The sequence below is a fragment of the Rhineura floridana genome, chromosome 22 (genome assembly GCF_030035675.1).
Source record: "Rhineura floridana isolate rRhiFlo1 chromosome 22, rRhiFlo1.hap2, whole genome shotgun sequence".
In the NCBI taxonomy this organism is placed as follows: domain Eukaryota; kingdom Metazoa; phylum Chordata; class Lepidosauria; order Squamata; family Rhineuridae; genus Rhineura; species Rhineura floridana.
Genome location: NC_084501.1, coordinates 20,367,574 through 20,507,566, shown reverse-complemented (window position 1 = coordinate 20,507,566; position 139,993 = coordinate 20,367,574). Strand labels below are relative to the sequence as shown.

At 51.7% G+C, this 139,993-nt stretch overlaps 3 protein-coding genes across 9 annotated transcripts; 2 read left to right on the top strand and 1 right to left on the bottom strand.

Annotated features, from left to right (window-relative positions):
• Positions 1-12,264: 12,264 nt before the first annotated feature.
• On the top strand, positions 12,265-48,852 carry NTRK1 (neurotrophic receptor tyrosine kinase 1). 3 transcript variants are annotated; one of them, XM_061605728.1, is made up of 16 exons: positions 12,265-12,544; positions 25,709-25,783; positions 27,155-27,226; positions 29,198-29,266; positions 31,856-32,019; positions 32,266-32,417; positions 32,694-32,820; positions 33,789-34,124; positions 34,865-34,932; positions 35,343-35,445; positions 40,182-40,328; positions 41,124-41,254; positions 41,575-41,747; positions 45,169-45,409; positions 47,176-47,334; positions 48,133-48,852. In XM_061605728.1, exons 1-16 carry the CDS (start codon positions 12,348-12,350, stop codon positions 48,316-48,318), a joined length of 2,400 nt encoding a protein of 799 aa, XP_061461712.1. In that variant the 5' UTR covers positions 12,265-12,347; the 3' UTR covers positions 48,319-48,852. The 3 variants fall into 3 exon arrangements, with proteins under 3 accessions (XP_061461712.1, XP_061461713.1, XP_061461714.1); XM_061605729.1 differs by lacking the exon at positions 12,265-12,544 and adding an exon at positions 12,973-13,154; XM_061605730.1 differs by lacking the exons at positions 12,265-12,544; positions 25,709-25,783; positions 27,155-27,226 and adding an exon at positions 27,580-27,656.
• Positions 48,853-60,077: 11,225 nt separating this feature from the next.
• Positions 60,078-99,243, top strand: PEAR1 (platelet endothelial aggregation receptor 1). 2 transcript variants are annotated; one of them, XM_061606186.1, is made up of 21 exons: positions 60,078-62,263; positions 73,352-73,447; positions 74,099-74,203; positions 75,084-75,184; positions 75,700-75,792; positions 77,963-78,209; positions 79,125-79,248; positions 80,180-80,316; positions 83,738-83,950; positions 84,526-84,700; positions 85,223-85,343; positions 85,582-85,745; positions 91,939-92,038; positions 92,886-93,032; positions 93,496-93,624; positions 94,522-94,740; positions 95,007-95,119; positions 96,077-96,218; positions 96,767-96,829; positions 97,845-98,057; positions 98,215-99,243. In XM_061606186.1, the coding sequence occupies exons 2-21, from the start codon at positions 73,353-73,355 to the stop codon at positions 98,373-98,375; spliced, it is 2,862 nt and encodes a 953-aa protein (XP_061462170.1). In that variant the 5' UTR covers positions 60,078-62,263; position 73,352; the 3' UTR covers positions 98,376-99,243. The 2 variants fall into 2 exon arrangements, with proteins under 2 accessions (XP_061462170.1, XP_061462169.1); XM_061606185.1 differs by having other exon boundaries at positions 91,936-92,038.
• Positions 99,244-100,506: 1,263 nt separating this feature from the next.
• INSRR (insulin receptor related receptor) lies at positions 100,507-136,496 on the bottom strand. 4 transcript variants are annotated; one of them, XM_061606047.1, is made up of 22 exons: positions 136,439-136,496; positions 122,448-123,008; positions 117,119-117,434; positions 116,288-116,430; positions 115,333-115,477; positions 114,813-115,027; positions 114,037-114,163; positions 113,546-113,784; positions 112,370-112,537; positions 112,095-112,284; positions 111,438-111,479; positions 109,836-110,134; positions 109,212-109,348; positions 108,406-108,571; positions 107,032-107,143; positions 106,492-106,562; positions 105,950-106,179; positions 105,240-105,350; positions 103,197-103,356; positions 102,874-103,003; positions 102,336-102,470; positions 100,507-101,677 (listed from the first exon to the last, which is right to left on the bottom strand). In XM_061606047.1, the coding sequence occupies exons 2-22, from the start codon at positions 122,995-122,997 to the stop codon at positions 101,347-101,349; spliced, it is 4,017 nt and encodes a 1,338-aa protein (XP_061462031.1). In that variant the 5' UTR covers positions 122,998-123,008; positions 136,439-136,496; the 3' UTR covers positions 100,507-101,346. The 4 variants fall into 4 exon arrangements, with proteins under 4 accessions (XP_061462031.1, XP_061462033.1, XP_061462034.1 ...); XM_061606049.1 differs by having other exon boundaries at positions 107,032-107,140; XM_061606050.1 differs by having other exon boundaries at positions 114,813-114,916.
• Positions 136,497-139,993: the final 3,497 nt, after the last annotated feature.

Sequence of the window (139,993 nt, the reverse complement as noted above, 5' to 3'; positions counted from 1 at the left end):
AAAATGAAAAGTGTCCAAAGTGTCTCAAACTCCCGTCAAATGATGCCCGAGATCTGAAAGGGCAGAAAAAGTGTGCAGAACCTGTCTCCCTGCTCTAGATTCTGAACTATCTGCAGAAACCTGAGTGCAGCTCAGGAGAGGAAAAATGGCAAAAAATGTGAGCCGCGGGGTCAGGATTTTTTCAAAACAATGAAAAGTGTCCAAAGTGTCTCAAACTCCCGTCAAATGATACCCGAGATCCGAAAGGGCAGAAAAAGTGTGCGGAACCTGTCTCCCTGCTCTAAGTTCTGAACAATCTGCAGAAACCTGAGTGCAGGATTTTTTCAAAAAAATGAAAAGTGTCCAAAGTGTCTCAAACTCCCATCAAATGATGCCCGAGACCCAAAAGGGCAGAAAAAGTGTGCGGAACCTGTCTCCCTGCTCTAGATTCTGAACAATCAGGAGAGAAAAAAAGCAAAAAATGGCAAAAAATGTGACCCGCGTGTCATGAATCCCTACCGTCAAGGCACAGGGATCATGCGTCAGACCCAAAACCCACCCTTAGGGAAAATGGGACTGGAACCGAAAATACCACTTCACCCTTGCCAAGGCTGTGTACGCTCACAACAACCCTGCAAGGTAGAAGGTAGGCTGCCACCACCCCTGTTGCTGGTCCACTCAGAGCCAGGGGATCTCTGAGCCCAGAAAATAGGTAAATCCAAGATCCTATAAGGCAAGAGCCACAGTTACACTCCTTGCCAGGAACCTCTGGTTAACACCTCAAATTAGAAGTAAGCTTTGAACTTCTTTTTCCCTCTTTGGTAGTTACGTGACTGAGAATGGCCAAGGTACTGAATCCAGAACCACCCCTTCTCTCAATGAACACACCAGGTTAAATAGAAGTAGCTTTATTAAATATATAAGTGCACAAAACATATAGCAGCAAGTAATCCTTTAAGACCGTTCACCCAACAGGGGTTTAGGTACAAATAAGAGAATTCAAAGACACAACAAGAAAATAATAACCTTTCTAGTCTAATACTCACACATGAGGTAGATGGTTGCAAAGGCTTCTCTCCTAAGAGAGGTTGGCATCAGAACAAGAAGAATGGAACCCTGCATAGTTGCCTTCCATAGGCAACACCAGGGAAACCAGGAACACTTTAGGTCAACTTCAGGGAACGAAGGCTAGGGGGTTTCAGTCCTATACTTAAGGAATAGAATCCTAACGGTCCAAGATTAATTGACCAATCAGGAATTGGCTGATGTAACCTTCTTCTAAATGTTTCTCACCTTTTCGCGCCATTCAGGCCCCCCTCCCAACAGTGTTTCAAACTGCACAGGCCAAGAATGACCTTGAATGCCAGGCACTTGCTAATCAGCACAGATAACCAGGTGCAGCTTGTTGAGGCTTCTTCTAACCGTCTTCAGCTGGAAAGTGAAACTCAGAATAGTGCTTTGTCAGAGGCCTGTCTTTTCTAACTGTAAATCAATACAATACAATACAATATCTTTATTACGGTCAAAGACCAGCCAGAGTATACAAAATGTAAAAAATACAGAAGGGAGGAAGAAACAGTTTTTCCTTAATAACTTTAGAGTATAAGTGTTAGGTTTGTAATTACATTTTATATTAAAGAGAGTAGCACTTATAGAAACTAAATAACTAAAAAATTTAGTTTTCAGTGATTTCTCTACAATTAAAACTATTGTAGAGAATTTGATGGTATTAAAAGTTTTCTGGTGCGAATTGCTGCTGCACAAAAGCTAGCTACCTTTAGTGTGACCTGTTGAGACTTGTCTGCTAGAAGGTAGTCAGTTATCATTTTTTCATCTTTAGTAGGGATTTGGTTCAGGATTGGAACTAGGAGCCTAGTACGCAATTCATGATAAAAAGAACAGTAAAGTAATACATGGGTGACTGTTTCTACTACATCGGCACCACACGGGCATACTCTATCAGAGTAGGTAATTTTCTTATACCTACCCTGTAAGAGGGCTGATGGCAATACGTTAAATTTTGCTAAAGTAAAAGCCCTCCTGTATCTAGGGACAGTTAAATTAAATAGATAGCGGGGGATGGAGAATGGAATTAAATTGTAGCCAGAATTAGGGGCAGGTGTCATCCTCATTAGGTGATTTTGGCATTCTATATCGTGTATTCTTTGTTGGATCTGTGATTTTGCTTTTATAAAGCCCCATGACAATATTATAGATATAGAGAACCCTAGAGAGGCTATTTTATCTGTTCTAACTGTAAATCTCCCAGAAATTCCTTGCTTGAGCCAAAATATTACTTATGAGATTTTTAATAACTCATGAACATATACAAGTTCATGACACCACGGGTCAGGATTTTTTCAAAACAATGAAAAGTGTTCAAAGTGTCTCAAACTCCCGTCAAATGATGCCCGAGATCTGAAGGGGCAGGAAAAGTGTGCGGAACCTGTCTCCTGTCTGCCTGCCTGCCTGCCTGCCTGTCTCTCTCTCTCTCTCTCTCTCTCTCTCTCTCTCTCTCTCTCTCTCTCTCTCTCTCTCTGTCCATTCATCTGTCTACCTGTCTCTCTGTCTGTCTTTTTGTATGTCCATCCATCTATCTGTCCATCTGACATTCTGAGCATCCATCTGTCTGTCCTTCCATCTGCCTCTCTATCTGTCCATCCATCTGTCTGTCTCTCTGTCCCTCTCTCTCTCACTTTCACTTTCTATTTCTGTCTGCCTATCTGTCTCTCTTTCTGTTTCTCTCTCTCTCTCTCTTTCTTTCTGTCTGTCCATCTTTCTGTCTAGCTGTCTGATTCTCTGACTCTCTGTCTCTCCATCTGTCTGTGTCTGTCTGTCTGTCTCTCTCTCTCTCTCTCTCTCTCTGTCCATCTCTCTCTCTCTCTCTGTTTCTAACCCTGTCCTTGACCCCAACTACTAACCACTAACCCTAAACCCTGATCCCTAACCCTAAACCCTGACTCCCTAACCCTAAACGCTAACCCAATCCCCCATACCAAAACCCCAAAAGAAACTGTTACCTTATAGAAAATGCACACAATTGCATAACTTGTCCAGCAGATGGCAGCAGAGTTCCTTACTGGGTTTTGCTCAGAGAAGCAAGGCGCATGCAATACCATGATTTGTCCACCGCATGGCCGCACAGCTCCTTACTGTGTTCCACTAAAGGCTCCATAAATGTATGGAGTGAGAAGTGTCAGATGTCCAAGCTGCATTTAGAAAAGGAAGAGGTACCAGAGATCATATCGCAAACATACATTGGACAATGGAACAGAGCAAGGAATTTCAGAAGAAAATCACCCTGTGCTTTATAGATTTCAGGAAAGCGTTTAGATCATGAAAAACTATGGAATGCTTTAAAACAAATGGGGGTGCCACAGCATCTGATTGTCCTGATGCGCAACCTATACTCTGGACAAGAGGCTACTGTAAGGACAGAATATGGAGAAACTGATTGGTTCCCAGTCGGAAAGGGTGTGAGACAGGGGTGTATTTTATCACCCCATTTGTTTAATCCATACACAGAACATATCATATGGAAAGCGGGATTGGACTAAGATGAAGGAGGTGTGAAAATTGGAGGCGCTTGTTCCACTTTTACGGCGGTTTTCGCTTTACAGAGGGGGTCAGGAGCGTAACCTGCCGTATGAGTGGGGCCCTACTGTACTGTTTTCCCAGCCAAACTAAACATAGTCACTTCAATGGCTTTCTCTTATTGCAATTTATTGCTGAACCTTTCTGAATAACCTGGAATTAACAGTGCAATCCTACACATAGCTACTCAAAACTGCCCTGTGGACTTCAGTGGTGCTTACTCTTACTTAAATGGGACCTGGATCCCACTGAACACACAAAAGCTTGACTTAGAACTAATTCAGTTGCCTGTTACAGGCATTGAAAGGCACTCTCCTGGATGCTGTGTGATTTTTAATTGCATTTGTATTGCTTCTTTGATTTCTTGTATTGTATTTCAATTGGCATTCCGTAGAAATAAATACAATCAAATATGAGTAAAAGAAACAACAAAGATATCATTAAAAATCAGTATGCATCAGCACATATGTAGATCTCTGCATTAACTTGTTTTTTATTTATGAAACTTGGATATTCTACGTCTCATATCTAGTTATTTATGCATTGTGATTATTTTTAAATAATATATTAATATTTAATAAGGATATGCTACAGACCACCTGAATGAAGCTCACGGACCACAGCTCTTGGGAACCCTGTAGTAGACCACAACAAGGTACCCAAACTTCCTCTAAAAGTGCAGTCCTTTCAATTAAAATTAATACATTAAAATATATACATATTGTGAAAATAAACAGGGCTTTGCTTGTAATCTAGCACAAGCCTCCACAGTAGGTATGCTTAACTACAACTCCCATCATGCCTCACCATTGGCCATGCTTGCTGAGGCTGATGGGAGTTGTAGTACAACAACATCTGGAGGGCTAAAGGTTTCCCACACCTGCTCTATCGCAAGTAGCAGCAACAGAGAACTGAAGACCTCGGCAGACTACAAGTCCCAGCATTCTTTGCGATTGGCCCTGCTGGCTATTGGGAGTTGCAGTCCCTCTGTGTGTGTCTGTATGTATCACACACACACATATTGAAAGTCAAGAGGGGAAAAGTTAGTGTACATTAGTAGAGAGCAAGCTGAAAAGTAGCAGGGTTATGTTGGGGGGAATATGACTCTTTAGTTCGTTATAGGGGATCATTAGGCTCATTAGGGACAGGGATAGTTATGTCAGGTAGGGGTTACTTGTGCTCATTAATGATGCTTCGGGCTCATCAGGGACAGTGCTTGCTACCTTGCCTTAGCGTTATTTGGACAGGAGAGGGGGTTAATTCAGCTTACTAGGAATTCATCGGGCTTAATTGGGGTGAAGGCTAATCCTAATTAGTGAAGGATAGTGCTAATTACTCTGATTAGTACAGGGCTAATGACTTCAAAATATATAGTCTCTACATGCTAGGCATAGGTAACCTGTGACCAAGTAATGGGTTAGGCACACAACTACAACTCCCAGCATCCTTTGCCTTTGGTCCTGGGGGCTCAGGGGAAGCTCTTATGGTACAGAAACAGCCTTGGTCGCCCTGTATGATGACCTTTGTCGGGAGAAAGACAGAGGGAGTGTAACTCTGTTGGTTCTCCTTGATCTCTCGGAGGCTTTTGATACTATCGACCATGGTATCCTTCTGGGGCGACTCACGGAGTTAGGAGTTGGAGGCACTGCTTGGCGATGGCTGTGCTCCTATCTTGGGAATCGTCTCCAGAGGGTGATGCTTGGGGAACATTACTCGAGTCCCTGGGTGCTACAATATGGGGTCCCGCAGGGCTCAGTTCTGTCCCCCATGCTTTTTAATATCTATATGAAGCCGCTGGGCGAGGTCATCAGGAGTTTTGGAGTGCACTTCCAGCAATATGCTGATGATACGCAGCTCTATTTCTCCTTCTCATATTCTTCAGGTGAGGCTGTTGCTGTACTGAACCGCTGCCTGGCCGCGATAATGGACTGGATGAGAGCTAACAAACTGAAACTCAATCCTGACAAGACTGAGATGCTGTTGATTGGGGGGCCCTCTGCTCAGATGGCTGACGTCAGACCTGCCCTAGATGGGGTTACACTCCCCCTAAAGGAACAGGTCTGTAGTTTGGGGATCTTATTAGATCCGCTTCTGTCACTCGAGGCCCAAGTAGCCTCGGTGGCACGAAATGCGTTCTACCAGCTTCGGCTGGTAGCCCAAGTACGACCCTATCTGGACAGGGAGAACCTAGCCTCAGTTATTCACGCTCTGGTAACCTCTAGATTGGATTACTGTAATGCTCTCTACGTAGGGTTACCTTTGAAAACGATTCGGAAACTTCAGCTAGTGCAGAATGCCGCGGCCAGAGTTCTTACTGGGATGAAGAAATTCGACCACATAACACCTAATCTGGCCCAACTGCACTGGCTTCCAATACGTTTCCGTGCCAGATTCAAAGTGTTGGTCCTTACCTATAAAGCCCTTAACGGCACTGGACCGCAATATCTGATGGATCGCCTCTCTCGCTATGTTCCTACCCGTTCACTCCGCTCGACGTCTAAGGCCCTTCTCCGGGTCCCAACTCATACAGAGGCCCGGAGAACTGTAACAAGATCAAGGGCCTTTTCGGTGGTGGCCCCTGAATTATGGAACGCCCTCCCAGATGAGATACGCCTGGCACCTTCTCTGTCATCTTTTCGGTGCCAGGTAAAAACCCACCTCTTCACCCAGGCATTTTAAGCATTTTCAGCTTTTTACTTTAATTTAATCTTATGTTTATTTTTTTCTACTCTGTTTTTAAATATGTTTTATAATTGTATGCGCAATACACACTTGCTTGTATTTTAAATATTGTGGTTTTATCGTGTTGTACACCACCCTGGGAGCTGTTAGCTATAGGGCGGTTTAGAAATGCAACTAAATAAATAAATAAATAAATAAATTATGGGGCTCCTGTTCCTCAGCAGGTTTTCATCGGTATTCTGAGGGGATTTACCATTGCCTTCCCAAGGTCACCCAGGCAGCTGCATGGGTGAGGGGGGATTCAAACCCTGGTCTCCCAGGTCGCAAAGCACCCACTGAATAACCATTTTGAAAAGAACCTTATACACTACAGAAGGAAGCAAAGGAGCCTTCCCAGCAAACTCAGCTACTCTCCTTGAAGGGGCTCTGGAGCTGCCCACTATACCGGGAAATTAGCTGAAGGGATCCGTTGGGTAGGTGAACCACTGCTAAGACGACAAAGCATCCGGGCATGGGCACTAAATCCACTGAGCCTGATTTCTAAGTAGAATCCAGATAAGCCAGGTGGCAAGAAGAGGAGCGCAAAAGAACCCCAAAGAAGAGAAGGCAGACCTAGAGAAAGGGAGCTCTGCAGAGGCACTCCAGAGCAGCCGGCAGCTGAGCAAAGAGGAAAGTGCAACTGCTTTCTGGCTGACCCAGTGGGAGAGTGAGAGAAGCGTCCTGAGGCAGCGAACCAGAGGAGGAGGTGAGCTTTTTGAAAACTAGGAAGGGGCAACAAGCTGGCCATGGAAAAAAGGAATCAGGCTTGCCCCAGAAGACGCTGAGGGCGAGGGGGGCATGAAAACAAAGGCAACAATGCTAAGCCACAAGGAAATCCCACCCACCCCCGCCTCATCAACTTCTCATCACAAACATGGTCCAGGTTTTCTGCTCACCTGGAGGGCAAAATGTTGGGTACCTCTGCTGTATGACAAAGATTTGATAGAATACTGAAAGTAACTTTTCAAAGATTGTGATTAGTTACACCCGTTAAAGGTGAGAGTTACTGGGGCAACTTTTCCACAGGCAGAAAGGATCAGCCTCAAAAACTTCCCAAAGATATTTGTTTAAAATGAGATTTGCTTGCTTGTATTTTGGCTTATCTTGTTGTGTTGTCTTGCTTCATTTTCATAAGGGGAGATGATGCACTTACCACAAACACTTTTTTTTTCCCCTCACCGCCTCCCCCCATTCCTGGAAAAATCCTCCATAAAGGAGAGAGGGGGGGGTATGATTTTAAATTGTTTGTTAGGAAACAGAATGATTGGGGGAAAGGCAGAGGCCAGCCCAGGAGTCAAACTCTGCCAGTTCAGCTCACGGTTTGCTCTCGCAGCCAAAACTCAAAGGATGACCCACATGAATCATAAAATAGTAGAGCTGGAAGGGGCCTATAAGGCCATCAAGTCCAACCCCCTGCTTGATGCAGGAATCCAAATCAAAGCATTCCTGAAAGATGGCTGTCCAGCTGCCTCTTGAATGCCTCCAGTGTTTGAGAGCCCACTACCTCGCTAGGTAATTGGTTCCATTGTCGTATGGCTCTAACAGGAAGGTTTTCCTGATGTTGAGTCGAAATCTGGCTTTCTGTGTGACAGCCTTTCAAGGACTTGAATGCTATCATATCTCCCCTCAGTCTTCTCTTCTGCAGGCTAAACATGCCCAGTTCTTTCAGTCTCTCCTCATAGGGCTTTGTTTCCAGACCCCTGATCATCCTTGTTGCCCTCCTCTGAACCTGTTCCAGTTTGTCTGCATCCTTTTTAAAGTACAGTGTCCAGAACTAGATGCAGGACTCAAGATGAGGCCTAACCAGTGCTGAATAGAGGGGAACTAATACTTCACGCAATTTGGAAACTATACTTCTATTAATTCAGCCTAAAATAGCATTTGCCTTTTTTGCAGCCACATCGCACTGTTGGCTCATATTCAGCATGTGATCAACGACAATTCCAAGATCCTCCTCGCATGTTGTATTGCTGAGCCAAGTATCCCCCATCTTCTAACTGTGCATTTGGTTTCTTTTTCCTAGGTGTAGAACTTTGCACTTATCCCTGTTGAATTTCATTCTGTTGTTTTCAGCCCAATGCTCCAGCTCCCACTTGGGGCCATCTCAGGGGCTGCAAAAGTACTTCCTTGCATTGGTTTTAGATTTGCCCCGTGTTGTTTTAATGAAATCAAGAACTTAACTGGTTTTAGAGTGTGTTTTTGTTTGAATGATATATTGTTTGTTTGTTTAGAGATTTTTGAAATATTGAGCAATATGTAAATGAGTTTAAAGAATAACTAAAGGGCCACACCATTCAATTTTGCTCCTGGTCTGTATTTTGCTACCATAAAAAATAATTTCAAATATCCCACCCCAAGGGAGACCTGGCATATGAAAACATAAGGTATGCAGAGGGACATTTGATACAAGATGGTTTCCCAAGAGCAGGACCAGCCACCATAGCTTCAGTATGTGGAGCATCTGGTGTACATGTAGAAGGGACCAGGTTCAATCCCTAGCAGCATATCTAGGTATGGGTGGCTTCCGATGTTCCTCAAAGGTCTGGCTGATTATGCAATTTGTAGCAAGTGTCTACACACACACACTGACTGGCACTTTCCTTTTGACAAGAAACCCCATCCAAAATGTTTAATGCTGATTTTGTGCCAGATTTTCGATGCTGATCATTCAGACCGTGGTATTCCTGATCTCTATGTATGGATGTGAAAGCTGGACAGTGAAAAAGGCAGATAAGAGAAAAATCAACTCATTTGAAATGTGGTGCTGGAGGAGAGCTTTGCGCATACCATGGACTGCAAAAAAGACAAATAATTGCATGTTAGAACAAATTAAACCAGAACTGTCACTAGATTCACTAGAAAAGACCATAATGCTGGGAAAAACAGAAGGGAGTAGAAAAAGAGGAAGGCCAAACAAGAGATGGATTTATTCCATAAAGGAAGCTACAGACCTGAACTTTCAAGATCTGGACAGGGTGGTTCATGACAGATGCTCTTAGAGGTCGCTGATTCATAGGGTCGCCATAAGTCGTGATCGACTTGAAGGCACATAACAACAACAACAACGTTCATGGTGTTGTCCAACTGGACCTTATTGGAGGACATTTCTGAGACTAAGATATTCCACACACATTTTCCCTTCTGAAACCAAATGCCCTTTTGCCTTGTCTGGTTTCCCTCAGCTGAGGGAGAAGATGGCACTTGGAGTCATCCCAGGGGCTGCAGAAGCACTTCCTTGCATTGGTTTTAGATTTGCCCTGTGTTGTTTTAATGAAAGTGAAGTGCTTGCTGTAAAGTGCTTTGAGAGCCATCTGCTGTAAAATATCAAGCCATAATTATTCCCTCTGCGCATTTCACTCTCTCCTCCTCCTGCCCCCCCATGCTGTAGCACTGAAATTCCATATTGCCCTCTGTCGGCCTACGGAGCTCTCCACTGGCCCCCGAATAAGGGACTTTTTGTTCATTATGAAGGCCAAAGCCTTGCCTGTGTTTATGTGGGGATCAGAGTATGCCAAGATAAGATTGTGGCTGGGGGGGGGGAACTAAAGGGGAGCTTTCCAAAGGCATTAATTGAGTCCAAACGCTGTTTTATTCATGCAATTAATGTGTTGCGCCCAACCTGGACTCTTTCCCTTGAGGAAGTGCTTTGGTTTCAGTGGGCATGTGCACTTCCCAGCATTCAAAGAGGAATGCATTGCTGCAAGGAAAAGGCTGTTTCCCTGTCTTCTCTCCTTCCTCTCCCCCCCTCACCCCCCCCAGCTAGTGTGCCAGTTGCTACACAGGGAGTGCTGTGTGGAAAAGGTTGTACAAATATCATGGGACTCTCCTGAATATGACCTTGTTGCAGGTGACATGTGATGCATGATCACCCCTGTGATCCCACTGGCTCAGGGTGACCCTAAAGCCTGAGAAGCAGCATTGAAGCATTCCTGGGTCAGACCCTGCAAAATGTCAGCATGCTGGTGCTGTCCTTGGCAGCAACACTCCTGCTGGTGGTGGTGTTAAGTCTGGAAGTTATGGGTTAACACTGGGTACTTCTCTCCTTCCCAATATCTTTATATTTACAGGATGGATTTCAGAGCAGGACTCTGAACCAGAAATGGTTCAGATGCCACTCGTGATAAGGCAACACATAATCAGGAGTGCTGAGGGTCTGCTAGAGGCCTGAGGCGCTGCCTGTCTTAGCCCAGCTGCCGGTTCCCTGCCACTGGGGATGGGTGCCTGTCCTTCCCCACCCCCTCCTCTCCAGAACCCCATCTGTCCCCACTTTCGCAGGAGGAGCCCTCAGTAAATAAAGACCTTCCTCATTAGGAGGCCAAGGGCTCCCTCGGGCCCCATAATGCTGTCACCAGCCCTTGGGGGTCTCCCCCTTGCTCTTTCTTGAGAAATCAGGGCGAGGGAGGGAGATAGGGGAGGGGAAGGGAATTGCACGGGAGGGGCAGCCCTCATTAAACCAGGGGCTAAGTTCCCTCTCCTCCCCTCCCCCAAAAAGTATTCTGTGGCTCCAGTCTGGACATGAAACAAAACACAGCCCTCCTTTTTGGATGTCCTTCAGTTCTCCGTTCCTTTCTTCACAGTGACAGAAGTTTACTCTGCACCTGCTCAGGTCTGTCTTGGAATGTGCCAGGCAGTAACTACAAGGCCTGGCACAAAAAGGCCTCCGCTAGAGACTCCGCCCTGTGGCTAACGCCCGCTTCAGGGCATGGCAATCCAAGGCAATTGCCCCCAGTCTGTGGGTGGGGCAACGGTCTGCAGTGGCCAGCAGCAGGCAGAGTTGCATCTTACCCTGAGTCATTTCTTTGGCTTCATATAACCTCCTCTATCCCAGGGACTCAGTGTGGGTGACAGCAGTTGTGCTGAGGAGGACAGGAGAGTCGCAGGCGCAGCCAAGATCTGATTCTTCTCAAAGTGGGGGAGGGGTGTGACCAGCAAGAAGAAAAGCACCGCTCACTACATTGCCCCCTTTTTACAGCATCTTCATAAAGTTGAGGTGATGCACTATGGAAATGCATTTAAATTGTGTTGGTTTACTGATTAATCATTAAATTAATCAGTTTAATTTAATTAAACTGGGCAATTAATCAGTTGATCTGCTAATCTGTTGGCAGCCCTGAGGGCAAGGGAGGGGGGCACTGAGGAAGCTGAAACTGGCCGGGAGCAGGTGTGGGATGGCGCAGAAGCTTGAAGAAGGGGGGGCAGCTTGCAGGGAGGTCAAGGCTTCGTTCTTTACCCTCCTCCTCCTCCTCCGCTCAGCCTCCAGCTTTTCCCCAAAGCTCTCCCCACCTGGCAGGCCCCTTCCTTCCCCACCCGAAGTTTGTCCGTTCCCTCTTCCAGCACCGCCCCGCCCTCCTTTTCCATTTCTCCAGGCCCTGCATTTCAGCGCCCTTCCCTCTCCCCCGAATATTCTTGAGACTCTCCGCAGATTCTTCCGGTCACCCCTCTCGCAATGGATTAACGTCCCACGGGGCTGCTTCCGCCGCCATCCTGTCGCCTGCCTTGCTCTGACTGCTCCCCATGGAGGTATGGGGCGGCTATGGTTGGATGGAGGGTGGCTTGGCAGGTGTGTGCTGTATGCATGTGGTGATGTAGTAGTCGTGTCTTGCGTATTGTGAAGTAGTGTTTAGCGGTAATGAAGAAGAGTGTGTCTTAGGTGAAGAGTGAGTTATTGGGCGGTGCAAGTCTGCTAGCACTTGAGCCTATCAATGACTGTGCATGATTCAGACATTGTGAGATGCACCTTTGTGAGCAGCCCCGTGATTCTCGGCCCCCTCCTCGCCAGGTTCAGTGCCTTTGGGCCCTCGAGTCCTCCTGCCGCTGCCGCTTGCATCAGGCACCAGGGCCGGCTGCCGCCGCACAGGGCAGGCCAGTCAGTCCATCGGTCCCTTAGAAGGGGCGGGGCTCTGTGTTCGGGGGCGGAGCCATGGCAGTAAGCTCCGCCCTTCAAGGTTGAGGGCTGAGCGCGCGTGTGTCTCCGGGCACATGTCCCCGGGTGGACCAGGAGGGCAGAGGCGCCGAGCGAGAGAGCCGCACCTGCCGGGCTCTGCGAGCCAAGGATGTGTCCCCGAAGAGGAAAGGGGCTAAGGGGCCCTGCCGGGCTGCTCCTCGGCCTGGCCTGGCTGCTCCTGCCCCCGAGCGCCGCCTCCCCCTGCCTGGAGCAGTGCCGGTGCTACATGAACGCCTTGTTCTGCCAGGAGCCCAACGCCATCCAGAGCCTGGCGCAGCTGCGCGGCTTGGAGAACTTCACGGAAATGTGAGTGCCGCCGGCCCTGCGGGGTGCCTGGGCTGGGAACGGGCGATGGGGTGAGGCAAGTCCGGGCTGCCTTCCCGGTAGCGGGAGGGCACAGCAGAACTTGGGGGTCCCCCCCGCCGCCTGCAGGTCACTTGGGCCTCGGAGTGACACCTTTTTTGTCAAAGCGAGCTGGGCTAAACGTTCTCGAGGGTCACAGAGAGCAAGTGGCGGTTGGAGGGATCTGGCTGGAAGTGGAAAGGTGCCGCTCTGGCATCGGAGAAGATCAGTTAGAAAGAGGCCGGACGGACAGACGAATGCGAACGAAGCATTTATAGCAAGGGGGAGGGTCTCTGCAGAAACCCTGACCAACCGCGTGCTGTTGCAGCACCAAGATGGGTCTGAACCAGCTTCTGCCCCATGGTCGCCCTGGCAAATGTTCAAGAGCTGGGGAACTCAACGTCGAACAGTGCTGTTTGTCTGCGGAGGAGCCTTGTGCATTTCCACACACGCGCGCCGCTTAGAGGGCATCCTCTTGGATAACTTCCTTGAGTGAATCTAGAACCCGCATCAAACAGTAATTTCCTGGCATCATTTGAATAGCATTAATTCACCATCAAAGCTGTTAAAACAGGTATTGGTTTGTTCCTCTGCCGGAGAAGATGAATGCCGGCTGCTTCGGAGTGGGATGGGGGGGACTCTCCCTTTGCCTTTCCCCCTCCCACCCTCGGGAAAGGCCTTTCATCTTTGCCGCTCCCTTTTACCCAATTGCCTTAGGAAGGAGATCAAGGTGCCCCAGCGCCTACACACAAGTAAATGTGCAGAGAATTGCAGCCTTAGGGCGTATGACAGAGCCTGGTATGGAATAGCGCTCTCTGTGTGTGCGCGCGCGAGAGGGAGATCAATCCCTGTGTGAGCAACTGACACACTTAAATGCACTGGATGCCTACATGGAAAAAAGAAAGCTGGATTTGGGGGTGGGGGCTGAATAAGCAGGAGTGCTGGGGGGAGGGGAGACTAGGCCTACCTAGTGTTGCCCTCTGGGGTGGCACGTCCTGTACTTGCTAGCAGACAGCGACCAAACAGGGAGGGCTTTTTAAACATAAGCCAAGGGAGCTGCTCACTGTCACCCTCAACTGTGACTGCATCTCCTTCAGCGGGGGGGGGGGGGTTAAGGAGTTTTAAAAGCCGCAGGAGGGTCCTGAGGAAACCATTGTTATGGGCTGGCTTAGTGGTAGGAAGCAACAGAATATGGCAACAGGGGGGCATACCTAGCAGTTTTAGTCATACATAAATTGTCTAGAGAGAAGAGTGAACTGGCAATATCTGCAGATTACACCCAGAATAATTCACCACCCAAATAGATGAGCCTCCATGGCCAAATATTGCACTCTCATCGTCACTGCATCTTAACTGAGCGTCACATACTATTCCTCAATGAAACTTTTCCCAGTGCTGCTCCAAGGATCCTTCCCAACTCCTCCCTTGAGCCTCTCTTGGCCTCGGGCAGCTCATCCTTTTCCTAGAGGCAGTCTGGCAGATGGATGCCAGCTCAGCTCCAGGAACTGGCAGAGTTGCTCACGGTGTGTTTGCAAGCAAGCCTGACTCCCCTGAGGGGTGTAACCCACCCCCTTTGCTGCCAGTATAGGCAAGTGCATCAGCTTGCCCATTGAGCTGCTGCAGAGAGCCCTTTTCCTAGGAATCCACCAATGGAGAGGGCCCTCCTCCATCCCCAGACCCCCGGATTCCTAGTCTTTCCCCATTCCTCAGCATTCTATCCCAGCTTGGAATCCAAACACCTGCCTCTGTTAAGTGCTTTTCTGGGGGACATGGTGGAAAGTGTTGTTGCAACCCTTGGGAAGTCTGAAGTGACCCAGGAATGGGATCGGGGTTAACCTGCTCAGCTGAATGGCACAGTTGGTATTAAGAACAGATGAGAATGGGGCTGCCTATGGGGCTGTTACACTGGGAATCCCCTACCCAGTGCAGAAGGGTCTGATGCCAAGTGAGCTGGATAGGGTAACCCAAAGGTTTCCCACAAAGTGTGGTTTAAAGGGAAGGGTCGTTAAGGGGAAGCTGCCCTTGGGTTCACCCCATTAAACTGACTGGCAATTGTATCAGGAAGACCTTCTTCACACAACCTGTAAGAATCCACACACACACACACAAGACGTGGCTGTGGAGGAGGAGGAGGAGGAGAAGCACTTAGAGGTTTAATGGTTTCATGTTTTACTTTGTATTTTCATTGTTTTTCCTTGTAAGCCACCCACAGAATGTTGCTTTATAGTGCAGCATACGAATGTCAACAATAATAACAATACTTTTTTCAGTTTTACCCCAATCTGACCATAGCATTTTCTCAGACTACCCATCACACCATATATTTTGGACTATCTTGGAACAGCGCTGCCTCCAGTGCATGTGCTGGCTTTTAAAATGTCATGTTTGGGGTGTGGGGAGAGGCACAGGCCTGGTCAACATTTCTTGGTGGGAGCAGCCCCCTTGGGAAAGCCTGTTGTGGGCAGACAGGCTTGGGTGAACCAGCCCTGAATCTGCTTTGAAATAAAGGTGGGGATGGACCTAATTTTGTAAGATCATGGTTTAGTGTGACGTAGGCGAGGGTTTGGGTTCTCAGCAGGGGGGGGGATCTGTTCCCTTAAATGTATGAGATCTCATTTTAGCATTTTGCATACTGTTAGCAAACAAAACTTTCAAAAGTATGTTGTGTTAATTTTACATGCTCTATAGCTTCCCTAGTAGCCAAAAGGAATTGAACTGAAATATTTGATTTGGCAGGGGGTGGGGGCAGGAATGATAAAATGCATTTACAGTGCAGTTCTGTGAAGGTCTTCTCAGAAAAGTAACATCGGTCTGAGTCCAGTGGGATTTACTCCAAGTAAATGTGCAGAGAATTGCAGCCTTAGGGTGGTTTAACTGTTATATTCAGACAAATTCAAAGCTTTACTTGGAAACTATACTTATTGGAATTTGTTGTTGTTATGTACCTTCAAGTCGATTATGAATTATGGTGACCCTGTGAATCAGTGACCGCCAAGAGCATCTGTCATGGACCACCCTGTTCTTGTAAGTTCAGGTCTGTGGCTTCCTTTATGGAATCAATCCATCTCTTGTTTGGTCTTCCTCTTTTTCTACTCCTTTCTCTTTTCCCCAACGTTACATGTATTGTCTCTTCTAGTGAATCATGTCTTCTCATTAAGTGTCCAAATTATATATTCCAAAGCTCTCCTCCAGCACCACATTTCAAATTAAGTGATTTTTCTCTTATCCCCTTTTTTCACTGTCCAACTTTCACATCCATACATAGAGATCAGGAATACCATGGTCTCAATGATCCTGACTTTGGTGTTCAGTGATACAACTTTGCATTTGAGGACCTTTTCTAGTTCTCTCATAGCTGCCCTCCCCAGTCCTAGCCTTCTTTAAAGTTACATAAATCTTCTGTTGTCATTACTTTAGTCTTTTTGACGTTCAGCTGTAGTCCTGCTTTTGTGCTTTCCTGTTAACTTTCATCAGCATTTGTTTCAGATCATTTACTGGTTTCTGCTAGTAGTATGGTATCGTCTGCATATCTTAAATTATTGATATTTCTCCCTCCAATTTTCATACCTTCTTCATCTTGGTCCAATCCCACTTTCCGTATGATATGTTCTGCATATTGGAATACTTGTGTTTAAAAACATGGCAAAAATATAAGCATGCCTTATATTTTCCCTTAGATTAGATTTTATTTAAAAAAATGAAGGACCTGAAAAAATGTTTAACATACTAATTTTAGCATGCCTGAAAAACTTTGCGCAATGTATTAGTTATTATTCCTAGGAAGCCACCTGATGACAGTTAATTATTACAACACTGATTTTAGAACTGGGGATTTTATCTCTTCCAGTTGTCCAGTTCGACTTGTCTTGTGTTCATTCATAAAGTGGGGAACTTTCTACCCTACCCCTCTGGGCGTAATAGGAGCCCCAAGACAAGCCTGGAAAGAGATGGCCTCTTTTATGTGTGGCTGCAGCTAGCGGCAAATCCAACACCTTTCCAGAAGTAGGAAAATGATGGTTCCTTTGCAGGAGGGGGGGTGCGCGCACATGTGGTCTGCATCTGGATGCTTTGGGATGTGGTGGCTGGTCCTGCACTGGTGCTGAGGCCACTGAGGCTCCCTTGCCAGAGACTTTCTCCATCTTCTGCTGCACTATAAATGGAGGCTAGCTGATGGGCCATTACACTGTTCTCTCCAAGACAACAGGGGTCCATCAATTATCCCCCCTGTGGCTAGGAGAAAGATTCCTGGAAGATATACAGGGACTGACGCCAGCATGGGGGACAGGCAAGTGTGGTGGGCAATGCCACTCCTCTCAGCTCTCCCATTTCAGCCAGAACAGGCCTAGTCATAGCCAGTGGCTGTGAGCATCACACACAGCTTAAGATGTAAAGAGGCTTAGAAAAGCACTTTGCATTTTCCCCTTAGAAATCACTGCTGCATGATGGTGCAATGTGGTTTGATATGGGATTTCCCTTAAGTTTTATAATACACCTAAGAGTAGTGGAAGAGCCCCAGGGCCACCAACAGATGGGTTAAAAAAAGGTCCTTTTCTCCCAGGGGGCCCATAACCCACAAACTCTGAGCTTTCATTTTAAGAAAAATTAAGTTCCTAAGCTGGGTCAAGAGACATATATATGTACACAAAAATGTCAGACTCCACAGCCAACAACCTCCATTAACTGAGCTAGTAGCCAGCTGTTCCAATCCCCGCCCTTTCAGGTTTTTAGCCAATAAGTCAGAGTTGTGATTGATGAGGGATTTGTTGACCTCCAGGCAATAGCTAGAACCCATTGCAAGTTCTGAAAATAGCTGCCTTTTCCTGCTTTTGTGCACAAGAGTTAACTTTATAGCTTGCAGCAGCAGCAGCAGCAGCATGTGTACCTGCCGACCCACTTTTACATTCTTAACGTGAGTGTGGGTGTGGGTGTCTGTGTGTGTTGGCACGTTTTGTGTTTTGTTTGTTTTGGATATCTTGCTGTAAAATATCAGAACTGTGGGATGTTGCAGTTAAAGCAATGGAGGGCTGCCTTTGTGCACATATTCCCCCTTCACTGCATAGTTTGTGAATATTACATAATATATTTGCACCTCACTTTTCTTTCTGGATCCTCCCCCACTTTTATCTTTGAAGCAACCCTGTAAGGTAGGGTTGAGAGATGGTTCAGTCAAGCTGCACACATTTTTTTTAGCTGCTGCTATCTTTTTAATGTTAATGCTTCAATGTTAGTTAATAATTATATGGTTATGGCTTTTGAACTGTTGTAAAATGCCTTGTAAGAGCAGGAACTCTGAAAGGTTAAAAGGTTAAATCAAGAATGTGGATTCAAAATAACTGTTCATGTTGGTAATATCAGTGTTCAAGACTGGATTACTGTAATGCACTCTATGTGGGCTTTCCTTGCACTTGACTCAGAAACTGTAATCAGTGCAAAATGCTGCAGCCAGATTACTGACGGAGTGAGACCCTGTCAGCATATAACACCTCTGCTCAGAGATCTGCACTCGTGGCTAATTTGTTACTGCTCCAAGTTCAAGGCGTTTGACAAAGTCCCCCACGACCGTTTGATTAGCAAACTAGTCAAATGCGGACTACATAGAAATACTGTCAGGTGGATTCACAACTGGTTGGAAAACCGTACTCAAAGAGTGGTCGTCAGTGGCTCTGCTTCGGACTGGAAGGAGGTTTCGAGTGGAGTGCCACAGGGTTCTGTCCTGGGGCCGATACTCTTCAACATTTTTATCAATGACTTAGATGATGGGGTGGAGGGAAGCCTTATGAAGTTTGCGGATGATACGAAACTGGGAGGGATAGCTAACACAATGGAAGACAGGAATAAAATCCAAAGGGACCTGGATAGACTAGAAAATTGGGCTGAAATTAATAAAATGACATTCAATAAAGACAAATGCAGGATTCTGCATTTAGGCCACAAAAACAAAATGCACGGGTACAGGATGGGAAATACCCGGCTTAGCAGTAGTGCGTGTGAGAAGGACCTTGGAATTGTAGTGGATCGCAAGTTGAACATGACCCAGCAGTGTGATGCTGCGGCAAAAAAGGCAAACGCGGTTTTGGGATGCATAAACAGAGCTATAGTTTCCAGGTCGAGGGAAGTAATAGTCCCACTATATTCTGCATTGGTCAGGCCTCATCTGGAATACTGCGTTCAGTTCTGGGCGCCTCATTTTAAGAAAGATATAGACAAGTTAGAGAGGGTTCAGAAGAGGGCGACAAGGATGATAGCCGGTATGGAGAACAAGTCTTATGAGGAAAGGTTGAAGGAACGTGGCATGTTCAGTCTGGTGAAGAGAAGGCTGAGGGGTGATATGATTGCACTCTTTAAGTACCTGAAGGGCTGTCACATAGAGGAGGGTACAGACTTGTTCTCTGCTGCCCCAGAGGGTAGGACTAGGTCTAATGGTTTTAAGTTGCAGGAGCGTAGACTCAAATTGGACATTAGAAGAAACTTCTAAGTAAGGGCGGTTTGGCAATGGAACCAACTGCCTAGGGAGGTGGTGGGATCCCCTTCACTGGATGTCTTCAAGCAGAGGCTGGACAGCTATCTGCGGGAGATGCTCTAGCTGTGGATTTCCTGCTGTGAGCAGGGGGTTGGACTCGATGGCCTACAAGGCCCCTTCCAACTCTATGATTCTATGATTCTATATGCCTTCAAGTTGATTTCGACTTATGGCGACCCTATGAATCGGCAACATCCAAGAGCATCTGTAACAAACCACACTGTTCAGATCTTGTAAGTTCAGGTCTGTGGCTTCCTTTATGGAATCAATCCATCTCTTGTTCGGTCTTCCTCTTTTTCTACTCCCTTCTGTTTTTCCCAGCATTATTGTCTTTTCTAGTGAATCATATCTTCTCATTAAGTGTCCAAAGTATACTTTCCAAACTGAGGTTATCATCGTTTCATCATTTTAGCGTCTAGTGACAGTTCTGGTTTAATTTGCCGCAGTCTGTGGTGTGCACAAAGCTCTCCTCCAACACCACATTTCAAATGAGTGGATTTTTCTCTTATCCATTTTTTTGCTGTCCAACTTTCACATCCATACATAGAGATCGGGAATACCATGGTCTGAATGGTCCTGACTGTAGTGGTCAGTGATACATCATTGCATTTGAGGATCTTTTCTAGTTCTCTCATAGCTGCCCTCCCCAGTCCTAGCCTTCTTCTGATTTCTTGACTATTGTCTCCATTTTGGTTAATGACTGTGCTGAGGTATTAATAATCCTTGACAAGTTCAATGTCCTCGTTGTCAACTTTAAAGTTACATAAATCTTCTATTGTCATTACTTTAGACGTTTTGACATTGAGCTGTAGTCCTGCTTTTGTGCTTTCCTCTTTAACTTTCATCAGCATTCATTTCATACCATTACTGGTTTCTGCTAGTAACATGGTATAGTCTGCGTATCTTAAATTATTGATATTTCTCCCTTCAATTTTCACACCTCCTTCATCTTGGTCCAATCCTGCTTTCCATATGATATGTTCTGCATACAGATTAAAAAAATAGGGTGATAAAAGCTAACAGACTGAAGCTCAATCCAGACAAGACTGAGGCACTGTTGGTGAGTGCCTTCTCTGCTCAGATGGTGGATGTTCATCCTGTTCTTGACGGGGTTACACTCCCCTTGAAGGAACAGGTTCGTAGCTTGGGAGTTCTTTTCGATCCTTCCTTGTCTCTTGAGGCCCAGGTGGCCTCGGTGGCACGGAATGCTTTTTACCATCTTCGATTAGTAGCCCAGCTACGTCCCTATCTGGACAGTGACGACCTCGCCTCAGTTGTTCATGCTCTGGTAACTTCTAGATTGGACTACTGCAACGCGCTCTACATGGGCTGCCCTTGAAGACTGTTCGGAAACTACAGCTAGTCCAGAATGCAGCGGCCAGATTGTTGACGCGGACCAGAAGGTCCACTCATATAACACCTGTTCTGGCCCGTCTGCACTGGCTTCCTATTTGTTTCCGGGCTAGATTCAAAGTGCTGGTTTTGACCTATAAAGCCCTACACGGCATGGGACCGCAATACCTGGTGGAATGCCTCTCCCAATATGAACCTACCCGTACACTGCGCTCAACATCTAAGGCCCTCCTCCGAGTACCATCCCATCGAGAAGCTCGGAGGGTGATGACTAGAACCAGGGCCTTTTCAGTGGTGGCCCCCGAACTGTGGAACAGTCTCCCCGATGAGGTGCGCCTAGCGCCGACGCTACTATCTTTTCGGCGCCAGGTGAAAATCTTTTTATACTCCCAGGCATTTTAAAGTGTATTTTAACAACATTTCTGTATTTTGGTCGTTGTTTGGTTCTTTATTGTTTGTTTGTTTTGTTTCTTGATTTATTGTATTTATTGTATTTATATATTATGCTTGTTTTTATCTTTTTGTACACCGCCCAGAGAGCCTTCGGGCTTAGGGTGGTATATAAATTAAATTAAATAAATAAATAAAATAAAAATACACCCCTGTCTCACACCCTTTCCGATTGGGAACCAATCACTTTCTCCATATTCTGTTCTTACAGTAGCCTCTTGCTTAGAGTATAGGTTGCGCATCAGGACAATCAGATGCTGTGGCACCCCCATTTCTTTTAAAGCATTCCATAGTTTTTCATGATCTACACAATCAAAGGCTTTGCTGTAACCTATAAAGCGCAGGGTGATTTTCTTCTGAAATTCCTTGGTCTGTTCCATGATCCAACGTATGTTGGCGATATGATCTCTGGTGCCTCTTCCCTTTCTAAATTCAGCTTGGATGTCTGGCATTTCTCTCTCCATATGTCTGGGCAAGATCTTGGAACGAGTGGTTGCTGACCAGCTCCAGGTGCTATTGGATGAAACCGATTATCTAGATCCATTTCAATCGGGTTTCAGGCCTGGTTTTGGCACTGAGATGGCCTTGGTCGCCCTGTTTGATGACCTATGTCGGGAGAGAGACAGAGGGAGTGTAACTCTGCTGATTCTCCTTGATCTCTCAGCGGCTTTTGATACCATCGACCATGGTATCCTTCTGGAGAGGCTTGTGGAGTTGGGAGTTGGAGGCACTGCTTGGCAGTGGTTCCGCTCCTACTTAGCGGGTCGTCTCCAGAAGATAGTGCTTGGGGACCATTGCTCGACACCGTGGGTTCTCCAATGTGGGGTCCCACAGGGTTCAGTTTTGTCTCCCATGCTTTTTAACATATATATGAAGCCGCTGGGTGCGGTCATCAGGAGTTTTGGAGTGCGTTGTCATCAGTACGCTGATGACACGCAGCTCTACTTCTTTTCATCTTCTTCAGGTGAGGCGGTCGATGTGCTGAACCGGTGCCTGGCTGCAACAATGGACTGGATGAGAACTAACGAACTGAGACTCAATCCTGATAAGACTGAGATGCTGTTGGTGGATGGTTTCTCTGATCAGATGGTGGATATATACCCTGTCCTGGATGGGGTTACACTCCCCCTAAAGGAGCAGGTTCGTAGTCTGGGAGTTGTTTTAGACTCTTCCCTCTCACTCGAGGCTCATGTAGCCTCGGTGGCCCGGAATGCGTTCTACCAACTTTGGTTGGTAGCCCAACTACGTCCCTATCTGAGTAAGGAAGACCTCACATCAGTGGTACATGCTCTGGTAACCTCGCGTCTGGACTACTGCAATGCGCTTTACATAGGGCTACCTTTGAAGACGGTTTGGAAGCTACAGCTAGTGCAAAATGCGGCGGCCAGACTGCTAACAAGAACCAAGCGGTCTGAGCATATAACACCTGTTCTGGCTCGCTTGCACTGGCTTCCCATATGCTTCTGGGCAAAATTCAAAGTGTTGGTATTAACCTATAAAGCCTTATACGGCGCGGGACCATGATATCTGTCGGAATGTCTCTCCCGATATGAACCTGCCCGTTCACTACGGTCTACTACGAAGGTCCTCCTCCGGGTCCCAACCCATAGGGAGGCCCGGAGGGTGGTGACAAGATCTAGGGCCTTCTCAGTGGCGGCCCCCGAACTATGGAATAGTCTCCCCGAGGAGGTGCGCTTGGCGCCAACACTATCATCTTTTCGGCGCCAAGTTAAAACCTTCCTCTTCTCTGAGGCATTTTAATTTAAGTTAATTTAATTTTAAATTGTTGTAATCTGATTTTAGTTTGTACAGTTTTTATATACTCTGTTTTATGAGATTGTGTAATTTTATTGTATTTTTTGATGTACACCGCCCAGAGAGCTATTGCTAGTTGGGCGGTATATAAGTTTAATTAATAAATAAATAAATATAAATATATGGCAAGAGCCTTTGTTGTAGAATCTTGAGCATTACTTTACTTGCATGGGATATTAAGGCAATTGTACGATAATTACTGCATTCCCTGGGATCTCCTTTCTTTGGGATTGGGATGAATATTGAACCCTTCCAGTCTGTGGGCCATTGTTTTCTTTTCCATATTTGTTGACAGTTTTTTGTCAAAATTTGGACAGATTCAGTCTCAGTAGCTTGTAGCAACTCTATGGGTATGCCATCTGTTCCTGGTGATTTGTTTCTTCCAAGTATTTTAAGAGCAGCTTTCACCTCACATTCTAAAATTTCCGGTTCTTCATCATACGGTTCCTCCATGAACAAGTCTATCATCCTTGCATCTCTTTTATAGAGTTCTTCAGTGTATTGCTTCCATCTTCCTTTTATTTCATCTCGGTCAATCAGTGTGTTCCCCTGTTGATTATTCAACATCCCTACTCTTGGTTTAAATTTCCCTTTCATTGCTCTAATCTTTTGGAATAGGGCTCTTGTTCTACCCTTTCTGTTGTCCTCTTCTATTTCTATACAATAACTATTGTAATAGTCCTCTTTGTCCCTACATGCTAGTCATTGTATTGTTGCATTTAGGGTTCTAATCTTGTTTCCATCTCCTTTTGCTTTTTTTGTTAATTTTTATATGCCTTCAAGTCAATTACTACTTGTGGCAACCCTATGAATATTTTTTGATATATTCATAGGGTTTTCATGGTAAGAGGTATTCAGAGGTGGTTTACCATTGCCTTCCTTGCCTTCCTTTTTGTTACTACTAGTATATAAAGCCCTTAACAGCTCAGGACCAGTTTACTTACAAATCACCTTACCCCATATGTGCCCACTCGAGCACTTCGCTCTGTGGAACAGGCACTGTTACTCATTCTGTACTTGTAAGAAATTGTTCTTTTAGTGTGGCAGCACCTACTCTTTGGAACTCCCTGCCTAAGGGCATCAGGCAGGCACCTTTGCTGTATACCTTTTGGGGCCTTCTGGATGAGGCCCTTCTACTCCAGCATAGCCTGTCCTCACAGTGGCCAAATGGGAGAAGGCCCACCGCAAGCAGGACCTGAGCGCAAGAGCAGTGCTCTCCCCTCCTGCAGTTTCCAGCAACGGGCATTACTCAGAACCACTCTGCCTTCTTAAAGAAAGAAGAGTACAAATCCCTTTGTACCACGGGAGGCCAGAAGAGCTGTTTGTTTCATGTCATACTGCGTATTCAACCCCTTACTGGCTTCTCCTGGAAGATTCTGGGAAAGATTCAGGCCTTCAGCAAAGTGTGGTGTGCCGTGCCTCTGCCAGGCCACATCCACCATCTCAGTGCTGCCCACAGACCAATGTTGGGCTTGCATTGAGCAGCTACGGCAGGGCTGGCAGTGGACCCTGCAAGGGTTAGTAAGTCTGATGGGAGGTTGCTTGGACTCCCTGCAGTGCAGAGCAGTGAGCGAAAGGCCTGGAGGGGCTTCCCCTGTGCTGTCACAGCGGAGAGGTTCAGGGCCCTTCCTTCGCCCTCTGCCAACCCCCTTCACGTTCATCTGGACTGTTGCCTGCTGACGGTGGTGGTGGAGCAGAGAGTGGCTTGTACGGGCAGCCAGGAAAGGGGAACAGGGAGCTACTCGGGGTGGCTGGGTGGGGCAAGAGGTCCTGGAACGAAGGCCCACATAGTGTAGGGGTAGCAGAGCAAGTACTTTGCATGCAGAAGCTCCCTAGTTCAACACCCAGCATCTGGGGTTGTAGCCAACAAAATTATACCCAGTTGTACTATGAATGGACCAAAGCTACTGATGTCCATTAATTCCAGTGGGTCTACTCTGAGCAGGGCTAATGTTAGATACGACCCCATTAACCATAAAGTAAAATCCTCATACAGTGAGCAGGCTTATTAAAAACGGAGTAAATCTTGCTAAGCCATTTCACAGTTTGGGTGGGAATTTCACCCCTGGAAAGATGAGTGGGGGGGAGTGCGTTTGTCACAACTCTACCTTAGATGAAGTCCCCACCTCCACCCCCACCCACCCCTGCAGCCTGTTCTTCCCAGGAACTGTAATGGGGAAATGTAATGAGGAAGCAATACGAAATAAGTAGCACTTCCCCAATACAGTTCCTGGGACGAACAGGCCGCAGGGGTGGGTGGAGGTGGTGACTTCATCTAAGGCAAAGAGTTGTGAGTTATTTTGAAATATTTGTAACCTGCCTGTCATCAACACAGATAGCAGGGTTTTAGGAAACAGAAGGTACAATGTAACAAGCGAGTAACCAAATCATGAAAACAAATGACAACATGTACTAGAAAAGGCACCATCAGCCGATAAAGCCACTATAAACAACAGAGCAGGTTTAACAAGGATGGATGAACAAATGAAAGAAAGATGGTCTTTGGTGTGTGCAGACTTGGGGGTCATTGCCCCATCAGCAGCTGACAGACCAATTCGTCCGTTCACACTTATTTGCATGTCTACACAACCACCAACTAAATCGAAACATTGTCTAGCAACGGAGAGGCCCTTGCCTCAAGGTGAACATCTCACATCTTTGCAGAGGCCAGTTTGTCATTTTTGTAAAAGGAGCAGGGAGTCATAATGGAGCTGGTTTCTACAGTGGAGCTCAAAAAGACTTGTCTCTGTGCCCTGGTTGTGAACATGCACAGAGGAATCTGACCAGCTGTGGTCCCAGCCAGAACCTAGAAGGCCATTGTTCTTCTTGTGAATAATACTCCCCACCACTTTCCTTCCACCCGGGTGGTAGAGCAGCACTCACGTCCCACCAGGAGTGTTGGACAGAGATGTTTTCAGGACTTTTTAGCAGGCAGACATTTAAATATCCCTCAATATGAATACGGCCTGATGGGCTCCTCTTTTTCACAGAGTCATTGAGAATCAGACTGCCCTGACAAACCTGACTCTGGATGACATGAAGAACCCTCGAGAGTTGAAGAATCTGTGAGTCTCTGGGCTGGTGGGCTGGACAGTCTGTCTGTGATGAGGCCATGGAGGTGGCTGGCCCAAAAGTGTGTGTTGGGGGCAGTAGTGTAGTGGCAAATTCAGAAGTGCAGGGTACCTTCATGTTAGTCACAGCCATACCCCCTTCTTCCCCTTTTCTTGTTGTGGGGTTGAGAATGAGATCCCTGTTAATGCCTCCACCCACAACAACAGACATCCCTAGGAGCCAATAAGCATGAAACAAGAGAGTGTTAGCTACTCAGAAGAGTCTTCTCAGCCGCTGACTCACCTCCGTTCACTCTGATTGGCTCCAATCAGCAGGAAAAGACAAGGAAGCACTTTAGAAGACTCTTCTTAGTGGCTAACATACTCCCCTTTCAGACTGATTGGCTTGTAGGATGCTGGAAACATAGGGACCCTGCTGGGACCCTGCTCCCAAAAATGTAGGGGGTCTAAGACCCCCTGAGATCCTGGATGACTACATCCCTGTTTGTGGGGGGGGGGGTCGGGTCTCCTTCTGATAGAGTGGGATGTTCCTGCCACAACTTGTCTTTTGTTTTTAAGATGTTTTAAAGTGCTTTTAGTGTTTTTGTTTGCCACCTTGAGCTCCTTCTGGGAGGAATGGCGGGGTATACATTCAATAAATAAATAAATAATAAAATGTGGCATAACAGTCCCTCAAAGGGTGTGGCTTCTACTTTCCTCCCAGCTTCTCCCGTCCACATTTCAGGCACTGTTGACGGGGGGGGGGGCTTTCTCACTGCTGGTCAAGCAGCAGCTGCCCTGGCTGGGGTGCTCCAGATGTGGGGCAGAGGGACGGAGCCTGATGGTCCAACGGGCCTCTCTGGAACAGGCGCACCATCCGCCCTTTTCCTGGGAATGATCTCAGGGAAAGGCTGTGCAGAGGAGACAGTGGACAGCCACACCCTACATGCTGGGAACTTTTGTCCCATTATAAGGAGGGGAGGGAAGCTCTGCATGTTGTCTTTTGAGGTGGGTCCAGGTGACAAAGGGCCTCATGGGTGATCCTCCCACCACGCAGCGCCACCTGCCCTCTGGCCAACCCTTCTGGCCTGAGTGGCCCTGTGATAGCTTCTGCATGGCCTCGAAGCCCCTGCCAGGACCCCCCTCCCCACTTCCAGTGCAGACGCCTGCCTGTGACTGTGGGATGCACCCATCTTGCGCTCCGTTCAGGCAGGGACGATTCAGCCGTTGTCTCTTCAGCTGTTCACTGTCTCTTTGGGCCCAGAGAGGGACTGTGGGGTAAAGGTGTTATTCAAGCTCCCCTCTAAGGCAAATGTTGGGTTTTCCTGGGGTGGCAGCTTCAGGGTGAGGCACCGAGAGCTGACTGAATTTGCTTGTTTGTTGCAGAACCATCTCAAAGACTCAGCTGCAGTTCATTGCACCAGACGCCTTCAGAGGCAGCCCGAATCTGACACACGTGTGAGTGGCCGCTTCAGTTAGTCCCGGCCTTTCCTGTGTCTTGTGTGGGGCAGCAAGGGACTGCTGTGCCCTCCCCTGTTTGGGGCTGGAGTGGCGCCCTCTGGTCCTGAGCCACAGCTGTAATCTACCTCATAGTGTGGGGGGCCACCTTGAGGCCCCTCCCCTCACTTCGCTTTGCCTGGGAAGTCCCCCAGGCCTCTCCTCTGCTCCTAGGCTGGTTCACTCTCCCCGCCCGCCCGCCCCAGCCCCAATTTAGAGGAGGGATTGATTGGGAGCAGCTGTCCCTTGAGGGGAAATTGATGCAGCCCACAGAAAGCTGTCCCTGGCAGCCGCTGGGCTGCTGGGCAAAAGAACTTTGCTGCGGGGGGGAGGCAGAGGGGAACATGGTGAGCTGGAGAAGGCCGCTGTTTCCTGTCATTCCCCCCATTCTGTGAGCATGAACTGCCTCAGTTTCCACTTGGACTGTCTAGTGGCACCCCCACTGCCCCCCTCAGCAACCCCCTCCCTCTCCTGTGAGGCTTGTAGGGACCTCCTGCACACACCCTCCCCTCCACAGCAGCCCCTGAACCCCTTCTTGGTCCAGGGGGGGACAGAGGGCAATTTGATGGGGGGCCTGCCACCCAGAGGGGGTGCCTGCCCGGCTTCTGAGAGCCTTTTGCAGTGGGCTTTCCATTGAGGCCCGCTGTCCACGTAGCCCTTGTGGACTCTGGGTTGCTGCAGACTGGGCCCACTGTGTGGCTTGATACACGGCCTGAGCCACAGCCAGTCAACTGGTAGGGCGCGCACAACCTTGGCCAGCCAACTGAAGCAGCCACCACCCTGAATCAGGAAGATTTCCCTACAAATGTGTGATTGGGAGGACTCTGGCCCCTGAGCTAGCTTTTCCCAATGGGGTGGTGAGGGGCTGCCCCAAGTGTAAGACAGAAGCACACCAGGATCTGGGGGGTGAAATATGGGACCCTTCTCCAATCTTCCTTCTGCCTTCTCAAGATCATTTACATGGAGCAGATGGAAAATCCCCATTTCCTCTGCCCCCCACCCCCGCCAGTCTCCTCTTCCTCCCCCTGATTCATTCAAGACTTGGGCTGGGGGGACGTTGTTAATCATTGTTAGTGTTAATGTCCTTGTGCAACAGGGAATTATTGATTTGCGCCCATGCAGTGCTGCTGACCTGGCCTTGCAGCAGGCCCCTGCCCTGCTCGGCCCCATCCCTTCCTGCCCCAATCCTCCATGGGGCTCAGCAGAACTGGCATTGTTGACCTGGGGTGATCAGCCATGTCGGGGAGGGGCAGGGGCTGCCACTGGCTAGCTGCTCTTTGGACTCTCATCAGAAGAGCCTGGCGGCTATTGGATCCAGCCACAGATGGGCCCCACCCAGTCCAGCATCCTGTTCTCCCAGTGGCCAACCAGACGCCTCACTGGGAACATTCAGCTTCATTGGGTGCCCCCAGCCCAGCCCAGCCCACCCTTTCGGTTCTAGTATTATGTGGGAGGGGGAAAGCTCTCTGGCACACAAAGACCCCTTGCGTCTATCGAGGGTTAGGAGACCCAAACAGGCTAGGGAGGTCCATACAGGGTAAATCCATGGGAGCCACTGGGGGCGTCACAATACAGAAGAGAAGCGGGGAGCCCAGCAACGTCAGGCCATGGTGCAGGCTGGAAGGTGGAGGGCAGGGAGCCTCCAGGCCCTGAGGGGGGCAGGTGGAGAGTCTGGCTCCAAAGAGGAGCACCAAGAAACCAGGTCGGGGGCTGCTCTGTCCTCCTTGCGGCCTTGGGTTGTGGAGGGGCATCCGAGGCAGCGTTCCGCCTCCCAGCACTGCAAGATCTGGTCAGTGGCTGCTCTCCTGACTAGAGGCTTCTGCGCCAGTCCCAGCCAGGAGAGGCCACACCTGTTTAACTTCTGCCTGCCATGTAGTCAGAGAGGCAGGCAGAGACCCAGGCAAATGAGGCATCCCCTTGTCTCCCCTGCAGGAACCTCGCCTTCAACCAGCTGCGGTTCCTCTCCTGGAAGCTCTTCCACCACCTCCGTCTCCAGGAGCTGTAAGTCGCCCCAGCAGGCCGGACTCTGGTCTGGAGCCACTTTGGGTGGGTGGGGGCTGTTTTGGGAGCTCCAGTGCCAAGCCCACATTCTCATGGGCCCCCTCCTGTGGATGCTGCCTCATCTTGTCCTGCTGAGGCTTTGGAGTCTTCTCCTTGGGGGGGCGGAGATGGCATCTGATCTGGCTTGTTCATAAGAAGCATGAAGAATGCACCCCTCCCCCAATAAAGGGTCTTTCTGAGGGCAGGAGGGGGTCTTCTCCCTCTCTGAGCGGCAGACATCTGCCTGGGCTTCCTCGTGTGACACAAGGGCGGGGGGGGGAGTGAAGTCAAATCTCCGGTTAAGCCAACCAGGCAAGATTTACGAGAGAAGAATCCTGCCAACCCTCTGCTCAAGAAAGGGCAGAAGAGGGTCAGCAAGGCCTTTCAATGCCTCAATACGAACTGAGCTTCAACAGGCAGGGAGAGGCTTCACCTGTTGAATTTCTAGTGCCTTGGTTTTAAAGACACCATAGTGTAAGCTCCCTAGGTGTTCTGCCTTTAATTGCTCTGCTGTAAAAGCATCCTGTCCTCTGTACCAAAGAAAGGGAAAAACACACTTGTGGACATCCCTTGTGCCTTTAAAGGTTCAGACACATATTCCACCGACACAGCCTCTGCCTCGCTGGCCACGTGGAGCAAGGCTAAAGAGGAGGGCAGGAAATGCCACCAGAATAATCCTGGCACCAGGGGGGCAGGATGAGGGCACTGCACTGCTTCTGCTGCTGATGCCAGGCTTGAATGTGATTCTTATTGTCAGAGTCTTCCATATACCACTTTGAGATCTTTTCAGGGATATATATCCATATATCTCACTTGACCCCCCCCCTCCCACCTCCACTTCCAGTTAGGGATCCTGAACAGCATTTAAGCTGCATCCCCTCAGGCCTCCCTGGCAGTGAAGGGTTAGGTGGGCTCTTCATTGGACAATTATTTCATTGTAATATTGAATTTATGCTATATTTGAATGGTTGGTTTTGTCTTCTTTGAATTTGACCTGGCTTGCAACAAATTGTGTTTTTATAGAGTCATAGAACAGCAGAGTTGGAGGGGGCCTATAAAGCCATCAAGTCATATGCTGTTTGAATTTTTGATAAAAAAAGTTGTCAGTTATCATGAGCAGCTCTGGGGCTAAAATGTCGAGACAGAGCAGGGGGCTGCACCTGTTGGATTTGTGCTTGTGCTGTTTTCGAGGGCACAGGAGGGTCCCCCCAGATGAATTCCAGCGCTGTCTCTGCCACGTGGAAGCAGATATCACAAATATTTTGATGGGTCCTCAGCTTTGACTGGCTGTTGTGATCAGACATACCCTGCAGGCTATTGAATTTGGAGGGGCTGACTTGTTTTGAGTAGAGGTGTCCAGGACTAGGCCCCCTTTTCTATTTTTCTGGCCAAGATGGTACCTTCCTATGCACCATCCACAAAATTCTGGAAACTGTATTAAGGAATCAAATGTTGCCTGAGACTCTGACCACTTGAGTCACTGAGCAAGAGAGAAACTGAGGCACGCTCACCTTGGAGTGAGAGCCACCGTACTCCTCAGCGGGGCTTGCTTGTGAGTAGGGTGGCCAAATGCAAAAGAGCGCCGAGGGGGGATGTCAGAGGGGGAATTTCAGCAGGTGTAACTTGCATGGCGAGCTGCTACTAGGCCGGCAGAAATTCCTCCTCCTCCCCTTCTAAAGGTGCAGGACCTTCCCGTCCCCACCCCCGTGATCTTTTGCATCTGCCCCCCTCCCCAGTGTCTCTGCATGGGCTGGGGCCATGAGTCTTTTCTGGTCAAGCCAAGAGAGCAAATGCCTTGTGTGGGATGCCAGCCCATGCTCAAAGAAGGTTCCCCATTCTGCATCATGTTATTCAATCGTTGATGGCTTTTGAAATACTTGGTACTCTTGAGCTTCTTAATTTACTCTGAAATAGCCCTGAACAAGCACAGTACATTCCTTACCATTTCATGTTTAATGGTAAGTTAATGGACCCTCAGCTGCTCACAAATCCCAGGATCCATCCTCTCGCCAAACCTCCAATGAATGGAGGAGCAGAGAGAAGAGCAGGGCCTGGTGGTGGTGACCACCTCGAGCAGATGGCAGCGCTTCTTTCTTGAATGACAGAAACCCTTTTATCCATGTTCTGGGTGAGGGTCACGGCTCCACACACACCACCATCCTTGGTTCTGGGTTCATTAATTTACAATAACTGCACTGAGCTTTGTTCTGTTCCATAATGCAGTTCAGTAGATCCACTTTGTCTTAAGTGTGTATTTAAAGAGCATGGAGGAGGAAACCGCCTTTTAAACATCTTCTTTTTTGACTTGCACAGAATGGCTTCTGTAACAGCGCCAGACATCACTTGTGATGCATTTTTACACTTTTGCAAAGGGCTAGAAAGTTGTGGGGCTTTTTTACATTACTATGGCTAGGGGTAAATGGATTCCTTTCGAGTTTTCTGCAGGACGTGACGAAGCTCCTCATTTGGAGCTATGGGCCTCCCTACGAGCTTGGCCTCCCCAGAGGGGCACAGCTTCATCCCACCAGGAGTTCTCTTTTTCCCACACAGAGTCCTTGTGGGGAACCCCCTCCAGTGCACCTGTCAGCTCCGGTGGCTGCAGTTGTGGCAGGAAAGCCGGCAGGTCGAGGTGCCAGGCAACCAGTCCTTTCACTGCATGGCAGAAGGCGAGAACAGTATGATACCTGTGGCTGACATGAGCGTTGTGGCCTGTGGTAAGTAAGGGGGCATTTGCATGCCGCTGTGCCCCACTGGAAACCCTCAGCCGTCTCCGCCCTTCATTCTTACCTTGTGCACATTTGGAGCCACACCCTGTCCCGCATGCTCTGGGCTCCCTCTGACCCTCCAGGCGGCTTCTCTGGAGAGGGCAAGCATCCGTCCCTGGATTGGGAAGGCCCTGAGGATCTTGCCGAGAGCCTTGCCTGAGCCGTCTCTCTCCCCGCTATCCCTTCTCTCGGCAGACATCCCAAGGGTCAAGATTGAGTACAACCAGGACCCAGTGGGAGAGGGCGAGAGTGTCAACCTGACATGCAGTTTCACAGGAGAGCCACGGCCAGATGTACACTGGAAGGTTCCGGACGTTGGGTCTGATCCTCACCCCATCATCACTGAGGCAAGACCCACCACGCTGGCCAAAGGGCCTTATTACGCTCAGAGTGGTGATTATGCACCAGTGAGGAGACAAGGGATTGGGGGTGCCTCTTAGACCAGCCCCAAGCCTCTCAAGCATGGCAAGAGAGAAATCAAAATAGCTGTAACGGGGGGGGGAGGCCTCACATTCTGCCCTAGATGGTCTCAGAGTTCAGTTATGAGCCGTCTAGGAAGCTGATTAGCCCACCCAGTTCAAGACTTTAAAACCCCACCTGGGTTGTGCTTTCTGTCCGTGCAGAAGTCGGAGTCTGAACTCCTGCTGCAGATCCTGAACGTCTCTTCTGACTTCAACCTCCAAAATATCACATGCCAGGCAGAGAACGAGGCAGGAGTCGGCGAGGACACGGCCCAGCTGAATGTGACATGTACGGCCACTCTCCATGAGGCCGCTTTGGCTCACAGAAAGAAGGCCCTCCTGGGCAGGGCAGGGCAGGGCTGCCCAGCACCAACTCCCCTTCCTGGCCACTGGGAAGGGGAAAGGGGAGTGGAAACTCTGGTGCTAATTTTGGTGATGTTCTTATGACCAGCCTGGAGCAGGGCCTGGGCTTATGGACCCTTTTAAACTCCCAGGGTTGTCTCTGGTATTAGGATAGATGCACAGCTAATGCCTGACGGTCTCAGCCAGAGTCCATATAGCCACCTCTAAACACAGAGCCAGTTGCCGCCCTGGACTCCTACTGTGAGGAAGGGGGGATATAAATTTAATAATAAATCAATAATGAGGTGGCCCTCTCCTTTCAGACTGTGCCTTTTTTTAACATTCCCCTACCATAAAAGCTCTTTGCAGTCAGAGAGCAAGCACAGCAAAGACACTGGGCTGGGTTAGCATCTTTCTCCCTGATGGGTTAGACTGTCCCTGCAGGAGTCTTTAATACACAGGAGTACAAAAAGAAGTAAATGAAAATGTCTGGTACTCTCCTGCCCAAAGTGGCACAGTCCTTTCTGAAAATGTCAATAATGAAACCAAAAAACAAAATGTAAAATGTCACTCATCCTCCAGTAGACTTGCGGTGCTTCCAGATAGGAGCGTTACTGCAGGATGAGTTCTGAACACACATGTATTTTTCCCAGAGTCCAAAATGTCTCACCACATCCTTTCCCACCTGCCCCGTTCAATCCGCCTTTACCCTTTCAAGGGGAAACTGTAAATATGGAATCCTGTTGCCAAAAGCAGCTTGGGAATGTCTGATTGCCCCATTAGCAAGATGAAGCTCCAATCTGGGAGCCTCTGGAGTGCCAGGCAATTTTGGGGATGGGGGAGGGGAGGGGCATGAGGACTGTTCCAATTCCCAAGCCACAGAGGCTCTGATGCTTCCCTCACCCTTTTCTCCAGTTCCTGCTGTGATCCATGAGGTGGGCACAGTTGTGCATTTGCACCACCCATGCATCCCCTTCTCGGTGGACGGCAACCCCAGTCCCGAGATCCGCTGGCAGTTTAACTCCGTCGATGTGGAGGAGAATGATTTAGTTCGCACTGATCTCTTCCGTGACGGGTACCACAACTCCACGGTGGTGCATGGCTGCCTGAGCTTCAACAAGCCCACTCACCTCAAAAACGGCAACTACACTTTGCTGGTGCACAACCCTCTGGGCACAGATGCCCTCACCACCTCCCAGCACTTCATGGATGCCCCTGATGAGAGCTTCCGTCCAGAGGAGCCCATCCATGGTAAGAGGCCCTCTTTTGCAAGCTAGCCTTGACACCGGAGGGAGGGCCTGCCTGGTGGCTGAAGTTGGCTTCTTGTTGCTGCACTTCGCTACTGGGAAAGAAGAAAGCCACAGAAAGAGGTGACAGGCTCTCTCGCAGCTCAGTTGCACCATCCTGAGGATTCCTGGCTCATCAACAAGAGAAGATTCCTCTCTTGCTTTGGATGGGGGAAGAGGGGGTCTGTGGGCTGCCAGAGTTGGGGCTCAGCCACACCAGCTGATCTTTCTCACTCTCTCATGGCTTAACTGCTTGTGGGACATGAGCCGGGAGGGAGTTGTTTGCGGGGAGCTTGGAGTTCTGGCCTACAAATGCTGACTGAGCTGTTCCTCTTCTTTCCTGCTGCATTAGTCTCACTGCCACCAATGAGTAAGTATTTGGGAAACATTTGCTCTCTTTGCAACTGGACATGAGGAGAGGACACCACAGGATCCCCAGACAGGGGCGATGGAGGATGTGGGGGGCACCGACCTCAGTGTTAGAAATGAGCAACTGAGCTGAAGGTTTGCAGTGCAGGCACGGCACAATGTAGTGCCTTGGGATGTGCCTCTTGGCCGGGGCTGGCTGTGTTGCGAGAGCAGACAGTTCCCAAAGGAATCCCTCCAGCAGAGGGGACATTCTGGGCTGGCTGCCTGCCTACCAGTGGCACCCTAGACCTCGTGGGAGAACTGAGTGACCCCCGCCACTGCTTCTTCTTCACACAGGAACAGGTGACAGGAACAACACTGAGCAAGGAGGGCCCGTGGAGACCTCAGAGGAACACACCGTTGGGGTGAGGCCCTGAGGAACGGCTGCAAGGGGCAGGGCCGGGGGGCACGAATTGGCTGCCACAGGTGGTGGAGAGGCCACATGGCCCGTACAGCTGTGGAGGTCAGGCACCCTGCTCACACCCAGGGCTTTGTGTGGGCCGGGCAGACCAGACTGGGGCTTCCTTTAGGGCACAACAGAGAGCATTTGAGCTGGCGTGAAAGAAAGGTGTGCATTTGAGCATCTACAAAGTGACCCCAGGCAGGAGTTTCTGGATGCATGGGCAGGGTAAACCTCACTGCTGTCACAGGCTGTAAGCTCTGTCACTGCCACCGCCCCCTCCTCCTCCTCTGGGGTGAGGGTTTCCAAGGCCAGTAGCTATGGGGAGACCGTGGGCAGCTCCTCCTGCCTGACCCTCTGCTCTTCCTCCTCCAGATCTCTGTGGCTGTGGTCTTGGCAGTATGTGCCTGCATCTTCCTCTCTGTCATGCTGATCATCCTCAACAAGTGTGGACAACACTCCAAGTTTGGAATTAACCGTAAGCCTCCCTCCCAGTCAGCCCCCCATATGTGGTGTGGATGCCCTCCCACCTTCCCTCTTCCCTTGCAAGCTGCTATCGGGAATGAGGGCCTTGATCAAGACCCATAAGAACATCAGAAGAGCCTGCTGGGTCAGGCCAGTGGCCCATCTAGTCCAGCCTCCTGTTCTCACAGTGGCCAGCCAGATGCCCCTGATGGGAAGCCCACAAGTAGGACGTGAGCACAAGAGCACTCGCCCCTCCTGTAGTTTACAGCAACCAGTATTTGGAAGCCTACTTCCTCTGCCTGGAGGCAGAGCATAGCCATTGTGGCTAGTAGCCATCAATAGTCTTTCCCTCCATGAATTTGCCTCATCCTCTTTTAAAGCCACCCACGCTGGTGGCCATCACTGCCTCTTGTGGAGGAAATTCCACAGTTTAACTCTGTGCTATGTAAAGAAGCCCTTTCTTTTGTCTGTTCTGAACATTCAGCTTCATTGGATAGCCACGAATTCTAGTGTTATGAGAGAAGGAGAAAAACGTCTCTCTAACCACTTTCCCCATGCCATCCATAATTTTATTCACTTCTACCATGTCACCTCTGACTCACCTTTTCTCTAAACTAACAAGCCCCAAATGCTGCAACCTTTACTCACTAGGGAGTCACTCCATCCCCTTGATCATTTTGGCTGCCATTTTCTGAACCTTTGTTAGATCTACAATATCCTTTTTGAAGTGAGGTGACCAGAACTGTAGACAGTATTCCAACTCTGTCTGCACCATAGATTTATATAAATGCATTATTAAAGCAACGGTGTTATTTTCAGTACCTTTGCTTAATGATCCTAGCATGGAATTTGCCGATTTCACAACTGCAGCACGGTGGGTCAATATCTTCATCGAGCTATCCATTACTGCTCCAAGGTCTGGTTCCTTGTCAGTCACTGCAAGTTCAGACCCATGAGCATAAACGGTATGTAAAATTAAGATTTTTTGCTCCAGTGTGAGTAATTTTACTTATTTACACTGAATTTCATTTGCCCTTTTTACCGCCTATTCACTCAGTTTGGAGAAGTCCTTTTGGAGCTCTCTGCAATCCCTTTTTGTTTTAACAACCCTGAACAATTTTGCATCATCAACAAACTGGGCCCCCTCACTGCTCACCCCTAACTCTAGATCATTTATGTACAAGTTAAACAGCACAGGTCTCAAAACCGATCCTTGGGGGATTCCACTTTCTACAGCCCTCCATTGGGAGAACTGTCCTTTAATTTCTGCTTCCTGCTACTTCACCAATTCCTGATCTACAAGAGGACCTCTCCTCTTATTCCATGACTTCTAAGCTCACTCAGGAGTCGTGTCAGAGGCTTTTTGAAAGTCCAAGTTCACTATGTCCACCGGATCACCTCAATCTATATGCGCTTGTTGACACTCTCAAAGAACTCTAATAGATTAATGGGACAGGACTTCCCCTTGCAGAAGCCACGCTGGCTCTGCTGCAGCAAGGCTCGCTCGTCTATATGCTCTTCTTCCCAAGCAAAGTGGTTTTTCCAGCCGAGCAGGAAGACCTTCGTTTGTGACAGCGGCATCAGGACCGAGGCTGTTTTCCTTCCCTTGCGTGGCCAGCCAGTGGGAAGGGAAGCCACCTCTGCCTGCTCATGGTACCCGTAGCAGTTGGGAGGCAGAAGGAAATTCTGGGGTGCTATGTTATGAGAGCCCTGCTCACTGGCACCGGGGGTTGATTGACCCAGTCTAGGGCCTGGCTGGTGCTTCTGAGAAGCCCACAGTCAAACCTGGACGGCAGTCGCCCCCTCCCTCCCTCCCTCCCTCCGCATACTCTCCTGCCACTGGCTGCCTCTGAACTTGGAGAGTTCGTTGAGCTTGTTGTGGCTAAATGGCCACTAATAAGAAATGGCTTTTTCTCCTCCCTGGTCTTACCTTCAAAGCCCCTCATTGCGCTGCCCCTCATTATAGCAACCCCCGGCCTTTGGAAAGTGAGGAGAGGCAGCATCAGCAAAGTCCATGTGTGGGTAAACATGTCCTCGCCACCCCCCGCCCCCTCTCGCTCAGGGAGAAATTGTGTGTCTCCCCGTTGCCCCAACGTAATATTTCTGGATCATTCTAGACCTTTCCCTGCCATGCAGCTTTCAGCAGAGAGTGGCTACCTCCATCCTTCCTGGGCCACCTATAGTTTATTATGTATTATTATTTATTTATTTATTTAATTTGTATCCCGCCCTTCCTCCCAGCAGGAGCCCAGGGTAGCAAACAAGACACTAAAAACATTTTAAAACATCATAAAAACAAATCTTAAAATACATTAAGACAAAACAGTGTTAAAAACATTTTAAAAACTTTTTTAAAATGTTAAAAACATTATTTAAAACATATTAAGCAAATCTGACACAGAGACAGAGTTACTGTTCTTGGCTGTGCCCCCCCCTCGGTGAATGGCATGGGGGAGTGAGCTGACTCCCTCCATATTCTCCACCCCATTTCATTAGTATTTCTCCCCCTCCCCCCTTTAGTCAGGGCATCAGCTGCTAATTCACTGCTGGAATTGATTCAGGCTGTAAATGGGTTTGATCTGCCTGGATCACCCCCAGGGGGGAGGGGGGAGGAGGAGAAGGGGAGGGGGACGTAGCAGCAGCAGACACTTGTTGTGCAGCAGGAGCCTGTGCGAGATGGGAGCAGGTCCCAGGCTCACTCCAGGGCAGACCATTTGCATTTGCCACCTCCATCCAGCTGGAGAAATCGCCCTGCTTGCCTTTGCTGGATCAGTGGGGGGAGGGGGGCATTCCCCAGTGCTGGCTGCAAAGACCAGCCTCTTCATTGCAAACCCCACCCCAGGGCCCCCAATGAATAGGTATAGCCTCCCCCTACCTGGTGCCCTCCATTTGTTTTGGATTCCAACTCCCGTCAGCCCCAGCCAATGGGGGTGAGTGATGCTGCTGTAGAGAGATGGAGAGACAGGCGGGTGGAGGGTTGGGGTTTTACTCATGCTCAGGGCTGTGACTCCCCTTGCTGGGGGGGCACAGAAGAAAAACTCCCACTTGCCAGCCTAGAGAGTGTTCTAGGCCGCTTTCGGTTTTTCTTGGTTGGGCCCTTTCGAGCCCTCCAAGGTTAAATAAAATGTGTAAACGCTGGGAGACAAGAGTAATTGTATATATTGGGGAAAACAAGAGCTAGGGTGCAGACTTCCTCTCATTGCCTCAGTGAGATTTCTAGCTTATTGCACTGCGACATGCGGCTCTTCTCCTTCTTTTCCCATCTTCCGTCATTTTCTTCCCGTGTTGTCCTCATCAGTTTCTCGAACCCGATGATATCATAAATGACAAGCTGTCTTTTCAATAAGCTCCTCTTGTCTCCCAACTTTTATACATTTTATTTAACCTTGGAGCGCTCAAAAGGGCCCGAACCAAGGAAAAACAAGCCGGTGATGGGGTGTCAGTGTGGGCTCCAGGAGGCAAGAGCTCCTGCTTGGCACACAGGGTCAGTCCCCATTTGCTTCTCCAGAGTGGGGCTGGGAGAAGAGAGCTGCTGCCAGTCTTTGTTGACACTATGGAGCTAGATGGGCCCCAGAGGTCTGGCTGGCTACAAGGCACCTTCCTTGGACTCCATTGGTTTGAGGGGAATCGGCTGCCTCCCGCTTATCTCTTCCTTCTGGCTCTTGCCATTAGCTTAGGTGTGAACGTGTGAGAGGTTCCACCTGCCTTGTCCTGCTCCAGCCATTTCTCTGCCTTCGGATAGCCCACACACACACACACACACACACACACACACGGTACCCCTATAGATTTGGAGTCATTTTCTCCCCCTGCTGGGTTCCTGCAGCCAGGCATCCTTGCGCTGACGTTGATGAAGATTCATGGGGAAAGGCTTGATGGTTATGGACCCTCTCACGGTAATTACTGAAGGCTTAAACGCTCTGGTTACTGCTCCCTTGCCAATGCCTCCTACTCAGGAAGGGGAGGGGGATGGGCTCCTACTCTCTTTGCCTTCTCGCCTTGTGCATTTCATGGGCCCTCAGCCTCTTAGGACCATGAAGCTAAAAGCAGCCAGGAGGCCATCTAACTAGCCACCCAGGAGGCCTCTGGGGCACAGGGAGCGTCTCCAAGAGGGTCTGGCCAAGAGGAGTTGTGCAACCCAGCCAGGCTGGTGGCATGCACCCGGGTCACTGGCCAGGGGTTGCCCAGACTCTCCCTGAGTCATCTTCTGAGGCTCTGCTGGAAAAGGTGAACCCTACACCATCACCACCACCCTCACTGATTCCCTGGGGAAGACATTATTCCTTGCTGATCTCAGTTGTCCTCCAAAGGGTACCTCAAGATTTATTATGGAGCACAGGAGTCCCCCTCCTGTGGTGAGATCCCATGGCTGTCGTGTACCCCCAGGGAACTTCTGGCCATGTCAAAGGTCTCATTTCCTTTGCTACTCAGCAAATGCTGTTTCTCCTCGGTGGCGCTCACAGTGGGTGACTCTGGTTGGCCACCCAGTGAAAGAAAATGGCACAGATGGAGTGTGTGTGTGTGTGTGTGTGTGCGCACGCGTGCACGTGCGCGTGCACACACACATGTGCTGCTGCAATTTGCCTTGCCTTTTTCAGAATGATGGTGCTTCCTCCTCCCACATCAGGGCTGAGAATCACACTTGCTTCTCCAGCCTCCAGTACCACCACCAGCCCATCTGACCTGCCATGGGTGTGTGTGTGGAGGTGCCTGTAGCAGAGACTCACTGTTCCCCACTTTACCCCTCAGGGTCAGCTGTGTTGGCACAAGAGGACGACCTGGCCATGTCCCTGCAGTTCATGAACTGGGGCAGTACCCCCCTTTCCTCAGCAGAGAGCAAGCTGGATGCCCTCAAGACAAACTTCATTGAGAACCCCCAGTACTTCTGCAACACATGTGAGTGCTGGGCTGCCCCACAGCTGAAGCAGCTACATTCGGCATGGTCTTTCTTGGGCATTTTAATGCATGAACACTGCAGGCCCAGGTAGGCGAAAGGGGCAATGAAGCTGAGGAGGATTTGCATGTGTGTGGAAATGGAGCATGGCTAGATATTGGCAAGACCCATCTGGGGTTGCGCTAGGGAGGGGGCTGCAGTTTATCAGCAGCATTGCCCCCAAAGTCCCTTTGCAGCCGGTGGGACAGGCTGGCAGGGGAATGTTCCAAATGGCCCAGAAGCCCTTGCAGGGAAGCCTTTTGGAGCCCTTGCCTGATGATGACATGAACTCTAGTCTAGGAAAGCCAAAATAAAAAGTCTCCCGTTAAGAGAGCTCTGTTTGAGACTAACTGCAGTTTCTTGTCCATCTTCAGTGGCCACCCCATATGCATGGCATGCTACAGTAGCCTAATCTGGAGGTGATCAGAGCATGGAGCTATAAGGCTGGGATTAGCCCACAGCTGAGCTGACGCAGCACCCTAAGCTGCTGGAAGGCGCTCCATGCCACAGAGGCAGCCTTGTGCCTCCCAGAGCAAAGATGGGTCAATGAGCACTGCTGGACCGCGATGATGGTCCTGTCCATCACCTGTGCCAGTGTCTGAGATCATGAGCATGGCGGGGGAGGTAGGAGGTGACCATCCTGCCTAGGCAGACCCTCAGGAGCTCTGGATGCACCCTGAGAGCTCCTCCTAGCCACGGGATGCCCCATCTTAGTGGTGGGGCTTCTGGTCCAGAGCTCCTTTTCTTTCTCTCTGCAGGCGTCCACCACATCAAGCGCAGGGACATCGTCCTCAAATGGGAGCTGGGGGAGGGAGCCTTTGGCAAAGTCTTCCTGGCCGAGTGCTACAACCTCAGCCCTGCACAGGAGACGATGCTGGTGGCTGTCAAGGCAAGTGCTGCCTGGTCCTATGGACCTCCTAACCCTTCTCAAGCAGGCCAGGACTTTACCTGAGAGTTCTGCATGCAAAGACAGGCCCGCGGGGGGGCGGGGGCACTTTCTTCAGAAAGACTTAGCATTTGACTTTTCCCATGAAACTCTAGCTTGTTAGAATAGTCAAGACTGTGTCTCCCTGCTGCAAAAGTGGGATTGGCAGGCCGGGCAGATGGATCACCACTCCTTCAAGAGTAACTGCCCACCCGAGAGCTTTCCATTTTCGACCAGCCTGCCTGTTGCTTCTGTAACTAACCAGACTAACCTTCCTTCCAAAGACCCTGAAGGAAGCAACAGAGAACACCCGCTTGGATTTCCAGCGTGAGGCAGAGCTCTTGACAGTCTTGCAGCACGAGCACATTGTCAAGTTCTATGGAGTCTGCACCGACAGCGAACCCCTCGTCATGGTCTTTGAGTACATGAAGCATGGAGACCTCAATCGCTTCCTCAGGTGGGTTGCTGCTGGGCGGAAAGGTGAAAGGAAGGGCTCAGGGTTGGCTGGGGCAAGGCCTGAGGGAGCTGGACATGACCTGTCTGCCTGCCGGCCAGCCAGGCCTCTCCATCCAGACAACAGCAGTAAGTGGTGGCTGTTTCTCTGTTCTTATTTTCTTTTATTTACAGCATTTTATAACGTCCCTTAACAATAAGTTTCTGGCCAATGTACAGTTTTTGTTCAACAAAATGCAACATGAACATAAAATCAAATACTGGTTAAAACAACATTGGAATAAAGTCAACAGTACCCAAAATCTAAAGCACTCGGGCATGTTTTTAAAACAGAAAGGCTGGGAAAACAAAAAGGTCTTCCCCTGGCATCAAAAACACCACAATGTAGGCAACGGATGGGCTGTCTGCAGCGGGGCCATCACCACTGAGTACCACCTGCCTCTCCCCATTAATCAGAGGAGGGCCTCTGAAGACGATCTTGGGGGCCAGGCAAGTGCATATGAAAAGGGACCGATCCATTCTAGAGCTTTAGAGGTTAAGGGCAGCATTTTGAGTTGGACTCAGAAATGGACTGAAAGGCTGTGCGGATGGCAAAGCAACAACATGATTATATCGGCCAGTCTCCGTTCACAGTCTTGGTGCCCCATTTTGGACCAGCTGAAGTATCTGGGCCCTTTCAGAAGCAGCCCCGGGTAGCGCGTTGCAGTAATTCTTCAGCCCACGAAGGAGGCAAAAGCGCTGGTTGAGCTAGATCTCCCTCTTCTTGTTCAACACTAAAGCAACAGGTTGAGAAAAGGGGAGATGCTCCCCAGGCAACTGTGCTTAAATATACCCAGGATGCAAATTACAACGTAACAGTCCATTTATTTATATACCACATTTTCCACAAATTGTGCTCAAAGCGGTTTACATAAACAAACAGCCCAAGTACTGTAGCATAACAATAATACATAATAAAAAGAACAATCACTACAACACTAAAATAATGATGTTGATGGTGATGATGTGATGAATTTCAAAAGCACCCTTTGCTAGGACATCATATTTGAGGTTTGTGCAATGCTCACACACACAGATAGTGGTCTGTATGCAAACATACAGGGTTGAATCCAACCTAGTCCTACTCAAAGTAGAGCTGTTGAAGTCAATGGACTTAATTTAGTCATAGCCGTTGATCTCAATGGGCTTAAGTACGACTTAAACACCACCTGCAGTTTGTCTCTTGCGTGTTTATACACACAAAACACACACACACACACACAGAGGGGCCCCTACTACTACCTCACTGTATACATGTATGATGATGGAAAGTGCAGAGTAAAATGTTTGTTAACAGCCAAACAGCTAAATACCTCATAAAAAGCAAGCTGTATGTCAACAGTTGCCTGGGGTTTTGGCGCTGTGCACCGTCTGCAGCAGATGTGCCCCCCAAGGATGCTGGTAGGCACACAGTGTCTTTGCCTTTGCACAGGTGCCAATTGCCCAGAAGTTGGTACCTGTTCGCTTGTGCACCTGAGCCTCAACCCTAACCTGCCCTATTATTGCAAAGGGCACCACCTTCCTCCTCCTCCTAGGCACCCATCCGTGTGAGGAAGACCTTCCTGGTGCCTTCCTTCCTGTGGTGGTGGTGGTGGCTGCACTGAATTGTCCCAGTTTGATCTTCCTCTTGCAGCCTGCCCCCCCTTCCTAATGCTTCCTCCTCTCCCCCTCCCCCTCTCCATTACTGCAGCAACTTAGACGGCCCCCTCCCCCAGCTAATGCAATCTTCCCTTGCAATATTGATTAGATTAGCTGTCTGAGAGGCTCAAATTGAGGGGGATTGGCCATCAGCTGGAATAAGCAGAGTCTCTTTCGATTGGCCCCCCAGGTATTGCCAATAGACAGGAGCTGCCAACGGCCCCGCTTAGCCTCCCCGGGACAAGCTCAGAGACACACTGCTTGGATGATTATGGTTATGAGACTTGGCATTAATGGCTGCGCTTTACCGGAGGCCTGGGCTGCTCACCGCAGCCACCTCATCCACCACTGTCAGCTGCGCTCTGCGTCAAGTGAGGAAAGGGCAAAGCCACCTTGGGGAACGGGGGGGAGGGAGGAGGAGGAAAGGGCCAGAGAAACCCTCTGTGGGGGTACCGCCCACGTTCTCCACCCCACTCCTCTCAGGGGACGCATGAAGAATCACCAGTGGCTCCGCAGCAACAGAGGGAAAGAGTCCCGGGGTTGGGGGGTCTTTCTGCTTTCATGTCCCTGCTTGTGCGCTTCCGAAGCTGGCCCCTCTGGAGAGGAGGAGGATGGTGGGTAAGGTGGACCTTTTTGGTCTGATCCACCCAGCACAGGACTCTCCTCCCCCAACTGGGTTTTTGCCTGCTTCCAATTCCCTGCCCTTGTCAATGGGGCCTCCCCTCCTTCCCAGCCACTTCTGGTGTGCACTTGAAATGGTACAAAGTTCTACAGGCTTTTCCACTCAGCAGCATATATGTGTATGTGTGTCCTGCACTCACTTGCTCACCAACAGACCCTTGAACAAGCATCAGATGAGCACCTGCACATAGAATCCACATTATCCTCACCTGCTTGCAAAAAGGGATGCACATTTATCACCCACTTGTGTGCATGCACACCTCTTGTTATGTCCAAGGGTATTAGGTTCCATTTGCACATGTACCTAACACAGCTACACAATCGACAGTAGAAATACGTAACAGAAATGTGGACACTTGACAGCTGAAGACTGTTGTACATTTCAGGCAATCCTGACCAGGAAACTAAACTTAAGATCACTTTTAGACCTACAGGAACAAATCTGAATTTAAAAAATGAACCCTGTGTGTGGCCCATGTCCAAGCAAAGACTCTGAAGCACCGTCCCTGCTAGGGAGGCCTCTGACGAGATTCTTTTTTGGGGGAGGGGGGAGGTACCAAAGTGATCTAGATATTAGACAGGGGTCATCTCTGTTATCTCTTCAGCACCTACTGAAGACCTTCCTCTTTCAACAAGCCTTTTAAGTAGAGATCTTATCCCAGTCTGTGTCTGTGTTAGAATTGCTTTTTAAGACGTTTAATATGTTGGAATTGCTTTTTAATATATCTTTTTTAAAAAAAAATAGATGTTTTTAAAGCTTTTAAAAATATTTTTATAGATGTTTTAATATGTTTTTAATTGTTGTTTTGTATTAATATATTTTTAAAGTCTGTTTTTATGATGTGTTAAAGTGTTTTTAATGCTTTTTTTTGCTGCCCTGGGCTCCTACTGGGAGGAAGGGCGGGATATAAATCTCATAGATCAATAAATAAAATAAATCTAAGAGCGACACTGAGACAGGTGGCCCTGATTCTGTACAATGAGAAACAGCAGGGCTGTGTTGTGTTGTGCCTTTGACTCATCCGCCCGCTTGGCTTGTATACCAGACTGAGCCTCCTTCCTTGCAGGTCCCACGGACCAGATGCCAAGATACTGGATAATGGCAATGGCCAGCCCTTTGGCCAGCTGAACCTCAGCCAGATGCTGCAAGTGGCCACGCAGATTGCCTCCGGGATGGTCTACCTGTCCTCCCTGCACTTCGTCCACCGGGACTTGGCAACCCGGAACTGCCTGGTGGGGCACAACCTGGTGGTGAAGATCGGGGACTTTGGCATGTCCAGGGACATCTACAGCACTGACTACTATCGGGTAAGTGCCAAAGGAAAAGAAATCTACAAGCACCAGGACCTGCTCCCTTGCTTAGAGGTCTCCCTGCCTCCCCCTTCATAGCCCGGGCCTTTGCCAGGCTCTCCTCTGCCAGGCAGGGATGAAGATGCAGCTGTTGCCTGGCCTGCAGACTCTTTTGGGTGTTCCCCTCCAAACCCAGCTGCCTCCTCCTCTTCCCCTTCTGCTTCTCCCCAGACTTCTACCCATCCACCTTCCATTCTGCAAATCCCTCCCTCGTTTCCCTCTTCCTTTTCCTTCTGCCTCCAATTGCAAGGCTTCTCTTGCAAGGTCCCACAAGAAAGGCCTTGTCTCTGGCTGACCTGAAGCCTCTGCTGGAAGCCCCCCCCCCAATAGCCGTAGCCTCCTCCTGGTACTCCCACTGGACCTGGAGAAGACCTTTGTGATGCAATCAAAATGCCAAAGGTGGGATCTCACTGGTTTTGTCCCAGCAGTGGGCAACAGGAGCCGTCTGCTGCCCCTCCCACATTTGTACATGGAGGGAGGGGGAGGGACGATGCTCAGGAATGCCTCCTCTCACCCACCAACCCTCTCTGCCAGCCAGCCATCTTCTCCGTGCCAGGAGGGCAGCATGCAGCAGCGGTGCAAATGTGCCATCTCGCTTCCAGCTCCTTGGGGCTCCCGGCGGCCCCAGACCACCTTTCCCTTGGCTCCCTCAAGGGCTCTGAAGAAATTCACCTCTCTGACAGGCTGCAGCCCAAAGGGGCTACTCCTGATTATCTTTTTCCCTTTTAGCTCCTGCCCTGGACCCCTATTCATATTTAATGGGGCCTGCGGTGGTGGAAAAACCTTTGAGCACTTAGTCAGTGGAAACGCAGGAGGGGAGGGTGGGGAGCTGCCATTAAACGGTTAATTAAAAGCGGGGGGGGAGAGAAGCACTTTTGGGGAAAGTCTGTGGAGGAAGGAGACTGGAAAGTTCCTGGCTTCCCAAGGCCCGAAGCACAGACTTAAAGCCTCTTTCTCTTAAGTGCACTTCCAGTAACTCTCCCCTGCAGTGAGGAGTGAGTGTTTGAGACGGGGCGCCCTCTTGCCCAACCCTCACTCCTGGCGAAAAGTGGAGGGCTTTTCCATTCGTTTACAAGGAAGCCAAGTGGCTCTTCCACGGGTGGCCTCTATGATTTTTACGCAGAAGAGGCCCAGAGTGGAGCCATGAGGCGACCTCGTTAGAGGTGGCCCATCATCACTTCCCATCACCTGCAGGGCCTGGACCACATGCACTCCTGGGTGGAATGGAGCGAACGGCTGTCAGCCTGCAAGGAGCAGCCAGCCCTACCGTTAGGCAACGTGAGGCAGGCGTCTCAGGTGGCAGTTGGGGGGTGTAGTGGCAGCAGTCCCCTGGCTGTTCCTCCTAAGCCCCCCGCCCCAGAGATTCTACTCTGTTGGAGGAGAGAGCAAAGTGTCTCTCCCCTGCCCCCTCTGCAAACTCAGGTGCCACCATTCTTGGTTAGGATTCCAACACCAGTCCAGTCAATTTCTGCATGTGGTCTTGGGGAGGGGAGAGGGGGCACCACCTTTGACTCAGGTAGCAAAATGGCCCAGCCCGGCCCTGCAAGGGAGCTGGCAGTTGGTGCTCCTTACAAGTGGGCCCTGAGGATGATGGCTGCCTCTCTGGCCTCTGCTCCAGACCTCGCTGCCCGATGAGGTAGGGTCCACTTGTGCCTTCCTGACCGCCTCCTCCTTCCCTCTTGCTCCCCTCTGCTCACCCTCTCCCCCCCCCGTCTCCTGCACAGGTGGGGGGGCGGACAATGCTCCCCATCCGATGGATGCCGCCAGAGAGCATTCTGTATCGGAAGTTCACAACAGAGAGCGACCTCTGGAGCTTCGGGGTGGTCCTCTGGGAGATCTTCACCTACGGGAAGCAGCCCTGGTACCAGCTTTCCAACACGGAGGTAAGGAGGGATGTGTGTGTGGGTGAGAAGAGTGTGGGTCCAGGGGGCAGAGCCAGCCAGACCTCCATGCCCAGCCGTGGGGCTCCCTGTGTGTGCATTCCCTCATTTTCATATTGATTGTTTTACATTTGTAGATTCAGGCTTATCTTTTTAAAGGTGTTTCTGAGGGATTGGGGGATCTGTCTCACCTTTGAACCCATTGGGGCCAATCCTCTAAAATTTGAGGGAACCAACTGTCAGCCTTAGAAGACGCAGGGTGATTTGGACCCAGAGAATGTCAGGCCTATTTTATTTAGAATTAGAACTTGAAAATCTTTGAGAAGGGAACAGAGAGAGAGCAGCTACAAATGAGGTGAGCCGGCCATCGGATGAGGCTGCAGCGCAGCCGGTTGAGCCACCAGGGCTGGAGTCGGAGTCGCACCTTTGGCCAGAGCCGGGTTCCCCAGGCAGAAAGCCAGGCAGCCCTCTCTGCCCCCTGGCTCCACAGCGGGGATTCCCATGGCCAGGGACACACTGGCCCAGGCAACAAGGCCATCATTCTGACTCCGAGACCCAAATTAAATGTCAAACGCCTTCCGTGGGGCATCTAACTGGCAGAGGAGCTCAGTCTAGTCCAGACTAACTGTATTCAACGTGGCAAGCAGAGGCAGATAGCAGCTTCTCTCTGCTTTTCCTCCCGGGAAGTGGGCCAGGCGAAGGCGGACGCCTTGGATCTCGCAGCGTGTCCCGGGCAAGCATGTTTCCTTCGAGGGTTGTGATCGAGCAGCCTCTTTCATCCCTCTCTGTCCTCCCACCCAGGCTATTGAATGCATCACCCAGGGGCGGGAGCTGGAGAGGCCCCGGACGTGTCCCTCGGAGGTCTATGACATCATGCAGAGCTGCTGGCAGAGGGAGCCCCAGCAGCGGCAGAACATGAAGGTTGTCCACAGCAGGCTGCAAGCCCTCATGAAGGCCCCCCCTGTCTACCTGGACGTCCTCAGCTAAGGCTGAGGCAGGGCGGGAGGAGAGGGAGGGGGAACCAGCCTCTCCCCTCCACTTGTGCTCCGTGAACACCAGGGACCCCACTGCCGTAGCTGGTGCCGGTGAAAACACTACACAACTCCTCCCCTGCTATTCGCACCTGCAACCTGGTGGAAGACAGGAAGGGGAGGAGTAGATTCTGTGTCTTTGTCTGGGGAGACCCTGAAATGTCTGCGAAAGCAACTCCCTGAAGTCAAGAATTTCCCTCTGGAGGCCTTTAAATGCCCCCTTTAAGACTTTTGCTCTGGAACTAGACAGGCATACCTGAATTGGGTGGGGGGCATGGGACATGCCAGCCCTCCCCTCATTGTTGGGGAAAGGACAACAGTTTGCCACCTTCTGGGACTTGACAACCCCCCTCCCCATTTTACTCCCTGGACTCACTAGTTGAAGGCAACCTGTATGTATTCCAGAGCCTGGGGGGGGGGAGAGAGAAACTGTTGTTGCTGTTGAGAAATTACTGTTGTTCTAAGCTTTAGATCTTTATTATAATAGCTTCTGCCGCGGGTGGGGGTGGGGGTGGGGTGGGCTGCTGGGATATAAAAGGCTTCGCCACATGGAACTTGTGTCCAGTAAAAGGTTGGTTGCGACAGCGAGAGGAGCAACGTTCAGGTTATGAGTGAGGAAGCGTGAGGCGCAACCTGAACTAAACCTATGTTCTTGCTTGATATGTAGCCCAAATCAATCTGGAGTTGCTTCTAATGCAGGCTAAAGCCAGAGTAAGTTGCGCGAAGGTCCTGCTCCAGCGGAGGAGACACATCTTCGCTCCTGAGAACAGGGCAGGGGGTGAGACATGGAGGAAGCTCTCCTCAAACAGTGAGCTGCCAGCATGGTCTTTAAGGTCCAGCCAGAGCAGGAGCCAGGCCAAGAGGCGGTGGAGCGACTTGGCTGCTGAAAGATGGTGGCCCTGCACTGAGGCTGCAAGTGGGTCACCCTTGCAGGGCTGAAGGGTGGTGGCAGCAGCAGCAGCAGGAGAAGGAAAGAGCAGCAGATCCAGCAGGACCCCATCTGGGGGGGGGGGGAGAGAGCAAGGCTCAGCTCCCTCCCCTGATCTGAAAGGCAGGACAATCCATTGTTCACACCAGGAGAGTGTGGCTCCCGCTGCCCCAATTCTCCAGGTTTGGCTTCATGAATCCTGCCACCAATCAAAGGTACAGATTAGGGTGTCTCAGAGGAGTTAATGAATACTTCCAGCACTTCATTGCTAAGTACTTACCCACGGTGGTGCAGAACCTCTGTTAGGAGAGCAATGCCTGTCTGCCGCACGTTGGATGCCATTTGTTAATGTGGCCCACTTTTGGATCTGGCCATCAGGCCAGGGTGGATCCCAAGTGACCGCCGACTTCCTGAGTTTTATGTCCAGATTGAATCAGCTGGCCTACATGTTGAGGCCCCAGGGGCCTTAGTGGGTTCCTCCGGCCTGGAGCCCTCCCAGTCCCGGCATGTGTAAGGAGATGAGCCCCCAAAGGGCTGTTTCTGTGGTTCCCTCCCTCTAGGAAGACTGCTAAAAATAGATCATACCAAATAATGAAATAAAATCTACTGTCTGATCCAGCCAACTCCGTGGGGACGGACGTGTCGCTTCCATTCTGTTTGAAGCTGCTCACTTCACGTCACCGGCCAGAGGCCCTCCCAGGGCCCTACCTCCCCAGTCAGCCAGGATCCGGGCGGTGCACAATGTGTGGGTGTCAAGAGGGAGCTTCAGAGGCAGGCTCTCATGGCCATCTACATGGACAGCCTGCAGGCTGAGGCTGATGCGGGCTGAAGCCCAAAGTAGCTGGAGGGCACCAGACAGGGCAAGGCTGAGCCAGAGGAGTGTGCAGTGAGCTGGCTGCAAACAGGCTGAGTCTTCTCCTCAGGGGCATCCTCCAGGCCAGGCTGGACACAGGAAGCTGCCTGCAGTCCATTGAGCTCAGTATTACCTACACTGGCTGGCAGCAGCTCTCCAGGATTGCAGACAGGAGTCTCTCCTAGTCCAACCTGAAGACGCCATTGGGAATTGAACCTGGGACCCTCTGCATGCAAGGCAGTTGCTCAGCCTTCCCCAAAGAGTGAGGGGGGGTCCTAAACAAGCAACACCTGCCCAGTATTTGTGTGTGTGAGAGAGAGGAGGGGGTGCAGTTCATTCACTCTCAGTGATGGGATGCAGTACTGGTTAAAGAGAAGTCTGTTGGGTCAAACTGTTTTTCAGCGTAGAGATCACTGAACCCTGAATGGCTTTAGGAGCATGACGAGAGAGAGACAAAGGAAATGCGACACCTCCAAGGGCAGCTGGGGGGTAAGGAAATATGCAAAAAAAAATAAGGGGGAACCACACAATAAACATGTCAATTTATTTTTCATTTGCAGCGGGGGGGAGGGTTCAGGGTTGGGAGTATGAGGAGGGGGGGATTTTCTTGACCCCTGTGATGCGATTTGGTGACCTGCCGATGTTTGCACTGGGAGTGTAGCGGCTAAATCTGCCCCTAAGCTACAGGCTTTTTGCTCAGGCCTTGGGTGGCGCCTGCTGCCGCTGCTGCCAGCCCTGTGCTGGAACTCACATTATGCTGCGCCCAGGTTTGGGGTGGGGAGAGCCCAGCTTGTGGCCTGCTGCATTAATGAAGCTTTGAAGGTGAACGGGCTGGGAATGTACAGAAGCCTCAACCGTCTTGCACCAGACTGCCACAATCAATCAATCATTACGGTCAAAGACCAGCACTATAAAATATTAAAAAACGATAAAAATATATCAACATTATATAGAGAAAGAAACATACAGCTGCAACATGAAATAATATGACTCTAATGGTGTTGAATAAATACCCCAGTGGGCAAAAAAGCCCCCAAAATGTTAGCTATTATTATTATTTATTTATTTATTTATTAAATTTATATACCGCCCGACTAGCAATAGCTCTCTGGGCGGTGAACATAATCCATCACTCTCCTACAGGTAACAGCTGATGCACAAAATCTTGCCACACTGTATGTGACCTGCAGGTTTCGATCCAAGAGGAAATATTCTAAAAAAAATACATCAGATCTCCCTGGGTGATAAGATCAAGTCAGGAGTCCCAATAAAAAGGACAATACAACAGCACATGAACAAGTTTCCACATCTCCCGTGTCACAGGGACATAAACACTCTTGAACTGGAACCTTGTTAAATTTACCTTCTAAAAGCGTAGAAGGTAAAATATTGAGCCTAGCAAGCCTGAAGGCTTTTCTGTACTTGGGAATTGACAAATTTGTCATATAATTTGTTGTTGTAAACATCCTCACATAGTCACCATAGTGAGCGTGAAGGGTGACTCTGTCAGAATGCATTTCGATTCTAATAAGATGGTATTCCAGCCTGTCCCGGCCCCCTACGGGTCTCCTGCTCCTTGTGTGGCTGTGGGGAAGGAGACATATTTTTTTAAAAACCTCCCCCAGCACAAACGGACAGCCGCCAAGGAGGTTAAATGCAAAGGAAGAAAAAGAATGAGCTGAATATGCTGCTTGTCCAGCAGATCATTTTTTAAAAAGCACACCAAATTTATTATTTATTTATTTATTAAATATATTTCCCACCCTCCCAAAGAGAATCCAAGGCAGCAAACAAGCAATAAAACACTAAAAAGGCATCTTAAAAACAAAACAGCCTTACAAATTCTTGAAAACAAAATGCAACAATGAAATATAAGGGGGGCCCAACTTTGAGGCAGGGGGCGCCTGAGGCAGGGGGAGCCTTGCTGCCAACCACTCATTATTGGATGGATGGATGGATGGATGGATGGATGGACACACACAAAAAAAACCACCAGGAAGTCCCCCCCCAGCAGTCACCTGATCCCAAGTCCGAAAGTGCTGCTGCCGTTTGCCCCCAGCCCACCTTGGGCATATTTATGAAGTGGAATCCTACACAGTCCTCCCCGCCCCATGTTTTCCAATGTCTACATGAAACTGCTGGGGGGAGGGGGTCATCTGGACAGGGGTTTTGGGAGGGGGTTCTTAGGGTAAAAGAGGAAAGGCCCAGAGCGGTACTTTCCCAGCTGTCCCAACAAAAAGCCCCCTCCAGACGTCAACAGCTTCCGCACTGGGTCACTGCTCCAGGGTGGGGCTTCCCACAATCCTTGAGTGATGAGCTGGGAGTCTCTGCGGGGTCTCATTCCTTTGCCAGGCTAGATGGCATCCCATCATTTTCAATAAGAGCTTGTTTGTTTCAGATCCAGTTAATAGCATTACTTGCAAACTCTTTGTATAAAAGATGTGGAGGCTCATTGCTTTGTCCAAGGCCTTCCATCACCATTTCAGAGCCCGCTCAGAAGTGGGCCTTTAAAAGCTCCTCTGGGCTGACAGGACCAGTCGTCAAGGCCTCTCCCGAGGCACAGAGCCCACAAAAAAGCTGCCCCCACGCACACCTGCATCCAATCAAAAGGCTTATCAGATCCTGGTAATCGCATCTGCAGGGTAATGGGGGATGCTATGGCCAGGCTGGGCTAATGTTTGCCCGAGGACTGGGCTGTAATGGAACCAAAGTGATTTAATCTGGGTAATGAACAGGTTGTAGCAACATTGCTGCCAGCAGTGAAAGAGGAAGGGGCAGAACTTTGGCAGGCGTGTCCTTGGGGTAGAGGTGGGGCATGTGGAAGGAGGCAGTAAAGCCTCCTCCCTTCAGGTTCATGGGCTGTGGCAAAATGGCACTCTTCAGCCACAGGCTCTGGTGGGCAGTGGCTTCAGTTAAGCTCCTCATGGGAACAGGCGGCTTAAGGGGGCAGAATAAGGGCAACTGGCAGAGACTCGTGGGCTTCTAGACGGCGGCTTCTCAGTATCACAAAATGGGCAATTTGGCTGCTGCAGGTGGGCCGCTGGCAATAAATAAGTAAATAAACTAGAGCTTCAGCAGAAAGGGTAGATTAAATAGGGAGCAGAAACACAGGCTGGCACTTGGATGCCAGAGGGCCCTGCAAAGGCTTGCGTGCCGGAGGAGGAGCCCTGCTAATCCCACCATCAGCCCCCTCCTGGAAGGATTCTTGTTGTCTTGGGGGGTAAACAGGGCCCATGCTGGGGCAGAGGCCCCCCCCTTTGCTTGGTGCTGGCTGACAGAGACTTTAAGGGGAGAGTGTTCTTGCACTCGGGTCCTGCTTGCGGGCTTCCCCCAGGCACCTGGTTGGCCACTGTGAGAACGGGATGCTGGACTAGATGGGCCACTGGCCTGATCCAGCAGGCTCTTCTTATGTTCTTATGTTCTTAAGCTTCAAAATAAGAAATAACTAGTTTATTCTGGAAGTACATACTTGATAGGAAAGAGTTCTGCGTCTAGCTAACTAGCTAAGCTGGAGATGCAAACACTAAGCCTAGTCTTTGCTCTCATGCTTGGAGGAAAGGAAGAGACAAAGGGAATATGTCTGCTCTCCCTCTCAAGAGAAAGAAGGAGGAAGGAGATGTGATCAACATCCTCTGCATATCAGTCTAGCAGGAAGGAAGAGTCAGCAGGAGATCAAAGGATAGGCATTAGCCTAGCAATCAGGAGGTCTCCTCTCTGGCTACCCTTTTTAACCCCATGCAGCCTCAACCCACAAGTTGGAGTTGAACCACATATTCCAACAGGAAGCCCCCTGCTCCAGGGCCCCTTTTGGCTGCACTTGGACTGCATGTGCACCATGACTTCCCCCAAAGAATCCTGGGAAGTGGCCTTTGTTAAGGGTGCTGGGAACTGTAGTTCTGAGAGGGACAAGTTACACGCCCCAGGATTCCTTGGAGGAAGTCAAGTGCTTTGAATGTGAAGTGTAAGACTCTCCTTAATTTACTGTTAATGTGTTTACTGTTAAATTAATTTATTGCTCCGCGCCATTAACCCCCACCTGCATCTCAGGCCACACAAGGGTCTGACCCCTTCACTCCCCCCATGTAACCCCCCCTGTTCTCTGCATGCCTCTGGCTTCGCTACCAACGTTGCTCATGTGCCATCCCTCCCTCCCCCCCCCCCGCATGTTTCAGGGCAGTCCGAGATACCCAGGACACTCGACTCAGCCCAGGGGACCGGCTCGCAAAGCTCCCACCGCGGGCGGGCAGGCGGGCAGGGCCGAAATTAATCTCGCTCTCCCTCTCTGCCCTCCCCACCCGTGAATTGATACGGGAAAGCGTCGGCTGTGGCGTCTGGGTTTGGTCTCGAAGAGCACCTCTCCGCGTGCCTGACGTCGGCGGATTTGGCAGCAAAAGGAGCGCAAAAGCGTCGCCAAAAGGGATCCCCTGAAACAAGTGCCCCGTGGAGAGGGAGGGACGTGCGGGGGGGAGATCGCTGCTCGGGGCCATGGCTGGGCGGGCAGGCGTGCCCTGTGCTCACCTCCAAGGGAGGCGGCCGGGGCCCGCGGTTGGAGACGGGCGGCCACAGAAAGGGCTGCCTTCTGGTGGCCCACCGCCCTTTCAAGGGCCTGGCCTCGGCCTTGGGCTCCGCTCAGGGCGCCCGTTTTGCCTGCAAGAGGTGCCGGCTTCAGTCCCAGGCAGGGCTGGAGACGGAGCCGCTGCCTGCCAGCGTAGGCAGCTCTGAGCTAGGTGGGCCAAGGCTCCGGCTCGGGCGGGGAGCAAATGACGGCACTGGAGAACCCGAAGCCTGGAGATGGAGGTCTCAGGCCCGGCGGCGCCCCAGAGTTGGGGGGGAGGGGGATCCCGCAAGAGGACTGCAGTTCTTCCCGGGGGTGGCGGACCGCTCTGTGGGAAGAGGGGCGAGAGCGACTCCTGGTTCATGTTGCACAAGGGAGATCCAGTCAGGGTCCTCCAGGTGGCTGGACTCCCTTTGCCTGGGATGCTCTGAGCGACTGACCTCCGTGGCAGACGGATACGGCTTAGGTAAACTGGCCTGCCCCTCCTCCTGCCGCCCTTCCCTCCCTTCTCTTCTCCGACTGTCCCAGCGAGGAGACCCCGTGGTCTCTGCTCTCTCGCTATCCTGAGCCATGAGGGCAACTCCCCAGCCTGGGCGTTGCGCCTCCAACTTAGCTAGTGAGAAGTAGGTATGCCTTCCTATCTACTAGGCATGTCTATAAATAAAGTCGCTGTTCTCATTTCAGTGATCTCAATGCAGGGCGAAAGCCTGCCACTTCGGTAAACGCACACACGGGCACAGGCGCAGCTCAGACCACCGCTCTTACTCTCTGCTAACATTTATACAAATTTACGCAACAGGTTCCGGCACGAAAAAGAACCTGACGCGGCGTTTATCCCGCGCGTGGGTCCATCTCCCCTTAGGCGACCGGTGCGCTGAAGCCAAGGCGCTTTCCGGCGCTGGGGGTGAGAGGGGAGGGCGCCAAGGCCGCCCTCGCACCCCTCTCCGGGGGTCATAAATGGGCCGGGTGCGCCCACCTCTCGGAGGGGCACACGTGGGGGGCTGTGTCTTTCTCTGAGAGAGGAGAAGAGGCCTCGGTCAGTGGGGAGCGCCTGTGGGTGGGTGCTCCGCTTGCAGGCAGGAAACCTGGGAACTGTAGTTTGTTAAGGGTGCTGGGAACTGTAGCTCTCTGCGGGGTAAGCTACAGTTCCCAGGATCCTTGCTTTAAATAAGCTTGGAATGGGGGGGTCGGTGGGTGCGAAGGACCTTGTGAGCATCAACATGCCAGCCAGTAGTTTCCTCCTCATGGAATCCAGAGTTGCCTTTCCTGGGGAAAATCTGGTACGTGTCAAAAACAAACCCAAAGAAAGGCCTGTTGCCGCTGCTGCGCGCGTGACACCTCAGCGCCCCAGTGGAAGGGCCGAGATTGCCTAGCCATCCGGACAAGTAGCCGCTGAGAGCCCGCGCGATCTCCTGGATGTGCGCTGTGCCTCCCTCTCACGACCCCCGCCGCCGCCAAGGGTGTTGGGGCTCCTGCCCCCACTTGCATCCAGACGGTCCTCCACTTTTTTCCGGGATAGTGATCATCAAAAGAGCGCCAAAGGACGGCGGACACCTCTCCCTCTCCGGGCCCTCCTATCCATCTCCGGTGTGGCGAGCGGCTCTGGCGTCTCCCTCCCACGGACAAGGCTAATGCCCTCAGGGTCAGGCCAAGAGATTGTTGGGCGAGATCTAAATGAGACCTCGCTGTGCCTCCTTCCCCCAGGTTAGGCACGGAGCGAGACTGAACCCTGAACCCAGGTAGGAAGGATAATACATACACAAATACTTTGATCAAAGGTTCTATCAGCGCCAGGCTACCACAGACAGGCAACCACGGTGAGACAGACAACTTTATTCAGAACTCCTCGGTGCTATATAGGACTTTGTGTAAAGTAAATAATAAACATCAAAGACGCACATATAGGTAGTAAATGCGAAAGAGTTACATGGAGTACTTCCTTCAAGGATAGACGAGGATATCACATTCTATTCATTCTCCTGTCAAGCTAGCCATGTCTCCCCAAATGAGGAGGGCTGGGCAGCGCGGGGGGGGCATTGATGGTTCTGTCAGAGGAGTCGATGAGGCCAGCGGCGGGAGGGGGACGGGCAAGATCACGGCCGTTTCCATTGCATTGCCCCCGCTCCCCCCCCCCCGCTGCACATGGGCTGCCTTTGCTGCCCGCCGTCTCCAGGCTCCTCTGGGCTGTCTGGGCCGGCCTTGCCTGCTGGGCCTTGCGCTCCCGGCCCCCAGCCCGCCCCCCGTCAAGCCCGCCTCTGCAGAGGATCTTTCCATCCTTCTGGCTAGGGAAGCGGAGGGGGCACAGCCAGGAGCGGGCTGTCGCTGCTCTCGTCTCTTTCAGGAAGGAAAATGGCTAATGAACAGCCGTGGCAGGGGGGGGACGCTCAAGGGCGCTGCTAATGCACCTATTGGCAAGAGGGCTGGAAAATGGCGGGGGGGGCTGTTTGCTTTCGGTTGCAGTTACAGTTGGCACTCGGCAAGCTGAGACTGGGGGGCCTTTTCCAAGCCGCAGGCCGCCCTCTCCCACCCACCGTGGTTCTGCGGGGAGAGGGGGGGCAGACTACTGGGGGGGCTTCCTCCCGTGTTGCAGACGGCATCTCCCGGATCCCAGCGCCTCGTGTCCTCGCCAGGTGCTTCGACTAGCCCCTTATTTAACTAGGAGTGAGGAAGGCAGGCAGGGAGGGAAGGAACACGCCTCCGCCTGCTGCGGCCACTCCGTTTGGGGGTCGAAACGGGCTTGGCCCGGCCATGGAGCCCAGGCGGGTCAGGGTCACTGCCTCGGCTGTGCTGCTGGCCCAAGGCATTGTGATGCCTGGCCCCGACGGCTCCCCAAGGCCAGCCTTAAAGCAGAGCGAGCGCGAGCCTTGCCGCAGCCCCCCTCCCCAAATCCTTGACTGCGAAGCGGGCTCTGCGCTTGGAGGGGCCAGCAAGGAGTGGGCGGGAGGGGCATCTGCCCGGGAAGGGACTCCGCAGGGCAAAGGCATGGAAAGGGGCGCCTGCGTGTATGGGGGGGGGGGGTCTTCGGGAAAGGCTCCTTCGTCGCTTTCCTCCAGCTCGCCAGAAGCCTCTGCGAAGTCCGGCCTCTCTCCAGTGCTGCCGCCGCCGCCCGAGCCCCCGCGTCCATCACAGCCGCTACTCCTGCTTGCGAGGAAGGGAGGGAGGGGGGGCACGCTGGAATGTGGAAATCGAGACCAGGGAGCAGTCCGGAGCATCAGAAAGAGGCAGTTCCTGGGGCCCGACATCCCTCCAGGCAGCCGGCGCAGTGCTGACCACGACGAGGACAACGGCGCAGGCAGACCTCCCGCTCGGCCCCGGTGCGCGACGCGGATGCCCGGTGGGGGTGGGGTGGGCAGCGGAGAGTGGGGCGGCGTCTAGAGCCTCCCAAAGGCCCACCGCAAAGCGACGAAGACAAGCAAGAGGGCTGCTGGCCCACCTGGCAGGGCTGGGAGTTGGATGCCTGCCGGGCAGCGGCGTTTCAGGCGGCCTTTGCAGCCCAGGCGTCGCCGTCATGGTCTTTACTGACCCTCATGCGGCCAAATGCTAATTTCCCAGCACGGAGAACATGACGGCACTGAAACGCAAGAACAAAAGAAGTGGCCCTTTCTCCATTCCGGGGAGCATCGCCTACACTGACCGGCAGCGGCTCTCCGAGTGTCAGACAGCCGTCTTTCCCAGCCCTGCCCGGAGATGCCTCTGGGGACCAAACCTGGGATCTACCGCAACTCTTCTGCAGCCCTTCCCCTAAAACCGGAGCAAGACTCCAGTCCTCATTGTTCTGAACTGAGCCGATTTGAACGGAACCACGGAGGGTGCCTTAGAATGAGCAGGGCGGCGCCCCCTGGAGGGATGGACTCTGCCTCCCCACCCCTCGGGCAGGAGGGGGCTGCTGAGAGGGGAGCTGGCGCTGGGCCTCGGCCTGCAGGGTCCCACCCAGCGGGGTCAGAGGGAGGTGTGCCACTCGCCGCCCGCGCCCGCAGCCCGGGAGGGGGCTTCTGGGGCCACACAACTGCAGGCTCGCCCCTTCTCCGCCCGCCCGTGCCGTGGCCTGCATTCCTTGGCCGGACTCCAGGCGAGGCCTTCGGGTCTTGCGCCCTTTTAGCCTCGCGACAAAGGCCAGCTCCTGTCACCGTCGGACCTGGTGGCGAGCGGCCGGCAGTCAATGCGGGGAGGAGGGCGGAGGCTGAGCTGCAGGGCTCTCTTGGACCATCAGCGCCCCTCGGGACCGGGAAGGGCCTCCACCCACGGCTCCTCTGCTCCGGACCGAGGCGCCGCCCGGCGCACCCCACGCCTCTCGCCCCTGTCCCGTCCGACGCAGGACGAAATGGCGCAGCCCCGATCCGGAGCGGGTGCTCTGGGGCAAAAGGGCGCCGAGGAGCCCGGGGCGGGCAGGACGCCGCCCAGAATCTCCGGGCTTCGGGAGTTTGGGGACAGTGGGGAAGGAGACGGCTCCGCTCCACCCGCGCCACGCCCGCCTCCTTCCCTCGGAGCCGAGAGCAGCGGAGAGCCGGGTTCCGTCTTCCCCTGGCGGCGGCGGCGGCAGCGAGGATGGGCACAGCTCCTGCCAGGCGGCGCTACGGCGGGCGCAGAACTCTTCCTGAGCTCAAGGGCCGCATTCCCTCGTGGCCAGCGTTCCGGGGGCTACATGCCAGCCGCGGGGGCAGCGGCAAAAGTGGGCGGAAACCGCGCGCAACCGATGCAGTCGCTCATAATTTTTAGACTGATGTTTTGTATTATATTGTATTTTATTGTATCTATGTTCACCGTCCAGAGAGCTATTGCTAGTCGGGCGGTATATAAGTTTTAAAAATAAATAAATAAATAAATTCATAGATGCGGTTTTCATATGGCGGGGGGGGGAGAGGGAGCGGTGGCTTCCAGCAGACCTTCAGGGCAGCCCTTGTGGCTAGCTGCTCCCACTTTGCACGTGGGCGAGGCGAGCGGGGGCTTGACGACCACCCTGGCCTATCAGAACTGCGGGGGGGGGTCCATTCTTAGGATGGGACCTTCTAAGCTGGGCGCCGCAGCAGGACTGTGTCAGGGGTGCAGTGCGGGTGGGTGAGAAGAGAGGAGCACACGCATGCGCAGTGGAAGCCCCGATTCCCCGCCCTCCACCGAGTGAGAGCATCGCCTTCTTCGGCCCCGAGAGTTGCGCAGCCGCCACGAGGGGGCGCCCGAGCGATACAGAGAGCGAGCCCCGCCCACGCACCCACCCTGTCCGGCCGCCAGAGGGCGCCGCTCTCCACACATTCTCAGCGATTTGGAGCTCGGGCGGGAACAGCGGGTCTTCGTCGTGCGCGTGATGACGTCGCAGACGAAACCGCGCCTGCCGCAGCGTATTGGTTGCTCTGCCCTGCGCATGCGCTCTTTTGCCCCGCGCGTGGACGGAGAGAGCTGCCTCCGCTGCCATTTTACTTTTGACGCTCAGAGGGGCGCCCCTTCCCGGCAGACTATTCCAGGAGCAGAGTTATGAAACGGGTAGAGCGGGCCACCCGCGGGCGAGGACGGGTTCGCCGTGACTAAGGACTTTTCCTCGTTCCTCCGAATCCGGGGTTTTATCGGAGCTAAGATGGAGCAGCAAGAAAGCGCGTCTCTTCCTCCCACCCAAATGCGATCCTACATGGCAGGGCTGCCGTAAGCCCTTGTCAGGCACAGCCCTCCTCCAACCCGCAGTAGAGCATAATAAAGCTGGAGGGCTACACAGCCGGGTTGTTGTATGCGAGTCCCTCAGCCTCCCTACCCCAGCCTGCAGTATTGACCCTGAACTACATTGCAGGGCTGTTGTAAGCCACTTTCGTCCTCTCCACCTTTTTGAGAGGAGAAGAAATTCACACAAAGAGCCGACTTAGGAGAAGCAGCAGCAGCAGAATCTCCCGCTTTTGCTGCTGGGGGTGCCCCTTTGGGGACTGAGGACCCAGTCGCAGCTGTGGCGAGACCCTGCGTTTCTCCATTGGTCTCAAAGGGCAGGTCCCTCATTCCTGCAATTGGAGGGAAGGGGTGCGGGGTAGAGAGAGGCTTAAAAGGGGCTCCTCAAATGGGAACAGGAAACTGCCTGTCAGAAGAGCCAGAGGAGGCCTTCTCTGACCTTGCTATTCTGTTATTTTCAGACTAAACAAATTCCTCCCCACCATCAGTAGGATCTCACGGATGGGGGTGGAGAAGCATGCCCCCCGGCCCCCAAAGTCCTGGACCTTTGAATCTCATTGGTGGTGGGGAGGCAGAGCCTCTGCCTCAAGGCCCATTGCTCTACCCCTCACCCCACACATGTGAAGGAGTTGGGGGGACCAAGCGCCCCCTTTACTTGGCTGTGCACAACGCAGGAGCCCCCAGGGAGGACTGTCAGTTTCCAGCCCTAGTGTGTTTTTTTGGGGGGGTCTTCTCCTGCCCTCCCCTTCCCTGCATACATACATACATTGATTAGTTGCTTGTTACCAAAAGGCAGCGCCTTCCCATCTATTATGAGAGAGGCCATTGCTGCTCCGATTTTACAGACAGAAAAAACTGAGGCTAAGAACCTGCACCTCTTTTACCAGGCAACCTGCAGTGGCTCTTGTAAAGACACTCTCGGCCCCGGCCCCTGCACTCCCCCCCACCTTCACTCCGGCCTTCTCACTGTTTTGTCATTGGTTTGCCCTGTTAGCCTCCCTGGCCCCCTTTGCCTCTCCACACACACACCCTCCATCCCGCACAAGACCAGCTGTGCCTTCCGCAGGGAGAACAGTCCCATTTCCCCTTCTCGTGCTTGTATTTGGTGCCCTGGTTTCTGCAGACTTTGTGTGTGCTGATGTGTTGAAAACACTTATTGTAAAATCAACCAATCAGTATAATCAAAGTGGCATCCATCCAGTCTGGAGCATCCTCTGAACGCTTCCCCCAAACACCCAAGTGCTGAGCCAGGATATTTGCCTGCCGCCGTCTTCTCGGAGGGTCCTGGGAACTTTGGTGAACAAACAAGGCTGAAGCGGATTCCTCGTTCCCAGCGGGGTCTTGCTTTGCAGTTCCTGGATAAGGAGCGGGAAGGGGGGTAGCCTCCCTCCCCCCACCCGTACCCCATCATCATCGCCTTTGGGCCACCCCCCAGATTGTGTGTTCAGACACTGCTGGTTGTCTGGCAACTTCTCCTTTAGAGCTATTTTCTCAGTGCATATTTGGTGTGTTCCAAACAATCTTGTTTTCTTGCCAAGAAAAAAGTGCATTTTTATTATTCCCTTCAAAGCCCTCTGCTGAGTTTCCTTGTCAAAACTTCCTGAGGGCGGACAGCAGATCCCAACCCCTTCCTGCCTCTCTCTCTCTCTCTCTCACCCCCCCATCCCGCCTTCTCTCACGCACACTTCATCTTCTCTTACTTCCACTTAAGCCCCAGAGCCACCCAGCACAGATTGGGGAGAAAGAGAGAACAGGGGGTGTCATTCACCCTTTCTGGTTAGGAGCAGGGTGTGACGCTTGGATTCTGTCCAGGTTTCTTTGCCCTCCTTGTGTTTTCCTGCGTGAGAAGCAGCGAGGTAGAGGAGGTGGTTCTCATTCCTCAGACGTGGAGGATTCTTTGGCTGACCCTTGACAAGGACCAGGTAAGTTCCAGGCGGGCTGGGGCGCTTTGTGGATAGCAGTGGGTCCTCACAGACTCTCTTCTGCGTGGACCAAGGCCAGCCTCTGCCAGGGCGGCTGCTCACCCGCCAGGCCAGAGCACTGTGCCCAGGGAGGAGGAGCCTGTGGCTAGTGGGGGAGGCCTTGTAGCCCGGCCAGAGTGACCTCTTGAGCACCTAAGGCTGGCTCTGCCCACCATAGGAGGCTTCTCTCTTGTCAAGGGCTGACTGTTTCCCCTCCCGGGAATTAGGCACAACCAGGGTCCTCTTACTGAGAAGAAAATTCCTCCTGGGTGGTCTCTCTTGCGATGGAGAGGGCTGTGCCTGGTGGTGACACACACAGGTGCAGCGGAAGCCCTTTTGGCTGTGGCAGGCCGGAGAGGGAGACTGGAAAGGCCATGGCAGGAGTAGCTTTTACTTCCAGCCACCTGAAGTGCTACTGCAAGTGGGATTGATGGGTGGCAGGGAGGGGCTCTCGCCAGAATAGACTATTTAAGAGTTGTTATGCTTATGTTTTGAAAACGGTGAGCGGCATTGGGCTTCTCTGATGGAAGCTTAGAAAATCCACTTTGGCACCCCTGGGTTTGCATGCCACGGCCATCCTCACACTGGTTGTCTTCTACAGAAATTCTGAAGATTTTGCATCGACCGTCTCCCTGGTTTTAAACGAATAAGTGTTTTAGTAGCCGAGTGCTGGGTAGGGTCAAGGAAGGTCAGATCCTTACTCCGGGTCTTGCTTGTGCTTCCCTTCTCTTCGTGGTTACCTAATTGCTTTGCAAGTATGTACGTTCCTTCTAAATCAACGTGGTGACTCGTTCGTTCATGACATACCACGTAATAATGCCACACTTAGACAGTTTGCGGGAGCCACATAGAAGAAACTATCCCAGGGCATTTTTGTTGTTGGTTGATTTTGAAACCACACACTTAAGGGCACTGCAGAGAAGCCCCAGAACAATGGGAGATGGCCTGTGAATGAGCCCTGAGGGAACAAGAGGGCCACAGCAGACAGGTCCCGACTTCTAGCCCCAGTGGAGGGTGGACTGTCCACACCAGTGGTTCCCAAACTGTGGTCTGTGGCTGAAGGTGGGAGATGGCACAATATTCATTTTGATATTTAATTGTGTTTTTATTGCATCTTTTACTTCTTACAGTGTATTTTGTTGTGTTGCAATTTGATCCTCAGCAATTTTCAAGTGGTCCACGGGGAAGAAAGTTTGGGAAGCAGGGGTCCACTCCCCGGTCCAGGTTGATGAATGCTGGCCAGACTAGCAGGGATGTGGGCTTCCCAGAGAGAAGGAAGGAGCCAGTGAGTGAAGCCGTTTGGGACCAAAGGCTGCTCACCTCTGCAGTTTGTTTGCACAGTTAACACAAGGTGTCCTCAGTGGCCTGGTTGACGCACCCCGCTAAGCCAAACCATGACTTAATGTGGCACACAAGCCCACAGACTCGAGGAGCAGAGATTGTGGCCACTTCACTCCTCCCTGCTGGTTTCGCTGCTGTGCCACACTGAGCTAAGCCATCATTTGAATTAGCATGTGGTCTGAACCCAGGCTCCTCCTCGTGGTGAGGGTTAGGGTTAGGGTGGGCTGCAGCTCAGGGGCTGTTCAGCGTCCGATTACTTCTCCTATCTGCCATGCCAGCAAAGGAAATGCATCACTGTGGGCACTTCCTGACAGGCAAAGATAGGCTGTTTGCCCCCAGCCAGCTGGGTGGGGAGGGGGCTCCAGCTTCCCCAGCAGGATTGGACAGCAGGCGCTTTGCAGCCAGCGGCATTGCTGGCCAGGGTGGGCTTCAGTGTGTCTGCAAACGGGCCAGAACATTCTGTTTAGAGGAGAGCAGCTCCTCGGTCCCAGTTTTCTGAGGCTTTAGCCTGGTGGAAAGGAGGGATGTCCCTTGCCTTGAAGCAGCCGGCCTTCCCAGCCACTTCTCTGTCGCTCCTGCCTCTTCTGCCTCCCTTGCTCCAGCCCCTTTTCCTGCCCCCCACTCCTGGCCTTGAAGAATCGTCAAGGTGGGCTGGATACCTTGCCCAATCCCTGGTTTCTTGAGGGCAGCACCAAGGCCCAGGGACCCCCAGGGCTGGGGGGCACTTTCCTGCTGCCTCTCCGCTCAGCTGCATGGGGAATGCCAGGCTGCTCTGGCCCCATTTGTGGCTGAGAAGGGGGGCTTTCTTTCCTTCCTTACTCTGCCCCAACCAGCACCTGCTGTTGTCACCCCCTTGCCTGCTCTGGTGGTGGGAGATGCCTCCTGCTATCTGTCCTCTTTTTGACCCTGTGGCCTTTCAGGTGATGCCCCCCCCACCTGTGACCGACACTGTCAATTGCTTATCATCCATTTGCTCATTTCCTCTAAACAGGAAAATGGAAAAGGAGCATGATGTGCATTTTGGGTGTAAACAGCCGCTTCCTGTCTGTGGGTGGGTGATGGGGGTAGGAAACAAGTGAGGAGCAGAAAGAGGCAGGCAGTCAGGGTGTGTGTGTGCGCGCATGCGTGCACAGCAGCAGCAGCAGCCAGACCCTGTGGAAGACACTTGGAATCACAGTGAATTCTGAGTTGGAAAGGACCCAGAAGGTCATCTAGTCAGACCCCCTTTTCAGCACAGGAATCTTGGCAGCTTCAGCATCCCAGACAGATGCCCGTGTTCAGTCTCTGCTTAAACGCCTCCAGCAAAGCTTTTACCAGTAGGAATTTTCTCCTGTAATGTTAAGCCGAAATCTGCTTCCCTGCTATTTCCACCTCTTGGTCCTGCCCTCTGGAAAAGTCCTGCCTTGCCTGCTTCCAGCTTTGATTGGAAAGGGCATTCTTGAAGGGCATCTCATGAGCTACAATGTTTTTCATTTGTGTGCATGTGTGTGTGCACGCATGCGCGCCTGAGCCAGTGCTGTAAGACTTTTGTTGGTGGGAGTAATTTTCAAGGGTGGATTGTTAGCACGTTGTAGTTTGCCAGTTATCGTTAGATCCATTCATCCCTGTGGGTCTGCTTTGCATAGGACCTGTGCTTCAGAGGGAATGACCCTCCTGGAAGTGTCTCCAGCGGCTGTTCCCTGTGCGAGCTCACCAGAGTCTGAACTGGTGCTGTAAGACTTTTGGTGGTGGGAGTAATTTTAAGGGACCCTTATCTTGCCAGCCATTTCCCTCCTGGCAGCTCCGTGTCTCACTGTGCAAAGCCAAAGTCTGCCTTGGGGCTGGGAAGGGGCTGTGTCAGTGTTGCGTCATAGGCTAGAGTGGGCTGGCTGGCCCACCCTTGGACTTGATTTGTGGCTCCCTTGCCAGAAAGTCTCGCTGCCACTAGCAGTTTATCTCTTCTGTCTGCTTTCAAGTGGTGTTAACCTTTCCTGAGGATGAGGTGGGCCAGAGGTCAATACCTTTTGCCTTCATTTCGGGATTGGTCCCTTCTGTTTCAGTGAAGCCTCTTAGGGCTTCTTAGCCCTCAGCTTCTGGACTAGGAAAAATCCTTGCCAGGGCTAAACATACGAGTTAGTATCTGTTTGATATAATCTCACTGCGAGAAAACTTCTGCCCGTCTCCAAAGTTAAGCAGGGAAATGGGAACCCACAGATGAAAAGCTGCTAGTGGTTTCAGAAGAAGATTCATCTTTATGCTTAATGCATGACGTTGTGGAAAAGGCACCTTTCCTAGAGTGCCCATCTGCATGTGATCTGCCTGTTCCCATCAGTGTCTTTGGATGTGATTAGCAAACACAGTTTCCCTGAAAGTTTGTTACCTAGCAGGCGTTTCCTGGCCATCCTCCTGTGGTTATGATCTGTCCCAAACTCCTTGTTTCCTGTAATGAAGTCACAGCAGCAAATATAAGTGACCTGAATGTGAGGAGCACAGCAAATGCCAGAACAGTCAACAGCAGATGGGGGAGGCAGAAGCAGAGGCTGGGGCAGCCCGGCTGGGAGCCCTCTCACGGGAGCGGAGGAGGAGAGCCAAAGGAGCGTAAGAGGCCGTGGGCTCAGCCCCCCCCTCCGGCATTTGCAGTCAGAAGAGGTCTCAAGTGGACTGGCCACGAAGAGCCCCACCCTGTGCCGGGGACCCCCTGAGAGCCAGTCAGAGATTTGGACCAAAGGCCTAAGGCAGCATTGTGTGCTTTTCACTTCACTGTCTCCTTTCCCTGTCGTCCTTCTGCAATGAAGAGTTGCATCTTGCCGTCTCTCTCTCCCCCCCCCCCCCCGTGGAGCTACAAGGATGGCCAGTCCTGCCCCCCCCCCCCGGTACAGGTACTGACATCAGGTTCTTTGGTCACAGCCTGTAGGGTCTAGAGTCTGAGGCGAGTGGTTCACTTGGCCTCCACGGCAGTGCTTACCAAGGGCAACAACAGCAGCTGTGGCAGGAGTGGCAGTGAGGATGGCAGGAAGAACGGCCCCACAGGCTGTAGGGGTTCCAGAATGTGAGTTCTCTGATGGTCACTTGACTGTAACACTTCAGCAAGTTCCGTTTTGCTGGGGAGCCCTCCGGGTTCCTCCAGGAGAGCAGATGCCAGGCTTTGCTGCTCCGCATGTCTTGGTGTTAGGAAGCATTTCATGCTGTCCACCCCAAATTTACTTCCCGTGGCTGCCTGTAGTCCTCTTTCCTTGGTTACCCTGAGCCACTTTCATGTACCTTCTTTAAGCTAAGTGTGATGACATTCTTGGGCCTCATTGCCACACTTTAAATACTAGGGTTGGCCCTGTGTAATATTAGGAGTCAGAAAAAAGGTCGTTTTATTTATGATGACATTTGGGTGCCCATTTTTTGAGCTTCAAACATATATTGGGTATTTGAAATCTTTTAAATTTGATGATTTCAGGCAATCAGGATTATATTTTCTTTTTTTGCCAGTCTCAACTAAAACTGAAGTCTGTTAAAATTTAGCTGGCTACCTTGTGCTCTCTTTGCGGCTAGCAGCGCAATTCCTGTGGCTTGGAATTTGTGTCTTCAGCATTAAGAGAAGCGTCATAAAGGCTGCAAGGAGGGGAGCGAGGAGACAGGGGAGGGTGTTCCTCTCTCAGTTTCAGTACAGGAACACTCAACAGTCCTTTCCAGGAAAATGCTGGATCCCAGTTGGCACACACACTTTGAGGAGCCTGGCACAAATGTTGGAGCTTATTTTCATAAGAAGATAAGAACATAAGAAGAGCCTGCTGGATCAGGCCAGTGGCCCATCTAGTCCAGCATCCTGTTCTCACAGTGGCCAACCAGGTGCCTGGGGGAAGCCCGCAAGCAGGACCCGAGTGCAAGAACACTCTCCCCTCCTGAGGCTTCCGGCAACTGGTTTTCAGAAGCATGCTGCCTCTGACTAGGGTGGCACAGCACAGCCATCATGGCTAGTAGCCATTGATAGCCCTGTCCTCCATGAATTTGTCAAATTTTCGCCCACCATTCCACGCAGTGATGAGGAAGGGCCGATGCCGCCAGGCATTCCCTGCCTCTGAGCTGTCCAGGCCTGTCTGCAGTTGAGGATGGCCATGATGGGCTGCCGTGGGGAGCAGATTGTCTGCTCCTGGGAGCCTCCAGAGGCTGGACTCACATGAGGGGACAGCACATTCCCAAGTGGCAAATCCACACAGGCCTCTTGAGATCTGCCTCTGACCCTTAGGGGAAAGTACTATAGGTGCTGTTCAGCTTTTTTCATGTCTAAATCTAGATTGCATGGGTGCATATTTAGAAAGCATCTTCCAAAATGTTGAGGAGATGGCCTGGCCTGCCATGTGATGGCTGCATCATGTTTCCCAAAATGTATTCCAGGAGAGGAGGAGGAATAGTTAAGCAGCACTGTTAGGTTTGCCAGGTCTCTCAACTGGGGCAGCAGGTCAGCTGATTTGTAAGCGTGAGGGATGTCTCTGTGGGCCTTAAAGAAATGTTCTTACTCTAAGATCCACCCTACTCAGAGAAGCCAAATCTTGGCTGCAGATTCTGAGTGTGTGTGTGTGTGTGTATGAGAGAGAGAGAGACTCACTCTTGGCAGGTTGTTTGCTTCCCACACAGAGACGCCTCAGGGATTCAGCCTTAATTCAAGCCAGCTTCTTTTCCCCCTCCATCTCACAATGATCACCGCCACTGCCAGTCAAGAGGCTCGCTCGAGTGGAGGCCCTGCGGACAGTTATTCCCAGAGCAGCAGGTAGTTGTGCCAAGCAGGCAGATGACAGGTGTGCATCACTGCCCTGTGTGGCATCCCCTTTCCACTCTCCTCTGAAATTCCCACAATTTCTCCTTCCAGGTATTGCCTGCCCTTCTCACATTGCAGACTTGGGAGTTGAGCAGATGATTCCATTTGGCATTGCAGAGCCAGGCTATAGGAACAAGGCACAGTTACAGCCTTGCAGGATTTTTATCCTGCATGCGGAGTGGCATTCTGTGTTGTTGAAATTGTGCTGGTTCTTAATTTGTTTAAAGATGGATTTCTATCCCTCTAGGTGCAAGTCATTGTGTGCTTTGTCTGAAGGGAGAAGGGGGTCCTTTCCCCTCCCTGGGGTATCTGGAAGGCAGCTTGTGAGGCAACATTCCCCTCTCTGGAGTGGGGTGCTGGGCTAGTGGAGGTGAAGGCAGATGTAGCCCACCCCCAATTTACTGGAGCAAAGGGTTGTGGAGCTGTGGATTCCTTCCTGTCCCCAGGCCAGAGTGGTGAGAGGAGAGGGCTGGAGGGGGGGCTGTTGGGAGTAGAAGCTGGAGCCAGCCGTGCCCCCTGGAGTGATCATGGTTGTTGTGCCTTTGCTCTGCCCCTTTTCACACCCTCTCTCTTGATAAAAGGCAGGAGGTGCTGGAAAGTGGAACTGCAATTCTCATGACTCTGAAGGGCCTTGGGACACTTTCTGAACTTTTGGAATGACTGTTGCAGAGCAGAGAAGCTGTGTTACAGCAAGTGGCACTCTCTGTCTCTCCCTCTCTGTCTCTCTCTCTGAAGGCGTAGTCCTACCCCACCTCCGTGCTGGGGTGCACCCAGGAAAATAGGAGTCAGGTTGGCTGACGAGAGAAGACCCTGAGGAGGAGCTCTCTGTGGCGCTCACCACTCCAGACCAGCCCCTTTAAGGTTCTGTGGCAGCATTCTAACAGTAGCCCAGCTTTGTTTTTCCCAAGGCCAAGTCTTTGTAGCTCTGTACAAACTGAAGATTTTTGTCAAGTGAAAAAGGGCATGAAGATCTGCAGAGTTGTGTTCTAAGACACACACACCCAAGTAGCCACCGCCCTCCCATAGTTCTCTACACCACACATTGGCCTCCACTCCCTATTCTAGAACTGCTCAGCCCCATAAGTGCCACTGTTCTTAGTGACATTTTGGGGGGGACTGTCCTTTACCAGGAAGATGAATGCTTTTGGTTTTTAGCTGTTGTTGCTTTCTAGAAATGCTAGGATTTTGTTGGCTTAAATTTTTGTAAATTGTGTTGTTTTGATTTGTATTTGGGTTTCTCTATTGGTGTGTAAGCTGCCTTGGGGGCCTTTTTGGCGAAAAGGCAGCCTAGAAATAAACCATAACATAACACTGTTGTTTTAGCAGCTGACCCAGTGACCCAAAGAATAGTAGCCACAACTCTGCATGGAAATCCTGGATGGAAAAGCCTGCTTTGAAAGCATCTTAACAGTCCCCCTCCTTCCGTCCTTTGGGGCAGCCACAGAGGGGTGTGTATGGCTGGGGGGAGATCTCCCTCTGTGCCCACCACCTTCCTCATGATTCAGAGTCACAAGGAGTGCTGTGCTGGTGGCATCAGCAGGAAAGCAGCCCCTGTTTCCCACACAACCTCCAGCTGGTGGAGATGAGGAAACTCCAAGGGTCATTTCCTGTTTCCACTCAGTTGCAGAAGGAACTCCGAGAAAGGCCCATCACAGAGGTTAATGGGGAGGGTTATTTAATTACACTAAAGCACTCTTTGAGGCTGATGTAGTCCAGATGTGCGCCTTGAAAGGGCGAGGCAGAGCTTGGCTCTGGAGCTTTTCGAAAAGGCTCTCCAGGTTGCAGCTGCCCTATTTATTTCCAAACTCAAACCCGCCTCTGCCTTCCAGCCCACAACACTGAGGAGCCCGTGATGCTTTTGGGAAAGGAGACCATTTCCTCATCTTCTCTTCCCCTACTAGGAAGGGACAGAGAGGTGGAAAAAGAGGTTAATACACACATCGAATTCAGATAAAAAGCAAATGTAGCCATTTTGGTCCAGCAGAAGACAATTTCCAGAATTCTCAGGTGGACAATACCTTTACTTCTACATTTTGTTTGGTCCCAAGAAGGCATTGCCCAACTGTGGATGTTGGAGTAGAATTCAGAGCTGCCTTTTCAGCCCTCTATGATGGTCTCGGTGCCTCAAGAGGATGGGGTCATGCCAGCTGGCTTCAGGACCAAGGGGCAGCCCCCTGCCACAAGGGCCTTTTGCCTCCTCTCCTTTAAAAACCCTTTTGCACAGCATCAGCCCTTTGTGTGCTTGTCTCCAGAGCTCCCTTTGTTTGTAGGAGGGTTCCTTGTTGTGCACGCCTGCCCAGGGGGATGCCCCCCCACAACAGCCAAGAGCAGAGGAGGAAAATAACCCCTGCAAGCACCCTGAGGATCTTATCCAGGCTCTGGAAAGGAGGCCTAAGCACCACCAAAGCTTTCCCCACAAGAGGTAACGATGGCCATCAACTGGGATGGCTTAAAAAGAGAATCAGACCGTTTCATGGAGGAGGAGGCTACTGCCAGTGGCTACATACAGCCTGATAGCTGTGTCCTACCACCAAAGTGTAGGTTAAATAAAGTCACCCCATGGTTCCTGGCGCTCAGGAGATGGAACAGGAATTGAATATCTTCCAGCCTTTCTGGAAGTCTTTATCTTCCAGTTGTGGGGCAAGGAGCAGTTGGAAGAGCAGCCCCCCAAAAAGCCTTTGCTGCTGCTGCTGCTGTTGTAGCCACAGGAATCTGGTAGTGAAGACAAGCGTGGGCTGCACACATGGAGGGCGAGTCCCTCCAGGGCCTGCAGACAAGCCCTGCAACGGAGGCTGTTTTGGGTTCCTATCCGAACACCGAGGCGGGTCTTGCTGCAGCCAGCCCGAAGGGCCCAGAAGCTCCAGGGAGTCTCCCACACCTGCCTGCCTCTGGCCTCCTCACGGAGCCTTGCAAGCAAAGGAGGCTTTGTGCCAAGCCCCCCCCCGTGGCGACACACGCACACACACAGTGGTCCCAGGCAGCCCACGAGGAGGGTGGGAAGTGGAGGCGTGATTTGTGTCTCTTGAACAAAAGTGGGGGGAGAGAGGGATCGTCTTTCTGGCCTAATTGGTTCCAGGTGCTTCATGGCTGGGAGCATTTCCAAGGGGTCCTTCCCCATCTCTGTAGTGGGGGAGAAGTTGCTCCTTGTCTCCCTGGGGCGGCCATCGCCCTCCAGTTGTGACCCAAACCAGCAGTCCGCTTGCACCAAGTCTCTCTGGCAGTGTCTTCAGTATTGAGCTCCGGCAGTAACTTGGGGGGGGGGCTTTGATTTTGGGGGAGGAGCTGTCACTCTTGGGAGGAGCAGCACCCGCCTTGTGTGTGGATGGTCCTAGGTGAGATCCCTGGCAGCGACTCCAGGAATTTCATTTCTTATGATAAGGATGACGTTGCGTGGACTCTGCAAAACACTTGTGGGCATCAGCAGCCTGGATTCCACAACAGTCCACCTGCTTGGAAGCAGCCCAAAGCAGCCCTTCCTTGCCATTCCCCAGGGGAGGCCCCCTGCCCAGGAAGGGGTCTGGGGCAGGGCAGGGCACCTGCTGAGGGGACTAGGAAGCATCTCCCTGCGGCCCTCCTGTGCTGGTAGAGCACTGGTTGCTGCTGGCCTAGGAGCTGCATGGGGACTGGAGAAAGCCAGGCAAGGAATGCTTGACGTAAAGGAGTGGATGTGAAGCTACCTTCAGGGCAGGATATAAATCAAATAATAATACCTTCTAAGCCTGCAGAGTTTTTCCTGTGTGTGTAGCTACAGTTGGCCTCAAGGATGTCCCTGAAGAAATGAGATTTTGAGGAGCTGTCCTTGCTCAGCATCACCTGCCCTTCACATACCTCCCATTCTTGCATCCTTGGAGGCAGCCTGGAGAGAGCTGTGGGGAGATGCTTCAGACAAGGCCTTGGTCTGCTTGCTTTCCCCTCTTTTCTTATCAAGGGCTCATTTTGCCATCAGAGTGTTTTGAGGGGCCATCAGCTGAGGTGAGGCAGGGAAATCTTCTCCATTTTGCTCACTTCCTGTTTTCACACGGGACTTCCGGTGTTTATGTCCTAGATGGATGAATGCCATTGGCGGGTGGCATTAATGAAAATCTGGGAAATTATTTCTTTAGAACACTCATTTTTAAAAAATAATAATGAGGGGACAAATTCCAAGATCCTGAAAGATTCATGTGACAACTTCATTCAGTGCTCCCAGACACACACACACACACACATTTGCCAAAGGCTGGCCTTTTGTTTTAGAACAGCCCAGAGCCGGATAAAATGTGCCCCTTGTTTCCTCATGCTTGCCCAGTGGATGTCAGTGGATCCCAGCTCCTTCAGCTTGAAGGTCATGCGGGTCATTTTGGGTGACCCTCAAAATTCCTGCCTCTGGGGCAGGTGTGCAGAAATGTACAAGGAGCACAGAGCCTCTGGCAGCCTCCATCCGTCCGTCCACCCTCTGGCAGCCGGTGTGAGCAACCGCTTGGCCACTAGCAGGCAGGTTGTCTCTCTTGGTATCTTTGTGGAAGGAATATATTTGGCTTTTTCTCAATTGTATGTAGCGTGTGTTACTTTGGCAACAGAGTATCCAGTGCACTTGCAATATTTAGCTCTGATCAGTGACTTAATCAGTCACTCATGCTGAATATAAGATCATTTTGACAGATGACTTTTCCACTTAGAGATGTGGGGCTAGAGAGCTTGGAAAGCTGCGGGACCCGTTCGGGACATGCGGGTCTCTGGGTCTGGAGAGCCAAAGGTGGGCCCCAATGCGCAGCCCAGGCCCACCCCTGATCACCCCTCGCTTCAGAGCCAGGGCTGAGAGTTGTGCTTGTGGCACCATCAGGCTGCCTGTCTTGGATGGTGCTTGGGATAAGGAGGGAGTCTCTGCAGGGCCCCTCTGACTCATCACGACTGCTCTGCCCTCCTTTTCTCTCTTTTCTTAGGATGATCCAGTTCACCATTCTGTTGCTGTGGATGCAACTGGATTGCGGCCTCTTGCTCAGTCCCAGTGACCCCAATGTGTGCAGCTACTGGGAAAGGTAAGAAACTGGGGAGGGGAGGGTTGGGGGTGTTGGGATGGGACAGGAAGTGGGCAGTGATGTGGTTCACGTGGCAGGTGGGTCCGGGTGCACGAATGATCATTACAGCCAAAATGTTTCCTGTGGAGCACTTCATGAGCTCCTCTCGTCTACAGCAATAAAACCCTGTCCAAAGTCAAGCCCAGAACAACCATTTGGGGCTGTAATTGCCCCACAGCAGACAGATGGACGGGAGGCAGCCTGGGACTAATCTTCATTCCAAAGCCACGTCCATGGAAAGCTTTCTTCCTGCCCCTCCGGCAGAGGATTTGGGGCTTCTCTCCCAGCCCCACCATCAGTCGGCTGCAGGAAACTGTCCTGGGATGCCCCCGACTCTCCCCTGAACCCTTCTCTCTGGAGGGGCCCCTCCCGATCTCCTTGCAGGCAGACGACTGCCTTTTTTGCCATCGTAATTGGCTGCATGATAAAGAACTGAACCAAATTAGAGACAAGTTTCCTCTCAAAAGTATAATGTTAACAAAATATGAATTTTGATATGTGTTTATTTAAATGAACTTTGAGGGGATCCATTTATTTATTTTTGTATTGCTTGGGATCCTGTGAACAGCCAAAGCACAAACTGCAACTGTGGTTCCCTTTGCTCACTCCCAGCTTCTCCACTCCCTCCAAAGAGTCCTACGTGCAGCCCTTTTCCCAGGCCTTTGAGGAGCCTTGTGACAGGATGTGGCCCTTCGCAAAGACCTGCACTCGGCAAAAGTAAGGGGCCGTTCTCCTGCTGCATTTACCATTCCTCTGCCAGATCTCTGCACCAGCAGTGGAATGGGTGTCGGCTGATCATCCTGAAGGGTTCCCTGCAGAGCAGAGGGCTTCAGGCCTGCGAAGAGAGCGGGAGGGGCAGAACTGGAACATTTGCAGGGGGAAGGTTTTGTACTTGTTCAGAGGCCTGGGAGGGCGGGCAGAGAGTGTCGTCTAATGGTAATAAAGCCTTTGTGGAGGCTTCCGTTCCTGTGGGACACCCGCCTCCCGCTCCAACCATAGCTGTGAGAGTGGCACAAGGATGCCGCCAGTTCCGTGGCTGCCAGTGCTCCTCTCTGGATCTCATAGTGTAAGCTTCATGCTTCCTACTGCTTCTCATAGCAGTGAGTTCCACAGAGAAACTCTTATTTTTCTGGCATTACAGTTGCTGCACGTGCCCCAGGTGGTCTTGCAGGTCCAGCTGTGGATGGTGCTGGGTCCACGTGGGAGTGGCAGGCACTTTGCAGTTGGGGGTGGCTGCAGAGATTTTGGAGCCAACAGTGCAACCTTCAGAGCAGAGCGGTTGCGTCTCCAACTCTCTCTTTGGCGAAATCTCCCAGAGGGGAGGGACTTGGTGTGCCTAGTCAGGAGGCAGCCCTTCCTCCTTCGTTGCCACCCAGGCACTTGCATTGTGGGAGCTTCTTTCTGCCTCAGCTTTCGTCCAACCCACATCGGGAGCCGTCTTGTCTTATCCTCACAAGTGCAACCACCTTGTGAGGTAGGCGAGGCAAGTGGAGAGAGGCTCCCGAGGGCTTCACGGCCTCAGGCCCTGCCTGGCCAGTGCTGACGCCCACCACCACCTTTCCCAGTGCCCCCCACTGACCCCTTTACTCTTCCACAGGGTGCTGTATAAGGCAGCCTACCGGCAAGGTGTCAAAGTTGACTACAGGAGGCGCCATCGCTGCTGCAAGGGCTATTACGAGAGCAAGGAGCTTTGTGTCCGTAAGTCCCTGCTTTGGCAGCCCTGAGGGACGGCCTGGCCTGGCCATGGAGGCTGCCTCCTTCACCGGACTCCTCCTGCTCTGTACCAGGCAGGAGCCCCTTTGGCCGCACTGCCTCAAGGCAAGCCTTCCCGCTGCTCTGGCAAAGGGGGGATGGCAGTGGCCAGGGAGGGGAGGGGCCAAGCAACAGGGGAGGAGGAAGCTGCGCCCTTGTCTGGGGCCCTCACCTGAGAGGAGGGGGGGATCTCACGGGGTCCTTGCGGGGGTTAGGGTTAGCGATGAGCCTCTTCTCTTCTCTGGCCCCAGACACGTTGGCCTCCCTTTCTGACCCTCCGGCCAGCTTGCCAGTAGGCTTGAGGCTCCTCCTGGGTGAACTCTGTTGGCCCCTATATCCCACCTCCCAGCACCACCTGGGCTCCCAGAGGCCATGTTGCTGACTGCTAAGCAGACCTCTGAGTGGGCAGGATCTGTCCATGACTCTGCTCCTTCTCTCTCACTCTCCCCGCTTGCCTGCAGCTCGTTGTACCCAGGAGTGTGTGCACGGGCGGTGTGTGGCTCCAGACCAGTGCCAGTGCGAACAAGGGTGGAGGGGCACAGACTGCTCCAGTGGTGAGTCGCTTCTCCTGATCCCCACCCCCACCACCCCCAGCCTGCAGCTGCCCTCTAGGCCGCTGGGAGAAGCTGCAACAGAGAGTGCTGGCTGTGCTTCCACAGGCCTCCTCCTGTGTGTCTGGATGGGCTCTGGAAGGCTCATGTCTCTCCTCCGGCCAGCCAGACAAGGGCTCCTCTCCTCCCTTTCTGATGTGCGAAAGAAGAAGCCTTCCTCACCCCTGAAGCAGCTGCTTGCCCTGTGGGGCAAAGCACACAGCCTCTGCATGTTTCCATGTCTTATGCTTTTGTGGTACTTGGTTTCTAGTTGGTGTGAACTGCTGTGAGGAAGGGTATTGCTGTTGCGCTAGCGGGGGCTTCCTGAGGGGGGTTGCCCAAGGAGGTGGATCCTTTTCCACACAGCCCTCAGGATTGTTCAGGCACTGATGATTCCCAGCGTCCTTCAGTGTCAGCAGAGGCTGCATACGCAGCGTACATGTAATGCACTCAGCTTCCCCCAAAGAATCCTGGGAACTGTCGATTATTAAGGCTGCTGGGGATTGTAGCTCTGTGGTGCATAAACTACAGTTCCCAGGATTCTGTAGGGGAAGCCATGAGCTTTAAATGTATGATCCACATACAGTCAGAGAGGGCTGCTCCCATCACTGATCCATTGGGCATTGGAGATGGTCACAAAAAGGCTTGAAATGTGGTGGATGGCACAAGACGTTCCTCTTCTGCTCTTGCGCATGTGCACATGCACACGCACACACAGATTTGCCTGGGCGCTTCTAGGCACCCCGAGGGGCGCATTTGCCTGCTGCATGTGTGGGCTGGGAAGTGGTGCCTCCTCAGTGGCATTCAGGGTGACTTGCTGTAAGCAAAGCAGGCAATGGCTGAGCCAGTCCTCTGCTGTCCCTGCCCGTTCCCCACCACTGCCACCTGGAGCCTGAGGGGTGAGGAGGGCCTCCTCCTCCTCCTCCTCTTGCTGTCTTTCTGTGATGCCCCATCCCCCACTGAAGGTCACAGGGAGGCAGCAGGTTCCCACGCGTTTGATCATCCCTCTGGGCCTGGAGTGTATAGCGGGTCACTGGCTGGGAAATAAACGCTTCTGAGGGAAGGGGGAGGGCTGGGAGCGTTGACTGTCTTCCTAGCTGGGTGCAGCGGGCACTCGAGGAGAGCAGCTGTGATAACTGGCCCTTGCAGAGACTGGCCTGGGCCAAGGATCTGCGTCCCTCAAGCAGCAGCCCCAGGAAATGCTGGTGCCCACCCCACGGTCGGTCCCACCTTACCTGGAAGCTGGAGGCCGGGCCCCTCTGAATGCAAGCAGGGATTGTGCATTGGCTGTCACACCCCTTTTGTCTACACCCCCACCCTCCTCCACGTGTGTCACGGGTGGGCCCATAGCCCAGTGGCAAAGCACCTCCTTTGCCCCTCAAGTTCAACCCTGCGTGGCATCTCCAATTAAAAAGCAGCACAAGGAGAGTGAAGCTGTTGGAGGGGGCCAAAGGGGGCCGTCATCTAGCCACAGGATCCTGCTTTCCCCAGGGGCCAGCCAGGGCCCCCAAAGAGAAACCCACAAGCAGGGCCTGAGGGCAACAGCAGCACCTCTCCCCCCTCCACACAGCAACTGTTTTTCCTCAGCATGTGGGGGCAATATATCACCCCCCGGAGAAGTAGCCTGGAGAGCCCCCAGGGCGGGAGAGGTCCTTCCAAGCCCCCCAGAGAGCCCGACCAGCTGGAGGGGACACAGAGCCCAATCGTGCTAAGCTGCTTCCTGTCCACTCCGCCTGAGTGGTGTGTGCCACGGGCCCTTGCAGATCAGAGGAGCAGCCTGAGATTCTGGGGAAACATCCCAGGAGGCGGAAGGAGAGCCGTTGAAGAAGCTCCCGTCCCTCAAAGTGTGCTCTGTGCAGCCTGCCCCATGCTGAGCTCTTGCAATGCTTCTGCTGCGGGCCGGGCCTCAGGATGGGCAGCAGCTGCCAGAGCCTCAGAGCCCCAGGAGAGTCTTCAAGTGGCCAGTTCAGCCGATGCTGCTGGGGCCACGGGCTGGAGGAGAAGCCACCATTAACGGGTATCATGGGGTGCGTGCCCCACTTTGCATGGTGACCCACGAGTCTGACCATCTTCTGGCCAGCAAAGCTGCCCTGGGATCCGCCCGCCTGCCTGAGCAGCTCTCTCCTCCTTCCAGAGTGCAGCACCCTGTTCTGGGGACCAGATTGTGAGAAGCCCTGCCAGTGTGTGAACGGAGGCAGCTGCGACCCCGTGACTGGGGCCTGCGTTTGCCCGCCAGGCTACGATGGCCCCGTGTGCCAAGCCCCCTGTGCCCCAGGGACCTACGGCCAAGGGTGCCTGCAGGACTGTCGCTGCGAGAATGGCGCTGACTGTGACCGGGTGACGGGGGCCTGCCGGTGCTCCCAGGGATTCAGTGGCGCACAGTGAGTAGCCAGGAGAGGAAGAACAGAAAAGAGGGGGGGATGATGATGGTGACCCCTTGGGCTGGATTGGGCCGTGGCCCTTTTCCTCTTGAGGGTTCATGCCGGTTCTGAACTGGTTAGGGAAAACAGGCTGCTTTGGAAGGGAAGGCCAGTATAAATCAAAAGGGCCGTTTCCAGGCCAGTGTTGGCGAAGTGAGGATCACCTAGTGCAGACGCAGTTCCCAGAATGGTGTTTGAGATGCTGACACTGAAGAGGGCACCCCAAATGGGGGGTATCCAGGCAAGAGGGCGATGGCCACGCCGGGCACAGCATTGAGGCAGCTGTGGAGGATGCTGGGATGCCTTCCTCTTGATCTGGTGGCAACCAGGAGGTGGCATGTATTGAGAAGTAGAGTTTATGACCCAGTTTCCAGTTAGCGGGGGGGAGGGAGCAGGGGAGGCAGGGGAATAGCTGGGCTTCAAGATGCTTCCCTCTTGGGTGGGGGAGGGGAGAAGGGCCACATAGCATTTTCTGTCAAGTAGCCAGATGGCCCAGTTTGCTTGCCTTCCTGTAGCACGTGGTTTGGCTCACTTTCCTGAGTGATCTGTTGAGTTTACAGGCTCCTGAACGTAAGGAGAGCCTGGCTACCAGGATCAGGCCCAAGGGGGCCTACCCAGCCCAGCGTATCCTGTTCTCACAGTGGCCAACCAGATGCCCGTCATGGGAAGCCCGCAAGCAGGACCTGAGCCCAGAGTTGCTCCTTCCCCACTTGTGGCTCCCAGCAGCTGATGTTATTCAGAGGCACTGGGCTTCTGACAGTGGGCAACAGATTCTTGGTGTTGCCTGGGTTGTTGCGGGGCAGGGACCGTGTGTAGAAGAGAGCAGCAGTCAGCCCTGGGCCCTCGATCGACTCCCATTGCTGGCCTCTCTTGCAGCTGTGAGCAGCCCTGCCTCAATGACACCAGTGGGTTCCAGTGCCAGGCCCAGTGCCCCTGCCAGAATGGGGGCATCTGCCACCCCCCCGAGAGCAGCAAGTGCGCCTGCCCCCCTGGATGGATGGTATGTTTGGGAAGGGGGGAGGACAGGGCTCCCAGGCAGCTGGCAGGCAAGGTCCCCGTGTCGTGGCTCAGCCCAGGGCTGGCAACACCCCTCCACGATCTTTGGGACACTTGGAGCAAGGTCTCAGCCTCCCTCTTCTCCCCAAAGGGTGAAATGGAGGGAGGGTGGGTGGGGAGGGTAACCCCCAACCTGAGCACGATGTGCACTGCGCTGAATGCTTGCGTGTTCTGGTTCTGCAAGTAAGGAGAACTAGGGGCTCTGCCTGCTCAGCTGGGTCCAAACCAGAGTGACACCGTTTGCATGGAGTCTTGGTGGCGGGGGGGGGGCACAGCCCCTTAATCTCCTTCCCATGCTGTCTGGAACTCCCCCCCCCCCGCAGCATTGTTGAAAGGAAGGTGAGGAAATTGGGCCCTCTGTCCTTGACCCCCCCCCCTTGTATTTATTAGGGCAATAATGGTGATGTTGAATTCCTAAATGGCTCCTCTGCTTACGAGTGCCAGAGGCAATACCTAGAAAAAAAATCCTTCAGCTCAAAAGCTGCTGCTGCCACCTCCTTGCTTCTCTCAGGCTCTTCAGCCAGGTCACTTGGCAACAGGCTCTTCTGCCTTCATCCCCCACCACCACTGCAAGAGGGTCCTCCAGTAGCCCTTGAGCTGTTCCCACAGGAAGGCTTTGCTTGGCAGGGTTTGGTTTTATGGATGTGGGGGGGGATTCTCTTTTGTGGGGGTGCCTTTGCTGCAGCTTCTTTTACTGAGCCATCTTTCTCTGCTATTCAACTACCCAGCCCCCCCTCAGGTAGGACTTGTATGCGGGGAAGCCAATCCCCCCAGGCTGACGGGGCGGGTCACGGACTGATTCTGGCTGGAGCTCAGCTCCTCCCAGGGTTGTGCTTGGCAGCACGGCAACGAGGGTTGTCTCCCCACTCCCACAGGGTGCCATCTGCTCCACCCGCTGCCCTGAAGGGCGCTTTGGCTCCAGCTGCCAAGGGGAGTGTCGGTGCCACAACGGAGGGCAGTGTGACCGTGACTCTGGGCAGTGTCGCTGTGCACGGGGCTACACCGGAGAGCGGTGAGTAGACTCCAGCAGAGGGGTGGCTGTGGCCAAGTTAGGGTTTGTGTCAAAACCATCTGTTTCACCGTGTTTTAAAATGAGTTCTGTTATGAAATAGTTAATGGAATGCTAGGAGGTGTGGATGAAGTAAGACTGCCAGGTGGGGGGGACGTGTTTGAGTGAGAGTTCAGAGTGAGGTCTGAACAGAAAAGCGGTTTGTTTTGTCAGGGGAGACGGGATTAGATCTTGAAGAGTTAGGGTGTGTTTTGAGGAGGGATATGATTGGGAGGGTGTTGAGGGAGGATTTTATTAAGATTAGCAGGGTAGAGCAGGTAGGGTGCATAGGGACTCTAGCAACACTATTTCTAATATTTAATATCTTGTGAGTAATAAAATTTATTTTGTTTGTTCAAAATCCTGCACGTCAGCGTGGTCACGTACACTACCACAACCGGGTCCAGTTCCATACCTATACCAGTCCTGCTATCAGTGTACACCAGTAGTCACCTTTTGAGGAGGAAGGTGGTGGACTGAAGCTTGTGGTTCAGAGGGTATGTCTGACACAGGCAGAGGTGGAAGTTCCGTAGGGATTTCCTGATCCAAGCGTGGGGTATCAGGAGGTAAATTCTGAAGAACACGGGGGGGGTGTCACAGGGTTGTTTTCTGGGGGCTTCACAGGAAGCTGCCTTCTACTGAATCAAACCACTAGGCTCCATCTAGCTTAATAATGTCTGCACTGACTGGCAGCGATGGCTCTCCCGGGTCTCAGGCAGGGAGCTCTTCCCCAGCCCAACCAAGAGATGCCTTTGGACATTAGGCCTGGGGCTCTCTGCCCAGGAAGCAGCTGCTCTGTACCAGGGAACAGTGTGGTCTTTCACTCAGAGCGCTCTTGGGACCCTTCTGAGTTCCATTTGGGCACCTGGCACTGGTTCCCAGGCAGAGCTGCGGAGGCTGTGCCTGGGGCCAGGCAGTGTCTCCTCCTCCTCCTCCTGGCCAGGCAGGTGCTGGAAAGCAGGTTCTGGCCCTTGAGCCTCTCTGCGAGGAAGGCGGGGAGCTTCTCCAAGAGCCCTGCCAGCAGCCAAGACTGTCCAGTTCCACCAGTGGCAGAACCCTCCGGGCAGCCTTTGGGGACATGGGAAGTGAGATGCCCCTGGGCACAGCGTCAGGGTTACCCACTGCAGCCATTTATCCTTGTGGCCCCCACGGAGACGCTCCTCACGGGGCTGTTGAGCGAATCCTCCCTCCCCTGCATGGCTTAGCATTTGCCTCCACCAAAAGCAACAGCGGCGGTGGCACCAGTTCATAAATATGGTCAGTATTTGCAAAGGAAGTAAGTTACACATTAGGCTCACATTAGGCTTCCTTGGCTCAAAGGAGTGACTGTTTCCCCCTGGATGGGAAAAGGATGCAGCCAGAAGGGGAAGGAAACTCAGCTGTTTTCCAGCTTTTTAAAGTGATGCAGACAATGGGAACGGCAAAAATAAAACAATTCCACAGCAGCTCTTGATGACTTTCCCTTCTTAGGAGCAGGAGGAGGGAGGTGGGAGCTGAGGGCGCACCTGGGTGGCTCTTTATGGTATGTCTGTGAAGGTCCACGAAGGAAGGAGGAGGAGCTGCTGAGGCTGAGCTCCTGGTAATCAAGAGGCCAGGGGCACTCCTCCTCCTCCGGTGGACTCTGCCAGGCCCTCTGTTGTCACTGCTGCTGCCACCACCATCACCTGAAGAGCTTCCACAGGATGGGCACCAGGCATGACTGGTGCTTGGGCACCAGGCATGACTGGTGCTTGGGCACCAGGCATGACTGGTCCTTGGGCACCAGCCTGCCCCGGGCGATGGTGCCATAGCCCACCCACCCAATACAGGGGGCACAGGGCTAATAAGCCAGCCTGCGGGTCCCACCTACCTCTCCCATTCCTGTGAATGACATGTGAGCTGCATACGCATGTCTGCCATCAACCAAGTTGACAGCAGGGGCATCAGCCCCTTAGGGAAGCCCCTGCCGCCATCTTGGTTGATGGCAGACATGCGCACACAACATTCACATCATTCACAGGGACCAAAGTGGTATGTGGGGCTGCAGGCAGCCTTATTGAAGCCCGCACTGGTTGTATTGGGGGGTGCATGGGAGCTCCCTCTCCGCAACCTGCAGCAGGGTCGGGAGCGCACACTGCTGTGGATCGTGGAATGGGAGTGCTACCCTCCCTAACCCTCTGAGCCACAGAGGCCCTCAGCCAGGGCACCACCTGGCCGTTTGGCACTGGCCCTGTGCTCCCCATCCTCGCTTCCTGGTGGTCACACTGAGGGAGACCACTCTGGGCAAAGTGGTGTCCCCATTTTTAAGCTGAGGGTGTTGCCCATCAGCTCCTCCCCCGCCATTCAAGAACGGGCAACTCTCTCCTTTGCACCCCATCTTCCCTGTGCCAGTTTTCTGTCGTCTCATCTGCAATGCTGGAAATATGTGCTGGATTCTTCCAGGCGGGCAATCGAGGAGGCGGCACAGAAGGCCCCTCCAGTAGAAAAAGCAATTCATATTAACGTTAGTTGTGGAAGAACTGGAAACTATGTCCCGAGTCAGTATGAGTTGATTTAAATCATCAAGAGATTTAAATAATTGATTGAAACTGCATTTCCTGTTTTGAAACTGGTACATTTCCTGAAGAGGCGTAGCCTAGTAGATAAGATGTGTTGCTTAGCAACCCAACAGGAGGGTCTAATGTGGGACCTGGCCAGTGGGGGGGGGTAGAGCCCCATGTTGCTCCACTTGCTTTGCAGGCTCAGTCCAGTTAATGAGTCTCAGGGCTCAGAAGGACACAGCGGTGGGGAGGCTTTGTCCAGTCTCAAACCCCAGAGAGCTGCTGCCAGTCAGAGTATTCCAGGGCGAGAGGGACTGATGGTCTCACTCAGGAGAAGGCAGGTTCTATTTCTCTCTCTTTCTGCATTCATGGATACTGAGCAAGACCATGTACAGCAAAGGCTGTGATCCCATGCAGGCTTATTTAGAATTCATACATTCAGACTGTCGGTTTCTGGAAGCCAAGACGCTGTCTGTCTCTGTGAGCTTTGGGAAGACGTCACATGTTTTCCCCCTTTTGAAGCTCGAACCCATGGCGGAGCTCAGGTAGTTGGAGGGCATGAAAGAGGAGCGCAAGCCCACCCCCGCTGCCCCAGTCCCCTGAGTCCTTGCTGTGCTTCTCAGGACTTGCCTGCCTCTGGCTGCAGATTGCCTCCCCCCTCCCCCCAAGAAGCAGCCTTCTGGGTAGTAACTTCAGCATTTCAAAGCCACCAGGTTGGCTTTAACAGACCGGTATTAAATTCAACATCTAATCCTCACTGTAACTGACATTTTATCAAACCAAACTATGCCAAAATGATTTGCTTTCTTTTCTTAAGCAGATCTTTATTTGCCTGCTCAGCGCTCTCTTTCTCTCTTCCCACAAAGATGCCGCGAGGAGTGCCCCATTGGCCAGTATGGGCAGGACTGCAGCCAGGTCTGTGACTGCAGCAACGGGGGCCGCTGCTTCCACATCGATGGGGCCTGCCTGTGCGAAGCAGGCTTCCTCGGCAGCCGCTGCGAGGAGAGGGAGTGCATGCCTGGCCTCTATGGCCTCGCCTGCCACTTGCCCTGCCTCTGCGACCCTCAGCACACCCAGAGGTAGGGCTGCCCACTCTGGCCTTCACCATCTCTCTCCCCCCCCCTCCCTTGGCCATCTGCAAATTTCCCCATGTGGAAGGAGACATGCACTAGAGAGAGCCTGAGCAACTCCTGCCTTTCTGCTCTTTCTGAAATCCTGGAGGGAGGGATATAAAGGTGGTTTTTAGTTTTAAAAAGTCTGTCTTGACTTCTCTGCTCTTCTCCCCCCCCCCCCCCGCAACTACTTTGGAAGCATCTCTCCCCATCTTTGCAAGGAGTCACAGCATGGAGTCAGCCGTGCTCTTTTGCCCTGCCTAGTCTGGCAGTCCTGCTGGCTCTTCCTCTTGTGCTGCTGGTCGCTGAAGGGCTCTGCAGAGATGATTGTGTGGACTGATTTTAACATCCTCTTCCCTGTTGGGCAATGATTTCCCCAGAGGCCCCCGTCCCAAGCGGGCTGAGAGGTGGGCCCCAAGGCTTGTCCGCCTCTGGCCCAAAGGCCGCCTGATGACAGTTGCAGCCTCCAGAGAGCAGGTGTGGCCTCCACAACGTGGTCCTTGCCTTCACCACGCCTGCCGTCTCTGCGCTTGTCTCCCCAGCTGCCACCCGCTCTCCGGGGAATGCACTTGCAAGCCAGGCTGGGCAGGACTTCACTGCAACGAGACCTGCCCTCATGGACATCACGGCGTTGGCTGCCAGGACCCCTGCTTGTGCCTGAATGGGGGGACATGCGACAGTGAAACGGGACTGTGCGCTTGCCTGGCAGGCTACATGGTGAGGGCTTTTCGAGGGGCCAGGAGGTCGGTCGGTTGCTCATTCGCTCACCCTGGCCTCGTTTCTCCTTATGGTGGATCCGCCTGGCACGGAGAGAGAGACCTGGTGATGGGAGCCTGCCGAGGGCTTCTTGCAAGGATTTGGAGGGTGGAAAACAAATCCGATTAATAAATAAATTGCCCACCACGGCCATCTTCAGCACTTCCCTGCATCATGTGGCTGCCTTGGAGGTCAGTGAGAGATATGGCTCCTCTGAGCCCCCTCATGATCAGCACCTGAACAGGTGGAGCAGGCAGGAAGCCTGCAGCAGGATTTGTCCTCCGTCTGTTTTTTTAAAATGCTGTTTGTGGGAACTGGCCACTGAGAGAGACGGTCTGATGTGATTAACGCCCCCCTTCCCCCCTTTCCTGGTTCCGTGCTGGAATATTCTCCTCACCTTACAGCGAGACCAAAAAGGGAGGGCTGCCTCCCCCTCCCTGCCTGGCCCACATCTCTTCCCTCATGCCCTTGTCCATCCTGCAGGATGAGCACTGCTCCAGTCGCTGCCCAGAGGAGACCTACGGAGTGAACTGCTCCCTGCTTTGTGCCTGCCAGAACGCCCTGGCCTGCTCTCCCATAGACGGCGCCTGTGTCTGCAAGGAAGGTAGGGCACGGTGCGGGGGGAGACAGCCGCTCAGGAGAACCTGCCTCTGGGGATCCCTTGAGATCACCAGAATTTGACTGAATTATTTCCAGTCACTGGATTGGGCATTTTGTGTTGGTGCAAAACGCTTGGGGTCCTGGCACAAGAAGGCAAAAGTGGCAGAAAATCCAAGACCGCCTTTTGCCCCCAAAGCATGTGGGGTCTGTGCTGGGTGCTGACCTCCCCCCTTCCTTCCCAGGTTGGCAAGGAGTGGACTGCTCCATCCCCTGCACTGCGGGCACCTGGGGCCCTGGTTGCAATGAGACCTGCCATTGTGCCCATGGAGCTTCCTGCAGCCCTGTCAGCGGAGGGTGTACGTGTGCGGCAGGCTGGCACGGCAGCAGGTGCGAGGAGCCCTGCCTGGTAAGGGGCTCCTTGGAAAGGGGGAGGGTTCAAGCACCAAACGTGGTGTCACCTATGTCTGCTCACGCACATACGATTCCTGAGTGACCCCTTCTGAGATAAGGTTTCGGGGGGGCAGGGTCAGTGGTTGCAGTGGGCAGTGACCCCGGTTCCCCCCTCCAGGTCCCCCCATCACATGGGCCGTTTCCCCCTTGCCTCCTCTGTGCTCTGCTTGACTATTCTCCCTCAGGATACAGGAGATAGGAATCACCAAACATCTGGCAGATGGGGGGGGTTCTGGCACACACCCCACCCCACCCTGAAGCACCACCTGTTGCTTGTCTTGCTGTTGTCAAATCTGAGACTGCAATTACACAGGACCTGCCTGTGGTATTTGGGGGGGGGAGGAGTGGAGCTTCCCAGAGTGCCGATTGCTCCCCAGTGTCACCAGCCCCCTCCCCCCCTCCTGTGCCAGTGCAGACCAGGGAGGTGGCCCTGCGGTCCTCCCCTGTGGGCATCCCTCTTCACAGCTGTAGGGACTCTAAGGAAGGAAAAGGTACAGTTGGACTTACCGTGAACGGTGTTTCTTCATGGATGCCATGAGGTCTCCACGTGGGTTATAGTCCCCAATCAGCTCGAGACAGGAACCTGTCATCATTTTTTCCTGGCTCCTCCCCTTCTTACTGAGGTGATGCCAGTTCTCTTTCTTGGCTAGCTCAGAACTTCACCTCAGTGTAACATAGAAAGAAAGAAATGCGAAGGTAGAGACGAACAGAATAAGATCGGATAGCACATAGTGCAGATGGAATTCCCAGCCCCTCATAGGGAGGGTCGTGGAGACCTCATGGCATCTATGAAGAAACACCATTCACGGTAAGTCCAACCGTACCTTCTTTCATAGATGCCAGTGAGGTCTCCACGTGGGACGTACTAAAGCTCGGCCATAGGGTGGGTCTATTGATTAAGGACCTGCTGTAGAACTCTACGACCGAATGCAGCCTCCACAGATGCGTACAAGTCCATTTTGTAGTGCCGGGTAAACGACGAAGGCGAGGCCCAAGTTGCTGCCCTGCAGATCTCCTCCAATGGGGCATTAGCTGAAAAAGCCGCTGTTGTGGCTGCCGCCCTAGTAGAATGTGCCGTGATCCCGTGCGGCATGGGTTTACTGAGTGATCTGTAGGCCAAGGAGATGCATGCCTTCAGCCATCTCGCTATAGTTGAGTTTGACACCTTGTGGCCCAGAGTCGGAGGGTGGAAAGATATCAGCAGAGATTCCGATCTACGGAACTGTGCTGTCCTATTGATGTATACCTTCAATGCCCTCCTCACATCAAGGGAGTGTCATGCCCTTTCCGTGGGGTGTTTAGGGTTTGGGCAAAACGTGGGCAGCACGATCTCCTGTCGTAGGTGAAACTGAGATCTGACCTTTGGAATGAAGCCAGGAGCGATCCAGAGTACAACTCTATTCTTATGGAAGGTGCAGAGGTGTTTTAGCACTGATAGAGCCTGAATCTCTGATACCCTGCGTGCTGACGTGATTGCTATGAGGAACGTGACTTTGAAGGTGAGTATTCGCAAAGGAACCGTCTGCAGAGGTTCGAATGGAGGTTTTTGTAGTGCGGTCAATACTGTATGCTGGTGCCATGAAGGAAATCTGTGCACTACTGGAGGGCTAATAACGGTTGCCTCTCTTAGAAATCTCTTGAGCAACGGATGTGACGCTAGAGAAACCCCTTCATCTAAAGATAGAACAGATGCAAGTGCCGACAGTTGACGCCTGAGGGTGTTAGGACGTAGACCCTGGTTAAGGCCCTCCTGGAGGTACTGCAGAATATGTGGTGCAGATGCCGTCATAGGATCGGTGTCGTGAGCTGTACACCAACGTAGGAAAGCTGCCCAAGTGGATTGGTATATCCTGAGCGTAGATGGTCTACGTGACGCCAGGATAGTTGCTGTTGCGTCAGGTGAGATCTGTAATGCTAACAGCCAGCTCCGTTCAACCTCCAGGCGACTAGTTGAAGCCAGGCTGGGTCTGGGTGGAGGACCGGTCGCTGATGTAACAGGTCGTGGCGATCTGGAAGTGCGAGCGGGGTTTTGACAGACATCTGGACGAGGTCTGCAAACCACGGTCTTCTCGGCCAGTATGGGGCTATTAGGACCACCTGTGCCTCTTCCCTCCTGATCTTGTTGAGGACTCTGGCTATGAGAGGAGTCGGTGGAAACGCATACAATAGAAGCTGTGGCCAGCTCGCCGTTAGTGCGTCTGTCTGTTCTGCCGCACGCGTCTGGAATCTTGTAAAGAATCAAGGGATTTGATAGTTTGCGTCCAAGGCAAAAAGGTCCACTTCTAGTTTTCCAAATTGCTGTTGAACCATCAGGAAGACACTTCTGTTGAGTGCCCATTCCCCTGGGAATATCTGACGTCTGCTGAGCCAATCCGCCCGGTCGTTCATTGCCCCCTGCAGGTATTCCGCCGTCACAGATGTAAGGCCATGCTCTGCCCAGGAGAGCATGGACGTTGCTTCTCTGCTGAGGAGTTTGGATCGGGTCCCTCCTTGCCTCATTATGTATGATCTGGTCGACGTGTTGTCTGTTTTGATCAATACATTGGGGCAGTGAAGACTGAGAAAGAAATGCTTCAGCGCCAAATGAGCCGCCCTCAGTTCCAGCCAATTGATGGACCTGGCTGCCTCTGGTGGACTCCAACGTCCCTGTACGAAAAGATCCATATAATGGGCACCCCAGCCCCTGAGGCTTGCATCTGAAGTGATTATTGCCCGGGGCGGCTCCTGTATCGGGATCCCCCTGGACAAATTTGAGTCCTGATGCCACCAGGTGAGTGACTGACGCACATCATGTGGCAAGGCAACCTTGCGGTGTCGTCTGGAGGCAATGTCTCTCTGGAATTTGATCAGAAGATGTTGCAGAGGACGTGAGTGAAGCCCATGGTGTAACTGCTATAGATGATGCTATCATTCCGAGCAGTTTTGCCAGGCGTATCAAGTCTGATTTCGGTTGTCCGCATATGGAGCGTGCTAGATCGGTGATGGCCCGGATCCTCTGTGGTGCCAGCGTTATAGTTTGTGCCGTGGTGTCTATCACCGTGCCTAGGTGTATTAGTGATTGTGTGGGGTAGAGGTGGCTCTTTAGAACATTCACTAAAAACCCGTGGCTCTGTAGGAAACTGAATGTAAGCTTTAAGTCTTTGTTTGCCTGGGTAAACGACTGGGACCTGAGTAGTAGGTCGTCCAAATAAGGGGAAATATGCACCCCTGCTAGGTGTAGACCTGAGAGTGCTGCTGCCAGCACCGTGGTGAAAATTCTGGGTGCCGTGGCCAGCCCAAATGGGAGAGCTTTGTACTGAAAGTGTTCGTTGTTGTATGTAAACCGGAGCAACCTTCTGTGTCTGGGGTGAATTGGAATGTGCAGGTAGGCCTCCTTGAGGTCTATGGATACCAAATAGTCGTGGGGTTGGAGTGCCTCCCTGATTGAAGCGATTGTTTCCATCCAGAAAGTCTTGCGCTTCAGGAACTGGTTGACAAACCTGAGGTCGAGCACCCCCCTGAACGAATTGTCCTTTTTTGCCACCAAAAAGAAGATGGAGTATACTCCGGAAAACCATTCCTTTATTGGGACGGGTTCTATGGCTGAGATTTGTAGAAGGTGCTCTATTTCTTCTAGGAATGTCCCATGTTTTTGTGGTGATGTCGGTCTGTGAGAGAAGACGAAACGTGGGGGTGGATACTGGTGTAACTCTAGTCTTTTGTTGTTGTCTGCTATTGGTTCAGGAAGTAATTGAGTCGACCGCCTACAGGTATAGAGTCAGAAGCGTTGTTGTGGTTGACGCTGCTGCCTAGTCTGGTAGGATTGTTGTCTATTCTGGTGGAATCTCTGGGGAGGCTTCTGGTTTTGCCAAGGAAAACGGGAGCCTCTGAAATCCCTCTGTCTGTTACTAAAGAAGGGCCTTGAGCCACGAAAGGAGCGCATCTGAAAAGTGGGGGTATAGCATCGAAGTGGCCTTTTTTCGTCTTTACCCTGTGAGGGCATCACTTTCTTTTTATCTTTATTGTCCACCAAAACTTCTGCCAGATTGTCTTCCCCAAACAATTTTCCACCTGTATATTTAGCCGTGGCTAGATTAAATCTGGATGCATTGTCCGCATCCCAGTGCGAAAGCCATACTAGGCGTCTGGCTACCACTGCCGTGGCCATAGCCCTGGCTGCAAATTGTGAGGAGTCCATGGTAGCGTCTGCTACAAAAGCGATGCAGCGTGAGAGTTTTAAAATGGACTTTCGTAACTTGGAAACCTCTAGGTCTTGATTTTGGGCTAGGTCCTCAATCCATAGCAGTGATGCCCTAGAGAATACTGAGGCTGCCACCGAGGCTCTTATGGACATCGCCGTCGCCTCATGCACTCGCTTAAGTGCCAGATCTGACTTACGCTGTATCGGATCTTTGAGATGAGCATCCCCATCCCGTGGCAAGATGGAATGTGATAGGAGAGCAGTAATAGGCCCATCCATGTCTGGGGCTCGCAACTGCTCCATGACACTGGGTTCTACGGTATACAGTCTATTAGCCCAGTTAGTCCCCCTTTTGGGGTATAGCGGTAGTTCCCACTCCTGTTGAATATTAGTCAACAGCATAGGTGGCCACGGAATGCCCTTAGGCCCAATCTTTACGGTAGGCAGCACCATAGCCTGTCTGGAGGATGTAGGTTGTTCCTCAGAAGGAGCAGTCAACTCCAGGGAAGTGATCACCTTTTTTAACAATGGTTCAAAATGAACTTCCAAAAATAGTCTGACCGAAGTTTGAGCCTCTATATCTGAGGCATCGGTCCATTCTCCGTCATCCCTGGACCCCATAGAATCGGTTTCTGATAAGGGATCCTGGTGATCCTGCTCATAATACCCCCTACCCACGGCCACCAAAGTCGGGTCAGGGGAAGGCTATCTAACAACGTGGCGTGGCCTCTTACATGGGGGGGCGGCTACTGGCGGAGACTGTGGGCGTTGTGGGGCATCACTTTAAGTGGTGGGACCTCCTCTAATAGCGCCTGCTTAAGTTGGCGGATTACATCAGGCAAAAATAATTGTGCCAGCATCATCGAAGAGGTTATTAAGGAAGCTGGCATAGGCTGAGGAGAGAGCTGGGGTGGAGAAGCGGGGGGGCCATACTGTGCATGGGCTTCCATCACTTTGTCGTCCTCCAACCTGCTGTCCTCCAGCTGCTCCAGTAGATGGCGCTGGACTGCGGGCTCTATCGAGCACGCCTCTTGTGTGCCACTCAAAATGGCTGCCGCCGCATTTTCGGTAGGAAAACTTATTGGGGAGCTGGAGGAGGCAGTAGGCACTGGCGAAAGCCTCACCTCTCGCAGCAGGCCTCCGCCTTGAGTGTTCGAATCGGAAGGGCGATGAGAACTATGCCGCGATGTAGTAGCGAAATTCATGCTCTGACACAAGGCTTCTTGCCTATGCTCCGCCATATGCAATGTCTGCAGGGAACTGACCGCAGCAGGAGCTGGGTGCGGCCCTGATTTTTTGTGTCCCTTCTTTTTCTCGGATGGCGGGACAGACGGCGGCCAGGAACTGACTGCAGCAGGAGCTGAGTGCTGCCCTGACCCCTTATGGCCTTGCGGGGAACCGACCACAGTAGCCACTGTGTGCTGCCCTGTTCCTCTAAGGGTTTTTGTCCTGGCGGTCTGAGAAGATGGTGCTGTTTCCATATCCCAGACGGGAGAGAAAATAGGGATAAGAAAGGAAGAATAGAGATAGTAATTCCCCCCCTTTTTTTAAAAAAAACTAATTAATACAGAGTGTATGAAATCAAGTATAGAAAGAACGAAGGAAAAAGAGGAGCCGAAGGCTGATAGTCATAGGAGTTAGAGAAAACAGCCAAAGGTTGTTGCCCGAGCTGAGACAGGAGCAGAACTGGCATCACCTCAGTAAGAAGGGGAGGAGCCAGGAAAAAAATGATGACAGGTTCCTGTCTCGAGCTGATTGGGGACTGTAACCCACGTGGAGACCTCTCTGGCATCCATGAAAGAAGGCCCAGTTTATCATGCGCCGCTTCCTACCTGTGGGACATCTGAAGGCATGCTCAAGGACAGGGAAGCTGCAGGCACAGTGGTGGAGACCTGTTGTGCCTTCCTAGCAAGCTAGTTGCTGTTAAGCGAGCCTCTCTCTCTCTCTCTCTCTCCCCCGTGCCCAGAAGGGATTCTATGGCCTTGGCTGCAGGAGAAAATGTTCCTGCCAGAACGCAGACGGCTGTGATCCCATCACAGGAGAGTGCCACTGCCTACCTGGATGGACAGGTAAGGAGGAGGCACCTGCAGTGAGTCTTGGGCTTGAGGGAGAGGATATTGGGGGTGTCAGGCAAGGGTGATGTTACATCCTCTGGTGAGCTGAACGACGACAAGCCAGACCTGCTGGAACACCCTTCCTTCCTTCCCTGGTGTGGGCAGTCTGTGGCTGACAGGAGTCGTAGTCCAAAACATCTGGAGGGCACCAAGCTGGGGAAGGCTGTGTACTAGAGCCCCCTGCTGGTCTGCCAGGGCTGATCCACAGGCTCCAGGCCTCACCAGCCACACTGCATATCCTCTCTTACCCTGGCACGGAAGAACTAGGAACTGGTTCTCCAGAGCTGTGGGAGCTAGAGGCCCCAAGGGTAGCATCCTGTCAAGTGGCTTCCCTCCTTAGTAGGGCACTTAGCTGAAGCCTCGTTTGGGGTGTGAGGGGAAAGCGCCCTGCTTCTCTCTCACCTCTTTTGGTTTTGGTGTGTTACTGTAATAGGAAAAATAATTAATCTTAAAATGTTTCATAATCCTCCAAGCAGTAAGTAGTAGCTCTGCTTATTAAACTCTGAGTTGCCTGGCTTTTCCTTCGCTGTCGCCGTAAGGCTTCTGTTCTGGGGCCGTGTGAGGGTGATGGGGCTGATCTTTACTACCCTAAGGCCATTATCATCCTGTAACAAATAGCAGCAGTTCAGACTTGTGGCATGCAACTGGGATTCCTTCACGCTCACCCTGTGGCAGGGAACTGCACCTCTGCGTGAAGGAAGCTTGGCCTGCAAACAGCTCCCGCTGCGGCGGCGGCCTTTCCCGGGCTGCAGGTGGGGCTGAGCATCTTCCATGACAGCCGCTTCCTGCTTCCTCCCCACAGGCGTTGGCTGCAGCCAGGAGTGTGCAAGTGGCCTGTGGGGGCAGCACTGCAGCCAGCTGTGCTCCTGCAAGAACGGGGCCACCTGCTCCCCCAAGGATGGGAGCTGTGACTGCACCCCCGGCTTCCGGGGGCCCACCTGCCAGCGCCGTAAGTAAGCCACCCTCCCTAGCAACGGGGAAAGGCCAGGGTAGGTCCAAGGAGCTGGGTCTTGGCTGACCCCAGCCTCCACCCAGTATGTGGGGGGGCGGCGGCAGTAGGAAGCCCAGGACTCTGCTGCTGCTTCTGGTTCAGGCTCTGGCTCTTTGCACCTTGCAAGTTGCAGCATTCGTCTGGGCCCCTCTCCAAATCCTAATTCCTTGAAGCATTTTGCGGTGGGCAGGGGGTCTGCAGAGCTGCAAGCCTGCAGTTTCAGGTCCAAAGGCAGCAACCCAAGCTGTGCTGGTTCGGTGCTTCCTAGCTAACATCTTGGCCATCAGCCAGCTCAGCCGGTCTCAGCTTCAGAAGGTCTCAGAAATAGATCCGAGATGGCAGCAAACTCTCTTCATCGTGTGCTCACCATTGCTGCTGCTGCTGCTCTTGTAATAAGCTCTCTCTCCTCCCTCCCCCGCAGCCTGCCCGTTGGGGCGTTATGGCAAGAAGTGTTCTGTGCCCTGCAAGTGTACCAACCACTCCATCTGCCACCCTGTGGATGGCTCCTGTGATTGTCCTCTTGGGTGGACAGGCAGTGACTGCTCCAGGCGTGAGTTATCCACTGGGTGAGGTGGGTGGATATGGGGAAGGGAGACATTCCCTACTGAGGAGAAGAAACTCTGGCGCAAGGCAAGTTCTGGGGCTCGGAGGGCACCTCTTGTTGGCTTGCTCTCCGCTGGTTAAAAGGAGGCCGTCTGTGCCTCTTGGCTACGGAGAGCAAGGACCCTCTAGTTCCTCTTCAGGCTGTCCTCCGGGATTCTCTGGCGTGAACTGCAGCCACCAGTGCCAGTCTTGGAACGGCAAGGCCCTCTGCGATCCAGACACAGGGAGGTGCTTGTGTCCCTCTGGCCACTCCGGGGCCACTGCGAGACCAGTAAGCGCTAAAATGCAACTGCTCTTCTCAGAGAGGCTCCTCTGCACTCCACTTGGCAAAGGTTTCTGCAAATGGGCTCTTGGCTGCGAAGAGGAGGAAGAGAAGGGGAAGCGGACTGCAGGGCAGCAGCCTGGCCGGTCTCCTCTTCCTTAGCGTCCCCCCTCCCCGGGCATCTTCCCCAGTAGTCACTCCAGCGCCACCGGGGGGTGGGGGGTGGAGAGAGATTGAAATTGTGTGATGGAGGGGAGGGCAGCCCTGCATCTGTGCAGAGGCCTCGTTGGTCCCCTTTCCAGTGGGTGGGTCACCCTGAGAGCAGGAGCTGTTGCTCTTGAAGGCCTTCCTTGGCTGAGGTGCTGCAGTGCAGCAGTGCCGGGGGGGGCAGGGAGGACGCGTCTGCCTTGCTGTCCCCATCAGTGGCTGAGCGGGGGGGGGTCAGCCTTTGTGGGGGAAAGCAGAGCTGGTCAGGGAGGAGCCACGCCGGATACTGGCCCTCAGTTTGCCCACCTGCTGCCTCCCTTTATCGGGAGGGGGTGCGTTTCTGGCAAGGTATAACACACCTTCCTTCCTGAGCAGGAAGCCACGATCAGCCGCCCCTCACTGTGGCTCCCGCCATGCCTGCTGGCTCCCCCTCCCTGGGGGCTGTAGTGGGCATCGTCATCCTGACGGTCTTGCTGGTGGCTTTGCTGGTGGTCTTCCTCTGTTACCGGCACTGGCAGAAGGACAAGGAGTACCGGCACATGGCTGTGGCTTACACCACAGGGAGGACGGACACGTCAGAGTATGCAGTGCCAGGTGAGGAGACTGTGGACAGCGCAGTTTGAGGTGGGAGACGGTGGCTGCCTGATTCTCTGCATGCCACTCCCCAATGCAGAACTTGCAGACTCCCCAGCAGGTCACTTGGAGATTCCTTATTAGTGGCTCTGCTAACTGGGGGTCGGGGGGGGGGGAGTTACGCCAAAATGGCTGAAGGTAAATTCCCAGAGAACGCGGAAGCTAAAGAGAAGCTTGTGAGGAGCCTTTGTTGTGCTTATCTGTCTCCTGTCTGCCTTTCTGCCTAGATGTCCCTCCCAGCTACTCCCACTACTACTCCAACCCCAGCTACCACACCCTCTCGCCATGTTGCCCCAGCCTCCCCATCCCCAGCCTCCCGGAGCAGCCTGGCTCTGGCAAGGTAAGGACCCTGCCGCAGAGCACGGTGCCTCCCCCAGCAAGCAGCAAGGACGTTTTGGGAACACAGGTCGGGCATGTTGTGTGAAGGTGACCCACTTGTCTAAAGGGGCCACGGGAGACTCTTCCCGTTTCTAATCAGGCACACACCCCCACCCCACCCTGTGTGGAAAAGGCTTGTGGGAATCGGCTCTTTGCTTCCCCAGGGAAACTGCTTCACTCACAGTAAACTTGAGAGATTCCTCCTTTTAGGGTATGAAAATTCAACATTGGCAGGATGGGCTTTGCAGCTTTTAAGTTGGTTGCACTTCTCTGGCCATTATTCTGCAAACCAAATCCTGAGAAGCTAAAATGTTTGGCTTATTCTAATGTATGTCCTTGGAGGAAACCATTTGTGGCCAAGAGTGGCTTCCAAAGGTTATAATTTTGGTCACTTGTAAATTGCAATTCACATTTAAATGTCGCATTTGAGGAAACAATTTCACGTTGCTTGGCTGAATGCCAAGTTTGTGTAGTTGAAAATAAAATGGACAGTTTCTGAGGCGGATTTTAAACGGAGATATGCTGGAGGCGAGAGTTCAGAAGCCAAATTGTTAAACTTTGACCCAGAAGCAAGCCCATAACATGCCCCACCCTGTGCTAGGAATTTCATCTGTCAGAAACTTGCCTGTTCCTAGTCTAACCTTTACAATTGGGTCGGTATAAAGAATTTAATCATCAGTGAGGGCCTTTTGTTTATGCTGACATTTCACAGTTTATACCACAGCCAGTAGCAACGAGTTGTATCGGAAGCAGCAGGCACCAGCGACTCTTGGCCCTGGGCTCCACTCTTCTGGCTCTCAGGGCTGGAGCCATTCTATCCAAGCCCTGCCTGAGCACGTGGCATGGCCCATCTCTGACTCTGATGATGTGGATCGAGGGGTCTTTGGAGGGTCACACTGTCTGTTCTCCTACCCTTCAGTTGATCAGCAGCCAGCATTTGCCCACCGCAAAGAGCGTGGACCGAGAATGGCCGGCAATGTATGGGGCAGATTGCAACACCACACTGCCTGCTGACTGGAAGCACCACAGGGGGACTCCAGCCCTGAGCCACTCGGGGCAAGGTAAAGCCCTTTAATTCCTCCTCTGGAAGTACAGAGAGAAGCAGCTGTCCTAGCTCGGGCAAAGATGCCGGACTTTGGGCGTTGCGCATTCTGAAGTACAGAGAGAAGCAGCTGTCCTAGCTCGGGCAAAGATGCCGGACTTTGGGCGTTGCGCATTCTGAAAAGCCCAGTCCTGCTCCTTGTCGGAATTTACCGTTCCTGTAGAGATTGGGACAGTATGCTGTGGCCCATGAGATGAACAGACACACTTCTTAGGGATTTTGTATTACTTGGAAATACGGGTCTCCCAAGAAATATTCCAGAACTGCCTTCAGCAACTTGCTGGTAATAGAAAATTTTTAGAAAACCAAACTGGCAGAGTGTAATTATTTAGAGAGTCTTGCATGATTCTGCTCCCCCCACAGCTCTTCATTCTTCCTGCTTCACAGGTGCCAAGCCAGGTCTTAGCCCCACTGTTGGAAGCAGGTTCTGGGGCTCAGTCCCAGTGAGCATAATCTAACCAAATCCCCCCCTCTCCCCCACCCCGGCCTTGGTTTCCTTTTCTGCAGGAGGAAGTCAGATGGACCGCAGCTACAGCTACACTAATGGGCTTGGGAGATACCACAGCAAAGGTAAGGGGCTGCAGAGCCTGCACCTCCCAGTTTGAGGGGGAATCTCCCAGTGATCTTGGCTGGAGGCTCTAGGCTGAAGCTGCTTGCAAGCGAGAGGCTGTTTCCTTCTGCTTGCCCTCAGCTGATGCTGCCTTGCTTCCTGTCAATATGTGACAATTGGGGGGGGGGCTTTCTTTGCCCACTGCTTTGGCCTTGGTGCCCACTCAGGGTTGCCGGTTGCCCCAGTGCCAAGAGAAGCCACAATTGGCAGAATTTCTTTGATGGGGGTTCCCTGCTCTGCTGTGCTTTGCCTTTTGTATTTTACCACTTTGCCTTGCCTCTGGGCTGTTAATCTCAGAGGAGTCTCTGCATCCCAGAAGATCTCCCCACCTCTGTGAAGTGTGAATCCCAATTGACAGTTGTACCCTCCCTCACAGAAGATGGGCTGTAAACTATTTGAATTCCTGAGCCAGATTGTGGAAGGTTGCTCTAGCGGATTCTGAACAAGGGAGAAATTGTCCAATGTTGACATGAAAAGACAAAATTTGATAATCCCTGTAAGAGGAATAGAAATTGATGTTAGATTTTTTTTTAGTCAAATGAGTGAGTCCTCCTCCTCCTCCCACGGGCTCAGCTGGGAAAGCAGGAGCCACCCAGGCAGGGATGCTTCAGTACAGCCAGAGTTTTCCCTAGGATGGGGGCAGGCCTCGCCGTGACCTTGAACTCACTGGTCAGCAGGTTCCCAGTCCTTTGTGGAAAGGCCACATCCAGAACAGGAACAAGCGTCCCGCTAGGGTGTGCTGCAGGCCAAGCTTCATTATCTTGGGGTGGGTGCGTGTGTTTGAAATTCACACAAGCTCCCCAATTTGTTTTCTGGTGTTGGGCTGGTTTCCTTCTGGTCTCCACAGCAGCCGGCAGTGCAGGTGGGACTCGCTGCCACAAATCCCAGGGGCCACTGTAGCTCTCATTGGGGCTGTTTGTCTTGACGTTGGCTGCGGCTGCCCCTGCCTTAACCTTCAGCCATCCTTCCTTTCAGGCCATAGCAAGGAGGAGTCCCTGTGTCGAAGGAGCGACAGTTCCCTGAGCAGTGAGAGTCCTTATGCCACCATCAAGGACTTGCCCGTCCTCACAGGGAAGCCCTCGGAAGGCAGCTACATGGAGATGAAATCCTCCGTGAGATGCGAGATGTCCTATGCAGAGATCGGCCTCTTTGAAGAGCCGGTCCAAAGTCTGGAGGAGGAGGAGGAAGGTATTTGGGGGGGGGGGGCTGCTGTTTCCTCAGCACTTCTACTTTTACATGAGGTGGGGGCCGCAGCAGAGTCCCCCACCCCTTGCTTTACACCTTCATGTACTGTAGACAGTGATGCTTTATCTTCATTCCTCTTGTCTCTTTCTCTCCGTTCCAGGTAATGGCTTGGCGAGGGCCAAAGCCGTCTTGCCTGCAGCTTCTGCTCTTCTCCCAAACCACTATGACTCCCCCAAGAACAGCCACATCCCCAGCCACTACGACATGCCGCCCATCAGGCACTGCCCCCCGTCACCCCCACTCCGCAGGCAAGACCGATGAGGACTGGATGCCCCCCGCTCTGCTGCTGCGTGAGCCTTCTCCTCCGGGAAGGACTGAGGGCCAGTGTATGAAGTGGTGGGCCTGCTCAAACTCGTCATGCAGCATCTGCTAAGGCCACAAGGTGCAGGGCCTTCACTGCCCCAGGCATCAGCCGCCCTCACAGCCGTTGAGAATTGAGGGGCAGGGATGGTGGATGATGACCGATTGGTCACCCCCCACACCACAAGAGCCTCCTCTTCCCATCTTGCCTCTGGGATTTTGGATAGAGGTCAGTGTTCAGCTCAGTCTCGCCAAGGCAGCCGCCCACCCCCACCAGTTGTACGGAACTGAGAAGTCCGGGGTGTGCCCTGAGCAGTCTTTGGCAGAGAAGAGCCAACGCAGGGCAGGCATTTTGTAACCGTGGTAGGCTTTGTGTACAGAGATCACCCTTTCCTTCATCTCAATGAAGTCATGTACAAAGGAATTGTAATTTTTTTATGCTTTCTGTTTTGCATTTTGTCCTTTTCTCTCAGAAGGTGCAGTAGCCCTCTTTGGACTTCCAGGCTACTCTGGATTACCAGGTGCAAAAAGGACTGCCCCTTGTTTCAGTAATCCCTTCTCCAGCCACAGCTTGTACTTCCCAAAATGGGTCTTGCTCTTGCAGCCCTCTAGGAAGAGATCCAAGCAGTCAGTTTCAGTGTTGTGATAATGACAAGAGAAGAGCTGGCAGGGCTGGCAAGCCTGAATTCCTTGCAGGGGTCTGCAACTCAGTGTACAAAGCATCATTTATTTTGTGTAAGTAAAGATTTGCGCTGGTAGAAGTCTCAGTATTAATATGCCAGGCTAGCCTTTTCAGGCAAAGGTCCACATTCACTTATGAACAGCATTCTAGGCTTTGCCTGATGAGCCAGAGCGTGTACACGGTCTCTCTCTCACACACACACACGCTTTGGGGGGGGAGATCTTAATGGAGCTTGCAGCTGACAGACAGGATTAACCCTTCCCCCCCCCAGCTGCATTCTCTTAACCACCCACCGTTACCCACCACAGTTAGGATGATAACAAAATCTTTTGGTTCCAAAGGAAACCTGATTGCTGTGGAAGAGGGTGAAGGGAGAATGTCTGTGAGCCGCCCATTTGTGCCATGGATGTTGAAATGGCATAAGAAACACAAAAGAGAAAAAGCTTCTAAAACCATCAGCAGCTTTTCTGCCACTCTCCACAGCTGGAGGTCATTTCATTTTGCAAAGAAAAAAGAGCATGTTGTCAAAAATGGGGGGGGGTGTGATGCTGCCCATAAACCTGTGAAAAATGAGCATGGCTGGCCTGCCCCTCCGCCCCTCAAGGATGATTCTTTGGTCATGGCAAGGTTCATCTCGGGCCCAGCAGAACAAATGAACACCGAAAGCGGCCATATATACTGAGTCAGACCACTGGTCCATGTACCTCAGTACCATCTACACTGACTGGCAGCGACGACTCTCCAGACGGAGTCCCTCCCCGCCGCACCTGGAGAGGCCCTTGGGGACTGAGCCGGGGACCTTCTGCTTGCAATGCAGGGGCTCCTGCTGGGCTCCAGTGGCCCTTCCCCCAGTTAAGCAGGTGAGTGCCAAACGGCATACGTCATCCAGCCCCAGAATACGAGGGGGGAGGAACAGGGCAGGGACTTCCTGAGGGTGGACACTTGCCTGAACCAGAGCAGCTTCATTCCCTGCCGGCTGCATTGTACCCTCCTCACAGGAAAAACTAAGTAGCCCCTGAAAGGGGGAGGCCAGGGGTCTTCCAACTGCTTGGAGGGAGGTCTCCAGCTCCCATCACGAGCATCACCCCGTCCACTGGCTCTGCTGATGGGAGAGGGAGTGTAATACCAGCTGCATCTCGAGGGCCGCAGGTTTCCCCGTCAGTCCATGCAACCAGCGGCCCTCTGCCCCAGCCACAGCTCCCTCACAGAAAATTCCCAACTCACATTTTCAGCAAGCTCCCACACTACACAAACCGAGTACCTGGAGGCGGAGGGGCGGTCATTTCCAGGTTTTCATCTCGAAGCGTGTTTGAACAGGGCTGAAGGGTCTCTCGCAAGGCTGATTCATACCAATACAAGAGGCAGTCATAACGCTCACGTGGTCTCCTCTACAGGAAAACAAGCTGGTTTATTAAGCATTCTCAGGCTTGTACTTCACTTTGTGGGAAAGGCCATGCAGGTCCAGTGGTAACAAAGCACCTTTGTAATAACAGAGGGAAGAGGAGCAGCTCATGCAGCAACACCCGCCCCACCCCAGAAGAAAACACTGTGAAGGGCTGCAGCAGGGAGAGACCTCCTGTCCTCAGGCTTTCCCCCCACACCAGGGAGTTTCCAGCCAGTTGATTTGACCATGACTTCCTGCTTCCTTTCCAGAAGTTGGCTGCCCTTTGTAGCCCCAATGCCAAGGAAGTTATTTGGGCCAGTAAAGTCCATGGAATCCATAGGAAAGTCAGCCACACCTGTCGACTGCAGAGGGGCGTGCGTGCAACTATTCTAGGCCACTGTACATGCAGTTGTGCCAAGGGCCATGTGCCGTAAACGGAATGATTGCAAACATTCCCGATGAAGTCACATCCCACAGGTACGGGGACCCAACAAGCAGGGTTTAGGGGAGGTGCCTCCCACCACACACCCCTCTGACAAGGTGGCTCAAGAGGGAGGCATTTCAAAGGCAGTCAACAGGACTCCTTACAGTGAGAGGGGGAAGGCCTGCAGGAAGAAGGCGAGAGCGTTCACAAACTCGGCTGCTCCTAAAAAGTTCTATTTCACCTCTATGAGGAAAGTGTCACTGGGCCCCTCTTCTCTTCCCCTTCCACTCCAAATCAGCCATGACAGCCAGCCCCCTTCAAGACAGAGACAGTTCACATGGCAGCAGCATCCTGTTTAGGGGCAGGTGCCAAAGAGGGCAAGAAGACAAGTGGGTGGCACTTGCCTTGTGCTGTGAGGCAGGCCAGGCTGTGGTGCCCACCTTCAGAGGCCCACCTTCCCATTTGGGTGGTGGCAGCAGTTTGTAGGCTGGCTCTGGGAATCCTTACAGAGGCCGAGAACGAGGAGGGGACTGCCATTGGGGGTGGAGTCTTGCAGGTCCAGCACAGGCGCTTCCTCCTCCTCCTCGCCCAGCAGCTTGTCCGTCTCAGTGTCCCAAGCCTCCCAGGGGCTGCAGCATTTGTTCTCCAGGCTGTAGAAAAAGGAGTGAGCACGGAAGGTGGCGCTCATGTCCTCCTTGATGCTCTCCAGGATCTGGGTGAAGGTCGGGCGGAGGCGAGGATTCTGCAGCCAGCACCAAGTCATCAGTTCGTGGCTAGAGGAGGAGAAGAGGAGAGAGAGAGAAAGGAAGGCAAGAAGGGAGGAGGCCCGGTGGTTAAGGACTCACCTGCGGAGCCCGTTCCCCAGAGACTGGGAAACAGCCCAGCAGCTCCTCTGGGCTTGGCACAGGACATGCTCCAAGGAGGCCTCTGCTGCTGCTGGGTGGAGCTAGAGCTGGCACACACACACTTGCATGCATACCCACACACACACATACAGAGCATGCATCTCTCTCACACACATCACAGCCTCTACTCCGCAGAAACTAGGCTTGAAATAAGCCAAAATGTCAAGTCTAATTGCTGGGGGGGGGAGGTCTTCATGGAGACAGCAGCTGTGATCCCCCTTCCCCAATCCCTGAAAGCACACACGCCTACTCCTCAAGTAGATTTGAAAACAGCCTCCTGCTGGCTCCAAGAGGTGGATTTTTTCCAGGCCTAATTGCTGTGGTGGGAAGCAAGGGTCTACGAAGGGGCCACTACAGGCCAGATGGGAGGCCCCCGTAGGCCACATACGGCCCACCCCAATGTTTGCCTTGCGGGGGGGGGAGCTAAGTGGAACAACACTGTCCAGTCGTTGGGGGTGGGGGAAGAGTCCCTGCCTTTCCACGGGACAGGTGGACCCTTCCGGGAAGGAGGGAGGGAGGTACTCACAGCTTCTGAGGGCAGTTCTCTGGCCTCTCCAGTACCCCATTGTCCATCACGAAGTGCAGCACCTGCTCGTTGGACATGCCCTGGTAGGGCTGCTCAGCCAGCGTTGCGATCTCCCACAGGACCACCCCAAAGGACCTGCAACAGATGAGTCAGTGTCCTCCTCCTCCTCCCCTCCCGCCACAGGATGCCTGAGAAGAGGCATCTGGGGCAGCCATTTGGCATAACAGCTCTTCACAAGGAGGGAGAAGAGGGGCGATCCACATTACATTGTAGAGTCTAAACCAAAACACAGAGCCACCCCCTCCTCCTGCCCCCACCAAGACCAGCTTTCCTGGATGCTCAACCAAGAAGATGTTGCTCATTAGTAGAAAGAACCAACCATGAAGAGGAGCCACCGCCTTCTCTTGGTGTGTCAGAGACGGACCTTTGCCCGAGGACCAGTATCTCCCCACCCCTGTGCCCCCTGCTGCTCTGGAGGGCCATGTAGGTTGGAGCCCACAAGACCAGAGGGCTGCCCCTTCAACCCCCAAACACCTACCAGATATCTGAGTGTGTGTTGAAGATGCCGTCTTTCAGCGCTTCTGGGGACATCCAGCGGACAGGCAGCAAACCTTTACCCCCTTTGCGGTAATAGTCTGTCTCATAGATGTCCCTGGTCATGCCAAAATCTTTTGAGAGGAACCAAGATGAAAAGAATCAAACAGATTGAATGTGTGGCAGAAGTTCTTGTCTAGGGAAGCCGATGCCACCATAAATGTGCTCTGGCAACCAAACAATACTAGTTGGCCTCTTCCTCCTCTGCTCGCAGAGACCAGCAACGATACGCCCCTGAAGTCCCCTGGCCCCATTCCAGTGTCTCACCTCCAATCTTCACTGTGAAATTCTCTGAGACCATGCAGTTGCGGGCAGCAAGATCCCGGTGGACAAACTTCTTGGCATTCAGGTAGGCCATGCCGTCGGCAATCTCACCAGCCATCTGGATCATGTCCCTCAGTGATGGGGGAGGCAGGCCAGGATTATTCTAGCAAAGAAGGAGGCACAAAACAGTCTGGGCAGGACCAACAGTCTTTAAGAGAGACAGAGGAAAGGGCTTCTCCAGGAAAAGCCTTTCTTCAGCCACCCCAGGTGAATGCAGTGTGTTCAACTGCCTTCAGTTTTGTCTCCACACTGGTGAGTCTGTCTCACAGCTACTACCTAAGGTGGCAAAGGGTAGCCGCCAAAGACAGAGACACTCAACAGCCCAGACTGGCCCCACCCTCTCTAATGACTGAAAGAGTCATCAGGAGTATCCAAACGCCCTCCGTGTCCTGGTCTATGGAACGTTTGGACACACAAAAGCCCGGCTTCCACCAATCCATAGCGTCATCTGGGCAACAGCCAGCCTCCACTCATTAAATTGACAAAAAGTTGGCTCCTTCTGTCTGGTGTCCTTCCATCAGCAAGTCTAGAGACCCTCTTGGTGTTAGAACAAATTAAACCAGACCTGTCACTAGAAGCTAAAATGATGAAACTGAGGTTATCGTCCTTTGGACACATCATGAGAAGACATGATTCACTAGAAAAACAACCATGCTGGGAAAAACAGAAGGGAGCAGAAAAAGAGGAAGGCCAAACAAGAGATGGATTGATTCCATAAAGGGTGGTTCTGAACAGGGTGGTTCAGGACAGATGCTATTGGAGGTCACTGACTCCTACGGTCGCCATAAGTCGAAATTGACTTGAAGGCACATAACAACAACAGGAAGAAGAAGCCTGGGCATTTCCACCTCGTTTCCTCCCACCCTCAGAAAAGCCCTTTGAGCAGACACTGGTTTTTTGTTGTCCACGTCCACAGCTGCTTTTAGACCCCTGGGCCAGGCACACTTTCTGAGGGCAGAGCAGTCCTGATGCAGACACTTACTTGGGGCATTTCTGTCTCTCATACCTGTTCTGTGGCCTGGAAATACCTTCTCCCCCTCCCTGCCTCATGGATTTATTGTGCCGCTGAGGATCCTCCTCTCCTCCGTGAGTCTCAGCAGACTCCAGGGCAAGGCAGCTCTTCGCTCCCTCCTGCCTGGCCTCCCATCTCGCTCCCTTGTCCTTTCATGCTCGTTACTCTGCCTTCTCTCTTTCTCAGCCTAGACACAATCACCTCGCCTCTCTTACCTGCCACTTCCCCACGTACTCTGGGACAGCCTTGGGTAACTGGACTGTGATTTTATATCTTACTGCATTTTAATCAAAACGTCCTTGGTTAAGGCCCAAAAAGCTTGTCTGCCCTCCTGGACACCCTATGGGGATGTCCCGCTGTCCACACCAAAAACCTAAAAGTTACCCACACAGTGCTCCTGACAGTTTGGACATCATATTAGTTTCTGAGCTAGCACTACCAGACTGACAGCAGCCTGCCCTCTGGCAGGAATACAGCACAGAGGTAAGCAGTTCCCCTAGCACCCATTCTAAGCTCCCCAGGCATCTGTGGTTCAGGGGTGAGTAAAGGCCCCCGTCCTGAGCTAGTGTGAAAACAAGCGGTCAGAATGCTGCGCGGATTGTCGGGTGCTGGAGAGTTGGGCATGGAGGAGCTGAGCTGCAGGGATCTGGGGAATTGGGATGGGGTGCTGGCAGCTGGAGCAGCAAAATATGCTCTGGTGCTGCACACAGAGTCAGGAACCCTTGACTTTCATGTCACTGCATGTATTTAGGCATCCATATTTTTGTGTTTGAAGCATGTGGTTATGAAAACATTTAAAAAAGCAAAATGTAGAGACAAAGAACAGATTTCCAATAAGTTTGGGATTTGGAACAGATTTAAAGTTTTGGCAACATTTTGCTCTGCTGCAGATACATCCAGGCTCTTAATCTAAGCAGACTGCTTTGTGTGCAAGCTCTAGAGGTGCTTGGGGAATACTCTGCAAAGTCACCCACCTCAGCTTCTGGCCTGAGAGAACGGAGGTAGCTCTTCAAGTCCCCCCTCGTCATCAGCTCCATAATGACCAAGACAGGCTGGCCCTGGGACACCACGCCAAGGAGGCGGACCTGAGAGCCAGCAGAGACAGAGTAGGACAGCCGGCATTGACAGGATGCTCTCAAAGTGCTCCATGCACATGAGATAAATACCCAAATGCCAGCCCTGTGTTATCAAGCAGCACTGTTCCCACGCTGCAGAGTGGGACTGGGACGCCAGCAGCTGCCCTTCAGTCCTTTGGTGAGCAAGAGGGCCCATGTCCAAACATCTATCACAAAGCCTGAAGAAAGCCCCCCGCCATCTAGCCAGGAAATCCAGGCAGGACTTGCCTGAGACATTTTGCTGCCTGCAGCAGAGCAGCACATGCTCCCACCCACCCCTGCGGAAGCTGACCAAACTGTTCTGGCACCTGAGGCTAAAATCCCACAAGTATCTCTCCAATAAGAATGATACTATTTGCTACATCTGTTTGGTTTGATTCCATTGTATTATTGTATTTACACATTTTCTGACTGTTTTATTGTTATGTACACCGCCCAGAGAGCCCTTGGACTTAGGGCGGTATATAAATTAAATTAAATAAAAATAAATAAATAAATAAATAAAATGGTCCAGACAGCCAAACAAGCCAGCCTCACTCAGGCCCAGAGTCCCAGCATCTCCCACTCACCACGTGGTGGCACCTGAACGCTTTCATGACCGAGGCCTCGTTCAGGAACTCAATCCGCTCCCTCATGGTGGCCAGCTCGTTGACCGTCTTCAGCGCCACCCTGGTCTCCTCCCCCTCCTCCTCCGTGTCCTTTGCGATCCCCTCGTAGACCATCCCGAAGGAACCCTGGCCCAGCTCTCGCAGCACCGTGATCTTCTCCCGCGGCACCTCCCACTCATCTGGGACATACACTAGCCAAGGAAAGCCACAAAAGGAAAGGCTCCCCCATACAGCAGGAGGCAAGGCTGGGCGCCACTGAGGGTGGCAGGCAGAGGGCAAGGTGGGCAAACGGAAGAGCCAGAGGCCATCTTGGGGGAGACTGGCCGAGATCAGCAGCAGCAGCCAGTTAGGTACCCCACAACTATAGCAATCATTTGCCTTTACCCCCCTCTCTCCCTAAATGCACACACACATATACACGGTCTGTGAAAATGGGGGCCTGCCAGCCTCACCCTTGTGATGCCTTAAAGCAGAACAGGTTTCAACAGCAGCTTCATACTCACTGTTTGAGGTGCTGAAGTATTCCGGGTTGACTGAGGCATACAGTGTGCCACTGGGGTATCCCTCTGTGCCCCTAGAAGGAAGGGAAGGAGTCAGAAAAATGGGTTCAAGGCAAGGGCTCCTTTGCACGGTGGGGGCACAGTGGGACTGTCTCCACAGGATTTTGGCCCAACTTCATTGCCAATCTGATCCATGTGTCACACCCAGAGTCAAGTTAAAGTGACAGCTGCCCTTAAAGCAACGTGAAGGTATCGAAGACTCCAGTGCAAGGCACCAGGGACGCAATAGCCATACACTCTGCTGCCAGAACCGCTTTATAAATGGCTGATCAAAAATGTGATCAGAGCCTTCGGGGGCTCTTCCGCAGACAATGTTCTGGAAGGGCCAAACACTGAGCATCAGCCATGCCGGCTGATGGGAGTTGCAGCTCAACAACATCTGGAGGGACACAGGTTGTCCACTCCCTGTGTTAGAAAAGAACCCTTCAACACACACCAGTGGCTGACACTGACAGCCCGTCTGTTCCAGGAAAACATTTTTACCTTTTCTTGTTGTATAAGAAAACAAAGACGGCCAGGCAAGTGATCCCCACCATCAAGACGACGGGCATCAGCGTCAAGAGCACATAGAAGTTCCCGGGCTCCTCTTCCTCTACTTGGAAGGGGGGTTGTGGGGGGAGGGGAGGGGAGGGGGAAGGCAGGGAAAGACGCATGTGAATTATTACACAACTATTCAGCACTAATAAGACAATAAACCCCACCTTGTTTTTTACCGCAAGCTGGGACTCTGGTTTGATTTCAGTCTTTAAGAGATGATGTATGGAAAACCCTCCAACACCACAATGGCTGCCCTGAATTCAGGATGCAGCTCTGGGGCAACATCTGGCTTTTCCACCATTTTGGGTTACATGCAATACAAAGAATTCTAGATTTACGCACCAAAGCCCCCAGCACCTTGGTGCCACTGCTGGACATACCAACTGGGCTGCCTAGTTAAGTGGATGGGCTCACGGACCCAGTTATGCATCGGGTCCTTTAAGGGACATGCTAAACATCTCCTTAGAATAAGAAGGAACTAACTAACAAAAAACATTCCCCCTTTAAGCATTCTTTTTTAAGTGGCCCACATCACTTGCCACACAAAGGCGGTCTTGATTGTTTCTGATGCAAATCATTTGCTCTCATTCCTGTCTGGTAATAATACTGGTAATAAGCTGTTATGTTAATTTACCTGAACTCTGGCCCTCCTTAATTTGCTTCCGAATCATCTCATGTTGCTTTTTGGCCTGAATCTTTTCCTTCAGCCCCCAAGGCCTGCAAAGCCACGGGTAGCACCAGAGGCCACTTTGTGGCAGGGGGTGAGGAGCCCGTGTGGCCCTCCAAATGCCATCCCTGCCCGCTGGCCATGCTGGCTCCTGGGCTGACGGAGTCCAATGACACCCGGGGGGGGGGGTGCAGGTGTTCCCCATCCCTGCCTATGGGGGTGCTGTATGGAGGCAGATTCAGGCAAGCAGCTCTGATTCTCCTCTCCACCCAGAAGGGGCCTGGGCTTTGGAGAGTATTGCTTTCCAAAACTGCCCCCCAGGTTGGTCTGAGAGCAGCCTAAAGGGAAACGCTCACCTAGGGTGCACTTTCTATTTCAGTAGAGATCCCAGACATCTCACCTGCCAACGCTTGGGGCCACTTTTTCATGAGCCATTAACCAGAGATATTAATGCCCTCACAACTCCAGGCCCCTTGCTTGGAGCCTTTCCATCTGCACCATCACAGGATTTCTCCAGGAAGAAAACCAGTCCCAGTGGGTCACCAGCGGGTCAGCAACCCTAAAATGCCAAGGCTGCTTGACCTTGAGACCAACGGCTCTCTCCCTTCCCTTCGTAAAAGCAGTGGCACCTGCTCACGGCCTCCAGCACCTACCCGGCCCATGGATGTAAAACTTGATCAGTCCAGTCCACGAACCATTTCCTGCGAGTGAAGTAGCTCGGACCTTGGCAGAGTAATTTCCTGGTTGGAGGAGAGCAAGGTGGTATCCCCCGTACTGGGCATAGCGGTGGCGAGAGACGCACACGACTGAGGTGACTTCCTGCACAAAAGGAAGAGGGATGGCAAGGAGGGAAGGGAGGGGTGTGAGCGACATCCTGGCGTTGTTCAGCCTTGGGGTCTGTGAATCACTCTAAGGTGTGAAGCAAAGCACTGGGCTGCGGGGGGCGAGGGGGCAGTTTGAAACCCTGGGTTGGCTACTGCTGAGGGAGGGCTGCTGTTGCAAGTGGCCAGGCCCAGCAGCTGGCCCAGGCTGAAGGGGGCCAATCTAGTCTGGCATCCTGCTTCTCCCAGTGACCAACCAGATGCCCAAATGGGAAGCTCACAAGCAGGACGTGGTGGCGGCAGCAGCAGCAGCACTCTCCCCAGTCACATTCCCCAGCAACTGGTGTTCTGGAGCATACTGCCTCCAACAATGGGGGGAGGACATCACCATTGTGGCTAGTAGCCACTGATAGTCTTATCGTGCTCTACAGATTTGTCTCATCCCTCCATTACAGCCATCCAAGTTGGTGGTCATCACTGCATTCTGTGGCAGCAAATTCCACCCATTTAACTACTTACTGCTTTGTGAAGAAGAAGTCCTCCCTCCTACCTGCCCTGAATCTCTGTTGCTAGGAAAGGCTTTTGCAAGTTCCAGGCCTCTGCTCTGCCACCCCCACCCACCCCCGTGCCCTCCTCACCTCGCTCTCCCGGCTATACTTGATCTCATACTTCAGGATGAGCCCGTTGGGATTCTTCGGCTCCTCCCACCGGAGGAGGACGCTGTTCTTCCCGGCTGGCTCCCAGGTCATGTTGCCAGGAATGTTGTCTGCTTGAGCTGGGCAGGGAGAGAGAAAGCCAAGGGCATCTTGAGCAGGCTTTGAAGCTGCTAGTCCTCCAGTACCCAAACCCTCCTCCTTCCACCCGGTACAACTGCTTTTGCCCAAGCAAGAGGGCCGCTAAGCCATGAGAGTGCACACCGAAAAAACTCTGCTGTTAAACTCTTTACAGCTCATGACACCCTCTGCAAACGGATCGTTCCTTGCTTCCATTGGCATCGTTCTGCAGAGTTTGTGAGTAGTTTATAGTTGGTTGCTAAGCAACCTTTTGATTTGGCAGTATGGGACGCACAGCATCTGCTTATCAGCTAGCGACGGGGAGGAGAGATGTGCAAAGCAGTGCTGAGGCTGAGCCCTGGGCCTCATCCTCATTTCAGAGGCCTGCCCCACAGAAACTCACAGCAGGTTTTCCAGTGTGATGACCAATTCTCACTCTGTGTGACTGGGCAGCCGTGGGCGGGCTACTCTCCCGGCACAGGGACTTACATTCTGGCATGGTCCTGGCAAAGACAAAAGTGGCAGCGCTGCACCCCACAGTCTGTGCAGCGTGGTTGCAGGCGTGGATGTCGATGCGGTACTCTGTGAAATGGCGGAGGTTAGAGATGGCTGTCCGGTCCCGAACCACTTTGTCCTCAAAGATGCGGAAATCCCTCTGTGTCTTAGAGCTGGTCCCTGTGCGGTTTAGGGTCCCTGCATTCCCCAGGGTGTCTGGAGAGGACGGGTTGGCAACAGCATGACCAGCAATGGGGGTCACGGCAAAGGTGTCTCTGCGCTTCTTTGGGATCCTGTCACAGCAAAGAAAGGGGCAGTGAGGCCGCAGGCAACAGAGAAGGGAACATGATCTTGGCCTGTCTGCTGGAAATCGCTTTGGCACCACCCACCTACCCACCCCCACCCTGTCCTGATGCCAGATGCTGTGTCCTTGGAGGACAAACTAGACACTGCACAGGTCAAGGACCCTGAGAAGTAAGCAGGATCTCCTGCAACCAGTGATGAGGATCCCCTTGAGGGGCCCCAGAGGGAGATCTCCTGGGAGCTGTCAGAGGAGGAGATGGGGCCACCCCTCCTCGGTCCTGGAGGGCACAGATGCCAGCACCAAAAAGAGTCGTCATGTGGCTTGTGAGGAAGTAATCCCTGAAACTCCTTTAATACCCGCAGCTGGGACAGAGTGTGGTCTAGGAGGCCACCATATATAAGGCCTCCCTCTGAAGGCCTCTGCCTCCTTGCTGTACTGTATCTTGCTTGAACATGCTGTTGACCTTGGACTGTTGCCTCACTTTGCTTTGTTTTGGACCAAGACTGATCCCTTGTGCTTGACCAGACCACGTACAGGCATGGACAGACCACACTGCCCCTTAAACCCTGCTCTCTTGGGTGTGTTTTGCTAAAAGGCTTTTACCTCCTGGGACTGAGACCCTCGCCCTTGAGGACATCCCCTGGACTGTGACAACACGCCACATACTATGTGCACCTCAATCTTCGAGCGGTAAGAGATCTTAGGGGTCCCAGTGCATATTTTGGGTTTGGTTTGCTTGGAATGAGTTTAGTCCAACCCCAAACTTATGATAATATAAAGCCAGACAAGTGCTTAAACAACCCTGCCTGCCTGCAGTGCTAAATTCCTTGCAACCCATCCAGGAGTTAAGAGCATGCGGCTGGTTTGCATGCCTGTTTAAGGAGAGGGAATGGGGCTTAGTAGGCAGTCAGACAAGGGAAGGATGGGGAACTTCTGGTATTGAGGAAAAGAGACTTCTTTTTCTTCTTAAAAGAAGGCCATTAAAGGTGTGTGTGTGTTTGTGAGTGAGTGAGTGAGTGAGTGAGTGAGTGAGTGAGTGAGTGAGTGAGTGAGTGTGTGTGTGTGTGTGTGTGTGTGTGAGAGAGAGAGAGAGAGAGAGAGAGAGAGAGAGAGAGAGAGACTTCACATAGTGGACTGAACTTGAGCTAGCCCCAGCCACGAACACACTTTTTTTAAAGCAAGTTTCTAGTCCTCAGAAAAAGCTTAGAAGCACTCAGGCTCCTGAGAGCATCAAGGGAAGCTTCCCCAGAGCCCTTCCCTTGTCAGCAGCACTCTATACAAGAGCAGCCTACCTGTAAGAGATCTTGTTGATGGACGTGACTTTCCAAGGGGGTCTGGAAAAAAGGCAAAGAGGTAAAAGGCCCCCCTGCTCACCACACTGCTGCCCCCTTTGCCTTCTTCTCCTGAGCTTCGCCTGCTCCCGCACTGCCGCCTGGCTCAAGCCTTCTGCTTTCTGCTCCCCATTGGATTAATTCAGCTGACGGGAGCACAGCCATGCTGGGAGCTGATAATCCGAAAGCGCACCAAGGTGGGGAAGGCTGAGGTAGCCCCATGAGGGAAGAAAATTCTCTCTGTCTGCCTGAGGCCCTGGAGAGCTGCTGCCAGTCAGAGCAGACAATACTGGGCTAGATAGGCAAACAGTATTTTCAGACTCAGACCAGCCCTGTAGGATACTCATGGAAAGATCCCTTCAGAACCTCTTCCCTTCTGCTCTGAGCCCCAACTGGCTTGGGGGGGTTGCAAATAGTTGGCAATGGCCTGCCTGCCTAACATTTTCAGGTGAGTCGGTGCTCAAGATGGCTGCCATGTGCTCACAGTCCAGAAGCAGCCACAGCCCTGGGGATCTGCTGTTGGGGATCAGTGGGGGCTCCTTCACCAGCCCCAGCCTGCCACCCTGGGGAGTCGCCAGAGCACCTCAGCCAGGCCTGTGCAGCTCTAAGCCTGTTCACCTGGGGATGATGATGGAATTGTGCAGGAAGTTTTCAAACTTCTTCTGGAAAGAAACTGCTTCGTCTCTCAGGTGGGTCTGCCCAATGGGGCTTTGACACGGGCAGCACTGCTGGTCCTCTGGATCCTCCCAGCCCTCACCGTCATCCGTGTCAAACCGTGTGTCTGCGCTGCTGGTGGGCAGCCGGAGGCCTGGTGCGGAGGGAGAGGAGAGAGAATATGAACTGGGGCCACCTTTGGGGGGCCTAAGTGCCATCCAGCAGCCCAGCCACCTCACCTTTGTGGCAGTAGTCGTTGACAAACAGCTCAGAGTCCTCTGCCAGCTGCTGCCACAGGACGAGGTAGTACGTGATGTTGCCGTTGGGCTGGGTGGGCGGCTTCCACCTCACAATCAGGTGGGAGGAGGAGTTGGACATGGAGATGACGTCCCGTGGCACCGTTGGAGCTGGAAATCAATTGCGGGAGGGGGAGAGAGAATATTAATGTCAGATCCAGCAGGCAGGAGGGCAGAGAGGCAGACCACGAATCTGAGGGTACAAATCAGCCTGTCTCACTGCCCCCCCCATTTGTCTCCCCTCCAGCATTTCGAGCCCCTAATTCCCCCAGTCCCAAAGGCCTCCGCACCTTTCAAACCTTTGTCGATAACAAATATTGGGTTGGATCCAATGCTAGGACTACTCAGAGTAGACCAATTAAAATGAATGAACCAAAGTTAGTCATGCCCAGTGTGCCTACTCTGAGGAGGCCTAGCTTTGGCCACAACCCATTATTTTTCCTGCAAATGCCCCTTGCTTGGGACCATGTTAACCTCCCATGGCTGAACTAACAGGCGTGCCCCAGGGCTCACACCTGGTCTACCCCACAGCACAGCTAAACTCAATTCAACCCCCCTATTTCTCCACTGACCCAAAGGGTGGTAGCTATTCCAGAGTAATCAGTCTGAAGAAAGACAGTGCATTTGTCCACACAAAGTGCACTTCAGCACCTGGTCTTCTTATTAAATGATTGCTGGGAAGTACAAACGGTTAAGTTGATCCCCTTAATCACTTTGCACATTCTGAAGCATTAATGCAATCATTGCATAATTGTTCAAATTGCAAATAAATCAGTTGTTCTTCTGGTCAATGTCATTATTACAATTGATTTGCGTTCTCACCAGGAGTCATTCGCTTGCTCTTAACTGCTGGCCTTTCAACATACCACACAGCACAGTATGCAGCCGGCTATGCCGCAGCCACCACCACCACCACCCCGGCATCTTTTCTGCGGATATTTTCCTGCTATTCGGTTGAGGCAGCTGCAGCATGTGAACTCTCAACAGCCACAGGCCAATCTCAAGGCCCGCCAAACAGCAGCTGCCCAGATGCAGCTCACGATGCAGCTCTTCCGTACCTGGCTGGGTCCCCTTCCTCAAAGGTGGGGGCACCCATCAGTGCTTCAGCCACCCCATTACCTGCAGGCGTGGTGCGGATGTAAGCCACCTCGCTCTGAGCCCCGTAGTTGCGCCGCTCCTCGGCAGTGGTGAGGGTGATGGCCCGCACAAAGATGGCATACTGGGTCCAGGGCTTCAGGTTCTGGAGCATCACCCCTGGGTCCTGCTCGTTGTTCAGGGGGAGCTCCACGTCCACCACATTCCAGCTGTTGGCCCCACAGGCGTCCTGCCCAACGTACTCTGTCACATTCTGGAAGGGCCTGGGGGAGGAGGCACCGGGGGGGTCAGAGCTGCAGAGGCAGCCAGGAAGGCAGCTTGGCTGCCCCCCACACTCGGCTGGGTACTTTGGAGATGCGTCTATCAATACCAGGAAGGATAAGAACAAGGGCTGTGCAGCCACAGCTGTGGTGGAACCAAAATGACAAACTCAAGCCTAAAGCACCGGGGGGGGGAGGCTGGGCGTCCCCTGCAGCAGAAAGGGCAAAGCCCCCACCCCCACCCCAAGGACTTACGATTCCTTGTAGTATATGATGAAGCTGAGGAGATCACGATACTCTGGTGGCTGGTAGCGCTCCCACTTGAGGAGGATCCGATCTGATTCAGTGGTGTTGGACACAAACCGCAGGGTTTGGGTCTTGCCTGAAAGAAGGAGCCTTGAAAACAGGGAATGGAAGGGGGACTCAAGCTGCTGCAGGGAACAACAGTGGAGCTGGCCAAGAGCCCTGAGATGCTGATGCTGCTTTTAATAGGGAAAATATTTAGGATGTAGCTTTTATTTCTAGCTGTGTAAAACCCTATTTTCATCCAAGATGATACATGAGGAACGACCTAGAACAGAAGTGGAAGGCGGCGGCAGCAGCAGCAGCAGCAGCTGCTTTTAGGATTTCAGGTTTCCATTGTGGTACCTTCACATTTAAAGACTTTTGCTGTTTTTGGTGCAACAGACTAACAAGGCTGCGCCTCCGGGATTTTTAACCTGTTGCAAAGGGAGACAGACCTATTGCTGGAAAAGCTTGACTTGATTAGTCGGCAGTGGCCGACTGAAGCAGCAGAGCCGCCAGATGTTGCTGGACTCCCAGCTCACATCATGCTCAGGCACTGGCAGTGCTAGTCCAACAACATGTGGAGGGCACCATGTTGGGAAAGTCCTCACTTTTTCCTTGTCTCCCAGTGCCATTGCTGCATCCAGAATGACCCACTGCCCTGGATCTGGGCTCAGCTCTGCCTAAGAGCTGCCGGGGCCCCTTGCTGTGCGCATAAAGCCCTCTGCTCTCTCAGGACAACTCACAGGAGGCTCTGTCTCCATTGGTCCGGGGATTGATCTCCGCTTTGTTCTGCCTCCCCTTCGTTCCTGTGATCTCCTCCATGCGATAAATCTCCGAGAGGCAGAGCCTGGGGTTGAAGGCAAAGTACATCTTACCGACGGGGATGGAGAGTGTGTGGTGGCTCCAGTCCCAGAGCTGCTGGAGATTCTGGTTATCCAGCACATAGAGAGTGTAATTCCTGAAGGCAAAACCAAGGAGGTGTTACTGCCAGTTTTGCAGAAATGGACCCCACGCAGCAGAACAGAATCAGGTGCGATTACGATGGATGCATGTCAGAGTGGACCTTGCCAACTCTGCACATCCCTGCTGCAGCACAATCCAAACCTCAGTCAGTTCAGAGAGAAACTCTGGGTGCTGGAGAGCACTCAGCGCATTGCTTGACAGCTGAGTCAGGCTACAGTTTAGGGAGGTGCTGTTTAGGAAGGGAGGGCAGACAGATGCTCCTTTGTCCCAACAGGCTTGACCCCTGGTCCTTTTACTCACCCATCCACCATGGAGTCCCCCCGGATAAGCTTGAGGTTCTTGAAGAAGGACAAAGAGATGAGGGCAAAGGAGTGCTTGATCTTCAGGAAGCCTGTGATGGTCTCAATCAGGCCCAGGCTCCCCTGCAGGGCGGAGGCCAGGTTATCTGCAGGAGGCGAGAGGCAGCCCAGAAGCCTGGCTGAGCTGTGGGCCGCATAGGAAACCGCCTTTTACCACATCGGACCATTGGGGCCCATCAGGCTCAGTGCTGTCTGTGCTGACTGGGCAACGGCTCTCCAGGCTTTTTCTACCTGGAGATGCCAAGGATTGAACCTGGGACCTCCTGCCTGCAAAGCCGATGCTCAGCCGCTGAGCTGAGGCCCTTCCATGTGCCCAGCCCATGGCCGATCCAATATGGAAACGTTTCTCTGCTATTAGAACCCAGCAGCTGCTGCTCTGAAGGAAAAGTGGCTCTGGGTGCTCTGCTCTAACTTCACGTTCTCAACGCGTGTCCTGGAAACAGGAGCAGGCATAGGGTGTATCTGCTGCCAAGCGGGCTCTCTTTCTCCCGCCCCTCTCCAGCATTTGTCCTCAGAATGGCACACGTACAGCCTTCAGACTGAATGCCAGTCCCACACCCACTACAGTGCAGGGGAGCCTTCTCCTCCTCTCAACCACTGTCTGCATGTTTATCTGATAAAACGATGGCCTGGTGCTGTGTTATCTTTCTTTCTTTCAGCATTTCATGCTTTTAAACACTGTTCCTAGAAGAGGGGGGTGACTTCCTGAAGGACACAAACATCAGCCACTCTGCACTGTGAAAATCTTCGGCTTCTTTCCCCTGGAGCTGAACTTGGAAATCTGAATGTATAGCAGGATCACCATCAGCACAATTATGCCTCTTAAGATTCAGTCCCCAGATGACAGTAGCAGGTACAGACCAGAACCCACCCCTGGAGCAAAGACAGGCACTCACCTCCCCGGCGGATGTTGACAATCAGGTTGCCCTCAATGAGGGTGCAGCCAGCCAGGTCCTTGGCTGCCCTCGTGGAGTCAATGGTCTTGGTACCCACTTTGCATTCCTTTGGACACAGGCCCTCACACTTGTGGCAGATGATACTGGAGGAAGAGGGGAAGAGAGAAGGAAGGACACCTGAGGATGATGCACCCACAACACGCTGAGGCTCCTCTCCACACGCACCATGGAGGCGGCTTATCATGACTGATCTGCACCCACAATTCTCTCACCACTGAGTGTCTCAGCAGGAAAAGCTAAGGATGGGGGAACGCACACACACACACACACACACATATGCACACATTTTTGGCTGATTCCTACCAGAGATGTCACAGCCAACTAGGTGCCCAAAAGAATGTATTCCAGAAATGCAATGTCAGGCCCTACCCCTCATTCCAATGATTTAAAGGGTGCCAAAATCTGGGCTTTGTCTCATAAATGCAATACTTGGCATCCAGGTGCAGCTGCACGGGCCACTGTGGAAATGGGGCTGCTAGGAATGGGGTCACTCTGTAGCCCCAAAGAACCAACTTTGGGTTCCATCTCTCTCTCTCACACACACACGCAGGCAGGCAGGCCCACAGCAGGCAGAATCAAAGCAGGACCTAGATGGTGTATATTTTCTCTCTCTCTGTACATGCGTATGTTTAACTTATATTTAACTGTTAGCCTACATGGATGGAAGTGTGCGGTAAAAATATTTCAACTGATCTGATACTGAGTAAAACACAACAGATCTCTCAAGCCGTAAGGGGTGGGGCTGGGTGGTGGGTGGGGACCCCTCCTCACCTGCTCTCATTCCTCTTGTACCCCGAGGGGCACTCAGAGAGGCACTGCTTGTGATGGATGACAAACTTAGAGGAGTCACGGGGATTCTCCGACACCTTGCGCAGGCTGGCGCAGTGCTCAGCAGTCATGCAGCGCCACCCTTCGTACTCGTAGGTCAGGTCTGGGCAGGAGCTCAGGCAGTGCCCATTGAAGTAGAAGTGGCGGCAGGCAGTGCAGGCATGGCTGTCCCCAGGACGGCTGCAGCTCCCCAGGCACTCCTTGTGGCAGCACTCGGCAGAGCTGGTGCAGGCTGCACCCCCCACTTTGCACGGGCAGACTGGAGGTGGGAGAGAGAAGGGTAAGCGGAGGCAGGTGCATGAGGCGGCATTGGGAGGACAGGAATGAACTAAAACGCCAGTGAGGCTCTCTCTGATTCCCATTTCTTCAGTCCTAATTTCAGTTCTCCTTATTTCTCTGTCCATCTGCAGAATTATTTTAAAGTCCCACATGGAAATTTATATTTGTGCATTTTTGTGCACACTTTTCACCTACACAATTTTGCATAGTATATGCAATCCTTCCCTTATAGAATCCATTTTGGTATGTTATTTTAATTAATATGAAAACAACACATTCTTATGTGCACTTCTCAATAATATATGCATTCTTTGGTTGGAGAACTGCATTGCAAAATTCAGAGAAGGGCAAATTTCAAAAAGCATGCTGAATAGTTTTGAATTTGGGCACAAATTTTGGAGTTTCACAAAAATGTGCCCCCATTCCAAGTTGGAAGCTTCACTCTGGGCATGTGTTTACCTGACTTCCATCCCACTGTTACTCCCAAAATTATATGAAAATAAACAATAGGGGGTTTTGTATATCAATAGGCATTTGTTTCAAGGTCAAAAGTGGGGCCCTTTTCATTGAGCGGCCCTCCTTAAAACAGACCCAGCACAACATGTCAGTTTCTTGGCTGCAGGTGCATAAGACTGGCAGTTCTTCCACATTGGTCAAATGAAAACTGGCACGCCTGTTAAATTATTTCTTCAGAGAGTAAGCAGCATGAAATAAATCTCACAACATTTTGCTCTCTTTCCTGTTAAAACCTGGTGAGGATTCCTGAGATCTTCAGTCAAAAATGTACATTCTTTTCTAGCAATAAAGCTTTTTTGTAACTAGTTACTACAAATCTCTACATTTTTTGAAGTGTGACTCAATTCTCTCCCCAATTCTGTAATTTTCAGAATTTCAAAGCTCATTTTTTATATGAGAAAAGCAGGCCCAGGGTTGTGTAGTCACCTGTGACACGCAAGTATTACATGAGGGCAACCAGAAAATGTAGGTCTGCATTTCCCTCCCACCCAGCCAGCACCACAAATTATTAACACAGGCCAAGGGGAGAGAGTTAGGTTGACAGAATCTCCTGCAAGCTAGTCCCTTTTGCAATCAAATCTGAAAAGCTGGAAAGTTTTTAAACCTGGTAGGAAAAGGCAAGTTTGCCAAGCCTTCCACTTCAGATAAAGGAATATATCTCCTCTCCTCTCCGCATGCCCACCCATCTCAAGCTTTTGTGGTGTAGTGGTTAAGGTGCTGGACTACAACCTGGGAGACCAGGGTTCGAATCCCCTCACAGCCATGAAGCTCGCTGGGTCACTGCCTCTCAGCCTCAGAGGAAGGCAATGGTAAACCCCCTCTGAATACCGATTACCATGAAAACCCTATTCATAGGGTTGTCATGAGTCCATTTCCATTTCAATTAAATAAAGACATAGGAGAGACTGAACTTTGATCATTTGAGTCACCTGATTGATAAATATCTGAAAGACTGAGGCTGCTTCCACACTGGACATTTACAGTGAATCAGCCACATTTCATTAACTTACTTTTTCATGGGCATCTGCAGATGCTGTGAACAAAAAATGTCCCTCCCACATTTCCCCTATTCAGCTTCTGCCGATTTTTTCACAACTCAGAAAATACAACTTTGAAAATGCAAAGGGGCTGCTGTGCAGTTTCCCGATACGTAGATAGTTTCTCACACAGCTGTTCAAGAGGCAGCTTTGCCATTTATGGCCTGTATAGACTGTTCTAGCCATTTCTTTCTCCACATTCTGTCTTGCCTCTCTAGGAATCAGCTCTATCACTTTAATTCTTCCCTTCCCAAATAACACTGCCTTTATGTGTGTTAATTTTCTCTTTCACACACACACACACAAAATTGCGGGGGGGGGGAGGAACATGATCACCTGTGCAGATGAAGGGAGTATTTAACTCTTTTCTCATACACAATGGTCCCAATGAAAATTGCCCACCAACATTTAGAGCTGGGGAAAGGGGGATTAACAACCTGGATACAGACTGGAAAAAGTCTGGAAGGAGAGTTGGTATTCCACTTCCACCTCAAAACCTATATCCTGATCCCAGCCTAAATTCTAGGTTAGGTTACTGGCTCAGAATGCAATATTTATACTGCTTTAAAAAAAAAACACCCATGAATCATGGAATTGTGGGATCAATGTTGGTGCTTTGTTTTAATTATACTCTGTACACCATCTTGGAAAAATATTTACATTATGAGAGACATCCTGGAAGTCAAACAGAGAAGCCACTTTGACCCATACAGGGAGACCTTTTCTTACAGTTCCTCAGCTGCCCTAGAGATGGTCAGACCCAGCAAGTAGTTGACCAAATGCTGCTGGTCCTTTAACAATGATGTAGAAAATGGAATCTCAGCAGAGGCAGGTTGATGGATGGGGACGACGACTGCACCTCTTGAAAAACTGCATATCTATCTACACAGCACTCTTAAGAGGCACAGCTGGTTGCCTTGTCCAGCAAGACAGAAGACTGAAGACTTGTCCAAGATGAAAAGTGCTAGACTGCTGGAGGAGGTGGCTGCGCACAAGCGATAACGATCTGTCTGTTTGCAGTGTATATTTCATTAGCAGGCCTCTTGTTTACAGCAAACGAGCCCAGGAGAGACTCACATACATTTATGAGAGTTTCACTACGGGGCGAGACTCAGCTGCAGATGACAGGGAAGGGGGGGCTCCTCCCAGAAGGACGATACAAAGGAGATTCGGTTACTTCCCCATGACCAGAAAGACACAGAGGGCGGATTCTAGGCTCCACGTGGTCTCTCCTCTCTTGAAATCTTCCAGTCAGATTACCAGATCCTTTACTGGCCTAAACTTTCTGTGTTTCCAAAGACAGAGCAGATGATATTACCTCCCAAGTGGACGCCCCAAATCAAACAAGGAGGCTTATTTGGGCAACTGCTCTGCCACGTGGCAGCATGGGCATTTCCCCAAGACACACCTGGAGGAGCCTGCAAGTTGCCAGGAAGTCGTTTGGGGGATGCTGTGAACGCCAGACCACAAACAGAGGGCAGCCACTTCAGATGGTAAGAAAAGGCTTGAAGCTGGATCAGGCCAATGGCCCATCAAAGTCCAGCATCCTGTTCTCACAGTGGCCAACCAGATGCCCACAAGCAGGAGCTGAGCGCAACGTTAGCACTCTCCCCTCCTGCAGCTTCCCAGCAATTGGTATTCAGAGGCAGGACTCGGCCATTGTGACTAGCAGCTGTTGATAGCCTAATCCTCTTTCAAAGTCATCCAAGCTGGTGGTCATCACTACTTCTTGTGGGAAATGAACAGGATTAAGAGTCTTTCCTTCAATGGTGGGGGAAAAAAATATCAGTCACTTGCAGGCAGGTGCAAAACACAAGTACCCAAAAGGTGAAACTCTAGAGGAAGATGAATGGCATAGCCAACTTGCTCACCTCACACTTCCCTTGCAGACAGATCCCAAAAATAGATCACAACAGAATTAAGAAGTATTTCCTAGTAATAGTTCCTCTGTGTAAACACCACAAAGAACAAAGTTTATTGGGTCCTTGTTTTGAGGAGACTTACACAGAAGCTCCCTGGCTGGTTCATACTAGCCATGTCTGTGTGCATCTGGGCAAATAGCCAGGCTGCTGCAACAGCCATGCCAGGAGACTGACCATTAAGGCAGCCAGAGAGAAAACTCCTGCAATGTGTAATAATGGGCAGGTGGAAGGACATGTGCTCCACACCGCTCAAGCAGCAACAGTGCAAGAATAAGGAGTGGAGAAGAAACAAGGATGTCCCTGCTTTCATTGTTTGGAAGGCTGGAGCGTTTGCAGAGCACCAGGAGACCCTGCCTGCTGGGTCAGGCCAAGATGGACCACCCAGCCCAGCCTCCTGTTCTCACAATGGCCACCCAGGTGCCCCAATGGGAAGAGGCCCACAAGTGGGACCAGAGCACAACAGCAACACTCTCATCACTTGTGCCCCCAGCAACTTGTATTCAGGGGCAGACTGTCTCTGACAGTGGAGGGACACCATAGTCATCATGGCTAGTAGCCATGGATGGCCTTGTCCTCCATGAATCCATCTATCCTCCCATTAAAGCCATCTAAATTGGTGGCCATTCCTGCCTCTTGTGGGGTCGATTTCCACAGTTCAACCCTGCACTTCCTTTTGTCTGTCCTGAATCTTCCAATGTTCAGCTTTGTTGGATGGTCCCGATGACCCCTAATAATATGAGAGGGGGAGAAAAAAACCCTCTCTACTTATTCCCTTTCTCCACACTATGCATAGCTTTACGCAGCTGTATCATGCCTCCCCACTAGCTTCTTTTTCCCAAACAAAAAAGCCCCAAATGTTACAACCTTTCCTTTCAACCCACCACCTCGATCAAGCCTTGTTTGACCTGAATCCATCCCCCTCAGCAACAGTTTATTATATGATAACTGTTGGATTTGTGGCTGGTGGACCATAAATACTTTATATGCAGATATGGAAAACTTTTTTTGTTGTGTTGTTGTTGTCTCAAGGGAACTCTTTTTGAAGCACAACGTAAATTAAATTAGCCACAAAGTCCTTTTGCTCACTCGCAAAGCTCAACCCTTGTCAAACACCAGGTGGTGTTCGATGCTAGTCCTACTCAGAGTAGCCCCCTAGATGTTAATAGACACCGCTAACTTAGGATCATATTTCAATGGGTCTGCTCTGAATAGGACTTAGTTGAATACAACCCCATCTCTGAAACCAGCATACACCCCCCCAAATCAATTAATTCCGAGCCTTGTATGTACTGCCTTCAAGTCAATCCCGACTTATGGCGACCCTCTGAATAGGGTTTTCATGAGGCTGAGAGGCAGTGACTGGCCCAAGGTCACCCAGTGTGCTTCATGGCTGTGTGGGGATTCGAACCCTGGTCTCCCAGGTCATAGTCCAACACTCTAACCACTACACCACTATTCTGAGCCTTAAATGCTCAAAATTGTCCCCCACATCCAGCCGGGGTGAGCAGGCAAACAGACCTTTCTGGCAGTTGCTGGAAGTCCAGCAGCGATATTCCATCTGCCCCTTGAGGGTGGTCTGGGTCTGGACGCAGGGTTCCTCCACATCCAGAATGCCCGGGCAGACGTCGGCACACTCCTCCACAGGCTTATTGTGCAAAATGATGTTTTGCTCCAAGGAGTGGGGGGGCTGCAGCAGCCCCCAGTCAATGGTAGAGATGTGGCAAAGCTCCTGGTTGCGTTCGATGCGCACAGAGCCATTCAGGATGTTGGTCAAGCTGTGCAGGCCGATGTCACGCAGATGTGGCATTTCAAAGATGACCAAGGCGTAGTTGAAGAAGAGGCTGGTCCCACGGATGACCGACAAGTTGGGGAAGAGGTCACGCAAGCTCTCCAGCCCGTATACCCGGAAGAGCAGCAAGAACTCTGTGATCATGACCAGGCGGGGGAAACTGAAGGGGTGGAAGTCCTCACTGCTGCTGGTGAACATCAGGAGGATCTGCAGGTTGCCCTCAATGATGGTGCAGTTCTCCAGTTTCTGCAGCTGGGAGACATCGACGCGGATATCCATGCTCTCGCAGACTGCAGAAATGAGGACCGGTAGGGTGGGGAGGAAGAAAGGACAGAGTGAGACAGAATCACCAGGATGTTGATAAAACAGAGGAACTGTTAATGTTCTTAACCTCCCACACGCCCCTCAGTGACAGACGAACTTCCAGGGAAGAGCCCATAGGAAAAAGGACTGGGCATCTCTCTCACACACACACACCCTCCTGTACCAACTGTTCATGTGAACAGCTTGGAAACAGAAGCCTCTTTTTCCAGCCTTCCCAGGAGGCCTCCGTCTGACACAGGGAGCGTATCTGTTGCTCAGCTGGAGGTAGGGAGGGATGAATCTGTCAATGTTGGTTTATCTCAAATCCTCATTTTCCCAATCTTGCATTCAGCTTGCCACATTTCCACATTAGTTGGGGGGGGGGAGGGGATTGTTTAAAATCCTCTCAAAAATCCAACAGCACTTTAGCGCATATTTCTAGTAGTAATTGTAGTATTTTAGTTTATTAGTTGCTTGTTACATAAAGAATCTCTAAGCAATCTTCACAGTTTTAAAACATAAAGCATAACATAAAATCAGAAAATATATATAGAAATAAAAACCATACAAAAATCCATAGAACAGACCTAGTAAAACAACAGCAATAACCTTCAGCAGCAAAACAAATCATCCAGCAAAATCATCATAATCCATCAAGTACCTGGGAAAAGATATCAGTTTTTACTTATACACATTTTTGTAAGCAATTATCAGTTATTTTTGACTAATATACATATTTTTGCAAGTTTTCCCCAATACTGCATTTTATATGTTATTTTTCACTAACAGATTCATGTTTATACACACTAACATACACATTCTGTACCCTTTTTTTGGAGAAGAGCATCACAACATTCCAAGAAGTGCATTTTTGGTTTATGTTTCGGGAAAAGTGAATTAGGTAGGTTCACATTAAAGTGCAAACCAAATTCCTCCTCCATCCCTAGTTGGAAGCAGAGGCAAGGAGCTATCCCCCTCAAACCTCACCTGGGGAAGGGCAGCTGGCCAAAGTGTAAGGCACTCATGCACTTAAAAGATCCAGGGACAGTTTGGTGGAAGGTATGTGCCTTTCCCTAGTAAATTTCCTACACCTCGCCAGTTTCCAAAATATGAGCCACTGAGAACCTCCTAAACAAAGGTCACCTGGCAAACCCTGAAGTTTAGCTTTTCATTACTGTGTCCCTGAGGGACAAGTGTGGATCAAGGTAAAAATAATAATAATTAAAAATCCAGTCAGAGAGGAGCCATGAGGGAAAGAGGCAGCCCAGAGGCTGCAGCGCCCTCAGCTGTGCCTGGCTGAAGCACCCCCTTTCAGGGGCTCCATAGTCCCACCTGCCCTGCTCCTGCACCGGAGGGAGAGGCTTGGAGCCTTTCCTGGGCACAGGACCAGCCATTTCCACCACCACACATCTTGTTGCATGTGGTAAAATCCTACTCCAGGACCGAGAGCGCAGGGCGCTCACCCTGAGGCCGTTTGCTTCATTATTATAAAAGACAGGCCAAAGGGGGCCCATCATCTAGCCCAGCATATCCCCTTCTCACAGGGGCCAACCTAGTGCCCCCAAAGGGAAGCCCCCAAGCAGGGCACTCGAGGCATCGTACAGAAAAATAAAACATACTACAGTATGGGTTTTAATTTGGTATGGTTTAAATTTGTATAGTTTTTAATGTTCTTAATTGTTGTAAACTGCCCAGAGAGCTTCAGCTATGAGGCAGTATATAAAAGCAATAAATATATAAAACAAAACAAAAACAAAAATTACAATAAGCTTTTTCTCAAAATCCAACCACCATAAAAAAATATACAAAAGACCAGCACAATAAACCAAATTGTTCACAAAAGACCAGCTAAAACAAGGACAAAATAGAATAGCTTAAAAACACTAAGATTTAAAGATAAAAAAGTGTTTACAAAAACTGAGGGGAACAAAACAAGTCTTAGCCTGGCACTGAAGGGAGAATATTGCAGGTGCCATGTTAGAGCTTCCTGAGTGGACACCACAGGCAGGGATTGGGGGAAACCACTAAAAGGCCCTTTCCCTCACGGCCGCCCTCCAGAACTCAGATGAGGGTGTTATGGAAGAGGGCTATTAGCAATGGCTTAGTAGTTAGGCTGAAACATGAAGCCCTTTGAACATTCACAGGCCTAAATACTTTTGTTTATGACTGAGTCTGAAGCATTTCTCTGTCAATGGCATCATCCATAGAAAACCCAAATATTCAGATTGATCCTTCAACCTTTTATCCTTCCCTCCTTTTATTAAATACATTTTGTTTCTTAAACACTAAGTAATCCTGTAAGATGTCGTGGGTGCTCAACCCCAAACACATACAGTGTTTCCTTGTATGGGAATCCATTTTTGTCCCAGAGGAAATGTTTGAGGAGATGAGACTGAGGGGATTTGTGAAGGAAAAGAGGGGGCCCTGCCTGGAACGGAAAAGCCAAGAAGGGATGGTCAGAGAGGAGCTGTGAAGGGAAAGGGGCGCCTCAGTTACATGCTTCTGAGCAAGAGCAGAGTGCCTTTCCTATAGGAATAAAAGGTCCCACAGTGTTCCTTCAGGCATGTGCAGAGTGCTCCCTCCCCCAAAAGGGTCCAAGGTGGCCATGCAGAGAAAGTTTTGGGTGGGAAGTTCACAGTGGTTCACTGCTGTTTTCTCTCTGTGTGTTTGATTTTCCCTCAAATGGCACGTAGCATTTGATCCTGCTGTCTCTCAGTTGCGAGTGGCAGCAGAGACTCAGTTCTTCTCAGGCTGCCCGGGTGAAAGACCCTGTCATGTCTAGCATGCTCTGTCTGAAAAGACCTTCTGGTTGGAATTAAATGTTCCACCTCTCCTTTGTTTTCTCAGAGGAACTGATGGATGAAGCAATTCCTCTGAGGAAAATAGTCCTTGAGGAAATATTTTGACTCAAATTGAGTGATTTGCAGTGTGTTTAGTTTTAATTTTCTTTATTATTTGATTTATATCCCGCCCTTCCTCCCAGCAGGAGCTTTAATAAAGGGCTCAGTTTTCTCTCTTTCTCTGTGCGCATGTGTGTGTGTTTGCATGCGCGCACACGCTTTTAAGATTATGAATTTTGGATGATTTAGACTTTTTTTAAAACACACTTTGCCTCCTTTTGTCAGTCATCACATTTTATACTTGTTCACTGCTTTGGGAAGAGCATACAGGGATTGTTGTTCAGCCTGGCACAAACCCCTCTTAGGGGAAACAGATGCTTGCCGGGGCAGTGGAGGAGGCCTTATCCTCCCCATATGCCCCACCTCATCTGCGTCCTCTTGCCCCAGACCCCGAATCCTCACCACAACAGGGGCTGGGGGATGCTCCCAACACATGGGGGCTTCGCAGGGGTGTCTGTGAGGAGGAGGAGCAAAAGGCAGAGATGCTCCGTGGGGCTCAGCAGGAAGAGCGATTGCACTCAAAAGGACAGCCCGAACGATCAGGGGTCTGGAGCAATTCCCCTAGGAGGAAATGTTGCCACTTCTGGGGATTTTTAGTTTGGGAAAAGGGCAGAGGGGAAACTTAACAGAGATGTGGAGAAAGTGGATAGAGGGGGAAAGCCTTTCTCATAAGACTAAAACTCAAGGACACTGAATGAAGCTGAATGTTCAGGGCAGACAAAAATAATGTCCTCCTTCACGCACTGCATAAACTGTGGAATTTGCTGTCACAGGATGGAGCGACAGGACGGCTTTAAAAAGCTATCAATGACTACCAGCCAGGCTGCTTGGGAGCACCTGGTGGCCATTGTGGGAACAGGAGCCTGGACTGGGTGATGGGCCCCCTTTGGCTGCCTGGCCCAGCTGCTGATTTTTCCCCTCTCGCTCTGGCAGCCGTCCTGGCTGTTTCCCACCCTCTCCCCAGAGGGAAAAGCCAGTAAGCCAGACCCTCTTCTGTGATGCTTTGCACTCCACAGGGAGGGGGCGGAGGGCTCTGGCCTCCTTTTCATGGCCCCTCTCTGTCCTGTTCTCCCTCCCTGCCTGGCAGAAGCCCAGCTCTGCTATCAGCCCATCTCTAATCTCAGTCCTGGGATGCTAATATTATTTACTCGAGTGGCCTCAGAGGCTATTTTCATTACCTCCTCCTGGGCAACAGCAGCAGCAAAGAGACACAGCTGGCTGCTTCCCACCCGTGGTAAATTTCTGAAGTGAAAACGCTTGTTGCAGCCCCCGCAGCCGCACCCCAAAGGAAACTCCAAAAATGCAGGCAGTTGTGTGGATCCATTTTATATATTAACTCACATCTGAGTTTGCTTATTCCCTCCTCCCTCCCAAATCATTTTCCTTTTGTCTCTTTTTAGTGACCTGTAAGCCACTCTTGAGAGCCAGTGTGGTGTAGTGGTTAACCCTAGGTGCTGGACTAAGACCTGGGAGACCAGGGTTCGAATCCCCACATAGCTATGAAGCTCACTGGGTGACCTTGGGCCAGTCACTGCCTCTCAGCCTCATGAAAACCTTATTCATAGGGTTACCATAAGTCGGAATCGACTTGAAGGCAGTACATTTACATTTTAAGCCACTCTCATTCCATTTTTGGCTGAAAAGCAGGATTAAAATTATTTAAATAAAATATAATATACTTCCCGCCCCCAATAGCAGCTTTACCCAATTTATTAGCATCAGCTGACAGATTAAGAAGCTAGGAAAAAGTGATGTGGTAAGCACGTAGTGAAAACTGAGCTGAAGAGTCCTGGGTTCACATGCCAGTCCTATATGCACAGTTTACTTTTGACTGCATAGGTTCAACTTGTAAAAACTGCAGGGGCTGCTCTGGCACCATCAGTACCAGTTTTTAGGAACCCAGTTAGCTGTTGGGAGCTAAGTCAACCTCGAATGCTGTGGCGCACTTCTGCCAAGGTGGGGGTAAGACTTGCTTGTTGCTGGATGAGCATCTTAGGAATTTTGTATTGTACATTTTTCAAAGGTTTCTGGCTTTTAATTGGTTTTATCTATATGTATTTTATCTTAAGTCACGTCGCTTTGAGGTTTTTTGTATAAAGTGACTACCAAATGTTAGTAACAGCAGACGTTGAGCTTTAACAAAAAATCCTTTAGCCAACTTAAATGCAACCTTCAGCTTTCAATTAGAAATGCAAATAATCTTGCAAAAAAAGTGTTATCAATTAAACTACTACCATGAAGTATGAGAGGAAAGGAGTATCCAGTCTCTGCTTGATTATTTTTCTTCCTTCACAGACTTCCTCTATGCTAATCTGTCACAAACAACAATGAAACTTAAAAGCCTTATTATCACTTCACTCAACTGTCAGAGCAAGGAGGATCAGTCATTTAAATCCCTGGTGCTTTAGCAGATGGCTCTCACTCCTGGGAGCCAAAAAGCCCCAGTTACCCTCACCCTGCACCCCCCCCGTCCACTACGCCAGCACTTCTCAGGAAACTCGATCTGTGGGAGAAGGGGCTGACGCTGGGCTCAAACCACAGTCTCCTTCAGCTACACAGAGAGCTCATAAAGCCCTCAGGTACCTCTTCCTCCCTCCTGTTCCCAGGAACATGACAGTCAACAGACACACACAGAGAGACGGGATGCCTGCTCCTCTCTCCTGTCAAGTCTTGTTCTGCTCTTAATCCACCCATATTCTGCTTTTACCCAGCAACTAAGATTGTTGCTGGTGCTTTTCAAAAGGTGCTTTTCACCCAGAGAGATGTCAGGCACCTTTTGGATGCAAAACAGGTGCTCTGCCATTCAGCTATGGCCCTTCCCTAAGAACATGTTGCTTGTGCATGTTATTACTGCAGAACAAAAGTGGGAGAAGGGCATTTTAGAGAAAGAAAACACCTAAATGCACATCCTGTCCAAGGGTACTCAGACACAGGAAATGGGAAAGGGACACATCAGGATTGCTACTTGCGGAAAAGGGCCTTCAGAGCCATACATGGCTGGCCCTCCACTCTCCGTTGCAGGGAAGGGGAGAATTCTTCAGGGTCCTGGGAGGAAATTTTACTCTGTTTACACAAATAAGCAGCTGCGGAGGAAAGCTACACACAATGAACTCACTGCCAGGTGTGGATGTAGGACCCCACAGGAGCACTCTCCAGAGAGAATTTTGCAGCCACGTCCTCATCAGCTGCATTGCAAATCAGCCCACCAGGAATATAGTCACAGACCTGACATTTTGGTCAGTCCTAAATAATAAAGGTATTGCTTAACTGTGGGTTCAGCAGAGACACAGGAGCGCGGGAAACTGCCTTACCTGGAGTCAGGCCTTGTGGATTTGGGGGGCGTAGGAATATCGGAACCTGACTTAGACCAAATCAGGCACTGCCTCCGTCTAGCTCAGCATACACTGACTGGCAGTGGCTCTCCAGGATTTCACAGAAGGGTCTCTCCCAGCCATACTTGGAGATGCTGCTGGGGAATGAACCTGGGACCTTTTGGGCTCTATACAGCCTTCCCCTAAAAATAAAGTAAGGTTCCAGTCCTCATGGTTGTGAATAAATAGGGATTTAAGCAGGGAAACTCGGGCATCAGCACCAACCTGCTGCTCCCACTGTCCTACTAACAGTACCTTTGCGGCCCATGAAGGAGGGCCAATAGCCTGAGGTCACAAGGACTGGCCAGGAGTTGGGGTCTCCTCACTGGAGCCCACCGCGCTCTGTGAAGCCACAAGAGGAACCCCAGAGAGGATGTGGGGCTTTCCACAGGGGAGGAGTGGGCCCTGCTCAGGTGACATGCCCAGAGAAAAGGCCTGTTTGATCACCTGTTTAAACAGTGCCATTTCTGTTCCAGAAGGTCTGAATAACCACTGAAAACATTAACTCACAGTTTTGATAGCTCAGTGTTTGCTAAGTATGACAAAACAACTCATGGAGGGGTGAGGAGAATTGAAGAGGGGTCCTCCTGTTTTGCCTGTTAGAATGGCAAGTTGTGCTTTGGCAGGGCAGAGCAATTGCAAGTGAGCTACTGCCCCACCTCCACCTGGCAGCACACAAGGAGTTTGAGGGGCTCCTGGTCCTGAACTGGGCAAGAGAGTGAAGCTACTACGAGCCTCTGGACTGACTGCAAATTGCTTGCCCGGGGGGGGGGGGGAGGTCTCAAAAGGCATTGGTCATCTGATCCAGGCCCCCTCTCTGCTGGTCAGTCACCTCCTCTGTGTAAGGCCTCCTCTGGAGCGTGCAGAAACAGACAGCCTGCTCAGAGCCCCTGAGAAGGGAGGTGACCCACAAAGGGCAGGAAATGAGCAAAGAATTATAAACTGCCAGCCTGGTAGCTGTGCTGATTCTGCCCATGCTCCTCACTCATGGCACGCGTGTGTGAAACCTGAAGCCAAGTTATCACCTCCAGAGCAACTTTTCTGTCCAACATGAAATTTACTATAAACACCAGGGATAAACTCTGTAAACGCAAGCCTCAAACCACAAACACTCCACCTGGCAACAAGAGAAAGTCAGCCTGATGCTTCCAGGCGGCAGAACAGGGAGGTGAGCAAAGAAGAGCACCGTTGCCCTCAGGCACCAGGTGGGACTTGGCTTTGTCCAGGAAGCTGGGAGCAAAAGGGATGGAGACCAGCTCACGCCTGCAGCCAAGATGGGGGCACCCCAAATGCACCGCAGACAAAGAGAGGGAAGCCCTCTGAGTGCTGAGGCAGCAACCAGCCGAAAATGAAAGAGGTAATCGTTTATTGCAGCCCGATGTGTTTTGGGTGTCAAAGAACCCTTTGTCAAGGGCAACCTTGTGCAAGTAACAGGCAGCCATCTCATCGATGTAAAAACCGGAGTAAGTTCTTAGAGAAGAGTAAGAATTCACTCTTTTTTACATCGATGAGATGGCTGCCTGTTACTTGCACAAGGTTGCCCTTGACAAAGGGTTCTTTGACACCCAAAACACATCGGGCTGCAATAAACGATTACCTCTTTCATTTTCATTTTCTGCTGGTTGCTGCCTCAGCACTCGAAGGGCGTCCCCATCATCAGACTAGCCATCCCATCATCCTTTTGCAGTTGCCACTTGCTCAAGAGACTGGGGGTGATGTAGGTGGCAGCAACTGACCCCCTTACGTGAGGCAAACTCTTCCCTCAGCTGAACCAAACACAACATCTAGACCAAGAGCTGCTTTGCTTTGGTTCTGCTCTGTTTGCCAACACAGAAAGTTTCTCTTGTGCCTGGCCTGTAAATCCAGCCATGTATATACAAGATACTTTGGTCCTTTCTTGCACACATACCTGCCATCCCACTGACTTTTATCACCAACAGCACAGGCTGGTGGGTTCACCACTAGATCCAAGGATCCATGGAGCCCAAAGCAGTGTCCGTGTGGGGGTTCCCAGGTGGTCAAACATCCAGACACCGACCAGACCCAGACCTGATGAGCTTCAGCAAGGTGAACAGGTGGCCTCATGTGCCTTCAGGCCATGCCCATGCCCAGCACCACCACCTTGTCTACTTTACCACAGCTGTGCAGGCTGGAGCCACCCCTGCGCTACTGCAGCAGAACCATCTTGGAAGGCCACCACCCCAAGTCCATTGGACTTGCAGTTTCTGACTTCTCCTTCCTCATCACATTCACTGGGGGTCTTACTGACCTCAGAACCTCTGCCAGGAGTCACCAACATGGTGCCTTCCAGCTGTTGGAGGACTCCCAAGCCCAAGCAGCCACCAGGGCCAATGGCCAAGGAGTCCAGCAACATCACATCGGCTATTCCCGCATTATCTACTAGAACAACCTTTCCTAACCTGGTGCTCTCCAGCTATTTTGGACTACAACCCTCACCAGCCTCAGCTAGTGTAGCCATATCATCTACTCTTGTGTGGTTGTGGGGCTGATGGGAGTTGTAGTCCCAAACAGCTGGAGGGGACCAGCTGTTGAAGTCTGGCATAAGCTTTTGTGGATGACAGTCCACTTGCATTTGATGTGTTGTCCGTGAAAGCTTATGCCATGATCAATTTGGTAAGTTTCTAAGGTGCCAAAAGACACTGTTCTGTGCTTATTTGATTTTCCCTAAGAAAAGATTAAAATTAATAAACAGATTACAATGAAACAATGCACAGCCAAGAGCAGTAAAAGACACATCCAAGAATCCCTTATTCTACCAGGCAGCTCACACTATAAAAACATCAATACAGGAGAGACTGTCCCTTGCTACATTTTGACCAAATCATCTATTTAAAAAGCACACTGGAACTACGGACAAAAAGGCTCACACTTTGATATATATATAAAAGTGGGTTTCATAATCAGCAAGTTGTTCTGTATATGTTCTCCTTGCAACAGACAAAGCTTTAATTAATTCTAGCAGTAATTAGCACAATAGTTAACAGTTTTCCTGTCTTACATCATTCTTAATAAGCAGATCAGAACGACTGATGGATGAAATACTGGAAGCTCTCGCCCAGTTAGATCCTTTATTACAGTAATTAACTCTCTCCAAAGAGGAACTTTTTTGTTTTAACAAGTCCTTCCAATATGGAACTCAGTCAGCATTGGGCTCTCCACAGCACAAACAATCATCAAGCTGCCCATATGGATTTCAAAACACACACATACTGCATTTCTCTGCCCTCATCACACATGACAGTGTGCCATGCGTGTTTTTCCAGAGATCTCATCCTTTTTTGCCAAATCGTCTAGCCCACTGTCAGCTCTCTGGAGGTTACTTGGGGATATAAAAACTCTGCTCTGGACCAGTTTATGGGGCACTTAGTGAGGTGCAGAACCAGAATATTTCTTCCTGCCTAGGGCTGAGGAAGGCTTTGGGAGTGGGGCATGAGCCTGTGGCAAAGCTGCCACCGCCTGGCACCCCTCGCAGGCACAGCAACTTCACACCCACAGCAACCCATCAGCTGCCCGCCTTGGGGGTGACTTACTTTCCGCTGCAAGTGGCCCAGGAGCCAGCCAGAAGAGGCAAAGGATGAGCAGAGCTTCCTGGGGGGGCAAGAAGGCAAAAGCAGAGCTCCCCCTCTTCGCCTTCAGCTCCATGGTCCATGAACAGCCCAGTTCTCGGGGGCAACGGAGAACAGCGTGCCAGGGGCCCAGCACCTCCTATTGGATTGTTGGGGGACAATAGGTGGGAGGGAGAGGCAGAGTTGGCTGGGCTCCGCTCTCAACCAGTAGAGTCCATGGCTTCCCTTCCGTTGACAGGAGCAGGGGACAGAGGGTCAGGTCCACTGCAGCCAGGCAAGCAGCCCCTTTGCCCTGGCTGGCCTCTCCCCGCCACTGCCCATCCTACTGTCGAGAAGCCTGTGGCACCCTTGGAGACCCACACCTGTGCACTGAGGAAAGCAGGAGAGTGGAAACAACCCCAGCCGGAACTCAGGGGTGGAGCCAACATCTTCCCCACACAGACAACACCCTCCCACCCCTGCCCCTTGTGGTTCTGTATCTACCGGGGGGGGGGGGAGAGAAGGAGAGGGAGAAGCAGCCCAGCCTATTGCTCGGGGGCTGCAGAGCCAGGACTGGGCCAGTTCCAGTGGTTTGTTTTCAATTGTTACTTCAAAATATTTAGCCTGACAACTGAAGCAAGATGAGGTTGGATGAAGGAACTGGCCTTCCTTCTCTTGTTTGGGAAATAAGAAAAGGAGGGGTGGGGTGGGGTGGGGAGGGGAGCAGCTGCTGCTGGGGGGAGCGAAAATGAGTGGCACCCTTCTGAGCGGGGGTGGGCAGGAAAAGTAAAGTAGGATTCCAGTCCTCATGGCTCCAAGTAAAGGGCTAACTTAAATGGACATACAAATCTGCCTTATGCTGAGGCATCCAGATCCATTGTCCACCTAGCTGAGTATCGACTGCGCTGACTGCCGCCCTGGGCTCCTGCTGGGAGGAAGGGTGGGATATAAATCAGATAATAAATAAATTTGGCAGTAGAAGAACTTGGCACATTCAAAACACACCAAATTACAGCCTGAAAAGAAGAATACTGCCTTTCAGGCTGAATCACCTCATATCAGGTGACTGACAGGCAGGTAGCCCAAAGAGCTGCGGGAAGGGCCACATAGCTCAATGGTTAGAGCATCTGGTTAGACGGGGCCAGCTTCAGTCCCCCATGGCATCTCCAGGTAGGGCTGGAAAAAGACTCCGTCTGAAATCCCAGAGAGCTGCTGCCAGTCAGTGCAGACAACACAGAGCTAGATAGACCAGTATAAGGTAGCTTTCTTTGTTCTTATTTGGGAAGGGCCGTAGCTCAGTGGAAGAGCATCTGCTTTGCATGTTGAAGATCCTAGGTTCACTCCCCAGCGTTTCCAGGTAGTACCTGGAGTGCCCCTCTGCCTGAAATCCTGGAGCGCCTCTGCCAGTCAGTGTAGACAACATTGAGCTAGATGGAGCAAGGGTCTGACTCGATATAAGGCACTTCAAATGTTCCTAATTAAACATTTATAAAGTGGGTAATTATTTTTCTAAAAGACAGGACAGAAAAAAATCACCTGTTTTACCGATAAGAGTTACTCTAGTGAGGCTAAGATTAATTCCAAGGACAGTGAGCGAACTACTGACGGAGAACAGAGTCAATGCATAGACAGGCCAGGTGATCCGTCAAGGAAAGTGAACCAACTACACACTGAGACTCACCCGCTTTGACTCAAGGAATTAAGCGTGTAAATCCAGAGGCAGGATCATTAGGGCCTAGTCAGTAAATCTGCCCAAACTTTTAATTTCATTGCGGAGGCTTTGCCTAGTAATTGTGCCTCCACCTCCCCTGCAGATATGCTAGCACTCAGCTGCAGGATTCCCACCACAGTAGGGCCCCACTCATACGGCACGTTACGTTCCAGACCCCCGCTGAAAAGCGAAACTCTGTCAATAAAATGGCGCCCAACGCCCGAAAAACACCATAAAAATGAAACAAGTGCCGTACGAGTGGGGCCTTACTCTAATTGAAAGCTGCCATATTAGCAGAACGCTGAAAAGCGGGGCCCTATTGTACAATAAAGCAGCCAGGAGCGATTTAAAATGCAAACAAGTGATTTACCATCCATACAACGTTAGAGAAGCAAAAGTTCACATTTTATAAAACTGTCTGATGTGATCCTTAGTCCGCCCTGACAGTTGCGTAGGGTGGCTGGCCCCCCCTCATGCGCTCCAAACCTCTGTGTTTTTACAAAAACCATGAAAGCCCGTCTGGAACCTGAGTTCCAAACTCATAAATGGCAACAAGCCCAGAAGAGCAACAGACCTTCAGCTTCCATCTTGAACCTCTCCTTGCTTCTCCAAGCCACCTTCCTACCCCTAAGGCAGAATTGCTGGGGAACGGGGAACAATCCCAGCCCAGAGTAGGGAATGATGGGAAATGGGGGTTCTTGTGACATTAGCCTTCCAGCCCTCCAGAACGAGATTGGGGGGACATCTGTGGCCCTCCAGACATTGCTGGACTCCATCTCCCATCATCATCACCATCCCTGACCATCAGCCTCGCTGGCTGGAATGCAACAATTCCTGGAGGCCTCCCCCCCCCAACACCCTGCTTTAGAAAACAAAACTGTATTTTAAAACACTCAGAAACTGATTCTCTCTCCCCCCCCCCCACACACACACAGAAATGATGGGTCTGAAAAGGATAAGAAAATCTGCATGCAGGGAAGGGCAGAGACTTGCTCCTTGCAGGCTTGCGGCACCCACAGGGTCAGCAAGGACTCTCCCCCCCCCCCACCATCTCTTTCCTCAGACCAGGAACTCCCCCTCAGCTTATACACTTTTTGGTTAAAATGGAATTATAAAATAAGCTGACCATTAGTTTTCTTTTAACCTAGGGTAACGACTTGAAGGCAGTCCATTCCCATTTCCAATTGCCAACCTTAGTCCTACTCGGAGTAGGACCACTGAAATGAATGGACCTAAGTTAGGCCACATCTGCCTGAGTAGGTAAGACCAACAGTGGTGGCCACAATCCCTAACCAAGTAACAGATGAAATACTCGGGAGCCCAAGTTGCCGCCAACACCAAGGGCTGGGCTTAAAAACACTGTAAATTAGGCAGGTTCCCCACCCCACCCCGCCTCTGCCTCCCCACAAGCCCAGCAGCTGCGGCCCCCAGAGCTCAGACAGGCCCCCAAGCACTTGATGCTCCTTCCTAGAAAAGAGAGCCCAACTCTGTCTGAAAACGTCACTTGGAAAGAAAGCAATGGACAAAAGAAAGGAAACTAGTCACTCACGCTCTGGGGGAAAAAACCCCAATAATGTTCACAGAGCAGATATACCTCATTATGATTATTTGGTTTGCTTGAACAATATTTGTTAATTTATAATTAAATTTAAATTAGCAATTTTTTTAAAGTCCATGAACTGTCCCCTTCCTCCCTCTCCAATGCCTTTCTTCTATCTAACCCGATGGGTCTTTGTCCGATGCACTCTGCACCTGCTCAGGGACACTTTTCAGTGTAGGAACACACATTCACACAAACACAAGCCCAGCCCCTCTACCCCCCCTTTCCTACAACTCTTGTATTCCAGCCCTGACCCCTCCAAAACCTACCCAGGGGCTGCTTTTGCTGGTCAGCTGAATATTCACTTGAGGGTCATGCAGGTCAGCTGACCGGCTGAGTCACATGATGCACATTTCCTCTTCTCTCCCAATCTATTCCCCTTGTGGGTCATAGAGTTGTGGATTGTGAGCCTGAAAGCTGGCACTTTTTAAAAAGTGATTTGTAAACCACTCTGCGAGCCTTTCTGGCTGAAGAGCAGGATAAATAATTATTTAAGCAAACATATAAATAGTGGGCAGGTACCCACATGAATTATAAAAGGTGCAACACAACACACACGCACAGGTGAGGATGCCCTAACCCTAATGGCTACCTGTAGCCCTCCACATACCCCTGGACCCCAGCTCCCAGCAGCCCATGTGGCTGATGATCCAGAATGATGACAGTTGTAGTCCAGAACCCCCTAGAGAGGGTCGCATAAGTGCCCCATCCCCACCCTAAGGGACTGACCTGCCATATTCAGCTCTTTCGGGAGACACTGGAGGAAGAGGCGGACCAGCTGAAGACTTAGGTTGGGTGAGTTTAGCAGTTTGTCAAACAAATAACACAATTAAACAATATAAAGTTATAATGTATAAATTAGATGTAAATCACAATAATTATTCTTTGCACATTTTCTTTGGTTTTTGTAAGAATACACGTAAATCAAAAAGCGAGCTGCAACAATGATATTCAATACCTACCAAAAATTATCTTCATTTTGTGTGATCTTTATGGTTTCCCGGTGGCAATGTTGTAAACATTTTTTCTTTCTTTATAACGTGAGGCCCCTTGTAACATGAGGCCCTGAGCAGTAGCTTGTTTTGCTTGTACATAAATGTTTTGTTGTACGTAATGTTGTTTTTAATGTTTTTAGTTATTGTAAATAATAATAAAATTTTATTTATCAGACGCCCATCTGTCCGACCGAACGGACACTCTGGGCGACGTACAATATAAAATACAATCTCACATATACATAATCATCATAATATTAATATCATAACATCTCATCATTGTAAACCGTATAGAGAGCTCCGGCTATGGGGCGGTATATAAATACAATAAATAAATAAATAAATAAATGTGGCCAGGGGTGACCTGCCATTCAGCTCCCAGATGCTTTTGCCAAGATTGCCTTCCATTGAACTCTTACCTTGTGTACCATCAGGAAGAAAAGCAGCTCCCAAATATCGCCTTTTCCTCCTTTCTGGACCGAGCTAACTTCCAGTTAGAAGTAGGGGCAGATCCAAAGAAGGGGTGGGGGGCGGCTTTTAACAAGCCCCCATTTCTTCTCGTTTCTGGCCTTCCTCAGGACAACCTCCTTGGCAGCCAGCATGGCCTGACTGCCATCCAAGATACGCACTTACTCCCAGGTAAGTCCCAGTGACCTCAGTGGGATTTTGCGTCTCAGGAAACATGCACAGGCCTATGTTTCTGGGCAGCACAGTATCTCCTGCATTCCAACTTCAGGCTCATAAAACAGCAGCTTGGGGGGGGAGGGAGATTTTCCATCATGCCCCCAAAAATGTATTTTCTTTCTCCCTGCTGCCCCCCTTCTTCATCTAGGGAACTTGAAAGCTTGGGGTTAGAGTGAACTGAGAGTAGACCCATTGATTTAATAGACCTATGTTAGTAATATCTATTACTGTCAGTCGGTCTACTCTGAGTAGTATTGACATCGGATACAACCCTTGCTCACGATTTTGGGAGAGGAAGAGAGACTCAGTCATTCATGACACATTAACTGTACACATTTTAGAAAAACTCAAGCCGTTTATAAATACGTAAAATAAAGAAAATTAAAGCTGCTACCTTGAATTTTGAATTGTGCCCATGCCCACAAGATGCACAGTTGGGACATGCCATTAGTGTCCCCACCACCACCACCCCACCCCACACCACCACCACCAAAGGGAGAGGCTTCTGAACAGTGCCCAAGGGCTGTCCAACTTGCTGTAGTCAAGACACTGAGGACATGACTGTTGATTGCTAACACTTTATGATTGTGGCACTTTATGGGGCCAGCGCAAAGTGGGAGAGTCCTGTACCATTATTGCAATCACCAGATTACAAATTAGGGGCCAAATTGGTAGCTCCTCCCCCCCTACAACTTTCCAAAGTGTTCAGTTAAGAACATTTGGATAATGATTTTACACGGCTTCCAAGCAGTCACCACTGGCAAAATAGGTTGCCCAAAACATCCAAGTGATTGGCTCAGTAATGAGCTGCAGAGCAGATAATAATCAGTCATGAACAACTGAGCAGATCGTACAAACACTTTAATCCTCAATCAGCCCTTGCCAAAATCCACAGCAGCCAAAGCTGAAACAATGAACAGAACACACACAAAAACCTTGCATCCCCAAAGACAGCTAGCTTTGTCTGTGCCTGCTTGCATTCTTTGAAATCATACACATTATGCGCACACGTACACACCCTCCTCGCCTTCCCACTCAGTCGGGGTGCAAGTGCGAGAACTAATTAAAGAGGATGGTGATTTGAACCTGACATTTCAGCCCAGCTCTGCTCCAGTGAGAGGCCTGCATTTGCGTGCTGCATCTTGACCTAGGCAATAATGCAAAGCAGGTTTCCCCCTCCCACCTTCCCCAAACAGCTGCTTCAGAGCGTATTTCCACAGATACAAGCAGGCAGGTCAACTCAAAACACAAGCTTTGTACCAGAGTCACATACCAGGACCACAAAGGCAGCTTAAGGAGAAGAGGCAGCAAGATAAGAGCAGTTGTGGGGGGGGGAAGAGAAAGTGAGCTCCCATGCCAAAAGAAGAGGAGGCTCAGCTGGGATGCCCAGGGTCATAGGATGGGGAGCAGAAGCAGCAGGGCGGGGGTGTCAAGGGGGGGGGGAATGGCAGCAAGGGACAGCCCCTTCCCCCTTGTGCACAACCAGGAGACTTCACAGCAGGGGGTGGCCACCCCCTTCTGGCCCAAGGGCCACCCCACACTGTCTCATGTATCAGACACATGCCACTGGACAACCACACACACCTCACCAGCACTTCAGCATCACAGCTGCATCCACACCAGACATTTAAGCACATGCAAATCACATGACTCCCCCCCAAAGAATCCTGGGAGCTACACCTCCCAGCACCATTAAACTACAGTTCCCAGGATTCTTTCTGTGAGTGTGCAGGGGGGGATGTGCTTCCAATGTATGGTGTGCCTGCAGCCCATGTCTACTTCACACACACCCTTTTGTTTTTGCTATCACAGCCAAAATCAGTGGAGTCTTAGTGGATCAATGGGTGAGGGGCTAAGAGCAGGCACCCAGAGTGGGGGCGGGGGGCAGGTAGCCATCTCTGCCCCCGTGAATTCTCCACCACCACAATAACTGCACTGCTGCCGCCGCCGCCGCCGCTGCCTCCACAGCCCTTTTCTGGAACCCTCTCTTTAGGGCAGCCAGCATGGCCAATGGTCAGGGTGATGCGGGGGCCAGAGATGTTGCCCAGCCCCGACCTAGGCTCTGCAGCAAGGGTCGCCATCCCAATGCCCTCCAGATGTTGCTAAACTCCACGCCCAGCAGCCCATGTGGCTGATGCCCCATGA

What these genes read in the sequence shown, in the direction of transcription:
- INSRR (XM_061606047.1), bottom strand. Translation starts at nt 122,997, where the DNA reads ATGGATATCCGCGTCGATGTCTCCCAGCTGCAGAAACTGGAGAACTGC. An exon ending in ATCAACAAGATCTCTTACAG is followed by an intron (nt 110,135 to 111,437) that starts GTAGGCTGCTCT and finishes TTGCTGTGACAG; the next exon opens with GATCCCAAAGAAGCGCAGAG. An exon ending in ATACTTCAGCACCTCAAACA is followed by an intron (nt 106,180 to 106,491) that starts GTGAGTATGAAG and finishes TTCCTTGGCTAG; the next exon opens with TGTATGTCCCAGATGAGTGG.
- PEAR1 (XM_061606185.1), top strand. Translation starts at nt 73,353, where the DNA reads ATGATCCAGTTCACCATTCTGTTGCTGTGGATGCAACTGGATTGCGGC. An exon ending in GGTGCGAGGAGCCCTGCCTG is followed by an intron (nt 85,746 to 91,935) that starts GTAAGGGGCTCC and finishes CCCCGTGCCCAG; the next exon opens with AAGGGATTCTATGGCCTTGG. An exon ending in GGGGCCCACCTGCCAGCGCC is followed by an intron (nt 93,033 to 93,495) that starts GTAAGTAAGCCA and finishes CCTCCCCCGCAG; the next exon opens with CCTGCCCGTTGGGGCGTTAT.
- NTRK1 (XM_061605728.1), top strand. Translation starts at nt 12,348, where the DNA reads ATGTGTCCCCGAAGAGGAAAGGGGCTAAGGGGCCCTGCCGGGCTGCTC. An exon ending in GGCCCAGCTGAATGTGACAT is followed by an intron (nt 32,821 to 33,788) that starts GTACGGCCACTC and finishes CCTTTTCTCCAG; the next exon opens with TTCCTGCTGTGATCCATGAG. An exon ending in CAGAGGAACACACCGTTGGG is followed by an intron (nt 34,933 to 35,342) that starts GTGAGGCCCTGA and finishes TTCCTCCTCCAG; the next exon opens with ATCTCTGTGGCTGTGGTCTT.